Source organism: Mytilus galloprovincialis, chromosome 7, assembly GCF_965363235.1.
Source record: "Mytilus galloprovincialis chromosome 7, xbMytGall1.hap1.1, whole genome shotgun sequence".
Lineage (NCBI taxonomy): Eukaryota > Metazoa > Mollusca > Bivalvia > Mytilida > Mytilidae > Mytilus > Mytilus galloprovincialis.
Window position 1 is genome coordinate 60,612,125 of NC_134844.1, and position 101,314 is coordinate 60,713,438.

General features: G+C 32.1%; 3 protein-coding genes across 4 annotated transcripts; 2 read left to right on the forward strand and 1 right to left on the reverse strand.

The window, feature by feature from the left end:
• The first annotated feature begins 8,172 nt into the window (after positions 1 to 8,172).
• Positions 8,173 to 11,176, forward strand: LOC143083407 (uncharacterized). The gene is made up of 2 exons (XM_076259659.1): positions 8,173 to 8,529; positions 9,478 to 11,176. Exons 1-2 carry the CDS (start codon positions 8,319 to 8,321, stop codon positions 9,825 to 9,827), a joined length of 561 nt encoding a protein of 186 aa, XP_076115774.1. The 5' UTR covers positions 8,173 to 8,318; the 3' UTR covers positions 9,828 to 11,176.
• Positions 11,177 to 12,967: 1,791 nt separating this feature from the next.
• LOC143083408 (histone-lysine N-methyltransferase SETDB1-like) lies at positions 12,968 to 75,692 on the reverse strand. Of its 2 annotated transcripts, none has more exons than XM_076259661.1 (33): positions 75,600 to 75,692; positions 64,976 to 65,163; positions 60,974 to 61,129; positions 57,085 to 57,178; positions 56,006 to 56,209; positions 54,702 to 54,918; positions 53,735 to 53,820; positions 52,775 to 52,877; positions 50,128 to 50,239; positions 49,112 to 49,193; positions 45,215 to 45,288; positions 44,256 to 44,329; positions 42,709 to 42,767; positions 42,193 to 42,313; positions 41,346 to 41,472; positions 40,034 to 40,312; positions 39,620 to 39,721; positions 37,755 to 37,826; positions 36,300 to 36,405; positions 35,376 to 35,559; positions 33,925 to 34,110; positions 31,948 to 32,069; positions 30,799 to 30,903; positions 28,686 to 28,779; positions 27,029 to 27,216; positions 26,036 to 26,095; positions 21,327 to 21,401; positions 19,829 to 20,091; positions 18,948 to 19,019; positions 17,926 to 18,039; positions 17,394 to 17,497; positions 15,650 to 15,738; positions 12,968 to 14,637 (listed from the first exon to the last, which is right to left on the reverse strand). In XM_076259661.1, exons 2-33 carry the CDS (start codon positions 65,124 to 65,126, stop codon positions 14,520 to 14,522), a joined length of 3,993 nt encoding a protein of 1,330 aa, XP_076115776.1. In that variant the 5' UTR covers positions 65,127 to 65,163; positions 75,600 to 75,692; the 3' UTR covers positions 12,968 to 14,519. The 2 variants fall into 2 exon arrangements, with proteins under 2 accessions (XP_076115776.1, XP_076115775.1); XM_076259660.1 differs by having other exon boundaries at positions 21,303 to 21,401.
• A 55-nt stretch (positions 75,693 to 75,747) lies between these two features.
• Positions 75,748 to 85,802, forward strand: LOC143083409 (ATP-dependent RNA helicase DDX55-like). Its single transcript, XM_076259662.1, has 5 exons — positions 75,748 to 76,162; positions 79,355 to 79,839; positions 81,655 to 82,229; positions 83,458 to 83,719; positions 85,652 to 85,802. Exons 1-5 carry the CDS (start codon positions 75,775 to 75,777, stop codon positions 85,703 to 85,705), a joined length of 1,764 nt encoding a protein of 587 aa, XP_076115777.1. The 5' UTR covers positions 75,748 to 75,774; the 3' UTR covers positions 85,706 to 85,802.
• Positions 85,803 to 101,314: the final 15,512 nt, after the last annotated feature.

The following is a 101,314-nucleotide window of genomic DNA, read 5'->3' on the forward strand; positions in this document are numbered from 1 at the left end:
TTTAACCCTAGGTTGACACCCTAAAAAATTGTCAACGCCGGAAAATACTATTTCAACTTTTGTCAGGACATCATTTCTACGTCACATTGTGAATTCTGAGCAGAATCGCTTAAAACGGAGATAAACAATGTTCCAAGTAAACATTATGATGTTTGAATACCAACATAGAATCGACACATAAAGCATGTGTAAAGAGCAAAAACGGGAAAATTCATTCCCGATTTTGCAGATCAAAAACGTCATTTTGTTTACGTCTTATTCACGTGATCAAAAACGTCCAGGGGAACTCTCCTGCGTCACTGGCTTCGCGGCTGTAAAAGACCCCGATTTTCAAGTAAGACAGAATGTTATTGAAACTTATTTCTAGTGGAGTCCTAGTCCAAAATATTACTACCTCTGGCAAGGCTATTTTTCTTGGAGGATGGAGTCCAAGAAAAAAAAATAGCCTTGCCAGACGTCAGTAATTATTTGGACTAGTGGGGTCCTTATGTCAAATTTTTATAAGGGTAATATACTTGATAGGGTAGCCCTTATGGAACTGAACTGTTTGCCGCAAACTTGCAGCAGAGTTTGCTCTGCTGCAAGTTTGCAGGAACGAAGAAAATAGTGTTTGCAGATGTTTGCCGCTAGCTGCAAATTTCCGGCTAACATTGCAGCTTTTTGCTATAAGCTTGCGGCAAGTTTGCAGAAACATCAATGTTTGCCGTAAGATTGGCAGAAGGTTAAGATAATACAGAATGTTTTCCGCAAGCTATATGTTTGCCAGAACATTGCAAGAATTATACAATATTGACTGGGCATGCCTAGTTGACACTTCCTGGAAGCTAACTTTGAATTTGAAATTGTGGCTAGGTCATGTTGATTGTGTTTGGAAAATGCATTTCACATGTAAGAGATCAAGGAGGTATTTTGGTTTGATATGTAGGATATTCAAATTGAATATGTATTTTGTAAGTACAAATAATTCATAGAACTGCATGTTTTAATACAATGATTAATGTCACATCATACATAATTAAGTTACAGCAACTATATATTATGTGTGTTTGAAAAACTTTAGCTATTATAAGTTTTAATTTTGTAACTGATGTACTGTACCATGTTCATTAAATTTAAGTGCAATTCTGTAATGCAATTATTACCTAGCTTTATACCCAATAATACACATTTGAGATTTATCATTTTTCATTTCTTAATATGTGGTAGGTGATGTCATTTGAGAATGACCTCTGCCTCCTTTTTCATAACTCAAATGCATGTATGTATTTCCTTAAATCTTTAAGTTCGCACGAATTCTTTCAATGACTGTTTGTATACAGGCAGAAATTATTTTTTAAAAATGTTGATGTATTATTTGAAAGAGACAAATTGAACGTGTCTACACACATGACATTGGTATATGTGTGGTTCCTGCAAGTTTGCGGCAAGTTTGCAACAAACAATTGCCGCAAGTTTGCAGCAAACAATTGCTGCAAGCTTGTGGCAAATCTAATTTGCATAATTATGTTTGCAGCAAGCTTGTCGTAACCTTCATTTGCATGGTAAAATGGTTGCGGCAAGTTTGCATCAAATGTTTGCTGCAAGCTTGCGTTAATGTTTGCCACAGGGCCTTGCTTATTTTTCGGCAAGAGATACTGAACATTTTTCCGTTTCACATCGAATACTGATTGAAACAAAAAGCAAACGTGAATTATGCAATTATTGGTCTAAGGTAACCACCTTTCCCAATTTCCCTATATCTATCATCTATACTATATTTCAAACACATGTCCTCAACTCTCTAGCTTGGGAGGGACACTGGTTGCGTTGGTTTTCATGCTTACTTGTTTGGAAACAAATCGGCATTATACAATAAAAAAGTCTACGTTGGCATACACATGAATAAGTCTAAAATTACTGACACGAATGATTAAATTGGCATAAGCCTTTTTCAACTGATTTTTATAGTTCGTTCTTATATTGTAAGTTGGTATACCACTGTCCCAGGTTAGGGGATGTTTGGGATCCCGCTAAAATGTTTAACCCCGGCTAAATTATGTATGTGTGTGCCTGTCCCAAGCCACGAGCCTGTAAGTCAGTGGTTGTTGTTTGTTTATGTGTAACATATTTGTTTTTCGTTCATTTTTTTTTTTATATCAATAAGGCGTTAATTTTCTCGTTTGAATTGTTTTACATTTTCATTTCGGGGCTCTTTATAGCTGATTAAGGGGAATAAACTTTGCTCATTGTTAAAGGCCGTAATGGTGACCTATTGTTGTTAATTTCTGTGTCATTTTGGTCTCTTGTGGAGAGTTGTCTCATTAGCAATCATACCACATCTTCTTTTTTATATAAAAACATTAAGCATTCGGTATTCTATATATATTTTTTATGTTTTGTTAGCGATTATAAGCTTTAGGTATCTGCAAAAGGATATATACTATAGTACGCATTAGTATGTAGTTATTACAAAATATGGTATCAGAAAAAAAGCGATAAAAAAGCCCATACCGTATATATAGTCAGATAAAGAAGGCTCCGATATGAAAAATGTGAAACAATTTTGACATGAAAACTACTGTTCGACAATTTGATAACATTACATTGGAAAAGCTAGAAACTAGCTCGACAGGTTGACAAGTTGACAAACTGAATATAAATGTCGCCTACACGATGTTAATTGTAGCATCATAAATATCTTTTTCACCTAATAGTCAAATTTTGAAATAATTAGTTAATCAGGGTCTAGCTAGATCAAGGGAAATACAGTAATATCTTAAATTTCCGTAGTATACAAATCCTTGGCTAGATGAATCATCAGAAATTGAGCTGATTTAAAATCATCATGTCTAAAGATACAAATAAGGCAGTGGCTATTTTGCCGCCACTGATTGGACATATCTTAATTCTAGCCGACAAAACTTCATATATCTAGTATAGAAATGGCTATTTTACCGGCACTAGCAACATAGTGATTTTTATTTATTTTTCCGGTTCTTTTGTAAAGAGGAAAATTGATATTCACTTTTGAAACGTTCTATTATCATCACGGAAAATGTCCACTCACGATCAACACATATATGTAATAAATCTATGCAGGGACTTTCTATACTATTTCGTTAGTATAGAAAGTCCCTGATCTATGCATATGGTCAACATAAAATAATCAAATAACTACTACATCTACATCTACATCTACATGGGTAATCAGTAAAGAGTCGATTGGCTCACCACACGAATATGTTAAAATTAAAGTTGTGTCATCCAAAATGTACCATATTAAAATCATATGTACAGGTGCCCGAGTGCAAAAAAATAAATAAAAATATTTGTGCGCTCAGTGATTTATATCTGTGTGCTATGAGGTTAGTCTTGAATGTCTCATAGTCATCAATGTCCAATAGGCTAGGCAGTAGTTCATTCCAGTATGTGATGGTTTTTACAAAGAAGCTATGTTTTCTTTGTTCAGAACTTGATCCTAATCTGACAAATCGTCGTTGATGGAACTGACACGTCATTCTTGATAGTGTCATCAAGTATTCTGGAATTGGAATTGCATTTAAGTTGGTGGATTACATGAAAAGGGAGTACATGTATAAAACGTGATGTTTTTCGTCTCACCTACTAATATACGAGTTTTTGAATAAGAAAACAGCCTACAGTATTTGAGATACATATAATAATTTATTAGCCAAAGTGAAAACCGAGACTACTTTAACACATGTGTTAAAGTAGTCTCAGGTGAAAATAAGAATTTATAACAAATTACTTCTAAAATCGGTCAGTCTACTAGAATGCATCAGAACATAATCTAAGATTTTTAAATCTATGACACTGTTATAAAATGGTACAATTTAATGGGACACAAGCTCCGAGATATATAAAAAATATAAAATACGATTTTTTTGTGTTCAATCATTAATAAAAGTGAAAAATTGAAACAATTATTCGCTTTTAGCAGATTGCATGGTTCAATATTGACAAAATAAGCTAAGAAACATTGATGATGAATTATTTAAAGTTTACTTTTATCAATGATTGAAAGGGAAACAAATACTTGGTATGCATAAAGGGCATTTTTTTTATGTAGAAAATGGTATAATTAAGTCATCTGCTCAAAAATATTCTATTCCCCAGTTGTACCAATTTTTGTGTGCACTCCTGACAATTAAGGCACTTCTCTTTTTTTTCGAAACACATCTGTGTCAAAATTGTTTAAGATGACAATGATCAACATAAACGAATTATAAACTGGTCAATAATATTGGTTTCTATTATTTCAGATGAACAGACAAGAGAAGCTCTTGAGTGGAATTGAAGTCATTTCCAATATTCACACCAGTGTGAATTATATCAGAAAATGATTGCTTTCCGTGCAATATATCCAATGGTTTCTTAGTTTTAATAATGTCATTGAATATAAAGCTACCTGAGCATGCTGAAAAATATCTGTGTCTTAGCAAATAATAAACTCCAACAATTCAGGTGCTTTACTTGGATAATCGGAAACAAAGCAAAACCATATGTATTTTTGTAAGTACAAATAATTCATAGAACTGCATGTTTTAATACAATGATTAATGTCACATCATACATAATTAAGTTACAGCAACTATATACATTGTATGTGTGTTTGAAAAACTTTAGCTATTATAAGTTTTACTTTTGTAACTGATGTACTGTACCATGTTTATTAAATTTAAGTGCAATTCTGTAATGCAATTATTACCTAGCTTTATACCCAATAATACACATTTGAGATTTATCCTTTTTCATTTCTTAATATGTGGTAGGTGATGTCATTTGAGAATGACCTCGGCCCCCTTTTTCATAACTCAAATGCATGTATGTATTTCCTTAAATCTTTAAGTTCGCACGAATTCTTTCAATGACTGTTTGTATACAGGCAGGAATTATTTTTAAAAATGTTGATGTATAATTTGAAAGAGACAAATTGAACGTGTCCTCACACATGACATTGGTATATGTGTGGTTCCTGCAAGTTTGCGGCAAGTTTGCAGCAATTTTGCAGCAAACAATTGCTGCAAGCTTGTGGCAAATCCAATTTGCATAATTATGTTTGCAGCAAGCTTGTCGTAACCTTTATTTGCATGGTAAAATGGTTGCGGCAAGTTTGCATCAAATGTTTGCTGCAAGCTTGCGTTTAACTTAATGTTTGCCGCAGGGCCTCGCTTATTTTTCGGCAAGAGATACTGAACATTTTTCCCTTTCACATCGATTACTGATTGAAACAAAAAGCAAACGTGAATTATGCAATTATTGGTCTAAGGTAACCACCTTTCCCAATTTCCCTATATCTATCATCTATACTATATTTCAAACACATGTCCTCAACTCTGTTAGCTTGGGAGGGACATATCATCTATACTATATTTCAAACACATGTCCTCAACTCTGTTAGCTTGGGAGGGACACTGGTTGCGTTGGTTTTCATGCTTACTTGTTTGGAAACAAATCGGCATTATACAATGAAAAAGTCTACGTTGGCATACACATGAATAAGTCTAAAACTACTGACACGAATTATTAAATTGGCAAAAGCCTTTTTCAACTGATTTTTATAGTTCGTTCTTATATTGTAAGTTGGTATACCACTGTCCCAGGTTAGGGGATGTTTGGGATACCGCTAACATGTTTAACCCCGGCTAAATTATGTATGTGTGTGCCTGTCCCAAACCACGAGCCTGTAAGTCAGTGGTTGTTGTTTGTTTATGTGTAACATATTTGTTTTTCGTTCATTTTTTTTATATTAATAAGGCGTTAATTTTCTCGTTTGAATTGTTTTACATTTTCATTTCGGGGCTCTTTATAGCTGATTAAGGGGAATAAACTTTGCTCATTGTTGAAGGCCGTATGGTGACCTATTGTTGTTAATTTCTGTGTCATTTTGGTCTCTTGTGGAGAGTTGTCTCATTAGCAATCATACCACATCTTCTTTTTTATATAAAAACATTAAGCATTCGGTATTCTATATATTTTTTTTTATGTTTTGTTAGCGATTATAAGCTTTAGGTGTCTGCAAAAGGATATATACTATAGTACGCATCAGTATGTAGTTATTACAAAATATGGTATCAGAAAAAAAAGCGATAAAAAAAGCCCATACCGTATATGTAGTCAGATAAAGAAGGCTCGGAGTCCGATATGAAAAATGTGGAACAATTTTGACATGAAAACTACTCAGTGTTCGACAATTTGATAACATTACATTGGAAAAGCTAGAAACCAGCTCGACAGGTTGACAAGTTGACAATCTGAATATAAAATGTCGCCTACACGATGTTAATTGTAGCATCATAAATATCTTTTTAACCTAGCAGTCAAATTTTGAAATAATTAGTTAATCAGGGTCTAGCTAGATCAAGGGAAATACAGTCCCTAATATCTTAAATTTCCGTAGTATACAAATCCTTGGCTAGATGAATCATCAGAAATTGAGCTGATTTAAAATCATCTGGAATGTCTAAAGATACATATAAGGCAGTGGCTATTTTGCCGCCACTGAGTGGACATATCTTAATTCTAGCCGACAAAACTTCATATATCTAGTATAGAAATGGCTATTTTACCGACACTAGCAACATAGTGATTTTTATATATTTTGCCGGTTCTTTTGTAAAGAGGAAAATTGATATTCACTTTTGAAACGTTCTATTATCATCCCGGAAAATGTCCACTCACGGTCAACACATATATGTAATAAATCTATGCAGGGACTTTCTATTCTATTTCGTTAGTATAGAAAGTCCCTGATCTATGCATATGGTCAACATAAAAGAATCAAATAACTGCTACATCTACATCTACATCTACATCTACATGAGTAATCAGTAAAGAGTCGATTGGCTCACCACACGAATATGTTAAAATTAAAGTTGCGTCATCCAAAATGTGCCATATTAAAATCATATGTACAGGTGCCCGAGTGCCAAAAAAAAAACCAAACTTAAAATATTTGTGTGCTCAGTGATTTATGGATATCTGTGTGCTATGAGGTTAGTCTTGAATGTCTCATAGTCATCAATGTCCAATAGGCTAGGCAGTAGTTCATTCCAGTATGTGATGGTTTTTACAAAGAAGCTATGTTTTCTTTGTTCAGAACTTGATCCTAATCTGACAAATCGTCGTTGATGGAATTGGCACGTCATTCTTAAAAGTGTCATCAAGTATTCTGGAATTGGAATTAATGCATTTAAGTTGGTGGATTACATGAAAAGGGAGTACATGTATAAAACGTGATGTTTTTCGTCTCACCTACTAATATACGAGTTTTTGAATAAGAAAACAGCCTACAGTATTTGAGATACATATAATAATTTATTAGCCAAAGTGAAAACTGAGACTACTTTAACACATGTGTTAAAGTAGTCTCAGGTGAAAATAAGAATTTATAACAAATTACTTCTAAAATCGGTCAGTCTACTAGAATGCATCAGAACATAATCTAAGATTTTAAAATCTATGACACTGTTATAAAATGGTACAATTTAATGGGACACAAGCTCTGAGATATATAACAAATATAAAATATGATTTTTTTTGTTCAATCATTAATAAAAGTGAAAAATTGAAATAATTATTCGCTTTTAGCAGATTGCATGGTTCAATATTGACAAAATAAGCTAAGAAACATTAATGATGAATTATTTAAAGTTTACTTTTATCAATGATTGAAAGGGAAACAAATACTTGGTATGCATAAAGGGCATTTTTTTTATGTAGAAAATGGTATAATTAAGTCATCTGCTCAAAAATATTCTATTCCCCAGTTGTACCAATTTTTGTGTGCACTCCTGACAATTAAGGCACTTCTCTTTTTTTTCGAAACACATCTGTGTCAAAATGGTTTAAGATGACAATGATCAACATAAACGAATTATAAACTGGTCAATAATATTGGTTTCTATTATTTCAGATGAACAGACAAGAGAAGCTCTTGAGTGGAACTGAAGTCATTTCCAATATTCACACCAGTGTGAATTATATCAGAAAATGATTGCTTTCCGTGCAATATATCCAATGGTTTCTTAGTTTTAATAATGTCATTGAATATAAAGCTACCTGAGCATGCTGAAAAATATCTGTGTCTTAGCAAATAATAAACTCCAACAATTCAGGTGCTTTACTTGGATAATCGGAAACAAAGCAAAACCAAAAGAGATCAAAAGAATTGACTAACATTGATGCTAGAAAGACAGAACATGCAGGGTGTCATAAGTTTAAAGCCAGAATGAAATAATCACAAGTTTATAGGAATTAGACTAAACACTCATTTTCCCAATAGCATCCTTACTTGGCAGTAGTGAAAAATCATTTTTATGATGGAATTGAGTCTCCAAGAAGATATTTTACAGACAAATGAGGATAGATCATCTGATGAAATTAAAGTTGAAGGTGAAATTTTGACATGGGACACTCTCTGGTTTGAAGTTTGTAGTTCTGGGGACCAAATTAAAGATAACAAGGAGACCATGAATATTTGCTCTGAAACAGACAGCTCTGGTCAAGTTATTTGTAGTACAGAAATAAGTATGTTTAGTTCTGTAATTTTAGAAATTATTTCAAGATTTTTATTGATGCATATAATATGCGACTCCTTGAGTATCGCAATAAATTGAATTAAGGAAACATTCTGAATCTGGTACATATATATCTGTATGACTGTAACTTTTTCTCAAATCGCAAAAAGAAAATTAATGATAATAGCAATAATTTCTGAATTTAAAATATAGTTAAACCAAAAGTTTTTTAGATATATATTTTTTTATATATATTTAACCTACACTGCAGTTAAAGAAATCAATGAGAAGATATGAAGTATGATTTCCAATGAAACAACTACTTAGATACCAAATGATGTAGATCTTAGCAACTAGAGGCCTGAGATCACAATTCAGATTTCATCAATAAGAAATCCTGTACCACATAACAAGGTGAAAGGTCCTGACATAACACATTTGTGCCAACTGAACAGTAGAAAAACATGACTTGAGTCTACAGCAGTCAAACATTTACTGATCTATTTGATAAACTGCAGAAAACTTCACTTACATTATCCTTTGATCATATGATATTTGTAAAAGAACCAGTTAGCTCCTAGAACATGTTAAAAGAAACATGAATATATATATATAAAAAAAAAAAAAACTTGAAAAATGTTGATTTGAGAGTCAATGCATGATGAGTCTTCCGTGGATGAAACATGCATTTGGCATTAAAAAAAATTAAACCTGATATCTTATCTATGATAAGTATATTTATTGAATACATCAATTTTTTGATAACATTCAATACTATAGAAGGTCAATTAAAGCAATGATCAGAGAGAAGAGAATTAAGTAGCAAACTTCAACTGTTATTTTACTGATTGATTAGTATAATTTACTAGTATAACATTTCCTGAAAAATATGGAGATTAAAGAGGCCAAAATGATTATTAAGTTCTTTAATTACATGTACTGTCCTGTTCATTTTCAGAGAATGATGATGCAAGTCCCAGTATCCAAAACAAAAATGATGATCAGAACATTGAAGAAATAACTGCAGTGACCAACAAAGGTACATCTATTGATATACCAGATGTTGATTTGTTTTCTGAGGCCAAAATAACTACTGGTATCAGGGATGAAGCAATAAGATCATCACTTATAAACAACGATTGTGCTACTAATCAAGACACATCAGGTAGAACATGGAAAGAAAAGGATACTACAGAAGACCAGATAAGTTCACATAAAAAAGTAAGGGAAATAAAAAGGTCAATGTTTCAGATAAGAAACCAGAATGTAAAACATATGGGGCCAGCATCAAGTACAAGTAAAATGTAAATAAACATGAAAATTAAAGTGATACGTACGAGTGAAAGGAGACATGTAGAAAACATATTTGATAGTACATTGTGGGACACAAGCACTTCTCATATTAAGAAAACACCTAAAGTTATTGAAAAACAAACAATCACAACCAAGAGTCAACATCTAGGAGATACAAATAAAGAGAACCAGAAAGATACAAGTCAGAATTGTCCTTGTAATGAATTTACTGAATGTACAACATGTACAACTGAAATTATCACAACTCTTATTAAGAAAAAAACCCAAAATCACCGAAATTCAAACAAATACAACTGATACTCAACACCTAGAAGAAAGATATATAGAAAACCAGATAGAAACAAGTCAGAATTCGCCATGGAATAAGTTGTTTGACTCTACAACCGGAATAACAGACACCACTGTTAATGATTTATTAAGTGAAATTGCAATAAATCTACCATATAGGTTAACCGAAGACCAGTTCAATAAAATGCATTCAACAACAAAAAGCAAAAGTAATAGTGAAAATATTGAAGATTCTCAAATACAGCAAACATTCAGATTAATGAAAGATCAGTTCAATAACTTGAACTCTGTTACACCATACAACAATGAAAGTGACCAATTGGATGATCAGGATGCTTCTGAAAACTATACATTTAGTGTGATAGATTCTGAATCTAATTGTCAACAAGAAGGGACATTATGTGACAAGGGTGATCAAAAATGTCAATATGGTAGGAAAGAAAATGCAAATATCATAACTATAAATCCACAAATCAAAGAAATGTAACTTGTTCTAAAAGACACGCAATATATATAGTAGGCAAGATAGTGCAACATCATAAATGTAAACGCACAAATCAAAGAATGTAATGTTGTTCTAAAAGACACTCAATATAGTAGGAAAGATAGTGCAAAAATCATAAAGGTGAACCCACACATCAAAGAATGTTACGTTGTTTTAAAAGACGTTCGAAAAGGAAGTGAATTAACAGAGAACACAACAAGCAATCAATCAACTGCATTTTAACAAAAATAGTAGAAAATGTTTGTAATGATTTGAATGAAGACGGGGAAAATGTGACTGGTTTGAGAGCAAATAACATAGACACAAACGAAGAGAACCTAAAAAAAATTTCAAGAAGGTCCGGGCTGGAATTACATAAACTGAAACTGAAAGGAAACCTATGCAAAGGGCAAAAGTTAAACAAACGAAGACAACATTTTTTTTGTTTTCCATGTAGAAAAGAATTTAAATGTAAAAGCCTTTTTAAGGAGCATCAGAAAAAACATACAGATGAAAGCATTTATTCATGTAATGTATGTTGCAAAAAATTCAAGAAGTCAAGATGTTTAAAACAGCTCACTCTAATTCAATCTGGAGTCAGAACAAAAGTTATTAAGTACAAAAGCAGAAATCTATACATTGGTGCTTTCCTTGTGGTAAAGTCATATCCTATGCACTAGATAGAAATTATCATGATAATATAGATTCTACCACTGCCTCCAGTCAAGACAATGCTTCAAAACAGTTAAATTTTCGAATATAATACTTGAGTCTAGCAGAGCATTTTTGTCGAGCTTGCAACTTTTGTTGCAGAAAGCTCGACATAGGGATAGTGATCCGGCGGCGGCGGCGTTAGCTAAGTTCTTAAAAGCTTTATATTTTAGAAGGTAAAAGACCTGGATGCTTCTTCCTTTTATATAGATGCCTCATGTCACGAACTTTCCGTCAGTCACATGTCCAATGTCCTTGGCCTCATTTTCATGGTTCAGTGACTACTTGACAAAAAGTTGACATTTTTTGTAATGTTAAATTCTCTCTTATTATAAGTAACAGGATAACTATATTTGGTATGTCCGTACCTTGCAAGGTCCTTATGCCCGTCAGACAGTTTTCACTTGACCTCGACCTCATTTCATGGATCAGTGAACAAGGTTAAGGTTTGGTGGTCAAGTCCATATCTCATATACTATAAGCAATATGTCTAGTATATTCGGTATACGGAAGGACTGTAAGGTGTACATGTCCAACTGGCAGGTGTCATCTGACCTTGACCTCATTTTCATGGTTCAGTGGTTATAGTTAAGTTTTTGTGTTTTGGTCTGTTTTTCTTATACTATATGCAATAGGTCTACTATATTTGTTGTATGGAATTATTGTAAGGTGTACATGTCTAGCTGACATGTGTCATCTGACCTTGACCTTATTTTCATGGTTCAGTGGTCAAAGTAAAAGTTTTGAGTTTTGGTCTATTTTCTAATACTATATGCAATAGGTCTACTATATTTTGTGTATGGAATGAATGTAAGGTGTACATGTCTAGCTGACAGGTGTCATCTGATCTTGACCTTATTTTCATGGTTCAGTGGTCAGTCAAGTTTTTGAGTTTTGGTCTATTTTTCTAATATTATATGCATTAGTTCAACTATATTTGGTGAATGGAAATATTTTATGATCTATATGTCAGTTGCGGAGGTTTTATTTGACCTTGACCTCATTTTCACGGTTCATTGCTAAGTGTTAAGTATTTGTGTTTTGGTCTGTTCTTCTTAATTTATAAGCAATAGGTCAACTATATTTGTTGTATTGAAGAATTGTTAGCTGTACATGTCTGCCTGGCATGGTTCATCTGACCTTGACCTCATTTTCATGGTTCATTGATCAATGTTTCGTTTTCTTGGTTAATGTTGAGTTTATGTGACAGTTGTAATAAAGCTTTATATTTAAGACTATCAACATAATATCAATGATTAGTATAGAAGGCGAGACATTTCAGCGTGTGCACTCTTGTATAATTTAAAATTTAACTATCGAGAGTGAATATTTTTTGTATTGCACAGCACAAGATTTGTAAGTGGAATCTGTTATTCTATGACATTTTAGACGATTTGCTGACAAAATTATCATTCTTGTTGAAAGATCTGCAAAAAGAAATTATGTTCTTTCTATTTAAAACCGTCAGGCATGATTGCATGATGGGCAATGATGTCAAAACGAGGATTACAGAGCCTCAGAGGAAGCAAGAAAATTTGACATCATAATTAAATTTTAACAACAAAGAACCACATGTTGATTACAATAATAAACAAATAAGGAAAACGATAGATCGACTAAGAATAAGAGAAAGATTCATAAATACTCCACAGACTGTTTGTAAAAATTTAATTGACTTATGCACAAATATACATAAACATGTAATACAATTAACAACAAATGAACACATGAATATTTAGAAATGATTATGGCTTTCATGTCATGATTTAAATGTTTAATGAAAAACAGACACTCATGAATCATGTACATACATCAATACCAGATCTTTTTAAAACATTTACAGTCAAATAACTTGAGTGTGTAGATAAAGGTTGCTATCTGAACAATGAAGTCATTTTTAGGTTAGATATAATAGCCTTCTTTATGAGTAGACTTAAAGTATGACAGACAATCAATCTATCAATATGTAGGACTAGACTTCTCCCGAAAGAGAGTAATCTAACTTTATAATGATTTCACGTTTCAGCTAGCAAGCAAGATAGCCAAAGGTATTTACCCGCACACTCAAATCATTTTGCTGTAAATGCTTAAAAACAATAAATGCTTCAGTGTTTAACAATACATTCACATATTTATCTTTCATGTCATGTGACTGATTCTAAATAGTTGAAAGTTCATTGATAAATAGTCAGACAAATGTTTTATGTGAAGGGGGGTTATGTTTTTTTCCATAAAATGCAAATAAGGACATTGGGTTTGTCAAAAAGTCCAAAAGTGGTAATTTCTATAATTCATGACTTAATGCCGATTATTTTCTTAAAAAGGTGAGGATTTGAAAGAAAACTACCCTCTCTTGAAAACACCAAAAATATTATTAAAGAATTCAGATTGAAGTATAACCATAATAACTCTAAATAAATACTTGCTAAGGGCGTGACAGTCATACAAATACACTTGATTTGTCTTAAAGACTTATAACTCCACTGTTGACTATAAACTTCACTACAGTAAATTTGTTTTCAGAATACGCTTATGATTTCAAGTGCAGTCAAACACATTCACATTCATAATCATAAAATTGAAAACACAATTCATTGAAAATATTTTACAGTAATTACATTCATAAAACTGACTTAGAAGAAGATACGTCAATATAGCACTTTAAACAAGAAATGACAAGTTATTTAAAAAAAAATACATACTAGATAAATTCCTTAATTTCTTTCTCAAATAAATCATTTGAATTGTAATATGAACACATTTTCACAATTCCTCTATAAAAAAAATTAGATTTAGTTTTTGACAGTACTGAAATAAATCGTCAGAGAAAAAAAAGGAAGAAAAATATGGTGTGAATTGAAAATCACCATTTTTTATTTAACAAGACCAAACTAAAAGTACTTGACTCCATGAAATTAAAGAAGACAGTTGCATCTTAAAACTTAAATTATAACTTTATTTTGTACAATACGATAATCACTCATCCTAAAGAAGGGTTTCAAAATTCATTTTTCACTTTTCAATTTAATTCTCGTATCATATTTTAGCAACAACATATAATTCATTTAGTTCACAATTACTTTATAAAAATAAACAAACTACAAGAATTAGTTATTACTTGTAAACTTTGAGAAAACACTCCAACTTAAAGAATTAAGCTGAACACTTAAGAACTGGTCCCTTGTTGTAACTTCCAAATAATTTCATAACAGTCTTCCACGACAGTCTGATGAACCACAATAACAGTAAAGAACTTTTCCTGGCACACTGCCAACTTCATAGTTATAGTCCCATGTCAATTCTGTTCCTGCACGTATATATCTGTAATAGAATTATAAAATAATCTAATAAAGTGTCTAAAAATACTATCAAAAGTTAAGTTGTGTGTATAAAATTGAGAATGGAAATGGGGAATGTGCCAAAGAGACAACAACCCGACCATAGAAAAAAACAACAGCAGAAGGTCACCAAAAGGTCTTCAATGTAGCGAGAAATTCCCGCACCCGGAGGCGTCCTTCAACTTGCCCCATAACAAATATATACTAGTTCAGTGATAATGAATGCCATACTAATTTCCAAATTGTACACAAGAAACTAAAATTAAAATAATACAAGACTAACAAAGGCCAGAGGCTCCTGACTTGGCACAGGCGCAAAAATGCGGCGGGGTTCAACATGTTTGTGAGATCTCAACCCTCCCCATACCTCTAGCCAATGTAGATGTATAACCAAATTATATGTTAATGTATCTTCAATGCTAATGCAACTGTTTACAAAATACAATTGACATATCATAAGTAGTTCCCTTTAAACAAACCTAAACACAAACTAATACAGGTAAACTAAGCAAAATTTCAAAGTCAGTGAACCATAACTGAGAGGGGTGGGTCAAATAATCTCCATGGTAATTAGAAATGTCAATGTTAATACAACTGCATACCAAATACTTTTGACTTACCACTAGTGGTTCACCACAAACTAGACCTAATCACAAACTAATACATTGTTGATGGGGTTGACGCCGGAAAAAGCATACCTTTATCTCACTTTTTTGACTCTGTATAACATACTAACTGTCCTCCCCAAAAAGTGGCCATAGTAAATCTTGATTTGGGGTTTCAAGATCTAAAAGCATTGAGGATAATTTCATTGTTTGTACATCTAAACGTAAGTAATATTGCATTTGTTTTGATATCCACTGTTAAGGTCATTGTTCACAGAACCAAAAGATTCTGGGTACATTTTTAAAATAATACCCACAATGCATTATATAATTAGACTGAAACAGCAATTTCTATTTGTAAAAAGAGTTTATATTAAAATATATACTTACTGTCCTGCCCAGAATGTGACCCAGGGGAATCTGAGATCATGTGTGTCAACAAATATATTCTGTACAAATACATTTGGTGTGCAGCTATGCTATAAATAAAAAATGAAGATAATAAATAATTGTTTTATCAATTATTGCCATAAAGTTAAATAAAGGTTCTACTACTGCATCGAGTGTGATACAATATTTATCCACTCGAGCATTTAAATAATTAAAATTTAATTGTCGAGTGGATAAATATCATGTAACATGAGATTTGGTAGTGGAATCTGTTTCTCTAATGATTTTAAACAATATGCAGACAAATTCAATACTTCTTTTCAAATGATCTGCAAAAAGATGTGTTCTTTCTATGTGACGTCATCAGGCATGGTCACCTTTTTTCGTGCCATCACAATAGGAAATTCAGAGGAAAGCAAGAAAATTCAACGTCATAATCGAAATTTTGACCAATGAAGAACTGAGATCAAACAATCCACACGTTGATTAAATAAAAATAATCAACGTGTCAGGAAAGGGATAAATCGTGTAAGAATTGGAGAAAACAAGATGCTCTCAAGAGCCTGAATCGCTCACCTTGAAGATGATAATCAAAAGCTGCAAAATTTCCATAAAATAACCAATTTAGTGGCAGCAACCATGTTTATTGCACATGGAAGTGATACAAAAACTAAAGTCACTTATCATAATATTGAGACTTAACATTATTCAGAATAGAAATATGGTAAGAAGATGTGATGTGATTGTCAATAAGGTAAAAACTATCCACCAAAGAACAAAAAACAAAAAAGGGTGTTAAAAATTACAGATCAACATAATGGTTCAACAATGAGGAAAAGCACATACTATATGTTTTACATTAATTTTTGTAATTTAGGGGCCTTTTATAGCTGACTATGGTATGGGCTTTGCTCATTATTGAAGGCCGTACAGTGATCTATAGTTATTGATTTCTGTGTCATTTTTTCTCTTGTGAGGAGTTGTCTGATTGGCAATCACACCACCTCTTCTTTTTATAATAATATATTAATAATTTATTTTATTGAAGTGTCACATACTTGTCTACAGATTTTTATAGATTATATAATATACATTGCACAATAGTAAAATAAGACAAATACCCAGCCTAGATAGGGTTAATGAGACACTATCTTTATAAATAATATATATTATCTCTATTTTGTGCATTTTTCCTTTGATCTGTTTTTGTGATAATTTTTCATATCATGCTACTCGCTTGAGATGGATAATTATCACTAGAAACTAAGCAGCCACGTGGCGTTGCTAATGAAATTTACTTGACATGAAATAGACAATGTCGTCATAGGTAAAATAGCGATAAACAGATTATCATTGGTCATCTCAACTCGATTGCTTTTCTCGCTTTTGCCGTGACCGGCTCAAGTGAGAAAATCAATCTCGTTGAGATAACCAACGATAATCTATAAATATATAGTAATTAGCTATAAAATATCCAAAATAGCGAAAAAGTGAAACAATTTATACAAGAAATTAAACAGTATTTTTTAATCTAATAAGACTAAATGAAAAACATTTGTGAAATGTCCCACCTGATTTTTTAAAATATACACTGTAATTAAAAGTAGCAATTATAACTGTTATGAATCTACTGAGCTAATGATACCATCAGGGACCAGGGATAGTCCACCAGCAGACTTATCGGCCCAGTGCTGTAAAAATTATCATGTCAGATAAAAATTCATATTTATTTATGACAACTTACATTAAGGTATCTTCCTATGTTACCCATTGATTTAGCATCCATAATGTAACATTCTTGTCCGTCTTGGAAATAAGAACGAGTTGATATCATATCTTCTTGTTCTTCTGAAAAAAAAAGAATGAAAAACCTTTGTTATCCAACCATATTAATGCTTGTAAAAAGTGAATTATGAATAATTAATACTTCATGATACATTATATATGACTTATAGTAAGATTGAATTAAAAGGGGTCATTCCAAATTCCAAACAAAATAAATGCAACATTTAAAATTCTTATGAAAATACATCATAAACTGGTTATTCCTGAATTTCCACAAAATAAAAGGCTCAATCCTGAATTCTTGATAAAGGTCCTTCCACTCTTCCCCTAAGGACCTTGAAGACTGCATAAAAAAATTATGACAAGGATTGCATCCAGTTGCATAAAAAAAATGTAAAAATGCAATTTTGTATATATTCTTCCTTGAAAAATCAGTAAATGGTATAATTTCCCAGAATGCAGTTTTATTCATTTTTTTTTTGTTACTTTACCTTCTTCCTCTTCCTCTTTGGTGACATCCTCCATTCTGACATTTGTTAATTTCTTCCTTGGATCAGGTAGATTCTTAAACCGAGAAGTCTTGTTTGCTGTAGTACTCCTTCTTGCTATAAATAGAAAATGTACCGGTAGTATTAATAATGTTGTTGAATTAATCTTCTTCTTGATATTTAATACATGGCTAAAATTATAAGCAAATTTCCAATGAAAAAAAAAACAAACTCATATAAGTAATAGATTCTGAAAAATGATGATTATCCTTAAGTAAGCATTTTTTTAATGAAATTCTTGCTTCTCTTCAAACCACCAAATCTATCTACTGGTTGATTCACACTGATTGTTTTGTAGATCATATTTACAGGATATTTAGTTCTCCAACAAAATCCAATCAATTGCCAGGGGCCTACTGGTGGATTCACACTGATTGTTTTGTAGATCATATCCTCAGGAAATAACTTATCAAGTGCCCAACTGATACACAATGATAGTTTAGTTGATGAATGATGATATGCTCTCACTGAAAACTATCTTTTGTGGCCACTAGTTGATACACAATAAATTATCAGTTGCTGATATTCTTATAATTAAGATTTAACATATAAACTATCTCAACAGTGATGTTGACAAAAGGAATTTTATAAAATATGACAGATGAAAATTAATTGTAAACAAATTGAAGAATTCTTCTATCTTCTGGTATAACTAACATAGAACTTTGACCTATAATGGTTCAATTTTACAAATTGTGACTTTGGTATGTTAATGAAGAGGTGTCTCGTTGGCATTCATCTTCTTATACATATTAAACACGACATTAGGGCAGTTTAAAAATCAGTTGATTCAAGCACCTTTTATGGACTCAGCTGTAATATAGGATTTAAATTTAACTTATAATTCTTACACAATTCTAAAGAAAATGAAACCACACACAATTTTTAAATTTGTGTGCCTTGAGATCCCATCCCCTGATGTGTTTAAATCTACCTGGAACAGCTCTTAGCATATTAAATCTTACCAAATCTTTTAACACCTTCCTCATCTGGATAAACATCTTCTAAATTAGGTTCATCTGGTGCAAGAGTAGTACCTAAAATAGGTAAAGTACAATATGTATAAGAAAATATCAGTAGGGCACTATGTCAAGCTCACACAATAGGACACTATGTCAAGCTCACACAATAGGACACTATGTCAAGCTCACACAATAGGACACTATGTCAAGCTCACACAATAGGACACTATGTCAAGCTCACACAATAGGACACTATGTCAAGGTCACACAATAGGACACTATGTCAAGCTCACACAATAAGACACTATGTCAAGCTCACACAATAGGACACCATGTCAAGCTCACACAATAGGACACCATGTCAAGCTCACACAATAGGACACCATGTCAAGCTCACACAATAGGACACTATGTCAAGCTCACACAATAGGACACTATGTCAAGCTCACACAATAGGACACTATGTCAAGCTCACACAATAGGACACTTTGTCAAGCTCACACAATAGGAAACCATGTCAAGCTCACACAATAGGATACTATGTCAAGCTCACACAATAGGACAATATGTCAAGCTCACACAATAGGACACTATGTCAAGGTCACACAATAAATTTATGTACTGTGGATTCATTATTTTTTGTCAGATACTAAATTTCTTTGATTTTGTGGGTATAAATGAACCATGAATTAAAAAATATTCAACGAATTGCAAATTTTCTATAGGTTTAAATGCAGACTTTGTCATGTCAAAACCATAAAATCAAATATCTACGAAAATACAGGCGTCTTAAATCCATGAGATGATTTTTACAAGCCCAAAAACAATTTTACAAGCCTGTGCTGCTATTCCTTTGGTAAAGCATGAAGACTGTTAATACATACGTCTTGACCTTTCTTGAGTAATATTTTTGGTGCCAACTTTCTTTTCTTTCTCTCTTTGCTTTTCTGCTTCCTGAACAACTGGTTCTGCATCTAAATCTGGCAGGGAATCAGAGTCACCCATAGAATCAGCTGATGCTGATTGCTTCACTTCAGCGGACTCAGAAGATGATTTCTTATCTTGGTCTAACTCATCTTCATCATCATCAATCATTATTGGACTTTCACTCGAAGATTGTTGTTTCACTGGGGTTGATTTTACACTCCTATAAAAAATGAAATGTCTCCATTGGAAAAAAAATTCAAAGTTAATTACATGGAAAATATTGTATACTCTCTAGTTCTGACTTGTTCCTTTATTAGTTTTTGCTGTTGTAGATAATTTAGTGAGTACACTTTAGATGAATGTAATACCTCCCAACTATGAGGGTGTTCAGTCTTGGTTTTGGGGTTATTTTTCGCTATATGATGTTCATTTTTACAAAAGGGCAACACAGAGTAAAACAATCAATAAATGTGCTGCGTCTGCCAGAAATCAAAATTATGTAAATGAATATCAACATTCCCCATTTCCTTTCTCAATTTTATCAATACATCTGTTAATATTTTGACCAGTTGAAAAATCTCTTTGCAAACCATTTCACTTTTTGAAAATAGAGTTGATAAATGAACCCTACAAAACAGATAAAAAATCATCTTTTATTTTATATTTGAATATTTCGCAATCAATCAAAGGCTTTACATGTACATGTATATGTGTAAATGCATAAGGGTGATTTCTAGTCGATGCAGCTCAAATATCACAATCTCAAAACATACTTGACAACTGTTATATAAATTCTACACACCTATTCAAATGCCACTCTTGGATATATAGGGGGATTTCTAAAATGTCTATGTCATGCTTGGGAGTGTAAAAAACACCATGCAATTACTAATTCCTAGACTTCAGCATTAAACTGAAAAGTCCAAAAAATCATTTAACTGTTTCCAGATACATTTCAGGATTTAACTATACTTCCTAATACATGTATATAATTTAATTTTGGTGTAACAAGTCTTCTGATTGGCTGACAGTGTTTTGTCTATCAGCTCATAGACATCATTTTGTCATGTGACACCCTTTCCCGAATTAAGCAACAGTTTTGATGTAAGATACTTTTATCAAAATTTAATTTAATTTTACAAAAACACAAAGATTTGATGACAGACACACTTTCAAAATAAAATTCTTAATGACCGTGCAATTCAAAACAAATTGTGCAACTAGAAAGCTGATAATCTTGGCAAGCAATTCGCTTGCACATTTTAGTGTAAAAGTTGAATCTTTAAAATAGTCCAAAGGTCTCTGAATATTGTTGTCTTTTGAACGCATGTGTAGTTTGTGTTAAGACTATTACTATATCCCCAGTGGTGTGAGATCTTTAAAAAAAATTACTACTGTAACCATGGTAACGATACTTAATGGTAAAATTACCATTCTTCATCTTTTACACCTGACCTAGAGGAATCTCTTCGTAGAACTATTTTTCCTAACTGCTTCCCTGTCGCGTCAGTTCTGTTTCTTGATGATCTTCTGTGAAAAAAGCAACAACTTATCATGTGTGTAAAAACAATAAATACTTATAAATTGAAGGACAGTATAAGCTACTGCAAACAACATTAAATTTTTTACATTTATTCTTATGTAAATTTGTTAGTCTGATCTAGGTTTAATGAAGATCAAAAATATGTTTGAAACAATTCCTGGTTGAAATGGGGAACAGAATCATGAAACTCATTTTGGTAATAATTTTACTTCTTAAAAGTTTTATACACAGATGAACAAGATGCATTTTGGAGCATATTGTAAATGTACTTATGGGTAATTAAAAACTGCAGTCTGTGAGTTTGAGGTTATTTTTATATTTCATAGCACAGGTGGATGGCATATCATAGATGCATGTTCAGTAAGTTAGTACAACAAAATGTATTGTTTACACCATGCTATCGTTGGTTTCTGATGCTAGGTTAGATGTAACACAGAGCCAATGTGATTTTTTTTCCCAACATGCATTTCTCAGCCCAAGGTGTCTTTTCTAAATATATCTGTGTTAGTCTATCAATCTTGTACTGTGTAATTCAATATTACTGAAATTTGTTGTCTTATTTACACTGATTAAAAATAAATACCCTTGGATTAAATTTCTGTTGTAGATTATAGACAATTATCACTAGAAATATTTGAACCTCCAGCCTGAATGCCATATTTATAGTTAGCAGGGATCAATAATGGAACTTCAATACTATATAACTACATGTGCATGTTTCATTAAAATACTTTGTTTTGATTAACTATCAGCAATCTCAAGTCATTCTGAAATTAACCTTCTTTCAAAATGAAATGTAACAATTATGATGACACGAGATTCCGCAATATTGATTGATCGTTGGTTGCTAATTTAACATCCAGTGGCAAATATTTCATGCATGTTCAGGACGAATCACATTCTGCAATAAAATGCACAGGTAAATAAAAGAAAATGTGATATAAATCATGTTTTCAAAATCCTAGCAAAAACATGTAATTTAAAGTATTGAATGCTTTATGAGTAATTTCATATGGTTTTTAAGCATTGACCGTGCACACATTTTATGAAAGAAACGCTTGAATTTTACCTTAAAACCTAGAGTATAATAAAACTTTTACAAAAAATTATCAATGTTAGATGACCATTTTGATCATGGTGTAGAAACTTAGTCCTAATATAATTTCACCTCTTATAAGTTAGTTGTAAGCAAGGATATTATTATTATTATTATTTAACATTGCAAGTTCATCCAATCAACTCACTTCCTCGTTCTGAAAAAAGTAGGTCACAACTATTACACATAAACTATAAATAGCACAGCTAGAGCACAGCTAAAGCACAGCTAGAGTTTGCTGAAATGATTCAATTGAACAACATTTTTCACCTAATAGTTAAATGCAAAATCGAAAATCCTAAATTTTTGTGTGAAAATGAGGTTGATTACAATACAAATTTATGCTAAATGATCTATTTACAGTAAAGAGATTTTTTTTAAGTTATATAAAACCAGACAAAATATATAAAATTCAATATTTTAACAACATGCAGGGTTTCCCCTGGGTCAATTATTTTTTTCGCCACCTCTTTCGCCAAAACAATATATTTTTCGCCACTTTATTATTTTTTTCGCCAAGTAACATAACTATATTTTTCGTTTAAAATTTACCTTTTTTTCTACCCACCACCGCCCCTCCCTTAAATAATATGATTTTGCTCCATTGTGTCTATGATAATTCCCTCAAACTTATTTTATTTTAAATGAATTTGGATACTTCATAACGACAGTTTTCTGTTCTTGACCATCGTAAATGAAAAAGTTGAGACGTAAAACTATGCTTGAAACACGCGTGTCACTCAAACAACTTTAAAGTAGTCTCCCTAATCAATTACCTATATTAAAACCAAATGATAATTAAAGTTTTAAATCGGAGACTTTTCTTGCTTTTGAACATTTTTCGTCACAACAACAGCTTTCTTTTCTAAACTTTCTTTAAAAGGAGAGGAGACGTCAAAAGTTTGCTTCAAACACGTGCGTCGCAAGGTGGTAAATAAATTCTGTATGTGACATTTAGCAGAAGCCATTTAACCATATCATTTTGTCAAACAATTCAATCAACACCTTTATCAATTAGTCCTTTGTTGTCGATAGCTTTTAAATGCAATCAGCTGATTATTGATTTTCTGTCAAAATCTTAATGAGGTCAAGGTGAATTCCGAGTATTGTCTGATCGGGTAAAGTCAGAGAAAATAGAAAAAAAATTAAAGTAAATTAACAAGATGGAGGAAAATAAATCGTTTTATATATTTCTTTCGCCAAATTCTTTCGCAAATGACGAATTTTCATCGCCACAATTATTACTTTTTCCCAATTGCGAAAATGGCGACCGCCAGCGGAAACCCTGAACATGTTCAAAACAAATTTTAACAAAATAAAAAAAAGCTGACAACTCAATAATTTCAAAAGAATATAACAAAATAAAAAACATTGCTTAAGGCTCACAACTGAACAAGTAACTTTAAAAAGCAAGGATAAATCTGTGTAAACTGAACTTCCATCTCTGTGTTTTGTTTAATCACTGCCTAATTGACCATAACCTCTACACCAATTTTTTTAATCCAGAATCCAAGACATTTTCATAATTTTCAGGAATCAAAAAATTAAACCTGTTTAAACAAGAGTGCACACACTGATTTGTCTCACCTGCTTTACTGACCATTGATTTTATGTTGATAGTCCTACATATGAAGATTTTCAACACCTAATGATTCAGGAAAATAAGGTCAAGGTTAGATAAACAAAGCTAGAAATATATGTACACACAGTGACACTACATTCTTTCCATACACCAAATATAGTTGATCTATTGCTTATAGTATGCAAGAAAGAAACAAACAAAAAACCATGAGAACTTCGTCTTGACCAATGAATCATTAAAATGAGGTCAAAGTCAGATGAACCCTTACAGACAGACAGGTACACCTAAAAATTAAAAAAAATCCCGTCACCAAGTCCTTCGTCCATGTCAGCCTCACTTTCATAACCTTCCTTTTGTCTCTCTACCACTTCTATGTAATCTAATTCCGCTAAATATTCATCACCAAAAAATCAAATACAGTTGACCCTTTTGGATATAACATTTAAGAAACAAACTTAACCAGGAAAACTTAACATTGATCAATCAACCATGAAAATGAGGTCAGGGTTAGATGAAACCTGCCAGACAGACATTATCATCTCATACACCAATTAAAGCTAACCTATTGCTAATAATTTTAAAACATATCAAAACACAAAATCCTAACATTGACCAATGAACCATGAAAATGAGGTTGAAATCTAGCAGACATATTGCTTATAGTAGTACTTGAGATTTTGACTTGATTATGAAATGAAGTTGAGGTCAATAAAAAAATATCAGGCAGACATAAGAACACTGCAAAGTACAAACATACCAAATATAGTAATCGTTTTACTCATAATAAAAGTGAAATTAACATTGCAAAAAATCAAGTTCTAATAAATGAGGTCAAGTACTAGTACTATGGACATATGACAGACTGAAACTTCATAACATCAAGTTCTTAAACCTTTAGAAATATTAAGCTTTGGAGTAATAAGTTAAGGCTTCCACTGCCCCAGATCACTATATAGCTATCCCTATGTCTCGCTTTCTGAGACAAAGTTGCAGGCTTGACAAAAATGGAAATTCAGCTTAGACAGTTTTTAACCTTTCCAATAAAATTTTACCCATGGTATTTTCTGAAAGAAAAAAATGAATTTCATTGCAATGGTACAGCGCTCTTTGTAATAAACATTGTAAACCAATATTCAAACCCAAAGATAACATGGATAATGCTCAATGTTATGAGGCATGTTTATCTATTAAATAAATCAATTTCACTGTGGGTTTTATTCCGAGAGGAAGGGAGATAAAAATACATGATCCTATTATTTAAAGAAATTCAAAGGACCAAAGTTTACATTTTGATTATGGGAAATATTTGAGGAAAATGTATGGGAGAGTCAGAAACCACATGACATATCTTCTGTGGGTTAAGGGGTAAAAGCAAATACAGTTATCCTAATTTAGAGTAATTTCTCACAATTAGATTGGCTGATATTGTCCAATTAAATTTCAGTACAATTTTTTATAATGTGAATTGGAAATTTCTCCCTTATACAATTGACCTTATAAAAAAATGTGTAGAGAGTTGCTCTCTAGTCCTAATATGTTTTTTTAATTTTCACAGTTTTAGATCAAATATCTCAATATAATTGGTTTATATTGTCCTAATATTTGAATTTGAACATAAAAATTTGTAATTTAACAAAATCACGATAAATTCATTACACAGTGTGCAATTGTCTTATAACAGAGTTTATTGGGTTATTAAAATTCCTATCCGGTTTGACTTTGCCTCAACCGATATGAATTTTATTGACAAGATACATTTTTGGATTAGGACAATTGCACACTCTGCATATGTTATAACAAATAGTCCAAATTGAGAAAAGCTGGAAAAATGAAGAAAAAAAATCAAGATAAATGATGTAATTCATCACAATTTCTAAAATGTAAATTATGCACACATGTGAAATCCTACAGATATGTAAATAGTAAAATAAAACATAGTTTACCTTGTGGTTTGAACTGTGCCAGATTGTCCACTATTCTTATAATCATCACCAGAAAAATCGCTAAAAATAGAACATGAAAATCATTGAACATTCAAAATGTGTCAGCAAAGGATTTTCCTATTATTAGTAAAGAATAAAAAAATTTGGGTACAAATGATGATAGGAATGCAAGGCAGATCTTTATCTCTCAGGTCAATAACAAGAATAATTTAAGTGTCATTTTGGACGATTGCAATGAGTAGTCTCATTGGCAATCATACCACATCTTCTTTTTTATATTCTTACTTTCACATCATTTTAACTTTGGGAGATAGTTGTTTCATTGGAAATCATACCACAGATCTTTATTTCAATTTTCACACATTCATTTAATTTTTAATGTATACCAATATTTGTGGATTGAGGAACAATTGTTTTTTGTTTGATATTTGATTTTCCAAGCCTATAGAAAATTTGCACGTCATAGAGAATTTGAAGGTGTAGTTTAGGGACGACATCAAAAGATCGATGTAGGATAAAAAACTTAAATCAAATAGTTTGGGGGTGGGGGGTCAACATTGCTGCAAGTTTTGTTAATCCAATATCAATTTTACCTATATCCATATAGGTAAATCAATTTTTCCCAAATTAAGTTAAGAGGGGGGGGGGGGGGGGGGGTCATGTGAATTAAGTTTTTTATCCTTCATTGAACTTTTGATGTTGTCCCTTAAACATTAACAAAGCGAAATCCCATAAATTATAATAAATCCACAGTATTGTAAATTCAGAAATTATTGCGATATTTTTATGAATGTCAAAAATGCGACAGGGTGATCATCACAATAATTAAAACTCCCATTTTCATTTTTCTTCTTTGAATCAAACAGGATTTTCTGTATATCCCAAAAATTAAAATCACGTTATAATCTAAAATGACAAAATCGCAATAATAAATGCTGGCAATAATTTCTGAATTTACAGTATTCAGAAATTCTGTTGAATTTCATGATTTACCTGTCAGTGTCATTATGAGATAGATTGGCCCCTTCATCGTCAGTATCGTCAACATCTTCCTCTTCATCGCTCCCGTCACCAAGTCCTTCGTCCATGTCAGCCTCACTTTCATAACCTTCCTTTTGTCTCTCTACCACTTCTATGTAATCTAATTCCGCTAAATATTCATCACCAAACTGTTGTCCATCCTAAAACACAAAATGAAGAACCGACAGTTCAGAAATTGTTGCAATGATTTTATGATTGTGAAAAATGTGAAAAATATTTGTGACACAAAAATAATAAGAAATTGCATTTCTAAAAATCTTAATACATTGTTATGTAGCCTTATTTTTTTGCAGTATTGTGTGAAATCATAATGGAGGCTCCCACAGGGTACCCCCCTCAGGTCACAAGGTCGCTTTTAAATTCGTCGAGAGGTCGTTTTTAAGGGAAATATACAGGTCACAGGTCATTTTTCCCAACACAGAGGACAGAAGTCGGTCAGAGGTTGTTTTTTCCAAATTTTACAGGTCGCAGGTCGTTTTTAGAAGGCCCTCAGGTCGGAAGTCGCCTCTTAAAAGCCCAGAGGTTGCAGGTCGTTTTTGACCCTGCGGGAGCCTCATAATGATTAAACTAGTCCTTGAGTCAATTGTTGGACAATATATCAAATAAAAGCATGCTATGAAAATTTCCTGTCCTACTAAGTCAAACTATCTGGACCATGTGTTGTTTGTTGTTGCTTAACTTTATTAATACATCTAGAAGCAGATTGTCAATGATTGATGTGACAGTTGTTCTTTCAAAGATTTTGGTAAATCCTTTTATCCTTTTCATGTTTTATGATAAACAAATCAAAAAGGTTCTCTCATAAGCTGTCAATAAAATAAAAATATAGTAAACACAGTGTAAAGTAGGGAATGCCAAAACACACAATTAAGGTGGTACCTAACACTACAGGGAGATAACTCTGTAAAGTCAGCTAAACGTTTTAATTACGTTGTGTTTTAAGGGAATATTAAGCTTCTCAATGATCAAAATTGGTGTTTGTCAAATTGCTATATAACCAGTGTTATTTTTCTGACAAAACGGTTGGTTCAAATTTTTTAAAATTTTTATATTTTTGTTAAAGTGTCAAAGTAAATACTTTGTCAAAATTTTATGAAAATCAAACGAGCCAAATTAATTTTAGTGAAAGTGTTGGGTACCACCTTAACAGGGCCTAGAGATGATTCATAGTCCGACCAGTTCTGAAACCTTTTTCAGAGGAAAAATTTGTTAGAATGTTTTCTGCTGATACACATATCTAATATGGATTCAACTAACAAAAGTTCTTTCAGAGCTATTGTGTTCAGAGACCTCTTTACATCATTTTTCTCTTCATTAATAGAAAATTTCATCAGTACATACACACATCTTAGGCCAAATAAAATAGTGGTTCCAGTTACATCTGAAAAAAAGTTAAGGTAGGTAGGTAGGGATTTTTTTTTATTTCATGTTTTTTTTTTACATTGAGTCTATGGGAGCATCATTCTGACTTTAACAGTGCTTAATGAAAAATGACAATAAAATCTTTAGGGTAGGCTAATTTCACGACGAAAAAGTAGGGAAGGTAGGGTCACTGGAACCACACATATATTTTTATTTGGTCTTAAGTAAACCAAGAGATAAAACAAACCTCATTTGCACCTTGTTCTGTTAGCAGCTGACCTGCATATATACATATAAAGTTTCCTTTTGCCAAGTCATCCAAACAACGGAGACCCCATCCTCTGGAAAAGTTCAAAATATAATATTTGATTGTACAGCTATGCAGCTAAAAGAAACACATGCCATTATGTCTTTCTTCTAAACATCAGATGGCATGTCAACAATTTGTTAAAAGGTTTTGATGAGGTTAGCTTGAATGAAATTTCTAACAGTAAATCTACGTTTTTATTCATTGTCTTCCTTTTTTATGTGAATTATATGCCCCTTAAATTTATAAGAACCCAAGTCCATTAAAAAACTTGAAATGTATTTTTCATATTAGTCTAGTCCATTACAAAACAGATATACCCTTGAATATCTAGTAAATGGTTTCACCCAAAACAGTTTTTTTTTCTAAAACAGGGACATCCAGTTACAAATTGGATATCCCAATATAGGACTAAGGTATCATATTTTTTAACAGGTAAATCTGGACAAAAATGGTTTAATCCATATGTATAGCAGACCAGACCATTTTTTAAAGGTATATCAGGTTGTATGTACATCTCAACATAAGTTGTGTCCATTTTAAAATTTGTAATATTGGATAAAAATGGTACAGCCCTATACATTAGTTCATCTATTAAAAACTAATCATCTGAACTCTGTTCTTCAATACTAATCAGAATTCATTTATAACAGAACATAAGAAAAAAAGATTAATAATTAAAGAGAAAACAAGACTGCACACACTGAAATGTCTCGCCTTCTTTACTAATCATTGATATTATGTTGATAGTCCTAAGTATAAAGCTTTATTACAACTGTCACATAAACTTAACATTAACAAAGATAGCTAAACAAAGACCAATGGACCATGAAAATGAGGTCACTGTCAGATGAACCATGCCAGGCAGATATGTACAGCTAACAAAGCTTCCATACAACAAATATAGTTGACCTACTACTTATAGTTTAAGAAAAATGGACCAAAACACAAAAACTTAACACTGTGCAATGAACCGTGCAATTAAGGTCATGGTCAAATAAAACCTGTGGGACTGACATATAGATCATAATATATTTCCATACACCAAATATAGTTGACCTTTGGCATATAATATTAGATAAAAAGACCAAAACTTAAAAACTTAACTTTGACCACTGAACCATGAAAATGAGGTCAAGGTCAGATGACATCTGCCGGCTAGACATGTACACCTTACAATTATTCCATACAACAAATATAGTAGATCTATTGCATAAAGTATGAGAAAAACAGACCAAAACACAAAAACTTAACTATAACCACTGAACCATGAAAATGAGGTCAAGGTCAGATGACACCTGCCAGTTGGACATGTACACCTTCCAGTCCTTCCATACACCAAATATACTAGCCCTATTGCTTATAGTATCTGAGATATGGACTTGACCATCAAAACTTAACCTTGTTCACTGATCCATGAAATGAGGTCGAGGTCAAGTGAAAACTGTCTGACGGGCATGAGGACCTTGCAAGGTACACACATACCAAATATAGTTATCCTATTACTTATAATAAGAGAGAATTCGACATTACAAATATTCTGAACTTTTTTTTCAAGTGGTCACTGAACCATGAAAATGAGGTCAAGGACATTGGACATGTGACTGATGGAAACTTCGTAACATGAGGCATCTTTATACAAAGTATGAAGCATCCAGGTCTTTCACCTTCTAAAATATAAACCTTTTAAGAAGTTAGCTAACGCCGCCGCCGCCGCTGGATCACTATCCCTATGTTGAGCTTTCTGCAACAAAAGTTGCAGGCTCGACAAAAAATCATATCCTATGAGTGAACAAATCTCAACAATGATCTAATCTTGGTTTACCTACTGAAAATCCATATCCATGGTGACAATTGATATTATCAAGCAGTCTAGTGAAAAACATTAATCATCATGATGATCAGTATAATTTAAAATGTATTTAACAGTTCTTTTGTTAACAACACAGCCATATCTTCAAAATTTGGAAAAGAGAGAGTTTCAGAGATAAATAAACCAAATTTTTATATAAACACCTTTGATGCAAATTGAATGAAAAAGGTATTTTCTTACTTTTTCTCTGTTTTGAATACTTGAAGTCTGACTTGAAGGCCATTCTGTACTACTCTATTGATACACCGTTGATCACAAGAACAGCTTGCATTGCACTCATACACCCTGAAATAATAATGGTATCATCCAAATTAGTACAGTAAAACATCCTGAAATAATAATGTTATCATTCAAATTAGCACAGTAAAACCTACGTGAATCAAATTACCTGGTGGTAAGAAACATACAGGGGCAAGACAGTTTATATGGGCATACTAATGAGAAATCTCAAGATTTCAGTTAAGGAGGCTCGAGGGTACAAAATTTCAGCAAAAATTTTAAACATTCATTTTTCATAACAAATTTTATTTATTACACTATTAGTCATTACTTTATGATATAGTACAAAAATCTACCAAACAAATCGATTTGTTTTGGCCCCATATGACTTTTAAAATGTTTATATTGTTGAAAAAGCTCCAAATTATTTCCCTTTGGTGCAAAAATGCCATTTTTTTGCATGAAAATTGAGATAATTTTTTTTAGCTCATTGGAATTGGTGACCTATATTATTTATTATTTTTTCAAATAAGCTGTACTTTTCTTGTAAAATTTAGAAGAAAAAAAAAGCAAAATCCTATAATTTGAAAAAAAAAATTGATTTACACCCGCGTGCCCCCACTGTTGAGATGATGAAAGAATTCAAAATCAGCTAAAATCAAAAGTGAAAGCTTCTTAAAAGAGTTTTTTACAATGAAATGACGCTGTAAAATCAGCCACTGATTAAGTAATCTGATACCATTGATTTTGTTAATAAAGGATAAAAATATATTAAGATGAAATTGAGAAAGGAAATAGGGAATGTGTCAAAGCGACAACAACCCGACCATAGAGCAGACAACAGCCGAATGAGTATTTATTCATATGAGGATCTATGCTATAATGTTGATGCTTATGAGTTCCACAAGTATTCTTCATTAAAATAATAAAAAAATCCTTTTAGTAAGCTACTGCATGTTCATGGGTGTTTATTTTTAATTCTTTTCTAATTACAAAATGTAATTCTTAATCAATTTACTTTTAAAGGTTACTTATGTTTTTTACATTTGCGGTATTTGAAATTAGCCAAAAACCAGTACTTGAATATGTAAACAAGTTATAAAACCTTACCCAGTTATTAGAGGTTCTTTAAGACGTCTGTGTTCCATACCAGCATTAGGATTAGGTTTCCCAGATGAACTGACTGCTGTGGCATCTACAGTTAGTTGCTGACAGGCACATTTAGATTTATCCTACAAAGAAACATTATTTTATTGACTCAGGCAGGCACATTTAGATTTATCCTACAAAGAAAAATAATTTTATTGACTCAGACAGGCACATTTAGATTTATCCTACAAAGATACCTCATTTTATTGATTATTGTGTATAATTATTTAAACGGCACAAACTCGCCTCAGTGGTCTTGTGTATGTCAAAAAAATCTATGATATTGAAAATAAGATACTGCCATTAACTTCATCGAAAAAGCAAAAATTTATTATTTATAAAATATATATACATAAAACATATATCCATATTTTCAACTTTGAACATGGTGGACATAAATAGAAAAAACTGTTAAATATTAGTCTATGTATATAAAGAGTCAGGCATTTTAGCAGAATTTCAAAACATTAGCCAAACAAAAATGCATCCCAAACCATTATATTTTGAAGTTGTCCTTATCCTGAGTAAGAAATAGTAGGTCTTTTGTTTCTGCGTGTATATTTAGGAATATTTAGATAACTTTTGGTAAGAATGACAGCAAATTACAGATTTGTTCCCTATAATTATTAATTACTAGTGAAATTAAACCAGTGATTTTCTTAGTGTTTAGGGGAAGTGGCCCAGGGCCCATGCAATTGGAAATACAATTTTGTGAAATGTTGAAATGTTGGTTTTGGGGAAAATATTTTAGTTCATTTATATTGATGGCACACAGCATCAGCCATATACAACTTGGAATTGCATGTCCCCTAGAAAATTTTGAAAAATTAGGTGCAATAACCTGCATTCTAAAAGGAATAAGTTATAATTGCATGAATTGTGAACAAGATTCAATATATTTGTAAACAAAATACCACATTACGATACTAACAAAATCTCGAAACCATGTCTATATACAATTGGGAATTTTTCAGCTGAATGTTGGGAAAAAAGAGGCTATTTCTCTTTGGGACAGGGGCCAAAATTCAGACCCAAATATGAGAGTTGGAAAATTCCTGTAAACCAAATTATATCTAACCATTCCAGAATAGGACAAGGAAATTAATGTGCACTATCATACATTCTGAACTTAATTGTAAAATAATGAGCAGGGTTTCATTTGTCATGATTTCACCACTGCCTGATTCTTAGGCAGACTTGCACTTAAATATCTATTTATACTCTACTAATAAATGTCTATTTATACTCTACTAATCAATGTCTATTTATACTCTACTAATAAATATCTATTTATACTCTACTAATAAACCTCTATTTATACTCTACTAATAAATACCTATTTATACTCAACTTATAAATATCTATTTATACTTTACTAATAAATATCTATTTATACTCTATTAATAAATGTCTATTTATACTCTACTAATAAATACCTATTTATACTCTATTAATAAATGTCTATTTATACTTGACTAATAAATGTCTATTTATTCTCTACTAATAAATGTCTATTTATACTCTACTAATAAATGTCTATTTATACTCTACTAATAAATGTCTATTTATACTCTACTAATAAACCTCTATTTATACTCTACTAATACATATCTATTTATACTCTACTCATAAATGTCTATTTATACTCTACTAATAAATGTCTATTTATTCTCTACTAATAAATGTCTATTCATACTCTACTAATAAATGTCTATTCATACTCCACTAATAAATGTCTATTTATTCTCTACTAATAAATGTCTATTTATACTCTACTAATAAATGTCTATGTATACTCTACTAATAAATGTCTATTTATACTCTACTAATACATATCTATTTATACTCTACTAATAAACCTCTATTTATACTCTACTAATACATATCTATTTATTCTCTACTAATAAATGTCTACTTATACTCTACTATTTTACTCACTCTACAATTGTCTGTACAATCACAGCATGCCATGAATTCTGGATTTAGATTTAGATTAACTCCCTTAGCTGGGATACGGACATTTGAGTATTCTACATAGTCGGGATACTGTCTATCTATACCGTTGACACACTGGATAGGAACACTTTCCTTCCCATATGACAGATCTTTGATGTCACAGAATGTCTACGAAAATAGAAGAATGAGAGATTATGAGATAAAATCAAGTTTAAATTAAGCCAAATTAAACTAGAGGCTCTTAAGTGCCTGTGTCGCTCACCTTGGTCTATGTGCAAATTAAATAATGGACACAGATAAATTCGACAAATTATGTTTTGGTGATGGTGATGTGTTTGTAGATCTTACTTTACTGAACATTCTTGTTGCTACAATTATCTATATCTATAATGAACTTTGCCCAGTAATTACAGTGGAAAATATTTTCTAAAAATTTATGAAAATTGTTTTAAAAAAATTGACTATAAAGGGTGATAACTCCTTAAAGGGTCATTTGAAAATTTTGGTTATGTTGTCTTAATTGTAGACCTTTCTTTGCTGGACATTATTGCTGTTTACAGTTCATCTCTATCTATAATAATATTCAAGATAATAACCAAAAACTGCAAAACTTTATTTAAAATTACTATTTTTGGGGCAGAAACCCAACAAGGGGTTGTCTGATTTGTTCGGGCCAGGTGAGCTAATAAAACACATCATGCAAAATCTTTTATTTGAAGACACCAATCATTAGATAATCATCCAATATGTTCCTTTGCTTTTTATGTGTTTTTTTTTAGCTGTGAATGTATTGATTTTGTGTCATGGATGGAAACCCCATTTCCTTCTTTTACTATTATACATGTATAATACTAAAATCCCACAAAAATCAAATAAATTATTACAAACTATGCAGTTATCTCCCATTTATAATGACCAATGGATCATAGCTAATATTTTTTTCTTCTTTTTAGTGCATTCTTTTGTAAACCAATGCCAAAGGAAAACCACTGTCATCTTTTATCATTGAAGTTAAAAAAATCCATTGGAAATTGTAATCATTTTTTTCATGCATATCTTCAAGAGATATTTCTATCCTATTAAATACCAACAATTTGTTAATAAATAAAATATTTTTTTTTTTTTTTTTTTTTTTTTTACCAACAATTTGTTAATGAGGAGAGGACTTTGGATTCATTTTTTTTCGTAAGATACCAAATTTCATGGATTTCCTGGGTAAAGGGAGACCATCCATTAAAATGTTCAACGAATTACAAATTTGTTGTATGATTATATGCAAACTTTTGTAAAAATCAAGAAACCAAATATACAGGTTTTCCTCAATCCAATAAAATTGGTACCCATGAAAATAATTAAATTACAGTAATAAAAATGTTCAAACTATTTCTATTTTCAAATGTCAAAATTCCTCAATTAGTAACATATGCCCATACCTTTACAGGAACAAATTCTGTGTGAACATGTAATACAGGATCATAACAAAAGAGATCAATTGTCATCTGAGAGGATGTCAACCCCAGATATTTATCTAACTCCTGCATGTTACGTAGCCGTCTGCCACAGGGTGCTCTATAGGCAACCATGCGTCTTCCACCGGGCTTTACTTTACATACATGTCTACAAATAAATAAAAACAGAGATATGAGATGTTATGCATGATTGTTTCTTTTTTCATGAACACAAGTTTTGAACATCTGCTTCTTTTTTCATGAACACAAGCTTTGAACATCTGCTTCTTTTTTCATGAATACAAGCTTTGAACATCTGCTTCTTTTTCCATGAACACAAGCTTTGAACATCTGCTTCTTTTTTCCTGAACGTAAGCTTTGAACATCTCTAACTATAAATCCCTCTTTATTTTATTATCTCCCATTCTAAATACTGTGTTTTATGTGGATTCATTATTTTTCGTTCGATACCTACTTTTGTGGATTTCTTGGGTACATATAGAGGAACCAATAATTTACAATTTGAAACGAGTTACCAATTTTCTATAGGAATGTATGCAAACTTTAGCAAAATGATGAAATCTATGGTAGATGTTTAAAAAAGAGCTTCAGTTGTATTCTAAATGCCTCTAATTGTAACAATTTATGAAGCCTTGAATTTGAAATTATACTAGAACAAATTCAACATCTTATTTGAAAATTATTTTGTACAGTTCCAGAATCCTTGTAAATGATGTCTGCACCAATCAGAATTTCAGAAATTGTGAATTTCCCATAATGCAACACTATTTCTGAAATGGTCATTTGTTATGAGTAAGAACTGAAGAAGAAATACAAGCAGTACTGTATTGCAAGTCTTTCAAAGCCAGTCTATTGTACACTTCCACAACATTAAATATAAAAGTGTACCTTTCCCAGCCACACAAGAGTGGTATGAGTAATGGGTTAGTTCCCCTGAATTTCACCGGATCATCTTCTAAACCTTTCAAACACTTATGACAGCAGCTGTGGGGATCTGTAAAAATTAAAAGACAAATAAAATAAACAACATTTCAAAATTAATATACTCTTTCTCAATGAAACAAACAATGAATTAATATATGAAGGAAAACATAAAACTTACTTACATTTATATTAACAAGAATGTGTCCAAAGTACACGGATGCCCCACTCGCACTATCATTTTCCATGTTCAATGGACCGTGAAATTGGGTAAAAAATCTAATTTGGCATTAAAATTAGAAAGATCATACCATAGGGAACATGTGTACTAAGTTTCAAGTTGATTGGACTTCATCTTCATCAAAAACTACCTTGACCAAAAACTTTAACTTGAAACTCGCACTTTCATTTTCCATGTTCAGTGGACCATGAAATTGGGGTCTAAAGTGTAATTTGGCTATAAAATTAGAAAGATCATTTCATAAGGAACATGTGTACTAAGTTTCAAGTTCATTGAACTTCAACTTCATCAAAAACTACCTTGACCAAAAACTTTAACCTGAAGCGGGACAGACGGACGAACAGACGGACGAACGCACCAACCAGAAAACATAATGCCCCTCTACTACCGTAGGTGGGGGATAAAAATACTACTAAAGGAAGAGATTGACTTCATTAAGCCTTAACTCCTCTGAAACCATACAAAGTTTGAAATATTGTAATATAATGTATAAATGTAGTGTTTTGTACTTCCTTAATTTGTTTTTGAAAGAATCTTTTTTCCACAGAAAATACAAATTTTTCAAAAAAATATTCAAATTCTAATAGACCATTGTCAATAAGTGTCTTATCTACTTTTGCACATGCCCAGATAACGTACTGCCATCAAGATTTAAAAGAATCTTTGTTTCAACACTTGCCCAATCGTATCGCCATTTCTAGTAAACTTTGATCTTTATGCCCTATTTTTGTTAGACATGCAGTTGTCACCATTACTGCTTTCTGGTAAAAAGGGGTTATCTCCCATAACAATTTTTTTAGGTTTTATGCAGAGGAACATATTTTTCCTTGTAATTTTCACAATTTCAATGTTTTCTTCTGCTAATAAAATTATGCACCAAAATTTAACGATGGATTCCACTGTACCCTCGCAGCTCTCAAGGGGTGCTTTGCAAATTATTTACAGAAATTATCAGTTTTAATTAAATCCAATAACTTTTTTCAAAATAGACAGCAAGTCAAAGTCTTGGTCACAAAGAAAATATACAAATGTCAAATAATCGTTTATTTTTTTTCAATTTGTTTTAATCACTTAAACTTCATCGTCACTAAAAACCTTTCTCACTAAGAGCAATATAATTTCCAATTGCATGTCCTTTATTTTTATAAAAAATATCTTTCTGTGCAACATACAGGACTTACCCATTTGTTGTGTCTGTCTGTTCTGGATGGGAACATTTACTTTGGATTCAACTCTCTCCCCCATACATTCTTCTACAATAATAAATTAAGTAAATATATAACCTTTTATTAAATATAAACAAGAGTGCACAAGCTGGAATGTCTCGCCTTCTATACTAATAATTGATATTATGTTGATAGTCCTAAGTATAAAGCTAAGCTTTATTACAACTGTCACATAAACTTAACATTAACCAAGATAATAAAACAAAGACCAATGAAGCTTGAAAATGAGGTCAAGGTCAGATGAACCATGCCAGGCAGACATGTACAGCTAACAATGCTTCTATACAACATATATATATAGTTGACCTATTACTTATAGTTTAAGAAAAATAGACCAAAACACAAAAACTTAACACTGTGCAATGAACCGTGAAAATGAGGTCACGGTCATATAAAACCTGAGGGACTGACATAAAGATCATAAAATATTTCCATACACCAAATATAGTTGACCTATGGCATATAGTATTAGATAAAAAGACCAAAACTCAAAAACTTTACTTTGACCACTGAACCATGAAAATGAGGTTAAGGTCACATGACATCTGCCCGCTAGACATGTACACCTTACAATCATTCCATACAACAAATATAGTAGACCTATTGCATATAGTATGAGAAAAACAGACCAAAACACAAAAATTTAACTATAACCACTGAACCATAAAAATGAGGTCAAGGTCAGATGACACCTTCCAGTTGGATATGTACACCTTACAGTCCTTACATACACCGAATATACTAGCCATATTGCTTATAGTATCTGAGATATGGACTTGACCACCAAAACTTAGCCTTGTTCACTGATCCATGAAATGAGCTCGAGGTCAAGTGAAAACTGTCTGACAGACATGAGGACCTTGCAAGGTACACACATATCAAATATAGTTATCCTATTACTTATAATAAGAGAGAATTCAACATTACAAGAAATCTAAACTTTTTTTTCAAGTGGTCACTGAACCATGCAAATGAGGTCAAGGACATTGGAAATGTGACTGACGGAAACTTTGTAACATGAGGTATCTATATACAAAGTATGAAGCATCCAGGTCTTCCACCTTCTAAAATATAAAGCTTTTAAGAAGTTAGCTAACACCGCCGCCGCTGCCTCCGGGTCAATACACATGTGTCGAGCTTTCTGCAACAAAAGTTGCAGGCTCGACAAAAACGCAAGCTTTCTTGTTGAAATGAAATAAAATAAAAGATCAGTATATTTGTATGAAACATATAAGGATAATTGCTTGTTATTGTAGTGGAGAATTGATATTTCTCAAATGCAATTGTATCTAAAAATTAAAGGATGTTTTTGTTATGGTCAAATGTCTACATAAATAGAACTGATAACACTATTTTTTTTTCTTAGACTTACTTTTTAGTAATGCTTTTAAGACAAAAATCATTTAGAGTTAAATTTGCTTTAAAAAAAAAAAAATAAGGGGGAAAGTTTTTTAAAAAGAACACTTCCAATGATACCCAATATCCATACAGTTGAATTTGTTATATATCAAATAAGTAAAAATCATAACCTGTAAGGTTTACAGGGTGACAGTTGTAAAATTTAAATCCTGAAAAATGTGTCTCTTGAGTGACAGGATCTTATTAATTACATTAGCCTTTTATTGTCCTTTTTTTCTGATTTTTTGGATGCTAGGATCGGAAATATGTTGGCAGTGAACACACATATGTTCAAAATAGATTTTCCTAAGTTCAATTTTTCCAAAATAAGTATCCAATTCTTTTTTTAGCTTTTGTCATTAATTTTTCAATCCAATACTTCCCATAACTATGAGGAATATTTACTATAATAAGTTCCTTACCAATATCATCAGATGGGTCTGCCGTTTTGGACAATCTTTCTTGTAATAGACTGGCCATATCCTTCCCAGCTTTGTTACTGCTTATACTACTGGCTATAAAGTCTGCAAAATTCACAAATTATTTAAAACTCTGTTCCTTTCAAATTCTGAATTGGCCAACTCACACTTTTTCTATTTTTTTGTACTGGCAAGGTTGCACTTTATCAGAGTGCTTAGTTTCCATAAAGTATTTTTATTTTTACTAAACCATTGGTCTTTGTAGTGGATTCTATCACTGATACAGATCCAGATGAGCCTGTTAATAGGAGAATGTCTCGAGATAATGGTGAACAGGTAAAACGTAAGACAAGACAACAATTTTTTGAAAGTAAGAAAACAAGATCTATCATTTTTTCCACTCATACATTTTTTTACCTGTAGATTTCTGTAAATTAGCCGCAGAGCTATTTTCTTGTTTTATTTGGGTAATTTCTGGTTTCTTTTTCTGTGGCAGCGGCTGTTGAAGAGATTGTTGATGAGGCTGTTGATGAGGCTGTTGCTGTGGCAGTTCCTTTTTCAGCCAAGGTGCCTGCCAGGGCCCTGAACTATCTTCTGATGAGGACATTGTCCTAGATCCACCTGAAGTACTTTTTCGAGCAACAGCTCTTTTCTTTGTACCTTCTTGACTTGGTGATCTTTCAATTTTTATAGGAGCTAAAAAACAAAAAGGCATTTTGTAACCTACTTACATCTGTCATCTCAAGAAAACCTTTATCATTTTAAGTGGCAGTCCATTGTGTGTATGAACTTATTTAGTTTCATGGGAATCAAATTATTTCGTTCCTTTCCTGAGGGGGGGGGGGGGTAGAAGGGGGTCCTGATCCCGAAATCCCGGGCTTAAAAACACGAAATCCCGAGGTCCCGAATTTAAATAAAGGTAAATCCCGGATCCCAAAATTTGAAAAAAAGAATTCCCGGATCCCGAAATCCCGAGCTTAAAATACCGATCCCGGAGTCCCGATAAAGGTCCTATCCCCCTCTTTCCTTTATCATATTTTATTGTTTTGCTAAAGCCTATAGAAAATTTGTACTCAGTTGAACATTTAAAATCATGGTTCACCTTCATCCATGATAATGTTTATTTTATTCCTTAAATAATGATAAAACCAACATGCTTTTAATATCTTTCATATCAAGTCTCTTCCCAAAGGGGTATAACTGTAAATTCAACTTAAATAATAATAAGACCAACATGCTTTTAATATCTTTCATATCTCCCAAAGGGGTATAACTGTAAATTCAAAATTTTCAACAGCAAACATTTTCACAGAAAAGCTATCTGAAATATAACCTCACATTTACAAATTTTGAGAGCATTACTGTGGATTCATTATTATTCCTTGGATACCAATTTTCCTGGATTTCGTGGGTACAGGCCTAGGTAATCAAGAAATAAATTGTTCAACAAATGACAAATTTTCTAAAGTCTTGTATGCAGACCTTGGCAAAACCACAAAATTAAATATCCACAAACATATAAGTTTTCCTTTATCCACGAAAACTGGTACCCACGAAAATAAATGAATCCACAGTATTCATATGCAGCATTTACAGAACTTGCAATAGCTACTCTCCTATTTTTGTCCATTCTTCAAGAATTTTTATGTTCTTAGTACACACGTCGATAGTTAATTATATTTTGATTTTAAAATCATAATTTGAAACAGAAATTAACTCAAGAATATACCTGAACCTTCCTCATTAGTATTATCACTAGACTGCCCTCTGGTGTACTCCACCACTGCTTTCTGTTTAGAACTATCTAAGTTATGTCTCTTTACTTTCCCGGTCATTTTAGTTTGTTCCTGATTAGCCTGTGAAGATACAAATTTGCAAATATTTGAGCTGCATCGAAAAGTTAAGACAGCATGCAAGTGCATGTAGGCATTTACATGTATAAGACTTGAACAAACAAGTTCAACCCAAAATACATTCTTTATGTATGTGCCTGTCCAAAGTCAGGAGCCTGTAATTCAGTGGTTGTCTTTCGTTGCTGTGTTGCATTTCTGTTTATCATTCATTTGTTTGTACATAAATGTGGCCCTTAGTTTTCTCGTTTTGATTGTTTTGTAATTGCCATTTCAGGGTGTTTTATAGCTGACTATGTGGTATGGGCTTTGCTCATTGTTGAAGGCCATACATTGACCTACAATTGTTACTTTTTGTGTCATTTGGTCTGTTGGGAAAAGTTGTCTTAATGGCAATCATACCACATTTTCTTTTTTATATTAACAGAATTATTAATATTTATTTAGATAAGGTTGATTTCGATTACTATCAGACACAGCTTATGTATTACATTGGTTGCAATGATTTACCAATTTGCCTGTCAAATAAAATGAATTTAATTTCACAGGTAGGAAATTTGAGGGGTTTTCCAGGCACTCGACAAGTTTTTTCATTTTTAGAAGTTGAACCAATGAATCAAATTTCCAGGGTTTTTCTAGTTTTCATGGTATTTATTCCAGGATTTTTCTTTGTACTTTGATAAATGAAGATATGTGACTCATCTAAGAAATATACTTCAAACTTACAAGTGCTGAATATAGAGGTTCCAATCGGGTTGATCCTCTGTAAATAAGTTCTTCTCTTTTGTCAGCAAGGAAAAACATTTTAACCAGACTGGCATCTACTTCAACAACTTTTGCTGTCCACCTAGAAACACATTAAATTGTGAAAATATTGGTTACAATTCATAGCTTATCGTACAATTTATCTGTTAAAAAATCTCAGATGAAAATACAAAGCAAATAGCTTATGCAATATTTATTTTTACATGTTTCTAGGTCTAGATTATGTTCTGATACTGCAAACTTATTAATTTTTATGGTTATTAATAATTGTGGAATGAGGAAAAATATTATTTTGTCAAAGTGTACATGTGTAGTAACAATCCTATTGAAAATAAAAACGTTTAGGTGATTTTACAGAGTTATCTCCCCGTAATTCTTGGTTCAACTTATCCCCATGAAATCAAGAAAATTAGTATCATACGCATACTAATGAATCAACAGTACGTCTGTAACCTGAACTTTGACCTAATGACATACCATTTCCCATTCCACTCTGTTTTAACTTGTTGTCCTTTGTGCAGTCTAACCATGGGTCGCTGAAATTTTACAAAATAATTTTTGAATAAACATCCTGTAACTTACACTTTCCTTTGATAAAAAAAATCTGATTGTAGTCATCATGGTCATATATTGTTATAAACCTTGATCACTGATTAGTAGATATTCAAATAAAACAAGTTAATATTTCAAACTGAACTAATGTAAAAGTTAAAGTGATGAAGTGCTTAAGGTGGTACCTAACACTATGGGGAGGTAACTCTGTAAAATCAGCTAAACGTTTTTATCACGTTGTAATGTTAATAAAATTTTAAGCTTCTCAATAATCAAATTTAGGGTTATTCAAACAGCTATGTATGCAATGAAAATTTTCTGAGATAGTGTTTGGTTCAATTGTTTTGAAATTTTATATTTTTGTCAAAGCATCAAAGTGATTATTTTGTCAAAATTTTATGAAAATTAAACGAGCCAAATTAATCTTTATCAAAATTTTAAGAAAATTAAACGAGCCAAATTAATCTTTATCAAAATTTTAAGAAAATTAAACGAGCCAAATTAATCTTTATGAAAATTTTATGAAAATTAAACGAGCCAAATTAATCTTTGTCAAGATGTTTGGTACCACCTTAAATATCTTGTAATATCTGCATGTGTTCGATGTTGGGTTGCTGTGTCAAAGATTAACATTATTTTTCTTCTTTTTTTTTCATGAAAAAGGTATAAACCATATTTCACCAAATATAGTGCCCACACAATAAAATGGGAGATAAAAAACACAAAATATTTAGAATCTAATACAATCATGCACAAAGAGCAAAACGAATTTTGTTATTCATCCAATATGGCTTTTCGATTCGTACATCCTTTTCATTTTAACTTTGATGGGTTGTTGTCACATTGGTATTAATTCATACTGCAATAACCGCATCTACTTATCTGTTTATCGTAACCAGAGAATGTGCTATCAAAAAGACTGACTACCTATAGTGGCAAATGAAACAAATATGGGTCACAATACAGCCTTCAACAAAAAGAACCTTCTCTTTAAAACTTACATGTTACCATGGAAAAGCTCAGCTGCTTCTTTTTTTAAAAGATAGGCTAATTTTGTGCCAAAAACATATTGTAGCATCTTTATTCTGTCTAATGGTTTATTGTGTCATAATTGAGCAGATCACAAAGTAATAAATAAAGGCAACAGTAGTATACTGCTGTTCAAAATTCATTAATCGATTGTGAAAAAAACCCAAATCCAGGTTACAAACTAAAACTGAGGGAAACACATCAAATATAAGAGGAGAACTACGACACAACAGAAACACAACATTAAAATGTAACACACACAGAAATGAGCACATGTAAATCATAATTGACTTGATTAAAAAATTTGTGATTCTTATTGCTGCTGTACATGGAGTCTCTCAATCGAAATTTTTGTTTTTACATTTAAAGCATTTGTATATTTTTTTCAAACAACTTAAAAAAGTTATCATTTTTATGATCATTATCCTTAAAAAGTCTCATACCTCAGGATACTGCTTGAGATATTCTTTGATAAATTCTTGAGAATCTTGATGCACATCTTCCCATACATTAATACCTAAAATACAAAAAAAATTCCATCTACAATTTATTTTATCTCAAAGTTTATTCTTTCTATTGTCCTTCATAAACACATTTAGTTACACATTCTTATAGGAAATTAATAATAGAAAAAGTTCCAATGTGCTCTGCGTTGCACTACTATAATATTTCCAAGGGCATAACTCTTTAAAATCAAAGAGCAGATTGCTCTGAGGGATACGATTGCCGTTGTTTCATTGACACATGTATACATTTAGCTGGATAATATTATTTTCAAAACTAATTCAACTGCACATGTAAAATAGTTACAAAATAGCCAACCCCAGATAAAAGTGTATGAACAATGTAATTAGGCCTATTGTGTTTTATTTTTGTACTATCAATTCAAGTTTACTTTCCACAGCAGTCACTGAGACTCAGAGTGAGAGAAAGTATTTCACAAGTTCCGTATCTTATCACCTATTTTCTACGTTAATTCTAACTCTTTAAATATTTAATTTCCTTTGGGTCAGTGATCATGACTCCTTTCCGTACACATTTATCGGTTTAAATTGCGATCGTTTTTAATATAATATGACGTTTATTGACAGTACGAGCTAATACTCGACGTTTTGTTTTGATTCAGAATTCACGGAAGGAACTTGACTTCCATTTTGTCATCAGTAACAACATATTAAAATAACACATGACTGTTTTTGAAAGTCAGTAGTTTATATCTACATAAATGAGTAAAACACCTTATTCCACAGAGTTTCACAAATATTTTCCATGATGGTTCTTGAAGAGAATGGTTCTCACTATTATTTCTATTGCATAATACCAAAATTGTGTCGGACCTTTGCAAAATTATTGTGGTCAAAACCTTCTGATTCCAACACTCAAAAATATTTTATATACATACTTTGATCAACAACTTTGTGAATTTCTTCTTTAGAAGAATATTGAGCATATCCATCATCGAAGAATATCAAGTATCTGAAAGAAAAAAAATAAACTGTTACAACATAAACCATAACTATAGATTTATTTATTTTGTGAATTTGAGAAAAATACATATTTTGATGAAATATATGATTTTGTGGATTGCCAAGTCTCCATACCAGCTTATAAACAATATGTACTTTAAAAATTTATACTGTTAAATCATTATCCTTATGTTTATTTGATCTTTAAAAATAAAAAAAAGAAGGGTTTTTAAATAAACATTTTTGAGACTGGTCTTCAAAAGATAATTTCAGATGTATCATATCCAAAGATTACACTGATATTATCTTGAGAGTAATAATGTATACTTCAGATATTTTAATTTTTAATAAATAATAAAATTTCTGACACAAGTAGAAAATCTATTTTCAAAGTGCCCGCCCCATGGGTGTCATGTGTAGTTCTTGTACTTAAATTGTCAGAGAAAAATTAATATCAAAATACATAACACATTTTTTGGTACATGCACTTGTAAAATAATATCTTCAATTGAAAACTTTTTCAGCAGAGATGTATAAATCAATGATATAAAATTTGTATAAATGCAAAGTTGGCTTTAGATGAATTTGGCTATTTATTTTAGGTATTTTTTACATATAGCTCTTCAATGATTTTCGGTACTTATCTATCTTGGGATTTGGCTTTGAGCGTTCCTGATGAAGGAAAATCCAGAAAAAGGCTTCGGACGCAAGAAATGATTAAACGTGTTGTTTTCAATTTTTTACATCCCTGGGTCGATACCTCTGCTGGTGGACTATCAGACCCCGAGCGTATCAGCAGCTCAGTAGTCAGTGATTCCGTACTGACATGTTTTAACAAACTTTACTAAAATTGTCCGTTAATAAATTTTTAACTTATTATGAAACTAAGCTTTCGACTACCTCAGACAAAGTTGGCTTAAGATGAATTTGGCTATTTATTCTAGGTATTTTTGACATATAGCTCTTCAACGATTTTCGGTACTTATCTATCTTGGGATTTCAAATGTTTGGCTTTGAACGTTCCTGATGAAGGTAAATCCAGAAAAGCACTTCGGACGCAAGAAACTATTAAACGTGCTGTTTTCAATTTTTTTAATGGATCTCAGAAAGAAAAAAAACTATTAAGTATTTAAAAGTGTCAAAACACAAATCTGTTTTATCAAGGAAAATCGTTCAATATAAACTAAATAGTAATCAAACACTTTATAGTGCTTTTTATTTCTTAATCACTGGCTTATATAAGGATTACTATAAAACAAAAGTATTAAATTACAAAATTAAAAAATGGAATGAACCTTTTTCTCTAGTAAGACATCCCTATTGGAAAATGGACTTGTTATTTTGGGATATACCAATTTAAGTAAGATGTCCCTAGATGTTTAAATAGACTGATCGATGCATGAATTATTTTGGGACATACCATTTCAAGTATAATGTTTCTAGATTTTTAAATGGACTGAATTATCTCAATTTTATTTATGAATTATTTGGAACATTCCATTTTAAGTAAGATGTCCCTGTTCAAAAATATTTATGGATTAACCCAATTTAATATGGACTTCCCCATTATATGAGAAACGAGAAGAAATAATAAAGTAAACAACTGTTGCCCAAAACAATATTTACCTAGAAAGTATTTTTTTACATATTCACCAGCAAAACATGATTTTTGGGTGGTGCATGTACTCTATGACGTAGCAAAATTATTCCTAAAATTTGCATATATTATATAAAACCCAAATTGTTTTAATGATAACATTTAGGTTTTGATAAGATATATGCAAATTTCAGGAATAATTTTTTATTCTCATTCAAAAATTTCTGAGGTCACAGTCAAAACATACACAAAATGGGATAGTTGATAGTATCATTATTTTTCAAATTCAATAATTAGACCAAATAAAGCAAAACAATGTACCTTTTTTCAAATTGCACTAATGCCATGTGTACTAAAATTGAGAAGCTTTAATATCTAAAACAAATCTGCACATTTGTTTTATTAATAAAATAATTTGTGCATTTTAAAACTGTTCAGCATAGATCATTGATATTAATTCACTTTAGATGTGATAGTTCAACAGATCTCAGGAAAAAATACACAATTTAAAAGTGAACACAAGTCTACAATTTAAAAAAAATCTGTAATATATAGGAACATTGTTCAATACAAACTAAATAGTGAACACACTCTTACTAACTTGTTTTTTGTTTACTAATCACTGGCTGATAGACTGATCAAAAGAAAAGTAATCACTTACAAAATGAAAATGGATTGAACTGTTTTTAAAGTAAGACATCCCTATTGTAAAATGGACTGGATTATTTTGGGACATACTATTTTAGGTAAAATGTCCCTAGATCTTTAAATGGACTGGTATATTTTGGAACATACCATTTTAAGTATAATATCCCTAGATCTTTAAATGGACTGGTATATTTTGGAACATACCATTTTAAGTATAATATCCCTAAATCTTTAAATGGACTGGTATATTTTGGAACATACCATTTTAAGTATAATATCCCTAAATATTTAAATGGACTGGATTATTTTGGAATGTACCATTTTAAGTAAAATGTCCCTAGATCTTTAAATGGACTGGTATATTTTGGAACATACCATTTAAAGTAAAATGTCCCTAGATCTTTAAATGGACTGGTATATTTTGGAAAATACCATTTTTTGGAAAATACCATTTAAGTAAAATGTCCCTAGATCTTTAAATGGACTGGTATATTTTGGAACATACCATTTTAAGTAAAATGTCCCTAGATCTTTAAATGGACTGGTATATTTTGGAACATACCATTTTAGGTATAATATCCCTAAATCTTTAAATGGACTGGTATATTTTGGAACATACCATTTTAAGTAAGATGTACCTATCTGTCTTTGTATGGGTATGTTGAAGATACCAATTCTGGCTTTTACTCAATGGGAGAGAGACACCTATTGGCAGTGTTGGAGAGCAGCCTTGAAGCTCTCAACTACATGTATATTTGTGCATACAATATTTTTTTATGGACTAGATTATTTGGGACATACCATTTTAAGTAAGATGTTCCAATTGAAAGTAAATCTGGATTCATCCAAATTTAAATGGACTTCCTCATTTTACATCATAAATGATCATTTGACATGCATAAAATTACATAAGAACAACCGTTGCCGAAAATAATTTTATACCCAGAGTTTTTTTTGTCCTTATTTATTTACAAGCAAAAACAAATTTTGAGTGATGCTTGTACTCAATATAGATTTTTCAAATAATTCCTGAAACTTGCATATTTTTTTATTGGATTACAGTGAAACCTGTCTAAACGGAATCCTGGATAAACCGAAAACATGTCTAAACCAAACATGTTCGTAAGCACCGTCATATCAAATTATGTGCGTTGTGAACCTGATAAAACCAGCCTCGGCCAAAACCGAACAAAATCATAAGTCCCGAAGAGGTTCGGTTTAGTCAGGTTTCACTGTACTGTTAAGTTTTTAAGCATGTTTGATTTTACTCTATCTTGTTTTCTTTGTAAATTTTGGGAAATATCTTTTTTTTCTTTTGGTCATGGTGATATCATCTCCCCAAATTTTTCTGATTACATGTTAGAAAGAAGTAAAGTAACAAAAATACCAAACTATGAGGAAAATTGAAAACAGAAAGTTTGTAATCAAATGGCAAAATCAAAAGCTCGAACACATTCAACAAATGGATATCAAGTGTCCTATTCCTGACTTGATACAGGAATTTTCTTATGTAGAAAATGGTGGATTAAACTATTTAAGGCTAGCTAAACCTCTCACTTGTATGAGACGACTTGACATAATAAAATACCTGAACTGGTTCCTGCCATTTGGTGTCTCAGCAATGATCCCTGCATAGAAGGATGCAGTTGACTCTTCGTCTCTATACAAAGCTGAAATTTTTTTAAAACTATCGATCATTTTGTTCTTCATGTAAATCAGTAAATTATAATAGTGCATTTCAAGGGAAAAAAATAGCTTTTTTTCTACAGAAAGTTTATACATAGTATCTAAATACAGTATTTAGGTTTAGTGAAAACAAATCTCATTAATGAAGAATCGAAGCTAGCTATTCATAACCTGTAAATACAGAACATTTGAAAATACCATTGAAAGTTAATTTCCTTATAAAAATCAGCGTTTGTGGAACTGAATTAATTTCTTTTGATTGATACCCCAGGGAAAGTTGTCAAATTAGTCTTCTTCAGACATGCATTTGTCTTATTGTAAGTAAACTAAGTTTAAGTGGTCACTAGAATTTTATTAGAGACATCATTTTGAATGCTAGTTTTGAAAACAGATATTAATTAATTTCCATAAAATAGAAAGCCTATATGTTACTACAGTCTCAAAGTAGTATAAGCTATAACAGACATCTTGAAACCAAAAATGTGTCCATAGTACATAGATGCCCCACAGGCACTATCATTTTCTATGTTCGGTTGACCATGAAATTGGGGTCAAATCTCTAACTGAGTATTAAAATTAGAAAGATCATATCATAGGGAACATGTGCATTAGGTTTCAAGTATACTGGACTTAAACTTGCATCAAAAACTGCCTTGACTAAAAACTTAAACTTGAAGTGGGACAGATGAACAAATGAATGAACAAACAGACACATACACCAAAATACATTCTGCCCACAAGTGGGGGAAACTTGACTCAACTTATCTTTTTGCTAAAGATTTTCAAAACTTCTCCCAATGAGATTACAAAGTGGCATGTACAATTTCGATGTATAATCAACAAATTAGAAGGTTTGAAAGCTCTAAGTTGAAAACTTGGAGAAGTTAGTTACTTCTCTTTACTGATACCCTGTCTTACCAACTATTCTGGTACCCACAGCTACAGTTATGTTAATATGATCTCTGAAAGCTATTTCCCTGGCAGACAGTGGCCTTCTTCCTTTCCCATCAAACTTGATCATATATTTTCTCTGAAAATAACAGAATAATAATTAAATTTGACTAAAACATCAATAAAAACATTAAATTTGACTAAAACATCAGTAAAAACATAAAAACAGTTAAACAACGTACTCCACATGTATAAAAGATCCATTATATTGTTTTCATCGACTGGCTTTAAACTTGAATAATGCATAAAGTATTACTAAAAAAAACTAGATATGTCAAAGCGACACAAATGGCCCCGTCCAAAAAAGTTGAAAAATCTGCAATTTCAATGTAAGCACATGTGGACACAAACATGATGGTAGTCTCACATATTAAAAATCAGCTCAAAATCTGGAGGTGTATAGAAAAAAAATCTGTATAACAGTGATTTTCAATAATTCATCAAAGTCCAAAGCCCGTTATTTCGGCAAAAATTAGTGAAGCGGAAACAATTTCTCAAAGTCCAAAGCCCGTAATTTTATGCAGAGGAACGACACTTAAACTTGATCTGTAACTCATCATGGTTAACTCACATACCAAAAATCAGCCCAATATCTGAAGGCGTTTCGAAAAAAAGTACGTATAATTGTGATTTTCAGCAATTTCTCAAAGTCCAAAGCCTGTAATTTCGGCAAAAATTAGTGAAGCAGTATGAAACTTGAACTTGATCTGTAACTCATCATGGTTAACTCACATACCAAAAATCTGCCCAATATCTGAAGGTGTTTACAAAAAAAACTCTGTATAATGGTTTGTTGCAGAATGACGGACAAGGGTAAAACTATATGGCACCGACAACTTCATTGCGGGGCCAAAATTTTTTTTCTAATTGAAACTTTTATTCAACATATAATAATTAAAATTGACAACAACACTTCAAAAGATCTGCAATTTTATTATCTATGTCTACATGTTTCGCCTGCAGGGCAGGCTTCATCAGGACAATTTTTATACAGAAATTGAGCCCCTGAAGTACTCAAAGTGGTGCATTGAATTTGACGTCGTCATGGTGAGAGAAACAATGAAAAGTGAAAGTAGCAATACAGAGTTATAAATAGATAAGATAAATATAGAAAATTAAAGTTTGTATACAATGTAACTTGAGTTCGTTTTACTATTATATGATACATGAAATTGTTCTAAAGGCTTGGCATCTAATAGGACGAACTTCCCATGGTTCCTACCACTTCGCAAGGCTTCTCTTCCAACCTGGCCATAGTTGGAGGTTACTGCTTCCCGGCGCGTCGGCAACAATAGGAAGATTATGATCGCCGCTGTGGATAATAAAATTGTCAAAACTGTTTTTGACAATTTTATTATCCACAGCGGCGATCATAATCTTCCTATTGTTGCCGACGCGCCGGGAAGCAGTAACCTCCAACTATGGCCAGGTTGGAAGAGAAGCCTTGCGAAGTGGTAGGAACCATGGGAAGTTCGTCCTATTAGATGCCAAGCCTTTAGAACAATTTCATGTATCATATAATAGTAAAACGAACTCAAGTTACATTGTATACAAACTTTAATTTTCTATATTTATCTTATCTATTTATAACTCTGTATTGCTACTTTCACTTTTCATTGTTTCTCTCACCATGACGACGTCAAATTCAATGCACCACTTTGAGTACTTCAGGGGCTCAATTTCTGTATAAAAATTGTCCTGATGAAGCCTGCCCTGCAGGCGAAACATGTAGACATAGATAATAAAATTGCAGATCTTTTGAAGTGTTGTTGTCAATTTTAATTATTATTTAAGGATTGCATTCATTTGCATGATTTGACAACCCGGCATACCAAGGTATCCACTTCAGGGACTCTACCAAAACGATTTCACAGGCGTTGGTTCACCTCGCGGAATTTTATTCAACATATATTATTTTAAAAGTCTTCAAATCGGTAATAGCTATACTGATATAATTTACTAAGCACTAAGTATTATTTAGAAGTGGAAGAAAAGTTCAAATATCATGTCAGTATGCAGTGCTGTCTTCCAAATTAAAAAATCTTGTAAGATACAAAACTCAATGAAATGAACCAGTATGTCAGCTGTTAATAAAACAGCATATCTGTATATACATGTCCCACTTACATGTAATTGTTAAAGTTTCCTAATAATGCCTGTATTTGTTAAAGTGTCCTAATAATGCCTGTAATTTGCCACAGGATGTTAAGAATATCTGTCAATTCATATTTTTGTTTACTGTAAATTCAGAAATTATTGTGTCCATTTATTATTGCGACTCATTTTAGACCTAAATACAATTTCGATTTTTGCAATATTGAGACAAATCCTGTTGAATTCATATAAAAAATTTCAAAATGCGAGGTTAAATTATTGCGATTATAGCCCTGGCGCAATTTTCGCATTAATTTCTGAATTTACAGTATATTTTACATGATCAGCAATTCTCATTAAAATCAGGGTAGATATCTGCATGTTTTCAAATATTGACTCAGTGGGGGATCCAAGGGGAGGGTTCTGAGGTTTTTTTTTTTGGATGTTCAATGCATTTGAACGGGGATATATAGTTGGAACCCCCCTTTTTAAAATGGCTGGATCTGCCATTGTGACTTACCTCATTGACAGGAAGCTGACTATTCTGAATATTTTCAATTGATCCACGATACCATACTTCATTTATTTTTTTACCATACACCTTTGAATCTCGTGCTAAAGCTCTGGAACAGAATTTTTTTTAATCATAGTTATATAGATTGAATCAAGTGTGTTACAATATTTACTTGAACGACAATTAAATTTAAAATTTTTTTTTTAAATAAAAATAGAAAGAGCTTACCATGAAAGAAAGTTGTTTTACAGGATGCGATGTTACTGTAAATTCAGAATTAATTGTGTGCAATTATTTTTTAAACACGATTGTCATTTTAGATTATGATTTTAATTTTTTACAATTTTGAGAAAAATCCTGTTTAATTCAAATAAATTATTTCAAAATGGGAGTTTAAATTATTGCGACTATAACTCTATATCGCATTTTTTTGCAATAATAAAATTTATTGCATGCATTTTTTTTTGCAATTTTGCTAATTTTCATTTTAGACTTAAATATGATTTTAATTTAATGATTTTGAGAAAATCCTGTCTAGTTCATATAAAATATTTCAAAACAAGAGTTTAAATTATTGCGATTATAACCCTGTCACATTTTTAGCAATAATAAACAAGAATGTGTCCTCAGTACACGAATGCCCCACTCGCACTATCATTTTCCATGTTCAGTGGACCGTGAAATTGGGGTAAAAACTCTAATTTGGCATTAAAATTAGAAAGATCATATCATAGGGAACATGTGTACTAAGTTTGAAGTCGATTGGACTTCAACTTCATCAAAAACTACCTTGACCAAAAACTTTAACCTGAAGCGGGACAGACGGACGAACGGACGAACGAACGGACGGACGAACGGACGCACAGACCAGAAAACATAATGCCCCTCTACTATCGTAGGTGGGGCATAAAAACATTGCAATAATTACTTAATTAACAGTATGATGATATACAAATTTAAACTTACTCTACTGCAGGAAAATAAGCTGATGCTGTCTGTGTTAGTGTAAGACTTCCGTAAATAACTTGTCTGCCATTGGCCATCTCAGGACCCTGTGAGGAAAACAAAATTAATCAAATAATGCTATACTGTGGATTCATTAATATTCATTGGATACCAATTTTCATGGATTTAGTGCCATAGTGGGTACAGGAGAACCAGGAATTCAAATATTCAAAGAAATACAAATTTTCTAAAGAAATGAGTGTAGACTTTGCCAAAACCACGAAATTAAATATCCATGAATATGTAAGTTTTCCTCAAACCAGGAAAATTGGTAACCACGAAAATTGATGAATTCACAGTATATACATGCAACTATATAGTGAAACCTGCCTCCAAAAGATTACTTTTGGACAGAAATATAGTTCAGATTAGACATGTGTAAATTTTCTACAGGCTTGAAAGCATGGCTTGGCCAAAATATCAAAAATCCATGAAAATACATTCATTCCTCAATTCAAGAAAATTGTTAACCACTAAAATAAATAAATCCACGGTACTGTTCTAGTTGTTTGTTGTTTTTGCTGGTTCATGTACATGTATTTCTTAGAAAGTTGTTACAGCCAATTTCATTGAGCGTGTAGCTAAAGATAAAATCTTTGGTTAGCTTGCTTGCTAGCGTGAAGTCATTATTAGGTAAGGTATACTACCCTCCTTTCAAAGAAGCCTAGTCCTACAGACAGATAGATTGGTTATCAGTTAGACTAGTCTATTATTGAAGGAGGGTAGTTTACCTAACCTAATAATGACTTCATGGTTTAGCTAGCAAGCAAGCTAACGAAAGATATTACCTTTAGCTACACACTCAATGAAATCGGCTGTAAGCAAAAAATGTACTCTGTAATACTGTCCAATTTTTTTTTTTTTTTATTTCTATTATCGTTTTCAAGTATTTTCTACTGAGTGACTGAATGCGTTATAGCAAAGTTACCTTAATTATTTGTACAGTGGCCCCTGGTGGTGCCATCTGCACTGGTTGTTGCGGTAAAGCCGTGCTTGTTATTGGAGTTAAAACTTGGTGTACTTGTTTGTTGATGGTAGCTGCTAAAGCTGCCCGTAGATTTTCTAGTTTAGATTTTCCTGCTTCGGGACTTGCATTTGCACTGAAAGCACTTGCTTGACTTGCTGGTACTTTGAGGATAATGGTTCTGTTATATAAAAAAAGTACATAGAAATAGAACTGTTACAGCACAAACCATTTAAGTGTGTTAACTCATCTTTGTTTTCTGTGTGTATGGTGAATTTGAAATACAGTACACTCCACCTTATTGGATATTGTCTAAACAAATTTATCGTCTATTGTAATATTATTTCAAAACACCAAACCCTCCCGTATATTAATAGTGTTCATTTTATCGTGTTATTGAATAGTTGATATAAGAATGTATCGGCAGATCAGATAAGAATATTCAGGTAATTTTGTTCAAAACCATGCAAAAAATGTAATAATTTATAAGAAATTACATATATTATTTAAAAGTTTGAGCCATTTTAAGGTAATAGCAGAAGATAATTCAACAAAAGTTGTGTTAAACAATTTTAAAAACTTGTTAATTCAGGTAAAAGAATTGTTGATCAGCTGCTACTTTATGGACACTCCTTAATTTAATTGACAGGATATTTCTTAAACTTATACCAAGTAAATCTTTTTCAGTTAAACTGCAACTCTATAACAGAATTCTTTAAGTATAAGCAATATAACAATATAAAAACAAGAATGTGTCCCCAGTACACGAATGCCCCACTCCCACTATCATTTTCTATGTTCAGTGGACCGTTAAATTGGGGAAAACCCTCTAATTTGGCATTAAAAAAGATCATATCATAGGGAACATGTGTACTAATTTTGAAGTCGATTGGACTTCAACTTCATCGAAAACTACCTTGACCAAAAACTTTAACCTGAAGCGGGACAGACGGACGAACGAACGAACGGACGCACAGACCAGAAAACATAATGCCCCTCTACTATCGTAGGTGGGGCATAATAAGAAGATATGGTATGATTGCAAATCAGACAACTCTCCTCAAGAAACCAAATGACACAGAAATTAATAAGGTCGTTTAACGATCATCAACAATAAGCAAAACCTTTACCACATATTCAGCGAATCTATTCAGATCAGCATACAATGTACATCCTGTTTTGGTCTTTTTCAATGGATATTTGTCTCATAATTGCCAATCATACATGTTATTTTAATTTTATACCATCATCACGCTATAAACTCATACCTAGGCCCTTTACTAGGTGATGTGTTATTCAGTGTCTGGATCAAGTTTGTACTTTGTTCTACGATTGTTTTATTCTTAGCTGCAACATCTGGATCAAAACTTTGTGATACAAACTGCACATCGTCGTCACTGTCAGTTTCCTCATTCTTGAGGTTGGCCTCAGCAGCATCTTTGGCAGCCAATTCTGCAGCAGCTTCTTTCTGTCTATAAAAAATAATATATATACAAAATTAGATTGATTAGATAAGTAACTTTGCTATTCAGCATGTATTCATAGCTTGTAATTTTATTCTCTAATTTAGGGAGACGGATTTATATAAGAGCACTGCTCTTGTTTTCTTATCCCAATTATTGAAAATTTTGTATATTTCATATTTATGTCTTTACCCTTATAGCTATATATATAATGATTTCTTTAATAAAATATGTTTTCATGACTAAAAACACAATTTTTTACCAAATACTATTTCATTATTTTTATTTTCATGGTATTGGATTGATTAATTGCTGCTGTTTAAGGTCACTTTGGACATTAATGGTTATAATGTAACCATGGTAACTGTCAGATTTTACTGGTTGAGGAAGCCTCAGTGCTGGAGAGGATTTTTAGAAATTCTAAAGAAATTAGACCATTACCATATTTTTTATCCAACCATATTGAAAATATGCATTTAAACATGTTTAACCCACTGCATTTTTGCGCCTGTCTGAATATCCTCTGGCCTTTGTAAGTCTTGTAGTATTTTTAATTTTAGTTTCTTGTGTACAATTTGGAGTTTAGTATGGCCTTCATTATCCCTGAACTAGTATATATATTTGTTTGGGGGCCAGCTGATAGACGCCTTCGGGTGTGGGAATTTCTCGCTGCATTGAAGACCTGTTGGTGACCTTCTGCTGTTGTTTGTTCTATGGTTCCCACATTCCCAATTTCCATTCAAAATTTTATTGTACTGAGTTCAATACATTTAATATTGTTTTTGTTTAGATTTTCAACAGTTTACTTTTCACTCTTTTAGAACTGACCCCTCCAGGGTCACCAAGCCTCCCCACGGTAAAAGGTTGGAGGCACATAGACTTACTCTTCTTCTTTATCAAGATCTTCCAATTCTTCTCTATATTGTTGAATCTTTTCATCACATTCATCTAAAATTTTGGTCACTTGCTTTTGTTTGGCTAAAATAAAAATAAAAATATGATAATTTTGTGTCTGTAGGTTTTGAATTTCGACTGCCATAAAGCTTAGAGAACTTAATAAAGAATAAAGTCATCTCTGACACCAAAATATTGAAAACTTTTCAAAAATGATGTTTTATAATAAAATTTCAAATGGCTAGTGTCAAAGCAGTAACTCCTGCAAGCTTATACCCTCAGTCACTAACAATCAACTAGAAGGACAATGATCAAATATGATGAATTAATGTGAATCATATAAATAAACTGATGACAGAGAGAGATGTAACAAAGAGAGAACATTTTAGATAGTAGAATAAATGCAAGTGTTGAAATTAAATAGCAATACTTTCTCATGTAATACAGCATATATGTAACCACTGTGGATTCATTATTATTTGTTGAATACCAATTTTAGTGGGTTTCGTGGGTACATGTGAACCAGGAATTTAAATGTTCAACCAATTACAAATTTATAATAGTTTTTGTTTTCAGAGGTTGGCAAACCACGAAATCAAGTTTCCACGAAAATGTAAGTTTTCCTCAATCCACGAAATTTGATACTCACGAAAAATAAATAAATCCACAGAATGTCTCACTTTTTGCTTATGTCACGGCCAGACAAAAAAAAAGAAATGGACATGATTGCCAATAATCATAAGACACCTCTCCACCAAGGACCACATTAAGATGAGACCAACTATAAAGATTACAACATAGCCTTCAACAAAGAGCAGAACATGCACCTCATAGAAAGCTATCAAAGGCCATAACATGACAAAATGTGAACAGATTTAAACCATAAAATCATTAAGGCCACATTTAAAAGAATGTCTGTTTCCCCTCCCCCGGGTCTACCCTTTGTAAACAGACCAGGAAGGCAGGTTCTTTTTTTTTTTTTTTTTTTAACTGGATGTGATTGTCATAGCATGGTCACATGAATGGTTTGACTTGTCCAGTCCAGGCCACTTATCAGTTATTTGTGCTCAATTTGAATGTATTTATTTAGATTATCAATCCTTCTGCTTTCAAGCACTTTCCAAAAATGGAAACAAATTATTTTCAGGAAAAAAATATTTTCGATTTTTTTGTGGAAAATAATTTTTTGACCCGGGGGCTTATTTTTGACCCGGGTGGGGGGGGGGGGGGGGAGGGGAAACACACATATTTTTAATTTTGGCCTAACTGATTATAATTTTACTGCATTTAAATTTATTTCTGTAACTTTGATATATAGCAATCAAAGTCAAAAGTATTTAAAGCTTAAGATAATAACATACATGAAAGGTAACTGTTAATTCAGAAATTACTGTGATGTTTTTAGTTATTTGAAAATGCAATAGTATCAGGTTCTCAATGATAAAAACTTCCATTAATAATTTCAGTTGTGATTTTTCTTCCCAAATTTTTGCATTTGTATTAGTTTAAACATATTTTATTTGCTGAATTAAAGCAAGATGGATTAAATACAAGTAAATCATACTAATGAAGTCTTCTCCATAATACAATATAAAATTACAATAATAGTATTTGTATTCGTATTAACATTAATAAGATCTAGCTTTTTTTACCAATAGTCACTAATTCAAATAATAAATGCATGCATAAAATTCTGAATTTACATTATATTAAGAGAGGGGTTACATAATTAGAAAGGTTAAACATAATAGTTCTTACACTGAAAAACAAAATACTTACATTCGACTGTTTTAAGCTGAGTTGAGAAGTTATTTAATGTCTGTTGATATTTTATATACTTACATTCGACTGTTTTAAGCTGAGTTGAGAAGTTATTTAACGTCTGTTGATATTTTATATACTTACATTCGACTGTTTTAAGCTGAGTTGAGAAGTTATTTAATGTCTGTTGATACTTTATATACTTACATTCGACTGTTTTAAGCTGAGTTGAGAAGTTATTTAATGTCTGTTGATATTTTATATACTTACATTCGACTGTTTTAAGCTGAGTTGAGATGTTATTTAATGTCTGTTGATATTTTATATACTTACATTCGACTGTTTTAAGCTGAGTTGAGAAGTCATTTAATGTCTGTTGATACTTTATATACTTACATTCGACTGTTTTAAGCTGAGTTGAGAAGTTATTTAATGTCTGTTGATACTTTATATACTTACATTCGACTGTTTTAAGCTGAGTTGAGAAGTTATTTAACGTCTGTTGATACTACTTACATTCGACTGTTTTAAGCTGAGTTGAGAAGTTATTTAATGTCTGTTGATACTTTATATACTTACATTCGACTGTTTTAAGCTGAGTTGAGAAGTTATTTAATGTCTGTTGATACTACTTACATTCGACTGTTTTAAGCTGAGTTGAGAAGTTATTTAACATCTGTTGATACTTTATATACTTACATTCGACTGTTTTAAGCTGAGTTGAGAAGTTATTTAATGTCTGTTGATACTTTATATACTTACATTCGACTGTTTTAAGCTGAGTTGAGAAGTTATCTAATGTCTGTTGATACTTTATATACTCACATTCGACTGTTTTAAGCTGAGTTGAGAAGTTATTTAACGTCTGTTGATACTTTATATACTTACATTCGACTGTTTTAAGCTGAGTTGAGAAGTTATTTAATGTCTGTTGATACTACTTACATTCGACTGTTTTAAGCTGAGTTGAGAAGTTATCTAATGTCTGTTGATACTTTATATACTTACATTCGACTGTTTTAAGCTGAGTTGAGAAGTTATTTAACGTCTGTTGATACTTTATATACTTACATTCGACTGTTTTAAGCTGAGTTGAGAAGTTATCTAATGTCTGTTGATACTTTATATACTTACATTCGACTGTTTTAAGCTGAGTAGAGAAGTTATTTAATGTCTGTTGATACTTTATATACTTACATTCGACTGTTTTAAGCTGAGTTGAGAAGTTATCTAATGTCTGTTGATACTTTATATACTTACATTCGACTGTTTTAAGCTGAGTTGAGAAGTTATCTAATGTCTGTTGATACTTTATATACTTACATTCGACTGTTTTAAGCTGAGTTGAGAAGTTATTTAATGTCTGTTGATACTTTATATACTTACATTCGACTGTTTTAAGCTGAGTTGAGAAGTTATTTAATGTCTGTTGATACTTTATATACTTACATTCGACTGTTTTAAGCTGAGTTGAGAAGTTATTTAATGTCTGTTGATACTTTATATACTTACATTCGACTGTTTTAAGCTGAGTTGAGAAGTTATTTAATGTCTGTTGATACTTTATATACTTACATTCGACTGTTTTAAGCTGAGTTGGGATGTTATTTAATGTCTGTTGATACTTTATATACTTACATTCGACGGTTTTAAGCTGAGTTGAGAAGTTATTTAATGTCTGTTGATACTTTATATACTTACATTCGACTGTTTTAAGCTGAGTTGAGAAGTTATTCAATGTCTGTTGATACTTCTTACATTCGACTGTTTTAAGCTGAGTTGAGAAGTTATTTAATGTCTGTTGATACTACTTACATTCGACTGTTTTAAGCTGAGTTGAGAAGTTATTTAATGTCTGTTGATACTACTTACATTCGACTGTTTTAAGCTGAGTTGAGAAGTTATTTAATGTCTGTTGATACTACTTACATTCGACTGTTTTAAGCTGAGTTGAGAAGTTATTTAATGTCTGTTGATACTTTATATACTTACATTCGACTGTTTTAAGCTGAGTTGAGAAGTCATTTAATGTCTGTCGATACTTTATATACTTACATTTGACTGTTTTAAGCTGAGTTGAGAAGTTATTTAATGTCTGTTGATACTTTATATACTTACATTCGACTGTTTTAAGCTGAGTTGAGAAGTTATTTAATGTCTGTCTATATTTGATTGTGTCTTCATCTGTATCTAGGTCTGTTAGGTCTGTTATAGTTGATCCAATCAGATCATCCAAATCAAAGTCAAATTTATATACAGTATCATCAGAGACATCTGCCAAAAAAGAAACATATTCTATTGATATTTTATAGTGTGTTTTAAACTATCTATGTTGAGATGTTACACTATTGTTTCAGATAAGGGTGAAGCTTGGTACCTATTAGAATATTTCATCTGCCAAAAAAAACACCATACTCTATTGATATTTTAAAGTGTGTTTTAAACTATCTATGTTGAGATGTTACATTATTGTTTCAGATAAGCCATCATAAGGGTGAAGCTTGGTACCTATTAGAATATTTAAACTCTATGCATTTGTTTGCACCTGTCTTAAGTCAGGGATTTGATGTTCAATAGATGTTGTTTGTTGATGTGGTTCATAAGAGTTTCTCGTTTTTTATATAGATAAGATTGTTGGTTTTCCCGTTTGAATGGTTTTACACTAGTTATTTTTGGGGCCTTCATAGCTTGCTTTTTCGGTGTGAGCAAGGATCTGTGGTGGAGACCGCACTTTGATCTATAATGGTTTACTTTAACAAATTGTGACTTGGATGGAGATTTGTCTCATTGGCACTCATACCATATCTTATATCTATAACATGTATAACTTAAAATTTTTTTTCTGCATATATTTGTTGGGGTGTAAATGAAGGCATTGAAGGAAGATCATTTTGCACTTCCTACTCAATTCATATAAAACAATTATTTGATAAACATGACTTATACTGATTACCATGATTGTCTTTTGTTACAGTAATTGTTTTCTCCCTTCTCACATTTAAATTTCAGACAAAAAAACACTTTTTGTAACTGTTAGACATGTTAGAAAATGTTGAATAAAACTCCTGTAGTTTCAAAGTGTGTGTGGTTGTTTGTTGTATTTTCAGAAAAAAACCCTGTTTTCCATCATTATAAAATAGAAGTTAAATATGATTGCAAATAGTTCTAGAATACTTCACCATAGTTAAAATAAGTCAAAATCACAAAAAAAAAAAAACAATTGAGAATTTTGTGAATGTTTAAACCGGAAATTTGAATAGCACAACTAAAAGAATATAAATATGGTGAGAGTGTCGTTATTTGCATATATTTCTATGATCTGACAATAATCTTGACACAAAAAATTTAAATCAAACTTTTTTAATAAAGACTTGACGTATGGTAATTACACTATAAGGGAACTTATTCGTTATTGAAATTCATGGTTTTTAAATCACTTATTGATGTTATTAAAATTCGTTTTTTTTTTAAATCACTTATTCATGTTATTGAAATTCGTGGTTTTTAAATCACTTATTCATGTTATTGAAATTCGTTTTTTTTTTAAATCACTTATTCATGTTATTGAAATTCGTGGTTTTTAAATCACTTATTCATGTTATTCAAATTCATGGTTTTCAAATCACTTATTCATGTTATTCAAATTCTTGGTTTTTAAATCACTTATTCATGTTATTGAAATTCGTGGTTTTTAAATCACTTATTCATGTTATTGAAATTCGTTTTTTTTTTAAATCACTTATTCATGTTATTGAAATTCGTGGTTTTTAAATCACTTATTCATGTTATTCAAATTCATGGTTTTCAAAGCACTTATTCATGTTATTCAAATTCTTGGTTTTTAAATCACTTATTCATGTTATTGAAATTCGTGGTTTTTTAAATCACTTATTCGTGTTATTCAAATTCATGGTTTTCAAATCACTTATTCATGTTATTCAAATTCTTGGTTTTTAAATCACTTATTCATGTTATTGAAATTCGTGGTTTTCAAATCACTTATTCATGTTATTGAAATTCATGGTTTTCAAATCACTTAATCATGTTATTGAAATTCGTGGTTTTTAAATCACTTATTCATGTTATTTAAGAAGCAAATTCAAAGTTTGGTCACAAATTCTGATTGTTTAGTTTTACCAAAATTTCAGGTTTATATAATATCTTTTCATTAGTAAAATTGAAAAAATGAACTTTTTGCTTCTTTTAAGTAGCAAGGTCTATGCTGTTGATATTATCATTTAGCTGCAAATTCTATTTTAGTTGAAAAAATGCTATAATAATGGCTTTACATAATGAACTAATACTTTCTTAACAGATTTTTCCCAGCAGAGGGAGTATTTTCCTATAAATTTCAAATTTCAACTTACAGTTTATGAAATAAAACTCCACTGTTCAGGATCAAAATTTTACTGTTCGGGGTTATGAAATAAGTGGGGGTCATTAAAATAAGGATACTTAAAGAAGTGATTTTTTGGAAGGAAATTGAGGTATTTTTATAATCATAATATGTAAACAAGTGATTTTTATGTCATTATCCTAGATGAATCCATGACAAATCGCCCCACACCTAATCATCCCACTTTTTCACAAACTCACCCCACTTTCTAAAAAAATTGTTCCACTCTTTTTTACCAACTCATCCCACTTTCTAAAAAACTGCCCCACTCTTATTTACTTATGAAAAAGGGTAAATTTCCCCTAAAATAAAGTCTGCCAACTTGCCCCTTGTAAATAGGTTGGATAAACATGCCCCATTTATTAAAAGGGTTTAAATCCTGCTGAAGTTCAAATAAGGACTGCCAACTCGCCCCACTCATCCTAGTAACTAATAGGTGAACAGCTATGAATTAATTAGTACTAACAGTTAACTTGCCCCAGTCCACTTATGAAAAGAGATGCAATCTTGTTGTATATTTATTTCCCTGTCCCACTTTAATACCTATGAAAACCTTAGTGAAGTCCTTTAAATCAAATTGCTGTTTAAGTGTTAAGGATGTACTTATGTGAGGTTTTGGAATTTGTGTCAAATGTTCGGCCTCCTTGGTGTTTTTCCATAAAATACAATGTAAAATATTTTGCCCCATAACACCCATTTATTTTTTCATATAAGACTTAATCATTTGTTAATACATGTAGCTCGATCTCATGAAAGGTCATTTACCAAAATTTTGGAAGATTCTTGATTTTCTTTCTTTTGTTTTGATACCCAAATAATACCAATGCAAATATAAGGTAAAAGTCTGAGTAAGCCTTTTCCGGCCAAATTTTAAATCTCAAATATCTCAATAAGGAGGTCCATGACCTATCAATATTTTTAGCTTATCTTTATCCTTAGTTGATGCTCTTCTTCCGGCTTATAGTATCAATTTTAATTTATTAATTTATTAATTTTTACCTAACCTCACCTAAGTACAGGTATTTGCAATTATATTTTAAAAACGTTAACATGGTTAATCATCATTTAATTTCAAAAATATTGATTTAATCATTTTTAATTTTTTTTTCGGTATTCTGTGTAGATTAGTTTTTATTTAAGTGGGGATAGTTGGTACCCCTGAAATTATATATTGAAGTAGATTTTACCTTTTTTCAATAAGTGGGGCGAGTTAACAGGGAAAAAATTAACCGGATTTAACCCTTTTCACAAGTGAGGCGACTTTTTAAAAAGTAGGGTCAGTTGGTAAACCAGTTTGGGCCGATTTTTTAAAAAGTGGGGTGAGTTTGAAAAAAAGTGGGGCAATTAGGTGTGGGGCATTTTGCCAGTGGGGCGATTTGTCCTGCCGACATCCTAGATTCAAACATAATCAGCCCCTGGATCATTAGTCTTCTATATTTAAAGCTACAATCGTCACAATAAAATTAAATCACTTAGTCTTGAGATTTATTTATACTACTTTTATAGGTAATTATTACAGAAAGACAACTCTTACTTCCAACCTTTATGGTATTATAATTATATATATATATAATTATGTTACTTGAATCAGTGATTAAGAAAATCACTCATTTAACTAAGTCCCCTGGCTGTTATATATTTTAGTCAATAAAATACAAAAATTCTAAATCAGAAAATTTAAACAGACTATCAAGTACAAAAAGTTGCAGAATAAAGCTGTATACCACTTTCTTCATCTAAATCAGTCTTCAACTTCTTTGCTGAATCTTCAGTTTCAGTGTCTTCTTCTTCTTTCTTGACATCATGAACACCAGGTAGATGTCCCTTCTTAAACCATCCTTTTTTTCTTCCCATTTTGCCTCTCGATTTTCCCATACCATGGAGAAATTATGGATTAGGGGAATTCATAGTCCTACAAATACAAAAGTATAAACTTAAACTGAATACCAGTCTAAACATGCTAAAAGAGATGTTTTCAATAATAAAACAACTCCATAGATAGGTGAAAATTACTTGCCGAACTAGACATGCAGTTTTTGTACACTGGTCACAGTTTTAATTAATAGAAAATAGCAGTCTCATCGAGATTTGTTTTGGACTATGGGTTAGTAAATTTGATGATAAATTGTGAGTTGTCTCCCCTCTATTGTAATTTCAGTCTTCACAATAAACTTTTGAATCCACAAGCCCAAAACTCAATTTAAAATTTTTTTTAGTTGGATTCTGTTGGCCTATAGTTGTTAATGTCTGCATTATTTTGGTCTTTTGTGGATAGTTGTCTCATTGGCAATCATACAACATCTTCTTTGTTATATTGTAGAGAAGACTTTTACAAGCTCCAAAGCCATGAAAGCAATTCTACAAGCCATGGCTGTAGGACTTGTGGTTAAGGTTCAGCATATTCATTGATATTCAGTATGGGGCTGCCCTTACATATTTTTTTTTAATTTATAAACATTTATTGCATCTTAAACCTTCTGATAAAACAAAAATGTTAATTTGAATGTGCATTAGTTACATGTACTTATAATAAAGTCAAGATAGTTATGATAGTTACAAGTTATCAAAACTCTTCTCTTTTTTTTACAATATATATATCAGTCAGGGATATAACTCTATAGGGTTGTTACAGGAAAATAACATACATTTGTTATTGTAGACTAAAAAATCAAAGAACTGTGATAACATACGTATGTTACATGTTTCAAAGGGACAATATACATCATTCATTTTCATTAGTTTCGTTAAAATTTGTAAAAGTTCTATTGTCATTACTTTTGTCTATATGTATACTTAACTATTGAAAGATATAACAGTTCATACAATGTAGTTTGCCATTTTGCATAATACACCTATATGTTATCACAGAAAAAATATGCCTGTAATAACTAAAGGGTGTTATCACAGCTTCTCTATATCACTTCAAAGGATTTGCTCAGACATAGATCATGCTTAATTACAATGTATTTTAATTTATTGTAAGAAATAATGACCAGAGCATGTAATGAGGTTCTGCGCAAGTTTCTCAGTAATTCCCAAGTGTCTTATATAATAAGTTACATTCCTTTAATAACTAAGCCTTGTTATTACAGCTAAGTTTATCCCTTAAAAGCCTTGTCTCATTGATTTACCATGGTTAATCAAAAATGTATTAATTTAATTAAGAAATTAGTTATCAAGGCTATGCATTTAGTTTCTGCGCAAAGTCCCAAGAGTTCCCAAGAGCCCACTATAAATGAACTAATTTTACAAATAACAAACATATGTTATTACAGGTTTAGAATATTTAAGGAAGAAAATCTGTAATAACACACACAAGTTATTTTCTGTAATAACTCTATAGAGTTATATCTCTGACTGTATATTGGAAATGTATCTTTTAATCAACCATTGCAATTGTACGTTGCCGATAAAATGACATAATTTAATATAAAAAAAAAATAATCTCCTCATGCATGTCCTAGTAATGCTAGTCACACCTTTAAATAAACAAGAGGCTCTCAAGAGCCTGAATCGCTCACCTGGTAAACAATGCCTTCGGCCATGTTTTTTGAAGAAATAGAAAATAAAACACAAACTTTATTTTATACACCCTACTGATCATTCAAATGATTTTTGAAAGTTTGGTTGAATTCGGTTGAGTAGTTTTAGAGGAGAAGATTTTTTAAAGTTAGCACATATGATGAACAAATTGTGAAAAATTGTCATTAAAGGACAATAACCCCTTAAGGGGTCAATTGACAATTTTGGTCATATTAACTTATTTGTAGATCTTACTTTGCTGATCATTTTTGCTGTTTACAGTTTATCTTTATCTATAATAATATTCAAGATAATGACCAAAAACTGCAAAATTTCCTTAAAATTACAAATTAAGTGGCAGCAACCCAACAATGGTTTGTTTGATTCGTCTGAAAATTTCAGGGCTGATAGATCTTGACCTAATGAACATTTTTACCCCATGTCCGATTTGCTCTAAATGCTTTTGTTTTTGAGATATAAGCCAAAAACTGCATTTGACCCCTATGTTCTATTTAAAGTAAGGGCGGCCATGTTTTTTGACGGATCAAAAATCAAAGCACACACTTTGTGCAGGATAATCTAAGGAACTATCATGCTAAGTTTCATCCAAATCCATTCATTAGTTTCAGAGGAGAAGATTTTTTAAAGTTAGCAAATATGATGAACAAATTGTGAAAAATTGTCATTAAGAACATTTACGCATATGCCGCGATGACAACGGATTTTTCATAAGGACTCTTAAACCATTCGGTTCTATTTTAAGTAACGGCGGCCATGTTTTTTGACGGATCAAAAATCAAGGCACACACTTTGTGCAGGATAATCTAAGGAACAATCATGCTAAGTTTCATTCAAATCCATTCAGTAGTTTCAGAGGAGAAGATGTTTGAAAAATTGTTAACGACGACAGACGACGACGACGACGACGACGACGGACGCCAAGTGATGAGAAAAGCTCACATGGCCTTTTAGGCCAGGTGAGCTAAAAAAGGAAGAAAAAAGGTAAAACAAACATGACAAATATTTGTAAACTGGACCTGTGTTGTGTCCACTTCTTGCTACACTAACAACAGGTACGGTCAGCTTCCTGTCTATGTGTTTAATAATTAAGACAAGACTTGTGCATCATGTCATTTAATTATTACGTCAAATCTTCACAAATAGTCATTTTACACATGAAAAATGTTTAAATGAGTGTTTTTCAGTTTGAATTCATGCACAATTACTACTGAGACTGAACTGTTTGGGAAAAAAGTTGTCTTTTTGGGAATAATATTAAGCCATTTTTTTTTTCAAATTGGGATTCTTCTCCAGCAAGTCTTTATTGCTAATATTCCACTAATTCAAGGCAAACAATATCACTGAGTCATGTTCCTGTTAATATAATTGGTCAATTTTGTAGCGAATGGTAGAACTTGTAAGACTTGTCTAATTAAAGACCATGAGACAATTCAGAATTGCTCCAACCTGTTCTTTCAGCGTGGAGATTAAGATGGAAGGGCCAGCCAGTTTAAAATATTCTGTGCCAAATTGACTTACTCATGTTACTCAGTAACCAAATTGGGAAATGTCGAAATGACTTCAATAGGTACCGATTTGAGAGGGTGGTAATGTCCTTTACCGTCAGGCGTCAAACAGTAATTTTCGGCTACTGTTAGCATGGTTAGCATCAAATTGGTTAACATTTTACAGTGATTCATCAAAATATCCTCAAAGTGATTTGTCAGATGTCTAAAATAATTACTGTAACCGTTATTTTGGAGAAAAAATAGCGTGATGTGTAAATTCAGCTGATTTTTCTGTCCTCTAAACAATGCTAAAAGAAAGTGTTCATTTTATCGCCATGCACTAAAAATTACTGTTAACGTCATTTGGCAAGAATTTTTACCGTTATATGTCATGAAGGTACCCCCATTACTACCCTCATTTGGCCAGATGCTTAGTTGATTTTTTTCTATAGGTGCTGATTTAGCTGTGAAATCGGGTATCAGGTCTGTTTGCGCCAAATATAGTTTCACAACCCAGTCTGTACGCACCCTAGACGTTAGCTCCCAATTGTTTTAGAATTTCTGTTGAATTAATAGATATTTTTTTATATGTATTATGATTTAATGTATATACCAAATAATTTTATTTTCTTGATTGAAATTTGAGGAATTATCATATAATTTTTTTTTATTAATTTGATAATGAATTATCAAATGTTAATTATGTATGATTACTGCTAATTGGTATTTATACACAGCCTAATTTAGTGTTATTTTTTAGTGTTTAAAAATCATGATCTTTTAACTTGCTTAGATGTAAATAACCATGATAACTGCATATATTTAGCTTGGTATGACATGTATGACTAAAACTTTGACGATTTTAAATAAAAAAACATGAAATATAATTGTTTTAACAGCTTGTATCCTTCTATCTCCTGTTAGTTTGGAAAAGAATGACAATATGATGGCTAAATATTTATAGCAATACACTTTCCAAAACTTGTTTACAAATTCTTAAACACAAAACCTATAAAATTGAAATCAATACCAACATGACCAATTTCAATGATTTAAAATAATTGTTTGATATGAAAAACATGTTACCTGATGACAGTGTTTCTTTGTTTACATTGAATATGATGTCATAACTTAAATAACGTCACAACTAAAATCCATAACAACAGAACCAAAATTGGAAATGTTACAGTATTTCCGTTTCTTCTTTAACATGTTTGAAAATTTAAAAAAAAAAAAATTCAGACAGACTTATTCCCCTTTCACAGGTAATTATAAACAAGAGTGCACACGCTGAAATGTCTCGCCTTCTATACTAATCATTGATATTATGTTGATAGTCCTAAGTATAAAGCTAAGCTTTAATACAACTGTCACATAAACTTAACATTAACCAAGATAACTAAACAAAGACCAAGGAACCTTGAAAATGAGGTCAAGGTCAGATGAACCATGCCAGGCAGACATGTACAGCTAACAATGCTTCTATACAACATATATAGTTGACTTATTACTTATAGTTTAAGAAAAATAGACCAAAACACAAAAACTTAACACTGTGCAATGAACCGTGAAAATGAGGTCACGGTCAAATAAAACTTGCGCGACTGACATAAAGATCATAAAATATTTCCATACACCAAATATAGATGACCTATGACATATAGTATTAGATAAAAAGACCAAAACTCAAAAACTTAACTTTGACCACTGAACCATGAAAATGAGGTCAAGGTCACATGACATCTGCCCGCTAGATAGGTACACCTTACAATCATTCCATACAACAAATATAGTAGACCTATTGCATATAGTATGAGAAAAACATACCAAAACACAAAAATTTAACTATAACCACTGAACCATAAAAATGAGGTCAAGGTCAGATGACACCTACCAGTTGGACATGTACACCTTACAGTCCTTCCATACACCGAATATACTAGCCCTATTGCTTGTAGTATCTGAGATATGGACTTGACCACCAAAACTTAACCTTGTTCATTGATCCATGAAATGAGGTCGAGGTCAAGTGAAAACTGTCTGACAGACATGAGGACCTTTCAAGGTACGCACATATCAAATATAGTTATCCTATTACTTATAATAAGAGAGAATTCAACATTACAAAAAATCTGAACTTTTTTTTCAAGTGGTCACTGAACCATGAAAATGAGGTCAAGGACATTGGACATGTGACTGACGGAAACTTCGTAACATGAGGCATCTATATACAAAGTATGAAGCATCCAGGTCTTCCACCTTCTAAAATATAAAGCTTTTAAGAAGTTAGCTAACACCGCCGCCGTAGCCGCCGCCGCCGCCGGATCACTATCCCTATGTCGAGCTTTCTGCAACAAAAGTTGCAGGCTCGACAAAAAGAAGATGTGGTATGATAGCCAATGAGACAACTATCCATAAGAGACCAAAATGACACAGACATTAACAACTATAGATCACCGTGCGGCCTTCAACAATGAGCAAAGCCCATACCGCATAGTCAGCTATAAAAGGCCCCCATAAGACAATGTAAAACAATTCAAACGAGAAAACTAAACGCCTTATTTGTCTAAAAAAATTAACAAAAAAACAAATATGTAACACATAAACAAATGACAACCACTGAATAACAGGCTCCTGACTTGGGACAGGCACATATATAAATAATGTGGCGGGGTTAAACAGTCAGGGGACTTACTGAAATAAGTGATTTTTAAATCACTTATTTGAGTAGCAAATTTGAAGTTTTGTCACAAATTGTGATTTTGTAGTTTTACCAAAATTTTAAACATAGGTTTAAAAAATATCTTTTCATTAGTAAAATTGAAAAAAATGAATTTTTTGCTTCTTTTAAGTAACAAGGTTTATGCCTTTGATGCTATCATTTAGCTGCAAATTCTATTTTAGTTGAAAAAAATGCTATAATAATGGCTTTACATAATGAACTGATACTTTCTTAATAGATTTTTCCCAGCAGTGGGAGTATTGTCCTGTAAAGTTCAAGGTTTCATCTTTCAGATTATGTAATAAAATTCTACTGTTTGTGATAAAAATTTGACTGTTCCGGGGTGTTGAAAATAGTGGGGGTTATTAAAATAATGATACTTAAAGAATTGATTTTTGGGAAGGAAATTGAGGTCTGATACTTAAACAAGTGATATTTATGTCATTATCCTAGATTCAGTACAAGGTCATCCCAGACAACACAGATGTTGGTTCTGATAAGTTTAGAAACATAATTAGTCCCTGGATCATTAGTATTCTATATTTAAAGCTACAGTAAAATTAAATCACTTCTTCTAGTGATTATTTGTACTACTTAAATAGGTGATTATTAAAGAAAGACAACTCTTACTTTCAACCTTTATGAAAACTAGATATCATTGAGATGGGTGCCATCTCTGTGGGCCCCGCTGTGAATAATGTGCATTAAAAAATTGTATCTTTACCATAGGACATGGGTTTGTCAACTGAAATCAAAGTTTTTGACCTTGACCTTTGACCTAGGAAGTTGTAAATAAATTATGACACACCCTTTGGTGTTGGTTTATAAACATGTCAAGTATAAACTTTGAAATGATAACGGTTCTCAAGATATAGAGCGGACACGATCTTTACCATAGGACATGGGGTTGTCAACTGAAACCAAAGTTTTTGACCTTGACCTTTAACCTAGGAAGTTGCACATAAATTATGACACACCCTTTGGTGTTGGTTTATATACATGTCAAGTATAAACTTTGAAATGATAACGGTTCTCAAGATATAGAGCGGACACGATCTTTACCGTAGGACATGGGGTTGTCAACTGAAACCAAAGTTTTTGACCTTGAACTTTGCCCTAGGAAGTCGTTCATAAATTATGACACACTCTCTGGTGTTGGTTCATATACATGTCAAGTATAAACTTTGAAATCATAACGGTTCTCAAGATATAGAGCGGACACGATCTTCACCACAGGACACAGTGTTGTCAACTGAAACCAAAGTTTTTTTTATCTTGACCTTTGACCTAGGAAGTTGTACATACATCATGACACGCCCTCTGGTGGTGGTTAATAAACATGTAAAGTATAAAGTATGAAATCATAATGGTTCTCTAGATATGGAGCGGACACAAAGTTAAAGTGTTACGGACGGACGGACAGACTGATCACTATAGGGCGACACGCCTAAAGGCGGGGCCCTAATTAATCCTCTTGAACAATTTAAATAAACTTCAAATCATGATAACAATAATTATCGTAGTTAATAAAATCTTATTGATCAACTTTCGGACAGACGGACGGACAGACTGATCACTATAGGGCGACCCGCCTGAAGGCGGGGCCCTAATAATGTTACTATGTTTTAAAATTTAAAGAATTGATGAATACATCAGATTTATTTACACTTACTGGAATAGCAAAATTTTGCAAAAGTGTTATTAAAACCTTTTAATACATGTGCTGAATCATGTTACTATAATTTGTACTTCCTGTCAAATATCTGCATTAATTATATATACTATTATTGCACCTTTGTTAACCATGTTGTTCTAATGTAAATATGTTCACACTTTTATTGTTTGTTAAAAATGTTGTACTAACATACCCCATGTGGGGGCTTTAGTGAAATAAAATGTCTAATGTCTTATGTCTTATGTTACTTGAATCAGTGATTTAGAAAATCACTCATTTAAGTAAGTCCCCTGACTGTTAAACATGTTAGCTTCATATTAGTATATGATAGTTTAATTAAAATTTGGGCGTGAACATGTTTGGTGCGCACATACTTTCTATGCAAACGTGTAGGTAGCTGCGGAACTGTAGCTCTTAGGTCCTTATGCTATTTTTTTATGCTATTTAGATGGTCCGCAAATAGTCAAAAAATAGCATAAGGACCTAAGAGCTACGGTTCCGCAGCTAATGTGTAGGGGGCAAACGTGAAAGGGGCATACATGTGATTAACTATGAAACTCAGATCAGGAGATTTGGAAATTTTGGTCAGGAGATTAGGACTCAGATCAGGAGGTTTTTTTATCGACATAAATTTTGTCGTAAATGTAACCGTATAATGTAGAAATTGTGATTTTTCTTCAAATTTCCATCAAATTGTAATATGTTTATAGTACCTTTATTCCCTTTATATTTGAATGAAATAAAATATTAAGGAGAATCTGTTTCTTGTTTTGTTTTGTTTTTGATAAATGATTGTTCACTGCTTGCAAATAAATCATTATATTTATTTATCTTATCTGTATAGATTTGTATTCATGACTCCATCTCCTTATCATTGGTAACTGTATAGACAAATAAGAAATAAATATATGCTATGATGGTATGATACTAAACCCCTAACGGGAAGGATTGTCACTGTGCCTGATGTTCATATGATGAAATCATAATCTTTCAGTCAGTTTAATTGAAGTCTGGAGCTGGCATGTCTGACAGTTAACTGCTAGTAGTCTGCTGTTATTTATGTATTATTGTCATTTTGTTTATTTTCTTTAGTTACATCTTCTGACATCAGACTCAGACTTCTCTTGAACTGAATTTTAATGTGCGTATTGTTATGCGTTTGCTTTTCTACATTGGTTAGAGGTATAGGGGGAGGGTTGAGATCTCACAAACATGTTTAACCCCGCCGCATTTTTGCGCCTGTCCCAAGATAGGAGCCTCTGGCCTTTGTTAGTCTTGTATTATTTTAATTTCAGTTTCTTGTGTACAATTTGGAAATTAGTATGGCGTTCATTATCACTGGACTACTCTAGTATATATTTGTTTAGGGGCCAGCTGAAGGACGCCTCCGGGTGCGGGAATTTCTCGCTACATTGAAGAACTGTTGGTGACCCTCTGCTGTTGTTTTTTATTTGGTCGGGTTGTGCAATTTTATGCTCTACATATGCATGTATATTTGCAACATCATAAATTAATTGAAAAAACAATAGTACTGCATGGCTTTTAAGCATTATAAAAGTCATTTTTCTAGAAAACTTAAAAAGACTTAAACAGAGTAAATGTTTTGCTATCTCCAGCTAAAACAATCAAATCTTATATGCTAACATCTACAATTCTCAATCTCAAGGTTTTAATAGGAAGTTAACTAACTACGACTTTTATTCAGTCTAAATGTACATATATTTTATATTCCATCCACATATAAAATAAACAGATTTACCATATAAACTAGTACTTCAATTTAATCCTTGAAGTCTAGATTGCTAAAATAATTATAAATTTATTTTATTTGTACCCCTATTTTTGACATTTTTACTCTTTGAGTATGTTTGTTTTGTTCATGCATCGTTGACAATGTAATGGAATTTGATGCGACTGTCATACAAGTGAGAGGTTTAGCTAGCTATAAAACCAGGTTCAATCCACCATTTTCTACATTAGAAAATGCATGTACCAAGTCAGGAATATGACAGTTGTTATCCATTCGTTTGATGTGTTTGGACTTTTGATTTTGCCTTTTGATTTTTGATTTTCCTTTTTGAATTTTCCTCGGAGTTCAGTATTTTTGTGTTTTTACTTTTTTTATATTTTTTTATTTGTCCCAAAACATTTAAATTCATTCAATTACCATCCTTTTTATGATTATTTGATTAAAATATTAATCATTTATAGTCTTTTTACAATTTACATTTTTAAAAGCAAAATAACTGAAAACAGGATAAAACAAAGGGAAAGTAACAAAAATGTATTTCAATTATTTCCAATACTCAAAGTTTTTATTAAACAACAGCAGTTAGCAAGAAGTAAACATCGTTGATTACCAGTATATTTGACACCCAAGCTGTCAAGTGAAGCCATATAATTAAACATCTTCTTTGATTTACAGGTAAAATTTAACACAGGTCAGTCAGGTGTCAATAACACCTGTACAGTAGTATGAAATTATCAAATATGGCATCCGAAAATTTTCATTCAAGAAATATTTCATACACGGGAGTTTTCTCTCCTAAACGAGAGAACGGGAGGAGACCCCTGAAAACGGGATTATTGTACTCCCGTCGGGAGGTTCACATGTATGAAGGGGTGAACGTGAATAGGCGCCAAAGGACTCGGATTCGTGGAACTGGTGCTCATATATATATGACCTCCTGATCTTACTTGTAGCTTACATTTTGTAACAGTAACGTATAACGCTATCAGTAACAGTACTACAGTGTAACTGATCATGCTGATAGTATACGTATTACATTAAAAAATCAGTAGCAATAATTCATATTTATATTAGCTTGTGCATTTTTTCTGTTTCAAGTCGGTAGTATTATTTTTTCAAATGTTAGTTTAACCCTTTATCAACTTTCAATTATTATGCATACATAACTTACACTTAAACTATGAAGCAATCAAATCGGCGTGCATATTTTTGTCTTGCATTGTTTGTACGGGAACTCTTTCCATTGAAGTTAAAAAGAGTCGTGCCTGACTGGTTCATTATTACATTATTATCCTTGAACTTTATTCGCTATGCTCTTTTTGAAGTTGTCAGAGGTACCAGTTAAAATGGCTGGCACGTGGAAAAATTTGTCAATCGGTCTTTCGTTACCGATCTGTAACATTTTAAAGGAACTTAATTTCGAAGAGCCAACCCCTGTTCAGTCAGCATGTATTCCATTGTTCATGAAAAACAAAGATGTAGCCGCGGAGGCAGTTACTGGAAGTGGCAAAACATTGGCTTTTCTAATACCAATTCTTGAAATGTTGCACAAGAAAGAACCTCTTTCAAAACATGAAGTTGGAGCAATTATAATTACACCTACCAGAGAATTAGCATGCCAGATATATGAAGTTTTGTCAGAGTTTTTAAAAAAGTTTCCTGGAATGACATCTGCTCTCATAATAGGAGGGAAGGACCAAGACGAAATGATAGAGGCTTTAAAGAAAAATGGAGGCAATTTACATTTTGTACTTAAGTTAAGATACATGTAGTTGGCCATCTTTTACTTTTGGTGGTTCATGTACATTGTGGTCGGAGTAAGTCTAGGTTTCGGTCAGTTTAGATCCATGTTGGTATTGTGGTATTGACACTAGTCTGAGATTACTCTGATGTCCAACACCTGTTGTTCCTCTGACAAGCTGGGGCCTTGGGACGTCAGAGCAGGGTTCTCACTAAGGCGAGTCCATGAGTCCTGGACTCATCAAAATTTGTCTGGACTCACCATTTTCAAAACTGGTGAGTCCACAGATGCATCAAGATTGAAATATTTTGTATAAACTGAACACAGTTAAGTCTTTAGTCTTTAGTATGTGTCATCTTGACACTGATTTTCTCATATGTACTTTGGTCACTTGCGCGTTTGAATACATTAATCACGTTTGTATTTTCTCTTTGTACTTTCACTTTAATTTAGGTAGGCGCTGTTGATACTGATTTATAAAAACAAATGATCAAATCTTCTAGTATCGTCTATAAACTCGGAAACTGCATATTGTATGTCTGCACTGGCTTCTGTGTTAAGTAATTCTTCTAGATCTAGATTAAGTGTTCCTGTTTTGAAATATATTGACTGGCGGAGTTTTTCTCTATCCAAACTGTAATTGTCACAAGATAATAAAAAATGTTCTACAGATTCTATTTCTCCGCAAGTACATTTGTTGTCTTCTACATGTCTGTTAATGAAATGTTGATACCCCTTTAGTTTGGAGTATCCTGATCTGAGACTGTTTAATATATTGAAGTGCTTTTTTGATGGGAAGTCCAGTTTGATTCTTTTTGATGCATCTGGGTGATGATTAAAAAATCTTCTCCCAACCTCACTAGATTCCCATTGTGTCTTCCATTTTTTAATGACTGATGTTCTCGCCGCTTGTTTGATGTCTTGTTTTGTCGTGATTGAAGACATTTCCTCCCTATTATCTGCTTCTTTTGCCGCTGCTTTTGCTAGACGGTCAGCCTGTTCATTTCCCTCTATATCAGAGTGCCCCGGTGTCCAAATGATGTTGATACTAAAACCCTTTTGTTCCAATTTTATTTTCCTGTTTTTGATTTCTTGTATGGTTTTGTGATAGTTTTCTGATTTCCAATTTAAGGTTATAATGCCTATGGCGGATTGGCTGTCAGAGTATATGTTAAGTTGTTTAACATTGCGGTAATTATAATTGTCTATTTATTCCAGCACAAGTTTAATGGCTACTAGCTCTGCTAGTAGTATTGATCCTCTGTTTGATACAGGGTACTGTATTGTTTCCTCCTCTTCATTATTGTATATAATGGCTCCTGCACCACAAGGCCCAGGATTTCCCATGCATGAGCCATCTGTGAATGCCACTGTTGTATTTGGAGGAAGTTCTTCTAATTGTTGTTTTATGAGTCTTTGTCCTTCAATGGCTTGTTCACTGGTTCTTGTTTTGGAACTTCCCAATGTGGTCCAGTAATCCGGTGCCCTTCTAATTGCACACATGCCACAACATTCATATTGCTGTTCAATATTATTTACTTCAATTGATGTTTCCTTCTTCATATCATCTGCCTGTAGTATCATTTTTCCAATTGGAGAGATGTAAGTTTCCGGATTAGATTCTGTTTTCCAGTTTTCTAGCTTTTTCTTAATTGGGACTGTTGTAAAAGATGATGTAATTTTTGCCAATTCTCTAATTGCTATTTCTTCTCTTCTCAGTTCTAAAGGTAAGACTCCACCAATTATCTGAAGAACTTCAAGGCTGGAAGTTGAAGGCATATTAAGGCATAAGGCAAGGCCATGTCTTTGAACCTCATCCAACTTGTGTAGGTTTGTTGAATTTCCAATCTGCCAAACACAGCTTGCATATGTGATGGTTGAACAAACAAGACTTTGGTAAATTTCTATTAGTCTTTTTGTTGGAATATTAGCTATACCCTTAATTTCTCTAATTATTCCTAATGATCTTTTTGCTGTTTTCAGTACATTATCTATATGAGTATTGAAAGTCAGTTTTTGGTCAAGTGTAACTCCAAGAATTTTAGGATTGTTGTTGTGTTTTAAAGTTCCATTACCAAGCTTAAGTAGAACGGATGTAGTATTTTGTATACTTTTACTGAAAATACAATATTCTGTTTTTTCTACACTCAATTTCATCCTCCATTTGTTGCTCCATTCATTCACCTTGTCAATATCTGTTTGAAGATCTTGTTGTAGAATATTGATGTCCTCACCTGTGTGCCATATGGTTGCATCATCTGCAAATTTACATTTCTGTGCCAGAACGGTTTGAAAAATATCTGCTATAAAGATGTTGAACAAAATAGGGGATAAGACTGAACCTTGTGGTAATCCTGTATGTGTTTTAAATAGTTCTCCTTTTGTGTTGTTGATGTTGATTACTGCTTCACGGTTATTTGAAAAAGAATGAACCCATTTCCAGATTTTTCCTTTGATTCCATATTGATAAAGTTTTACTAATAATCCTTCTCGCCATATACTGTCATAGGCTTTTTCAAAGTCAATGAACAAAGCAAGCGTAATCATTTTCTTGTTGAATCCCCCATATATTGATTGGATGAGTGACAATAAAGCATTGACTGTTGATCTGTATTGTCTAAATCCTTCCTGTTCATTATCAATGATGTTGTTGGTTTCCACATATTCTTCTATTCTGTATAGAACTATTCTTTCCATCAGTTTGGATACTACACTGGTTAAACTAATTGGCCGGTATGCTGAAGGGTTATTGTAACTAAGTTTGTGTGCTTTCTTCAAAAATTTTACATTTGCCATTTTCCAATTTTGTGGAAGTATTCCTTCTTTCCATGATCTGTTCATAATTTCTAATAATTTGTCTAAAAATTCTTTTCCAGCATTAATAAACAGCTCTGGAAAAAATCCATCTGGTCCTGGATATTGTCAGTTAAACACAAATATCATCATTTTATAGCAAAAGTTTAAAAGTGATCTGAATTTGATTTGATTTCATTGCTCTAATAGGAAACGGAGACTAAAATATTTAATACCTAAAAATGATGAGTCCCTGGACTCGCCTTCAAAAATCCTTAGTGAGAACCCTGTGTCAGAGCTTGTATATATATCAAATTGTCATTTACTATAGATTAGTGTGTGTAGCACATGATTAGTGTGTAACTTTTTAATTTAAGTCTAACTTTTTTCAGGACACATAATTATAGCAACACCTGGAAGGCTAGAAGCAATGCTAGAGAAGAATATTAACCAATGCAATCTTGCAGGAAGAGTCAAGTCCCTAGAGGTGTTAGTACTGGACGAAGCTGACATGTTACTTGATATGGGATTCGAAACCAGTATTAATACAATATTGCGTTATCTTCCAAAGCAAAGAAGAACAGGGTTATTCTCAGCAACTCAAACAGACGAAGTTGAAAAGTTGATAAGAGCAGGTCTTCGAAATCCTGTACGAATAAACGTGAAAGAGAAAAAGTCTGCAGAAGATGTTGTAGATCAACGGACACCATCTTCATTACAAAATCTTTACATGATTGTAGACAGTGATGAAAAACTGAATCAACTCGTTAACTTTATTCAGTGTCATCGGAAAGAAAAAGTAATGGTGTTTTTCAGTACCTGTGCTGGTGTTGAATATTTCTCAAAGTGTCTGCAGGCTATCCTGAAAAATCACCAGGTACCTATATCATGTATATAGAGCTGCAATATACTTTAACCTATTAAATTATAAAGGTCACACTTGCAAGTTGCCCTATTTTAACACAAGAGATATTTGAATGTTACATAATTATTATATACTACAGTATGTTCAACAAAATATATGTTATTGCCCCACCTACAAAAATGTATGATAGAAGAGGGGCATTATGTTTTCTGGTCTGTGTGTCCGTTCGTCTGTCTGTCCGTCCGCCCGTTTGTTCGTTCGTACGTCTGTCCCGCTTCAGGTTAAAGTTTTTGGTCAAGGTAGTTTTTGATGAAGCTGAAGTCCAATCAACTTGAAACTTAGTACACTTGTTGCTAATTATAATATGATCTTTCTAATTTTAAGACCAAATTAGACTTTTGACCCCAATTTCAAGGTCCACTGAACATAGAAAATGAAAGTGCAAGTTTCAGGTTAAAGTTTTTTGGTCAAGGTAGTTTTTGATGAAGCTGAAGTCCAATCAACTTGAAAGTTAGTTAACATGTTGCTTATGACATGATCTTTCTAATTTTAATGCCAAATTAGATTATTTACCCAATTTCACGGGCCATTGAACATGAAAAATGATAGTGTGAGTGGGGCATTCTTGTTTTTCATGTCATGCATACCTATACATGCTATCAGTCAGGGGACTTACTGAAATAAGTGATTTTTAAATCACTTATTTGAGTAGAAAAATTGAAGTTTTACCAAAATTTTAAACACATACATGTAGGTTTTAATAATATCTTTTCAGTAATAAAATTGGAAAAAATGAACTTTTTGCTTCTTTTATGTAGCAAGGTTTATGCCTTTGATGCTATTATTTATCTGCAAATTCTATTTTAGTTGAAAAAATGCTATAATAATGGCTTTACATAATAAACTCATACTTTCTTAACAGATTTTTCCCAACAGTGGGAGTATTTTTCCTGTAAAGTTCAAGGTTTTAATTTCATCTTTCAGATTATGTAATAAAATTCTACTGTTCGCGATAAAAATTTCACTGTTCGGGGGTGTTGAAATTAGTGGGGGTTATTAAAATAATGATACTTAAATAAGTGTTTTTGGGGAAGGAAATTAGGTATGATACATGTACTTAAACAAGTGATTTTTATGTCATTATCCTAGATTCAGTACAAGGTCATCACCTGAAATGACCTGGTCATCCTAGACAACACAGATGTTGGTTCTGATAAGTTTAGAAACATGATTAGTCCCTGGATCATTAGTATTCTATATTTAAAGCTATAATAAACATGATAAACATGATAAAGTTCAATCACTAGTGATTAATTTGTACTACTTAAATAGGTGATTATTAAAGAAAGACAACTCTTTACTTCCAATCTGTTTGGAAATAATGTTACTTAAATCAGTGATTTAGAAAATCACTCATTTAAGTAAGTCCCCTGACTGGCTATAGCCAGGGGGAGTTCAAATGAACCAACCTTTGAAAAACAAATAAGCGCTGTCAAAGTCAATGTTCTGTTTGAATTGTGACTGTTAGAGTTGAGTTAGCAAGTCCAAATACCGCCTCCTTGGAAATTCCTGGCTAAGGGCCTGTCATGATGATACAAAATAGGCATTGGATAGTATAGGTGCAGATATAGTCATGATAACTATTTTTATTTACTTTGTCAAAAATATGTTGAAGTAACAAAAAAAATAAAAAAAAATAAGTAATTAAACAGGACAATGCAGGACTTGAGTATTACCATGATTACTCCTTACTGATTTTCAGCTATAAAAGTTACCAACATGACAAAACAACTCAAACAAAAACCAATAGTCATGTTTTTTTTCCAGGTCTTGAGTATCCATGGTAAACTGAAACAAAAAAGAAACAAAATTATGGAAAAATTCAGAAAATTAGAAAGTGGACTTTTAATATGTACAGACGTTATGGCACGTGGAATAGATATTCCAGATGTCAACTGGGTTATACAGTATGATCCTCCGAAGTCGGCAGAATCGTTCGTTCACCGATGTGGAAGAACTGCTAGAATAGGAAATATAGGAACTGCTCTTGTCTTCTTATTACCAGCAGAGGAAACTTATGTGAAGTTCATTGAAATAAATCAGAAAGTGTATTTAAGACCTTTGATAAAGAAAGACGATGTAAATAACTATTTACCGAAGTTGCAAAACTTGGCATTAAAAGACCGAGCTATATTTGAAAAGGGTGCTCGAGCTTATGTGTCTTTTGTACAGTCATACATTAAACATGAGTGTAGTATGATTTTTCGGGTGAAATTATTGGACTTTGGGAAATTAGCGACAGGTTTTGGACTTTTGAAAATCCCTAAAATGCCTGAATTGAAGGGAAAAGTTTTAGAAAATTTTCAACCTACTGAAGTGGAATTATCTGAAATTCCTTACAGGTATATATACATGATATTACGTTACATTTTCAGTCTACGCCATACATGTTTTGACAATTTGTCAATAAGCATGATAAGCTCAATACATGCAATGATGACAATTTAAAGAGTGTTTTTTTTTTTGGGGGGGGGGCTGTAAATATGTTATTTTTAATGTTATTTTTTCACACATACACATATAATATACTTGTACATATTATTTTATAAACAAATAAGGTTACAACAAGGTTACAGTGATGGTGACCCATAAATGTTAATTTCTGTGTCATTTTGGTCTCTTGTGGAGAGTTGTTTCATTGGCAATCATACTACATCTTTTTTTTATAATTAGGTAATTTTAGAAGATTCAGAGTTAAACAATGGTCGTAAGCTTAAGGTTATCTATAGTTGTAAAATATTTTACTTGGTTGAAAATTTGTTACATATTTTATTGGGTAAAGATTGTATTTTATGCAATCAAAACCATATGGTCATGATGGTACTGACTGTGCATCTAAGTCTTCCAAAGTATATAATTACCTTTAAGATATACAAAATATAGCATGTATAGTGCATTGATTATAACATACTTTACCGGATTTGTTATCACGTAAGCAACACGACAGGTGCCACATGTGGAGCAGGATCTGCTTACCCTTCCGGAGCACCTGACAAATGCCTGAAATCACCCCTAGCTTTTTGGGGGGTTCGTGTTGTTTATTCTTTAGTTTTCTATGTTGTGTCGCCGCGATATAGCCTTTTTGTGCTCATGCCGCGTAAAGCAACCAACAATCAATCAATCTATGTTGTGTCATGTGTGCTGTTTTTTGTTTGTCTTTTTTCATTTTTAGCCATGGCGTTCTCAGTTTGTTTTAGATTTATGAGTTTGACTGTCCCTTTGGTATCTTTCATCCCTCTTTTACATCCTATCCATAAAAATTTCATGAAATTTATCAATGTTATTTATATACTCATAACTTTTGAAAGGTGCTGGAATTGAATATCTGTATATCAATGATGTAATGCATTGTTTAAGTCATCTTTAGAAATTGGAGTTATCTTCCTTTATTCAGAATTCTAGTTGAATCAACTACAACCAACATGAACATTGACCAATGCTTTAACATGTTTAATAATACTTTATACAATTATATCATCCACTGACAAATGACTGATAAAAAATAAGACAATCTTTACCTTTTGCTTACAAGCACTTTTAATTTTATTTCACCATTTTAATTATTTTTAGGGACAAAACTAGAGAAAAAATAAGAAAGCAGAATATAGCCAAAGGCATAGAAAGTTCAAAGAAAAAACAAAAGTCACGACCTCCAAGATCAGTTGCATGGTCAGACAAGAAGAATCAGAAAGACAAAAAGAAAGATAGAAAAGATGGAAAAACAAAAAATAAAAAAAGGAAATTAGAAAAGTCTGTAGAAGTTGATGAGGATAATGATGATGATGATTTAGAACAAGATTTCAAAATGCTAAAAAAGCTCAAGAAGGGAAAGGTAAAATTTATACGTTTTTTTCTGTTAATGACCGATGAAAATTATTACTGAAGAATTAAGAATGTCATGTGCCCCTATGTTATCCAACAAGAGAAGCTTATTCTTAACCAATATAAAATAATATATATATTTGCTCTTTTGGAAGATAGTTGAAATTTGTAAATTTTCCAAGTATTTACATGCATTTTAGTATTTCCAGATAACTTGTCCGACAGTTTAAATGCTAGGAAGTTTTCACTTTGCTGGCTGTATGTAGAAGGTGTGGTCAGGGTTTTGATTTTTTTAACATTTGCTCTTTTGGCATGTTTGGGAGATAGTTGAACATTGTCAATTTTGGGGTAAAGTGATTAAATGTTATATTTTTTTTAAAATAACACTCTGCATCTGACAGGACATCAATTGTGTCTACCAAACATAATAATATACATGTTTCAAAGAAAGTCCTACATTGACATTGTAATAAAAAAGAATACAGTTACCTCAGAATGGAATGGGGCATCACTTTGTCGAAGATATTGGAAGATGTGGTATGAGTGCCAATGAGACAACTCTCCATCTAAAGAACAATTTATAAAATTAAACTATTATAGGTCAAGATACAGCCTTCAACACGGAGCCTTGGCTCATAAGAACACCAATTGTTGAAACAATTGTTTCAAGTTTTAACAGATCATTGTCTGGTACTACTGCTTTCATGCTATATTTAAGAGATTATACATAAAATGAGAATATAGATAAGAAGATGTGGTATGTGTGCCAATGAGACAACTCTACATCTAAGTCATAACATGTAAAAGTAAACCATTATAGGTCAAAGTCTGGCCCTCAACACCAAACAACAAGCTATAAAGGGACCCAAAAATTACCTGTGTTAAACCATTCAAGTGAGAATACCAGCGATTTAATCTATATAAAAAAGGAGTTCTAACAAGAAACTATTATGAACCACATCAACAAACAACAACCACTGAACATCAGGTTCCTGGCTTAGGACAGGTGCAAACAAATGCATACACATTAGTATTAACAGCACACAAGTATTAATTATATATAAGGGTTATTGCACTGATACTCCTCAATAAGGTTGATGTTACTGTTCTTGCATGTACATGTACATGCTCACTTTATGATATATTAAAATTTAAGAAATGTAAACAGAATATAGCTATGTTTGTCTTAAGGTCAGAAATGTAGAAAGTGTTCAACTGAAAGTTGTAGTAAAATTACCAAATTAATTGTCACACTGTAAATTGAAAAGTAAAATCACAAAAATACTGAACTTAGAAGAAAATCAATTCAGAAAGTCCATAATCACATGGCAAAATCAAATAACAAAACGCATCAAAAATGAATGGACAAGAACTGTCATATTCCTGACTTGGTACAGGCATTTTCAAATGTAGAAAATGGTGGATTAAACCTGGTTTTATAGGGCTAACCCTCTCACTTTGATGACAGTCTCATCAAATTCCATTATATTTACATTGATGCGTTAACTAAACAGACACAATAAATAAAATAGTCAAAATATGGGTACATCAGTCATTGTATAACAATTTTAAAAGAAACAATTTAAGAGCACAAAAACATCTATCTACAAAACTTATGAATGACAATATATAATATATAATTTACAAGTAATTATGTGTTTAATTGATACTGACCATACATGGCAAGTTTTTATGCCCCAATGATGAATTTGAAGTCCAATCAACTTGAAACATAGTCATGATAGTATACATGTTTCCTATGATATGATCTTTCTGATTTTGATGCAAAATTGGAGCTTTGATCCCAAGTTCACATCACAGTACACTGAACATATAAAATGATACTGTGAGTAGGGCATCTGTGTACTATGGACATATTCTTGTTATGACTAATTTTATAGACATAATGAACAGAATTATTTCTATCATGTCTATATTTCAGGTTTCTGTTGAGCAGTTTGATAAAGAATTCATGGACTTGTCAGATGGTGAATGAAAGACAGAAAGACAATTTATTTAAATTAAAATTAAGTTATTTATAGTATTTGATATATGAATAACGAAAAAATATATCTTATTAGAGGTATTGCTGATTTGATCTTTGCACTTTTCTTTTTAGGCCACTTGTTTTTGATTATTGTTAAGTCTTAACACTTTTCTGTTTTATTCTTCCTCAGCTTAACCCATTTCTTGCAGTAGGAATTTGTTTCGCAAGATGTTGCTAAGATCAATGTTTAATGTTGAATTTATTTCCCTTTTGTGTTAGTCTATGAGTTTTATTGAAAGAATTATCTCCTGAAACACTTTTTTTGGCGAGCTTGAAACATTTATGTTGCCAAAGCAAGACATAGGCATCCTAGATTCTGTCGTTGGAGTCAATGTAGGCTACACCAACATTTATCTTCGGAAAAGCTTATTTATGACCAAAATTTAGTGTCCAGATCAAATTTTTGAAAATGTCTTTAAAAAATATTTTTTGCCCATGATATTGTACATTGATGAGGGTTTCACCATTGACCCTGGTTAACTGACCTCTTTCTTCTATGGACTTAACTTACTGCATCCTTTTTTTTCTAATAATCTTATTTCTCTGTCACTGTCAAAGATATAAACAAGGCTTTTGTTTCAATTTGTTTGTTCAATCTCAAGGATAATTTTAAAAGTGTTTTACACAAAGTTTGACTGAAATGATCCAATGGCATTTTAATGGAGTTGTTTCCCTTTTGTCATATTTGACATAAGCTATGGGTTGAATTTTCTCAAATACTATAAGTGGTAAAGACCTAAAGTCTATTGATGCAGTCATTGTTTCATTAAGAGAAAACTTTGCTAGTTAACTCTATTCCACAGAAACCATATCAATTAATGATAAAAGGCTTGATGAACACAAGTTGCCAGAAATGCCTGCTACCTGTAATTCAGTTCATGTAGCACATACTGTTTATGACTTATTTAACTGACAAACAACGTTCTCCTAGATGGGCACATGAGGTTAATGGTGTCAATGATCCTACTCAAAATTCACATGTCATACTTATTGAACCTGCTAAACTGTTAAATAGTAGATCAGTAGTAAAAAAAATACTCAACCAATAATATTCTTGTTCTTTTATATTTATTTATAGGAATTATGAAGATTGTTTTGGTTATTCAGAATCTGTCCATGATTTTATTGGGATATTCAGGGTTTTTGCTTGTAGATTGTTTTGGTTATTCAGAATCTGTCCATGATTTTATTGGGGTATTCAGGGTTTTTGCTTGTAGATTGTTTTGGTTATTCAGAATCTGTCCATGATTTTATTGGGGTATTCAGGGTTTTTGCTTGCAGATTGTTTTGGTTATTCAGAATCTGTCCATGATTTTATTGGGGTATTCAGGGTTTTTGCTTGTAGATTGTTTTGGTTATTCAGAATCTGTCCATGATTTTATTGGGGTATTCAGGGTTTTTGCTTGTAGATTGTTTTGGTTATTCAGAATCTGTCCATGATTTTATTGGGGTATTCAGGGTTTTTGCTTGTAGATTGTTTTGGTTATTCAGAATCTGTCCATGATTTTATTGGGGTATTCAGGGTTTTTGCTTGTAGATTGTTTTGGTTATTCAGAATCTGTCCATGATTTTATTGGGGTATTCAGGTTTTTTGCTTTATGATGAGCTAAGCTCTTCGATATGCAAAGATATCAAATTGTTCGAAAATAATTTAGAGATTAATATTTTTCATAGTATAACAGATCAATACCGACAAGGTAAATAAGGCATATGATATTGAAAGATAGCACTACAGATTGTCCTCTTAATATTTACAGACAATACATTCAGTTAGCTACTTTAAATGTTTACCCTGATCAGCTTCTTATTAGATCTATATTTAGAATGAACGCAAATATACACAGACTCCAGGGCATAGCTAAATTTATTTATAAAAACCAAAAGATTGGTTATTCTCAGCAAAAGAAAATGTCACCAAAGGGATCAAACTGTCTCCTTCTCTGCCCAGTCTGATGTAACCAAAGATGTTTTAAGAGACATGGGAGGTGGAAGTGACTTGCCCGATATTAGTAAAGAAGACACAACAAATGGAAGTTTTAACGACCTTGACTGGCTATGCAGCCCTTGCACGGTCGGAAAGACGACACATTTGTAAAGAGAATGTCAGTTTCACAAGAACTTAGACTTTCAACTCAGCTAAACCTGCCCTTTTTAGCTCACCAGGCTGAGAGGGCTCCATGTGAGCTCAGTATGCCATCCCTTGACGACAGTTGTCGTCTGTCGTGGTAAACTATTTAAAAAATCTCCTCTGCAATTACCGGGCCAAATTCTTTCAAACTTTAACAATTTTACACAATTATTTGTTCATCAAGTTTGCTAACATTTTAAAATCTCCTCTGAAATACAGGTGAGCGATTCAGGCTCTTGAGATCCTCTTATTGTGATTTCTGGTCTTATTGGTCTATCGGCTATACATATTGTAGTATTTATTACCTTATGAATACTTAAGTATAGTTGATACTTATACTTTCCCTTGGTTCGATAGTATAGTGGTAAATTACTGTAATTAAATGACTTGTGACTATTATTGATACGGCTACTTCTTCAGTTCTTAGTGGTATAAGTATCTTATATCATATGATATAGAGATTAAGTTATAATAGTTTCCCTTGCTGGTCACTTCTAGCCAAAAATCTGACTGGGCAACAATGAAATACTATAGTATTAATGAATGGATGTTTTTATAATGGCCCTGTTATATGTCCAAGGTCTGTTATCAGGCGCGTAGCGACCCGTACGCAAAAACGCAGTTGCGTACACATCGAAAATTTGACAAAAATAAAAATATGGTAAATCTAGTAAGAATAAAACTTAAGTAATAGAATTAATTATAAAGTGTTATAAAAATATGTTAATAGTCATTTTGTAACTATATTCCGTTCCGGAAACTAGTTTTCTCTTTACATTTTCGGGACCAGCATCGTGATTGTGCTGCTGATGCAAACAATTAAAATAGCTGAGTCCTCGGGGTTTCAGAATACAATAAGTGCGTCTACTATGCCTCCTTACCCTGACATCTTTTCTGAAGATTTCAAAATGACTGATGAAATAAAACGTGATGTTCTATTAAGGGTAATATTTTTGCAACCTATATTCGCCGTTTTTTTTTTTTTTTTTGACAATCAACGTGTTTTTTACTTTTTTATTTTATGTTCGGTCATGCAAGATGGGTGCCTCGTTCATTTAATTATAGGTGTCTCGAGATTTAAAGTCCTTATTCTCCATGTGCAAAATTTAAGTGCTTGTTTTCCTTGCTTTGTAAAAATAAAAGACTCGATTTTGGAAATTGATAAAAAGAACTCAGATTTAATTTGAAGCTTTTCCTTGTAGATTTTGGGACTTCAAAAGTATTTATATACAAATGTATAGTTAAAGGTTTCCAAACTATGATGTTATAAACAAGGATTTATACCCAGGAATCTTTAAAATACTTAACATATATGCATGTATGTCGGTCTGGACGGCAACGATAGAACAATCTTTCAGTACCATGGAACGACTAAAGTAATACAATGAAATCCATTCGTTTATCTGGGCTTGTTCTATTGAACATATACCACGAAAAACAAATTTCAACAGACACGGTTTTGGATAACTGGAAAGGAAATGGTCATTGACTTTCAGAACTAACTTTGAGAATTAAAAGCTAAAAGAAAGACTGCTTGTTCGCTTATAAAATAAAACATAGAGAAATGTGATTCGATTAATATATGTATTTCCTCAATAAAAAAATACCCTTTAAGGCTTAGAAATTTGGATTTTCTCAGTGAATGTATAGTGGGTTGAGACTGATTAGGTAGCCGAATTAAAATATATGGTGGTGGCACTATATATTTTAATTGTTACCTAATATATAAATAAGCGTTACCCACTACACATTAGTAGTTTTTTTTCTCTAATTTTTTTTTTTTCAAATTTAATTATTTTCAAAAGTTAACTTGTTACTCATGAAAATTAGATTTCTGTGAGGTCATTTTCAGTCCCAGGAAATCGCGAGAATGCAGGATTTTGCACCATTTACTCTAGAGCTTCTGGGGACCTTGAGCGGCCTCCAGACCCCTCACCGTATGACTTCTTTCCCCGGCATTGCGTATACATCATTTTGGCCTAGCTACGCCCCTGGTTATAATGGTCGAGGAAGTTTGTAATGGCCCGAAGCAACGCCGAGGGCCATTACAGACATCCGAGGACATATAACAGAGCCATTATAAAAACACCCATTTCTTAATACATTTATTAACCAACTGAATAAAAGTGTATGTGTTAATATACCAAATATCCAAGATATTAAGTTGACAGAAGTTATGTGTTGAAAAACAGGAGGAACAGTGATCCCTATATATGGTTCTTTAATGTTGGTTGCTGGTTACTAAATTAAATAAAATATAATAAAGTATTATACTCTTTACAACTTAATTTTATTAACTTTATTAAAAACCCTAACTGTGCTTTATACAGACAAACCGGGCATTAATACAGGGCCATTACAGAAAAACAGGGCCATTACAGAAAAAACAGGGCCATTACAGAAAAAACGGCCATTACAGAAAAACAGGGCCATTACAGAAAAAAACAGGGCCATTACAGAAAATATGTTATTTTTAATAACCAGTCATTTTTGGCAATAATGTACTTAGTTGGTTAATAAAGTTCAATATTATTTATGATTAAATAACTTTTACTATGTTTTGCTATTAAACGGACCTGTAACTTACTTGATATGTATTTTTATACACAAACATTTTATTTATTTTTTCACACTGTCCAAGTATAAAGTAAAATCACAAAAATTCTGTACTCCGATGAAAATTCTAAAAGGAAAGTCCCTTATCAAATGGCAAAATCAAAAGCTCAAACACATCAAACATTCAAAGGGATGACAACTGTCATATTCCAAACGTGGTACAGGCATTTTCTTACGTAGAAAATGGAGGATTGAACCTGGTTTTATAGCTAGCTAAAACTCTCACTTGTTTGACAGTCACATCAAATTCCATTATTTTTACAACGATGCATGAACAAAACAAACAGACACAATAGGTAAAAATGTCAACTATAGGGATACAGCAGTCAACATTGTCCTATCATCTTAATTCTCGAGACGATCTTCAGAGTACATTTGGATTCTGGATTCCGACATTTTCCACTATACTTGAAATGTAGTCATTTGGGACTAAATTTAAATGTAGTTTGGCCGATTTAACTTTTTTTTTAAAAGTTTTTCCTGTCTGGCGGTATTGCTGATAACAAAGCAACATATATTTGAACACATATTATCATAAGATTATATTTGATTGTTTTGTACATAAATTATGAAACTGAATTATTTTGTTGTATTAGTAATTACAAATACTGTGTGTTATATAAAAACATCGGGTGTCCAACAGTCTTGTTGGATTATTGGCTATATAGGTAATTGTAGAATTTAATATTGATATGCCCTTAGAATAGTTTAGTAGAGTTGAAACGTATATGACAACTTACCTGACGTAGTATGCCAGCGATGGGTAAAACCGGTACATGTGGTAAACTGTGCTGTTTTGATATTTTCGGAAGAGCTTATTAGTTTTACATCAGATAATTTTAGTTTTGACTGATATCATTGGGGTTCACATTATTCACTATTGAGGAGACATTTGACGTCAAACACGCAAATCGACACTTAAGAGTTGATGTGAATGCAGTCATAGGACTTCAAATATTCAATCCTTTATGGGTTGATTTAAAATACATATATAAGTAAGCAATGCATGTGGTTGTTAAATTTGATAGATGCTTTTTGTGCTTCTTTGTTAAATATTTGTTTGTTTTGAGATTGTGACACAGTGCTGACTGCTGTACCTATATTTTAACATTGTCTATTTTGTTCACGCATCGTTGTAAATATAACAGAATTTGATGCGACCAGGTTCAATCCACCATTTTCTACATTTGAAAATGCCTGTACCAAGTCAGGATTATGACAGTTGTTGTCAATTCGTTTGATGTGTTTAATCATTTGATTTTGCCTTTTGATTAGGGATTTTTCGTTTTGAAACTTCCTAGGAGTTCAGTATTTTTGTGATTTTACTTTTTTTTGGACACGCTATGTCAGTGATCATTTACAAAGAAGATTGGATGAGTAGGAGACACAAGTACACTACCATGTCCTGAATTTTAAAATCCAATGTACTAGATGAAAATCCTTATTTTCAAATAACAAATTCCCTCCTGAATTTAAAAGGCCTACTTTAATGTTACTCCTTACACCCTATTTGAGTCAAAAGCTTACTACCAGAATACAACCAAGTTTCCTTTTGTCACAGATATTACAATCCAGCATATTTTTTGTGCAAGACGACTTTGATGGCTTTGACTTAGAAAACAATTAGATAGAGATTTACTGTAAATTACCAGAAAATCTCTTGATTCCTGATAGTTGTAATAAGTTTACCAATTTTTAGCGGAACTTATAGAGATTGAAAAGAAACTTTAAACTAAAAAAAAGAGAGGACAAGATTTACCAACAAATAAACATGATCAAAACTTTAGGTCGACTAATGCTGGTAGGCCCTTGGATGACGATTTACACCCTTTTTGTGTGTTTACAGACACTTAGGGAGAAACTATAGATAACAAAAATGATGCACTGGGTAAGATATTCAAATAAGAAGGCATGTCCTAAACAATCAGCATTTGACCTCACATCTTTACATATCATATATATGCAATCAATCCCAAATTCCGTAATTGACAAATACACTGTGGTATATGACAGAAGACCAGTGTTAATTTGTGATCTTCTTATGAAACAAGCTTGTCATTGTTGTATCTAGTACAATTTGTCATCGAGTCAATCAGATCAAAATTTAAACGCTAGACTTAAAACTGTCACTATTGGCCGTTTTCATGGTTATTATGTTTGGCCCCTTGATTTAAAAATCATGAACTAAACATTGATGCAAAATCACCAGACTAGAATTAAGTTGTTTTGCTGTAGTTTCAAATGAGACCCCCCAGATCTACAACACAATACATGTTGCTTGATTTATAACAATGTACTCATGGTAGCATTTACGTAGGTAATGGTCGATGTATGCCATTTCAAATGGTTATCTCATACGTTATTAATCAAAATGACAGCATGTGGTATTTAACAAACTTTGTTGAGATTACGAAGATAAATGTTTCAGTAACTAAATCAACAAATGCTATTGTGTTACCAGCGTAATTTCATTCGTAAAGTATTCATGAGAGTTCCATTGTTTGTTACTAGCTTGAAGAAAAAGAGATATATTTTCATAGGTTTTAAAATAAAAAATTCTTCGAACAGCTAAAATATCTCTTTCGAAACATGATCGTGGGCTCTCAGAAGTTTCCCGTAAAACTTCTTTGATTGCTGAGTACAAAAGCTTAAATTCATAAATTCGTTTTTTTTTTACGAGTGAGGTTTGCTCATGTTGTTACGCTTCAAAACTCCTAAACAAAAGATACAACCTAAGTATTTTGGCGTCGAATCTAAGTAGTAAATAAGATTCTTTACATTCAGGAGTTGGAATAATCGTAACCAGTACCAGTTTCTTTCTATTTTCTCCAGAAGCCCATGTAAAAGATACAAATCTTATACATGACATTTAATGAATGAGTTTGGCAAGCAGTATTCTGGTAACAAATCTTAAACGAGGTATAGGAACAACTTGTTCTTTGAATGTTTAATGTTCCTTTTTTGTGACGTTTGACAGAATATATCATATCCATATATTTTTCAAATAGAGATAAGCATTTGTGGTTGAACAACTGAGCTCTATATTTCCAATGTTGAATTGTTCTGTCGTTTCTGTCGTTCTGCAGGTCTCGTTCCTTTTTCAGTTCATGTATTCCCTCACTTTTGTATCTTCTCAATATATATCGGATATCTTAACATCTGTAAAATTAAGCTGCCTCAAATGCATCATTAAGAGCTAAGTAAAGCATCTGAAAGACGTTATTGTAAAGTGGTCCTCTTCATTTCCAAAAGGAAGACACATTTGCCTTATTTTACAGCATGTATCTGCGGTTGGTCAATATTTCTCAACGAATACGTGTAAATTCAAGAAAGGTCAATTTCAGCACTATATTTCCGACATTGTTTGCTTGTCCCCTCCAAAATGCAACACTTATTAAAACATGAGGCTAATAGCAACACCTCAAAAATATACATGTTCATTTTCAATACTGATATTTGAAACTTAAGTCATCTTTTCCAAGGGTCGTAGCAAAAAAAGAAGTGCACCACCATATGATTTTTTCTACACCAATTATTTTTTTAAACAATCATATAAACCCAAAAAATCAGGTTAAGGAAACATTCTCGAATTTTTGGCTCCTAAGAAGTATACATCATTAAGAGCTTCAGTTCATAAATTCGTTTCGTTTAACGTTTTACTTAAACCATTTTAGAGTTTGATTTGTTCATGCTGTTACAATTCAATACTATTTAACAAAAAGTAAAATCACGAAAATACTGAACTCAAGGGAAAATCAAATCGGAAAGTCCATAATCACATGGCAAAAGCAAATGACAAAACACATCAAAAACGAATGGACAAGAACTGTCATATTCCTGACTTAGTACAGGCATTTTCAAATGTAGAAAATGGTGGATTAAACCTGGTTTTATAGCACTAAACCTCTCACTTTGTTGACAGTCGCATCAAATGCTGTTATATATTTGTTTTTCTCGTGGGATTTTGTCCGATGCTTGGTCCGTTTCTGTGTGTGTTACATTGTAGTGTTGTGTCGTTGTTCTCCTCTTATATTTAATGCGTTTCCCTCAGTTTTAGTTTGTTACCCCGATTTTGTTTTTTGTCCATGGATTTATGAGTTGGAACAGCGGTATACTACTGTTGCCTTTATTTATATTTACTATGATGCGTGAACTAAACAGACATCATAAATAAAATAGTCAAAATATGGGTACAGCAGTCATCATCGTATAACAATTTTAAAAGGAACAATCTAACTGAACACAAAACATCTATCTACAAACACATTCATTGATTCGAAAGATACAACCTAAGTATTTACTGTCATTTATATTCTGAAATGAAACAACTCCAATATATTATTTTAAATGTTTAAAATGTATTAAAAAAAAATCCGATTTGCCGTCTTATATAAGAAGATAAGTTTCTCTACAGTAAGAAGTTGGAATAATCATAATCAGTTTCTTTCATTTTTCTCTAGAAGCCCTTGTATCAGACGCAAATCTCATACATGTCATCTAATAAATGAATCTGCAGGTCTCGGTCTTTTTTGAAAATGGTTTTCAGTTCATGCATTCCCTTAGTTTTGTATCTTCTTAGTAGATTTTAAAATTTTAAAATTTAAAATTATGTTGCCTTAAATGCATCATGAAGAGCTAATTAAGTAAGGCGTCTCAAAAAGGTCATTTTAATGTTATATGGTTCTCGTTATTTTCAAATTCAAGTAGAAAAATTTGCTTATATATTTGTCAGAATGTATTTGCGATTGTTTCACATTTTTCATCGACTACGTGTTGTTTTAGAAGGGTCTAGCACTATATTTTTAAAAGTACAAGCCTTACTATGAAACATGAAACTAACATCAACGCTCAAATATATACATGTACATTATTGATACTGATATTTAAATTGAAGTTATCAATGATTTGAAAAAAATGATGCAATATCACCAGACCATAAGTAACATACTTTCTTGTCATCTGATGAGATAACCCCTAGTTCGACAACACTTATATAAATGTTGTTCATTTAATAAACCACTTTTGACTTTCGAATCCGATGCATTTCCATCAAATAGTTATCAAAAGTACCAGAATTATAATTTAGTACGCCAGACGCGCGTTTCGTCAACATAAGACTCATCAGTGACGCTCAAATCGAAATATTTATAAAGCCAAACAAGTACAAAGTTGAACAGCATTGAGGATCCAAAATTCCAAAAAGCTGTGCCAAATACGGCTAAGGTAATCTATGCCTGGAATAAGAAAATCCTTAGTTTTTCGAAAAATTCAAAGTTTTGTAAACAGGAAATTCATAAAAATGACCACATGATGATATTCATGTCAACACCGAAATGTTGACTACTGGGCTGGTGATACCATCGGGAACGAAACGTCTACCAGTAGTGGAATCGACCCAGAGGTTTAAATAGTTATCAAAAGTATCAGGATTATAATTAAGTACGCCAGACGCGCGTTTCGTCTACATAAGACTCATCAGTGACGCTCAAATCGAAATATTTATAAAGCCAAACAAGTACAAAGTTGTAGAGCATTGAGGATCCAAAATTCCAAAAAGTTGTGCCAAATACGGATAAGGTAATCTATGCCTGGAATAAGAAAATCCTTAGTTTTTCGAAAAATTCAAAGTTTTGTAAACAGGAAATTTATAAAAATGACCACATGACTGATATTCATGTCAACACCGAAATGTTGACTACTGACTGGGCTGGTGATACCCTCGGGGACGAAACGTCCACCAGCAAAAACTTTGGATTTAGTGAACATTATTCGTGCGTTTAGGGGCATAATCACTTCCTTCCCATGTTTTACGAGCGGTTGAAAAAATCTAATCCTATATTGCACGAATTATTCGGCACATGAAATTTGTATAATTGATTATCATCACTACTGTCATTATGACATTGTGATATCGATTGAGCATCTACTTCTTGTTTTTCCTACATAATGACGATCACGAAGACGCTTGGTGAAGTTTGATTACAAATCGATCCCCTATATCAATCGGAACAACTCGGCCTTTCTGGTTGCACGAAGAAATAACCTCGTATGCATTAGGCGGAGGAATCATTGTCCGGAAAATTTTCCGATTCGATTCAAAATTATATTTTTTCGACTGGACTGGTACATTTTTTTTACCACTACTGATTTAACTTGCTCCTGTCCGGAAAATTTTCCGATCCGATTGAATTTTATATTTTTTCGACTGGAATGGTACAAATTTTTTACCATTACTTATTTACTTTGCTCCTTCTTTCGCGCCAAAATATTTGGCAGAGTTAAAGTTCTTGATTACTGTGATATGTAACCAAATTATAGCGCCACCTGGAGGATAGAACTTCTTTGTGTCGCGGATCACTACAATTCCGGCCAACAATTTAAGAAGAATTTCTCCGTAGTGCATACGAGGCTATTGTACTGCGTAGCGAGAATGGCCGAGTAGTTACGATTGCCCCTATATCTGAAAAATGACGTCATAAAAGCGCGCATAATTGACGAACTTTTCCGGTGAAGGACATTACTCAAAAGTGGTCTATTACATTGTGTCCATGCATTTACATATTTGTCGCTTTGTGCTTTTTCAAGTGGAAATTTCAGAAGAAATTTATTAATATTGAAAATAATAAACAGCAGGTGGTATGTTGTAAAATGTGTTGTGTCATTTAATACGTTAATGCATTCTTTATTATCGTAAAAAAACCTAAACGAGATTGTGTTAACGATATTATTTCATTTGGTAAAATATTGATGAGGATTTAACTGTTTGGTTCAAGTTTGACATGACAAGAATCTGACACCAAAATTTTACAGCCGATTTAAATAATTGTGTAGGCAAATGTAATATATTTGGTTAGCTTGCTTGCTAGCTTAACCGTGAAGGCATTGCTATGTTAGGTAAACTACCCTCCTTTAAGAGAAGACTATTCCGACAGAAAACCAATCTATCTGTCTATAGAACTAGGCTACTTAGAAAGGAGGTGGTATACCTTACCTAACAATGACTTCATTGTTCAAGTAGCAAGCAAGCTAACCGAAGATATTACCTTTATATACACACTCATTGAATTCGGCTATAAAGTTACGAATCATATATCAATAATTATAATGTATGTTAAATTGTGAAACCATTGTTATGAGAACATTTTTGTGTGCTTAAACCTTTTCGTTTACATATTGTGATACTAGCTATGCCTTTTTAAAATGTGTTTGTATTATTCAGAATTAAATAGAATAACTAAAATTTTAGTTATAGTCAAATCTTATTCCAAAATAAATATGTTTTCATTCGAGGTTATAATCAATTTTCAGAATTTGATTTATCTAAATTTGTCTTGCTCACACATTTTGATTTTTTTCTCCGATAAACTCTTTGTTGTAAAGGCTTATCCACATTAACAGACGTTTCACTTAACCCTCTTGCTGACAGTTGTTTTTCAAGGTTGCATTTTGTGTGCCAGAAAATACAACGTATATGACGTCAAATGTCCAACAATGACGTCATTATATATATGACGTCACGCCAAAACTACCGTTACATAAGGGATCCATTGAAAAAAATTAAAACTGTTCAAAATCTTTTATCTTTTACTTGAAAAAGATACAACAAGAGTAGAAACTTGCTTAAGTGAAAACATGGACATATGTGTCCATACGGTAAACATGGTAAAGAAACCCATTTTGCTTAGTTCTTGATTTCAAATTCAGATATATACTGCAATTTTAGTTCGAGACAATAGTACCCCCTTTTACTTTTAAAGAAATAAAATAAAATAAATAAATATATTTAAGGAGTGACTGTAATATTTTTTCTGTCTATGAAGAAATGACATAAAAATGTGGTGCACACTGAATAAACCACGAAAAAACGTGGATGTCGTCACGGTCACATGACTTCATTATGTCTATGAGCTGATAAACAAAACGACGTCAGCCAATCAGAAGATGCGTTACATCCAAAATTAAATTATATTGATATTACCTTGAATATTATGCTTGCAAATGTCAATATACTGTATTCAACATTACACAACAATTGGTATCGAATATTTTCCTTACGTCGTAACTACAATCCCCTTCCTTTTCATGAATGATACCTACCGAATGAGACTGTTTACCGAACTTGTTATAACATGAACAACACTACGAGTGCCACATGTGGAGCAGGATCTGCTTACCCTTCCTGAGCACCTGAGATTTTTGGTGGGGTTCGTCTTGCTTATTCTTTAGTTTGATATTTTGTGTCAAGTGTACTATTGTTTGTATGTTTGTCTTTTTCATTTTTAGCCATGGCATTGTCAGTTTATTTTCGATTTATGAGTTTAATTGTTCCTCTCGTATCTTTCGTCCCTCTTTTATTGATATTAATATTTGGAAACAAGCAAACGCTTTACCACAAAGATATTTTTAACAGAAATGTTAATTTATTCAAATATCTATTTGTAAAGATGTTAATGGCAACATATCAATAAAAAAAGCGACAACAACCCGACCATAGAGCAGTCAACAGCCGAAGGCCACCAATGAGTCTTCAATGTAGCGAGAAACTCCCGCACCCGGAAGCGTCCTTCAGCTGGCCTCTAAACACATATGCAACATGTTAAACCCCGCCACATTATCTATGTATGTGCCTGTCCGAAGTCATGAGCATGTAATTCAGTGGTTGTCGTTTGTTTATGTGTTACATATTTTTTCGTTCATTTTTTTTTTATATAAATAAGGCCGTTAGTTTTCACGTTTGAATTGTTTTACATTGTCCTATCGGGGCCTTTTATAGCTGACTATGTGGTATAGGTTTTGCTCATTGTTGAAGGCCGTACGGTGACCTATAGTTGTTAATCTTTGTGTCATTTTGGTCATTTGTGGATAGTTGTCTCATTTGCAATCATACCACATCTTCGTTTTTATATACTAGTTCAGTGATAACGGACGTCATACTAAACTCTAAATTATACCAGAGGCTCCTGACTTGGGACAACCCTCCCCTATACCTCTAGCCAATGTAAAAAACAAACGCACAACAATACACACAGTAAAACTCAGTTCAAGAGAAGTCCGTATATTAAGACATATAATTACAGTCCCCAATCATTACTACTGCTAACTGACTAGTTTAACTTTATAGTATATTACGGCAGATTTCAGTCAGTATGTAGCTAATGGTAATATCTTTGATTAGCTTGCTTGTTAGCTGAACCGTGAAGTCATTGTTAGGTAAAGTATACTACCCTCCTTTTAAAGTAGCTTAGTCCTACAGAGAGATAGATTTTTATCTGTTGGGCTAGTCTACTATTAAAGGAGGGAAGTTTACAATGACTTCACGGTTCAGCTAACAAGCAAGCTAACCAAAGATTTTACCATTAGCTACATACTGACTGAAATCTGCTGTAAGGTACTTAGATTGATATGTTTATTGGATATTCATTTGCAGTCGTCAGCAATGTATTTTATTAATCAACCTAAATAATATCAAAACGTAATACACTTTTTTTTTGGGCATTTTGGTATTTTCTGCCGCGTTTAAGCATTATCTATTAACATTGAAAAAAACCAAAAACTATTTAATGATAATCAATATATAGAAAGAGTAGTCTAAAAGATCTTATTGTTCACAATTTGTTTTTGATGTGACGTCATCGACAACGTCTAGACAACACCTACTGTTGTATGATATCAAAAGACTGAAATATCCGAGTTTATTTCACATATGAAATTATCGGTTTGTATGTCACTAGGAATGCACAGTAATTCATTGCAGAAGATGTAATAATATTCTTTTAAGCAACCTGCGTCATTTGACATTTTTTCATGTTAAAATTTAAAGTGCGCTTGTTAATGTGCATAATGCACCGTCTCGCAGTTGTCTGAAACAATGAAATTGTCATGAATATTTGAAAACTTTATAAGTTAGTTTTAGCTGTTCATAATAGTCATCGATTATCTTGATTCTATTCGACAATACACCATTTATCGATATACGTATGAGTAAGAGACCAATTACATTGCAAATAACGTGGCTATAAATGCCTTTTGTACTTTAACTATTATGATAAAGGTAGCCTTTTTAGATCATCCCCTCTGTAATAACACCATCTATAATACGATCTAAAAGAAAAGACATTAATTTTTCAAATGCCAGAAAGAAATATTTAAAAAAATATATACTTCTGCCGATCAAACTCATATCTGAAGCTACGAAATGTATAGTTTTGCAGAGTGTCACCTTTTATGAGTTTAGAATTATACTTACCTGTACCTGTCAGTTCGCTCACTTAAAAAATGTGTCGTACTATGTGTATGTGTTCTGAATTCTACATTTCGATTGTCCCATTGACATCGGCCTTTATTTTGCATCTTAAGGGTATATCAAATTTGGAAAATACGTAAAGTCCATTTGGGGTACAATAGAATGATTTAGGGTAAATTGATTCAAAACGGAAATTTTCAACTGTACGCTGTGTCATGGTTATTTAAACCATACGATACATACTAATTTCCTGGACTTCATGATACTTATAACATTAAAAAGAGGGACGAAAGATACCAGAGGGACAGTCAAACTCTTAAATCGAAAATAAACTGACAACGTCATGGTGAAAATAAACTGACAACGCCAAGTGAGTTCCAAATTCTAGATTGAGTTCATTCAATTTTTTCTTTAAAACACTTCACTTTGTTTTATCGGTGTAGATCTTCTATCATTATGTTAACAATTATTATTTGTTATAGCAGTTTATTTCATTTTCATGTTGTTTTATACACAGTTATTAATGCATATCTCATGAATATATTATGTTTCTGTTTAGTTGCGCATGATG

Bases quoted from the DNA above. Each gene is read 5' to 3' on its own strand.
- LOC143083409 (XM_076259662.1), top strand. From the start codon at position 75,775: ATGGCTGGCACGTGGAAAAATTTGTCAATCGGTCTTTCGTTACCGATC. The intron at 79,840-81,654 runs GTACCTATATCA...TTTTTTTTCCAG, and splicing joins CTATCCTGAAAAATCACCAG to GTCTTGAGTATCCATGGTAA. The intron at 82,230-83,457 runs GTATATATACAT...AATTATTTTTAG, and splicing joins TTATCTGAAATTCCTTACAG to GGACAAAACTAGAGAAAAAA.
- LOC143083408 (XM_076259660.1), bottom strand. From the start codon at position 65,126: ATGGGAAAATCGAGAGGCAAAATGGGAAGAAAAAAAGGATGGTTTAAG. The intron at 56,210-57,084 runs GTAAGTCTATGT...TATTTTTTATAG, and splicing joins GATCTTGATAAAGAAGAAGA to ACAGAAAGAAGCTGCTGCAG. The intron at 20,092-21,302 runs GTAATTTTACCA...CATTTTTTATAG, and splicing joins GGTGTAAAAGATGAAGAATG to GAGTGTAAAATCAACCCCAG.
- LOC143083407 (XM_076259659.1), top strand. From the start codon at position 8,319: ATGATGGAATTGAGTCTCCAAGAAGATATTTTACAGACAAATGAGGAT. The intron at 8,530-9,477 runs GTATGTTTAGTT...GTTCATTTTCAG, and splicing joins TATTTGTAGTACAGAAATAA to AGAATGATGATGCAAGTCCC.